General features: G+C 36.8%; 4 protein-coding genes across 4 annotated transcripts; 2 read left to right on the top strand and 2 right to left on the bottom strand.

Annotated features, from left to right (window-relative positions):
* The first annotated feature begins 41,441 nt into the window (after nt 1–41,441).
* LOC149845102 (choline transporter protein 1-like) lies at nt 41,442–88,146 on the top strand. Its single transcript, XM_089995512.1, has 10 exons — nt 41,442–41,780; nt 52,347–52,705; nt 54,599–54,744; nt 60,672–60,855; nt 70,827–70,900; nt 70,986–71,099; nt 84,853–85,209; nt 85,613–85,876; nt 86,142–86,369; nt 86,483–88,146. The coding sequence occupies exons 1-10, from the start codon at nt 41,581–41,583 to the stop codon at nt 86,666–86,668; spliced, it is 2,112 nt and encodes a 703-aa protein (XP_089851638.1). The 5' UTR covers nt 41,442–41,580; the 3' UTR covers nt 86,669–88,146.
* A 10,671-nt stretch (nt 88,147–98,817) lies between these two features.
* On the bottom strand, nt 98,818–104,243 carry LOC149845101 (luminal-binding protein-like). Its single transcript, XM_089995511.1, has 8 exons — nt 104,106–104,243; nt 102,078–102,345; nt 101,646–101,860; nt 101,075–101,317; nt 100,451–100,930; nt 100,196–100,350; nt 99,916–99,998; nt 98,818–99,528 (listed from the first exon to the last, which is right to left on the bottom strand). Exons 1-8 carry the CDS (start codon nt 104,161–104,163, stop codon nt 99,033–99,035), a joined length of 1,998 nt encoding a protein of 665 aa, XP_089851637.1. The 5' UTR covers nt 104,164–104,243; the 3' UTR covers nt 98,818–99,032.
* A 10,235-nt stretch (nt 104,244–114,478) lies between these two features.
* Nucleotides 114,479–115,108, top strand: LOC149845100 (uncharacterized). The gene has a single exon (XM_089986990.1). It carries the CDS (start codon nt 114,479–114,481, stop codon nt 115,106–115,108), a length of 630 nt encoding a protein of 209 aa, XP_089843116.1.
* An 11,850-nt stretch (nt 115,109–126,958) lies between these two features.
* LOC149845099 (uncharacterized) lies at nt 126,959–131,838 on the bottom strand. Its single transcript, XM_089995510.1, has 2 exons — nt 131,493–131,838; nt 126,959–127,408 (listed from the first exon to the last, which is right to left on the bottom strand). The coding sequence occupies exons 1-2, from the start codon at nt 131,722–131,724 to the stop codon at nt 127,089–127,091; spliced, it is 552 nt and encodes a 183-aa protein (XP_089851636.1). The 5' UTR covers nt 131,725–131,838; the 3' UTR covers nt 126,959–127,088.
* Nucleotides 131,839–144,179: the final 12,341 nt, after the last annotated feature.

Raw genomic sequence — 144,179 nt, 5'->3', positions numbered from 1 at the left:
ATAGCAAAAGCACAGTGAGGAGTCCTCATCTCGTTGAGGCACAAGTAGACATAAGACAAGTTTCCAAAAAGGTAAAGCTCTAAGTGTGCTTGTTTTCACGCTTAAGCACATATGCAAAAGGGCTTCCCCAAGAAGCCCTGACTTACTTGATGTACTCTTAATCCTATTTGCTTGTGTGTGCAAGAATGATCAGCAGGTACCCTTCTGCAGCTTCAGTGTTGGAAGCAGTTCCTGATTGCAGCAGCAACAGTGTCCACTGAATTCCCGGATCAGTGACACCTAAAAGCTTTGATACCACTGTTGGGTGCATAGCAGAAAGGGGAGTCTATGAATGGGCTGCTGCTCGGAGTTTCAGAAAAGAAAAGAAGAAGGAGAAAGAAGGAAGATAGTGTTTGAGGTTTGCTTCAATAGAGCTCAGTAAGAGTTGCTTAGAATTTTTTCCTTAACATTTAGTTGAGCATGACTATTTATAATTTCTCTCTCGGTTTTCCTCAGGCTCAGCTATTGCAGATAAGTATAGTGAGAGATATTAGGAACGGGCCAAAACTAAAATCTGTTGAAAATAAATTTTAGTTTAAAAAACAGTTTTGAAAATAGCACATGCATATCCACGAACGGGCCCAGCTTGTGGATATGCCAAAGTGTGCGGATCATGGCCACACACTCCAACAAGGCCTTGATAAGAGTGAAGGGTTGTTGATGGGTCGAGTCAGGTTCGACCCTTGATTTTTTTTCATACAAATAGTAGCTGGGATCAGTTTAAGGTCCAAATATCATAGATCTGAAATCCGACTTGATATCTTTTTCAAATGCCTACAAATGGACCCTAGTTTTAAATCAATTCACTTTTTTATCAGGCCAGAGATCTGTCCCAATGCCTCAATGATCTGCCCATATTTTAACCCGAACTGAATTCAAAATTCTGTTGGCTTGAAAATGGCAAAATGGCTAATCTGTAATGGGGATGTTGCCTAATCCTAACCATGGTCCCGTAAAATGTTTACTGAAGTTGGGTAACAAGCCAACCAAAAGTTCTTTTATGCAACAAAGTTTAAATCAAACATGGGATCTATTATTTCAAGTCAATGGAAAAATAAATCCTAGACAAAGAGACTTGTAATATTTGAAGTCTCACCTGCTAAGTTTTTCTCACCCATAATCTCTCTCTCTTTGTGTGTGAGTTCAGACTAAATCCAACCTAATCAGATTTATATCAAATAGAATCATCATGATTTGCATCTGATATTCATTCAAAAACTTTTAACTTTGCATAGATTTAAGGGTCATTTGTTTTAGCCTCTTTCTGAAAATGCCATGTTTCATAAGAGAACATCTTCTCCAGTGAGGGTGAAACAAACACCCCACTGAGAAAGAGGTGGCGGGGTGCACTCACTAAATGCAAAATCCCTTTGGGGAAGCACTTTTCCTCTTGGGCAAAGGTGCCCTCCCTTGGGTGGGTGCGCAACAAACAACCCCTTAAATTTGGATATTATTTTACACCAACTAAATGAATGATATTGGATACAACCTATTAGTATATGAAATCAAATCCAATTTAAAAAAGGTTTCAATCTTTAACTTATTATAGCATAAAAGAAACATGACAAACTGAATCATTTCTCAACTCACGTAGTTTAAAACAAACATAATAAATCGATACATAGGATAATGATTTCCTTTTTCCAAACGGGCACTTCAAAGACATTCTCTCATAAGTTTTAAAAGTACTAAAACCTTGCTTGCTAGCTTAGATGCCAAACTCTTTATTTGGTCCATAATTCCTTCACGTCAGAATTATGATCAGCTTACCTTTAAAGTATGTGGGAGGATATTTTCCATCTTTCGAGTCTCATGCCCAGGAAAGCTCATCTATTGTATATCATTGTGAGTTGTGACTGGAAATTTCCAATATGAAGCGTATATGTGTGTGCATGGTTCAATTTTAGCTGCTCTTTCAGTAGTGACAACTTATCTAATTACGCCGAGATCAAGTTTAATTTATTTTAACATTTAGAATGCATAAGTTTGTGGTTTTTATTAATTTGGACTTTCATAAAAGGGACGGAATTTGGGATAACCAATATGATCTTATAAAAAATACTTGCATTAGACAGAAGCATGTGAAGGAAAGTTATAATTGTGTTGGTCTTTCAAAATAAAAGCCACATACTATATGAGATTGATTGTTTTCCTTTGATTAGGAGAGTAAGTGCATGAAATTTGTCTTCTCCATTTCTAAATTTTAGCATGAATTTTACTCCCAATAGATGCACTCTTATCATATTTGCATACCCTATCAAGATCCTTATTATCATATTATATAGTCTTTGGTTTTGAGAATGGAGAATCTAGTTTGAAACAATCAACTAAGATTGATTGTGATAAATCTTGATCATATGATATAAGGCTTTGGACCTTTATAGATACTAGCATAAATTTAACGGCCCGCCCATTGGATGGTTAGGTCGCACTGTCATAACCGAGGGGTCTAAGATTCGAATTCCGCAGGGGTTGCCCACAACTTGCCAATAAAAGAAAAAATATGTATCCTATCATTCTGAGGTCTGATAGTCATATTCCTATAAGTTTTGAAAACACAATGTCAAGAATGACTGGGTTGGCCCAATGAGATCTTTCTTCGTTCAGATGAATTGATATCTCACGTGAATCCACTTAGTCATGGATATGGGTTTCAACTTTCAAGAGTTGCTTCGAGGAATCAGCTTGGTTCAACACGATTGAGCCATAGCATAAATACCATCTCAGTTTATCTTGTTTCATCGGATGCAATATTTGATATGGTTCCTTAGGATGAACTGGTTATGGATGTAGGTTTCATTTTTTAATCATTTTATGATTTATTTTAGGTTTTCTTGCAAAATAATAATCTGCCTTATGGGATATAGTATAAAATAGTCTCTGCATAACGAGTTTTTGCAAAACTATCCATGCATTTTTGTTAACCCTTGCAAAAGGGTGATGATGACCACTAAAAGCTGGCAAAATTATGGTTCTACCCTTATGGGAGAACCATTTTCAAAGAATGTATAAGACAAATTATTATGCAAAAACACTTGAAAAATCAGTAAAATTACTAAGGCCATAAATGTTTCAGCCTGTCCAGTGTGGTTTGGTTTAGTCATTGAAAAGATGTCATCCCGTTTGTTTTTAGTACTGCACTGTAGAAAAATGCATGTTCTTGGTCTGCGACCAACCAAAAGGGAAGAGGCTAAGGGGTGATTCAGAAAAAAGGTAAAGCAAACGAAAAGTTAGAAGACTAAAATGATGTGGGCAGTTGGCAAAGCAGAAAACGAAAGACAAGAGAAGGAAGACCAGTATCTTTGACCACCATTGTTGACTAATGGTCGGCATGGTCATAGATAAAATTCTTCACGTTTTTCTTGATTATCAAGTGAGCTTTCTTCCATGTATAAAACTTGTAAACAAAAAAGAAAAAAAGGCCTCTAGAAGGTTCTAGTTCTGCAAGTCTGCCAAGGACGAATTAGGTCATCACCCATTTATTGTCGAAAACAGAAGACTTGAACTCTTTTTGTTAAGCGATCTTTTCACTTCATAGTGCCTATCCACAATATGTATGGCTTTATTTAGCTTAGACCAAGGTCACAGCTGGGACGACCCTGAGCTGGGTTAGTAACTTTATTCAGTGGGCCTGAGGTCAGTTAATGTGTTGGCCATGGGCTTGAGAATGCTACATCAATTTTCTCTGACTTAAATTGTGCCTTGAAATATTGGCGTTACAAACTTGGTTAGTCATGAATACTGATAAACGTTTTGACCAGCAATTTTCATCAATCAGAGAGAGAGAGAGAGAGAGAGAGAGAGAGATTCATTTTTGATGTATATAAGCCTGGACTTGCGTAATAGGTTATGATATGATCATGTAGGATAGAAGAATGAAATAAAATTGTCATAGAAAACGGTTCTGCCCTTTTCTTAAGCATTTCACCCACTCACTGCGGGCCCCACTCTTTCTTCAATGTGGACAAACAACAATTTGGTTCAGGAACCACAAAGTCGCACTTGGTGGTGTCCCAATCGATGAGAAAGTTTTCGCAAATAAAGTGGGGTTCTGCAAACTGCCAAAATTCAGCCTCTCAATGACTTCACCTTTGTGACTAATTATTTCCACACCGTACCAAATTAAGGGGAAATAACCAATGAGGAACAGAGGCGCTTTAGCTGATTCATGCTGCTCATTTCATACTCAAATTTGGTGTGGAATCAAAATCTTGTCCACAAAGAAAAGCAAAAAAACAAAGAAAAAAAGAACTTGGAGAATTGAAGTTTGATTCATCGACCAAATGAAGTTTGGTCTGCTGAACAAACTTGGTATTGGGTCCAGCCCTATCCCTCGTTAATGATATGGGAAATTGGAATAGTCACCCACTGCTTCTCATTAATGCAGGAGAAGTTGAAGGGCCAAAACTCCTTCAATTTCTGGAATGAGTCTAGAAGGCTCACATCTAAAAAGCTCTATGTCATTTATAAGTAGGAGGACAGAGTGTTGTGAGCAGAGTGGCAGTGTGAAGAGAGAAAAGAAGTAAGAGAGAGAGAGTAGAGAGAAGAAGAAGAGGGAAGAAGGTTCGTCATCACGCATTGATCCTCATAAAGAAGTGTTGGTTGTGGTGTGAGTTTTGACTCGGGTTGTGCACCCAGGAGGTAATCTTGTATTCATCTCTTTCTGTGATTCATTTGTTGTTATTCTCTTTAACTTTGGGCAAGCTATTGGATGTTGTACTCTCTACTTTTATTTTAGTGGATTATTCTCTCTGTGCCCCGTGGATGTGGGTCGTGTTGACTGAACCACGTAAACTCTTGTGTTGTGATTTGATTGTGCCTTTATTAGATCTTATATTGCTTCTATGCGAATATTTTTGTTATCTTCATTACTCCACAAGTGGTATCAGAGCTAGTTCGTGGAAAGTCATATCTTTCAAGTTAGTTAACTCGAAGTTTGAGGTGAAGAGGTTTGATGGCAAATGAAACTTCGCCTTATGGCAAAGAAGAGTGAAGACTCTACTTGCACAACAAGAGTTGCACAAGGCCCTTATTGGGAAGGCGAATAAGCTAGAGACCATGACTGATGATGAATGAGATGATCTTGACTTAAGAGCCGCTGGTGTGATTGAGTTGTGTCTATCAAATGAAGTCATGTGTAACGTGATGGAAGAGAGGACAACGGCAAGATTGTGGTTGCGGCTAGTCTTCGTATAAAGGAAGGTACTCCCATTCTTGACCATCTCGGTGTATTTAATAAGATTATTGCTGGTTTGTTTAGTTTGAATATTAAATTTGAAGATGAGGATAAAGCTTTGTTGTTACGAACCTCATTGTCTCCGTCCTATGAGTATCTTGTGACAACCATAACTTATGAAAAAGAAACATTGGATATGAAATATGTCACAGGTACGCTCATTTTAAATGAAATTAGGAGAAGACCATCACCAAATGAGAATTCTGGTGAAGGATTGATGATGAGTTCATCCAAAGGCAGTGGTCGGTCAAAGGACAAGAAAAATGACCGCATATATAGGAGCAAGTCCAGGTCAAGGAAGGATATCACTTGCTACAATTGTGGAAAGAAATGAAACTTCCAAAATCAGTGCAAAGAGCCAAAGAAAAAAAAAAAAAAGAAAATAGACAAAATCATCAGAAACCAAAGAAGATACCACAACCATAGTTGAAGGTGAGCTTGTGATTTTGTCTACTACTAATGATCTATGTATCTGTATGTCTCAGAATACAGATTGGGTCATAGACACAGGAGCCTCGTACCATGCCACACCATAGAGAGAGTATTTCAGTATATACAAGACCGATAATTTTTGTGTTATCCGAATGGAAAATACAAGAACATCAAAAATTATAGGGATTAGAGATATTTATCTCCAGACCAGTCTTGAGTACATGTTGGTGCTCAAGGATGTCAGGCATGTTCAAGACTTGAGGTTAAATTTGCTTTCAGTAGGAAAGCTTGATGAAGAGGGCAGAAGCAGTGTTTTTAGCCAAGGACAGTGGAAACTCAGTAGCAAGTCATTGGTTCAGGCCAAAGGAAAGAGATGTTGTACTCTTTATAAGATGCAAGCTAAGGTATGCAAGGAACAATTGTATACAGCTGAGGACTCTTCTATTGATTTGTGGCACAGTCGATTAGGTCATATGAGTGAGAAGGGCTTGCATATTCTTACTAAGGGAGAGCAACTTCCAGAGTTAAAAGGTACGCATCTAAACCCGTGTGTTCATTACTTAGCTGGTAAGCAACATAGAGTATCTTTTATTAGAAATGTCTTTTATAAAAAATCTCACATTCTGGAGCGAGTTTATACTAATGTTTGTAGTCCTCTGAGAACAAAAATTGTTAATAGTTTTACTGATGTGAAAACCTTCAATAATGCACTTTATTTTGTTACTTTTATAGATGACTTCTCTAAGAAAGTTTGGGTATACCCTCTAAAAACCAAAGATCAGGTTATTGATGTATTCAAGCAATTTCATGCTATGGTTGAGAGGGAAACAAAAAAAATAGATGGAATGCATCAGGTCAGATAATGGTGGCGAGTACACAAGTTCGTTTCATGAATATTATAAAATTCATGAAATTCACCATGAGTTGACAGTTCCAGGTACCCCACAACACAATGCAGTTGCAGAAAGGATGAACTGTACAATTGCAGAGAGAATCAGGTGTATGCTTGCACAGTCCAAACTACCAAAGAAATTTTGGGGCGAGGCTTTAAGGACAACAATTGATGTGATCAACTTGTCTCATGCTCATGCCTTAGCAAATGATATTGCAGATAGGGTGTGGTCAGGAAATGATGTATTATACAAGCACCTGAGGGTATTTGGATGTAGGGCATTTGCACATATCCCCAAGGAAGAAAGGTCCAAGCTTAATGATAAGATGAGGCAATGCATTTTTCTGGGATATGGTGATGCTGAATTCGGCTACAAGCTATGGGATCCAAAGAAGCAGAATGTATTTAGATCCAAAGATGTGGTATTCTTTGAAGACCAGACACTTGAAGATATCAAGAAAGAGGTGTTAATTCATACTTCTGCAAGTGGATCTATCCACTTGGATCCAGTTATTTCTCTAGTGGCACAAGTTGAAGGAAGAGTAGTGCAGGAAGATGATGTAGAGGCTGATGTTGATTTGCCTGCAGGCCATGTTGAGTAGAAAGAAGTTAGAGAACAACCTTCTCCAGAACCCTAGTTGAGAAGATCTTTCAGAGAGTCACAACCTTCCAGAAGGTATTCTCCACATGAGTATGTGATGCTTACTGATGCAGGTGAACAAGAGAGTTACCAGGAAGTACAAGAGCGCGAGCAGAAAGAGCAATGACTAATAGTTATGCATGATGAGATGGATATATTGCAGAAGAACCACACTTATGACTTGGTGAAACTATCAGAAGGCAGAAAGACCTTGAAGAACAAGTGGGTTTTCAAGTTGAAGAGTGAAGAACAATGTTCTCAACCAAAGTACAAAGCTAGATTGGTTGTGAAAGGCTTTGGTCAAAAGCAAGGTATTGACTTTGAAGTGATTTTTTCTTCTGTTGTTAAAATGTCTTCTATTTGTGTTACTCTATGTATTGCTGCTAGCCTGGATTTGAAGATTGAGCAGCTAGATATGAAGACTTCTTTCCTCCATGGTGATTTGGAATAGGAGATATACATGGAGCAATCAAAAGGCTTCAAAGTCAAAGGTAAAGAAAATCTTGTATGCAGGTTGAAAAAAGCTTCTATGGGCTGAAGCAAGCTCCAAGACAGTGGTACAAGAAATTTGATTCATTTATGGCTGAAAATGGATACAAATGATCGGCTTCAGATCATTGTGTTTACATAAAATGGTTCGATGAGAATTTTGTTATTCTTTTGTTATATGTTGATGATATGCTTATCCTTGGAAAAGATATGTCTATAATTGACAGGCTCAAGAAGGAACTGAGTAAGACCTTTGCAATGAAGGACATGGGGCTAGCAAAGAAAATATTGGGCATGCAGATCTCTCGTGATAGAAAAACCAAGAAGATATGGTTATCACAGAAGAAGTATATTGAGAAGGTGTTGGACAGGTTCAGTATGAATAATGCAAAGCCAGTTGGTTCTCTTTTTGCAGGTCACTTTAAGCTGAACTCAGAGCAGAGTCCATCAAGTGATGAAGAGAAGGAGAAAATGAAGAAAGTTCCTTATGCTTCAGTAGTTGGAAGTTTGATATACGCAATGGTATGTACGAGACCAGACATCACATATGCAGTAGGTGTTGCTAGGAGATTTGTTGCAAATCCAGGAAAAGAGCATTTGGCAGAAGTAAAATGGATCTTTAGATATCTCAAAGGGAGCTTCAAAATTTGTTTAAGCTTTGGGGGTGAACCACTTGCATTGACATGTTACACAGATGCAGATATGGCTGGAGATATTGATACGAGGAAGTCTATATCGGGTTTTGTACTCACTTTTGCAGGGGGAGCTATATCATGGCAGTAAAAATTGCAAAGGTGTATTGTTTTGTCTATTACTGAGGCAGAGTACATTGTTCTTACAGAAGCTTGCAGAGAGATGTTATGGATGAAAAGATTTTTGAAAGAGTTGGGTTTAGAACAAGGCAAGTACTTGGTGTACTGCGACAGTCAGAGTGTCATTCATCTCACCAAGAATCCGAGTTTTCACTTAAAGTCAAAGCATATAGATATCGGGTATCATTAGATCCGAGATGTGTTTGAGATAAAATTGCTTCATCTTGCAAAGATCTTCACAAATGATAATGGTGCATATATGCTGACAAAGGCCTTATCGATAGAGAAACAAAATACATGTCAGCAGTTGGTCGGCATAGACTCCAGTTGATTAGATGTATTGGAGTACCCCTTGGGCTGGAGAGGGAGATTATTGGGTTCAGCCTTATCCCTCATTAATGATATGGGGAAGTGGAATAGTCACTCACTGCTTCTCATTAATGCAGGAGAAGTTGAAGGGCCAAAACCCCTTCGGTTTCTGGAATGAGTCTAGAAGGCTCACATCTAGAAGGATCTATGTTATCTATAAGTAGGAGGGCAGAGTGTTGTGAGCAGAGTGGTAGTGTGAAGAGAGAAAAGAAGTAAGAGAGAGAGAGAGAGAGAGTAGAGAGAAGAAGAAGAGGGAAGAAGGTTCGTCATCACACATTGATCCTCACAAAGAGGTGTTAGTTGTGGTATGGGTTTTGACTCGGGTTGTGCACCCAGGAGGTAATCTTGTATTCATCTCTTTCTGTGATTCCTTTGTTGTTATTCTCTTTAGCTTTGGGCAAGCTATTGGACGTTGTACTCTCTATGTTGTACTCTCTACTTTTATTTTAGTGGATTATTCTCTCTGTGCCCCGTGGATGTGGGTTGTGTTGACTGAACCACGTAAACCCTTGTATTGTGATTTGATTGTACCTTTATTAGATCCTATATTGCTTCCGCGCGAATATTTTTGTTATCTTCATTACTCTACACTTGGCTGACAGACGTAATCCATACTGCCAGATCTCAGTATTGTATACCTGAATCCGACAGATTTTAGTCCTTTTCAATTAAATTCAATATTACAATGAGACTTTTAATCAAAATCCAATCACAAACTTTATTGTGAGATTTGTGTCGATTCTTAGATGTAAATTTACTTTCCTTTTCTTTTTTTATGGGAGGGGGGGGGAGGAGTGGAACAATAGAGATCTACTTTTCAAAGGGCAGATCCAAACTAGGGTCAAGAGTGACTTGATCCATATCTGACCATAGCCTCAATTGAGTAATTGGCAATTAAACTCATCCTATAGGGCAGTTTGAAAGCTAGAAGATAATAGGAAAAGTGAAAGTAAGAAAAAAGTATATCTTTTTCAACCATTCCAAACTAGAGAACATTTTTGAAAAAAAAGTTTTTCTAAAAAGTATGACTTGATAGAAAAAAATTCTTCCACCACTAAGAAAAATTCCTCCACCTAAAGGGGTGAAGGAGTTTTTCATATCAAAAATTTTGCTGACATTAGGGCAATCATTCACCCACAACACATCTCATTTCAAGGGCTGTCACAACAAGAGCTTTCTCCATCATCATCTTCCTCCCACCCACCACCATTTTGAGCTCTCTCTCTCTCTCTCTCTCTCTCTCTCTCTCTCTCTCTCTCTCTCTCTCTCGGGTGTGGTCACATACACATGCAAACACACATTTTTCTCACATCTTTTTACTTAGATATTCTCATGCTATACAAACACGGACAAATTTTTCATTTGAAAAAGTTATCATATCAAAACTTCTCATAGGCAAAGTTCCAAACGTGCCCATAAGGCTAGCTGTAACCAGCTTGATTTCAAAGCAGGCGGCAATTGAATAGGTCGGGTCAGACATATGGGGCATTTGGAATTTTGGATTTCAGGGTTCATAGCTATGTGAAGAGATTTTTCAATTTGCCCTCGTGTTGTCTTCCTTTGTAGTATTTTTAATAGAAATTTACACCAAAAAATGAGTGTTGACGATAAAATTGAGATATTTTCAAAATATCGTAGTCATCTGGGCTCATCCCAATCTTAGGGAAGTAGGAGAGGCTTTGTGTGGATATGGTGAGAGGAAGGCCCTTGTCACATAAGAGACACTCACATACAGTTATTTTAATAGTCAAGGTGGGGTTAGGCAGCCCCCTACCAATTCATTAAAAAGAAAAACAAATTAAATCAATCTTCCTAAAAGAAAGCTAATTCATAAAATACAAATAATTATTCTCAAGACATAACCCAAAATTAGGCATAGAACCACATCAAAACTCACATACACTTATTCACGCACTGTTTAACTTGAAAATCATCAATAATTTAACTGTTTATTATTAATAAATAATATATTTTTATGTCTCTCTCTCTATGTATACATATTTTAATTTAATATCCAGGTATCGATAACTTTCTAAACTATGTAACTCTTTTTCATGTATGGGGTTCTCTTATAGGTGGCTTTCCTAATATATATATAACTAGCTTTCTCTCTCTTGCCCTTGTGCATGATGAGGGCATTTTTATAAAAATAAAAGAACTTAAAACTAATTTTGCAAATAACATATATACCATAATACATTCCATGTCATTAAAAGAAAGATATACTTGTGTCAATATTTTGCACAATGATGCCCTCCATCCATTTTTTTTTTATAGTCCCAGAGAAAAAACCCTACCATCCCCGATGGCAAATTGGTCCGTTGGTAAAACCCTTGAAGTCCCCCTGCCCACCAGAAAGTACACCCAGCTTCCACCGCAAGAAATGCTTTCCATGGATTTTGAACTTGTGACATCCTGACGTGTCCCCTTATCAGGTAAGCCCATCTCGGCCCCTCCATCCATCTTTAAGAAGTATTAAAATAAAGATATTAAGATTAAGATATATGGATCCATACGGCAACATGTGAAGAGGAGCCTGAGCTTGAGCGATGTTGGCCATGACTGAACCGTCCAAAATCATCCTTTTTACAAACCCTGCACAGACTTTGTGAACCTGGAGCCTGGCCGGGGATCAAATGTTGGGTCCGTAAGACCATAGCCATAAGTTGCTCATGTAGCTAGACATTTATACATGAAACTTGAAGACCTTTTTCGTAATTTGCCATTGATCAAACTCTATGAAAGGAGGTTGAGAGAGAGAGAGGGTCTGTGCAGGCAGGCAGGCCATGGAGGTGTCGTGGGAGGGAGGTGGAAGGGGGAGGCAAGTACAAGCAAGGTCAAGGAACGGGTGGTGCAGCGGGAGCTCAGTGGGATTGGGAGGATTGAAGCAGCACAAGGGGAGAACTGGCCCTGCCCCCTTCCTCTCCAAGACGTTCGACCTGTTGGGCGACCCCAAGGCCACCCAAATCGTGTCGTGGAATCAAGAGGGCAACGCCTTCGTTGTGTGGCTGCCGGACCAGTTCTCCCAGCTTCTGCTCCCCAAGTATTTCAAACACTCCAACTTCTCTAGCTTCATTCGCCAACTCAATACTTACGTACGCCCTTCCGCCTCTCTCTCTCTCTCTCTCTCTCTCTCTCTCTCTCTCTCTCTCTCTTGCTTCACTATTTACTATTTTTATCTTATCACTCTTAATTATATTGTTAGGAAAATAGCTTAAGGTATGCCCCCGGTTTGGTGCAATGGAAGGGGCATTGGCCCTTGGCCGCTAGACTGGTGGTCAGGGTTCCTTTCCCATGACCATCATCAGCATCTTGCATTAACGAAGGCAAAGGATAAGCCCTTGCTCAGCCTAACCTTGGCGACTCCCTTGGGGTAAAGGATAAGAAATTTAAGAATCTAAAGTTTGTATTAGGTGAGAGTAACTCCGGCAGCACCTTATCATTACCAATATATATATATATATATATATATATATATATAGTATGAAGCATAATTGTGAATCTTGTTCTCGGGGAAACATCAGCTAGGAAAAAACTCGAGATATTTTTGGGAGTCCAGTTCTCTCCAAAAAAAAACAGAGAATTATAAGTATATATAAAAGAATAAAACAGAAAAGAATAAAAAAGTATATAAACTATAAATACTGTAAAAAGTACCTTTGCAAATTGTGTTTTTATGGTGTTAATAACAACATACAAAATGATATTTTTGAAATAATTGCAATAAAATTTGTAATAGTTTCAAAATATAGGTGACATTTGTGACTATGGCTTGAACATTTCCCAGCTACTCCCATCAACTACACACAGTGTATGACTTCCTATAATCAATTTTCGAATCTGGATATGCAAAAAATAACTTGGGTATGAAATACATGAGATTTGTGACTGCTTGCTGGCAAATTAGATTTATCTAGTCTGACCTGCCTATCCACGGTTACTACAGCGACAGCATCAACCAGGTCTGGTTAGCACATTACATCTGACTGCAATAGTAAAGGGAGTCGAGGCTTCCTTGGGATGTTGTTTGATGTCCTCTGTTGATAACTAACTTTATCATGGTCGAAAACTTGCTGTATGATGGTTATTTGCACAAGTGCCTTTAACTCCAATAACGAAGGTGACATTCATTTCAGTTCTTGGCAATGTGTATGTGTGTGATACATGATTACAAGCCAATCATACTATGGTTGCTCCAATCTGATCAGAGGTACTAATACACCATTGTAAATTAAAAATGGTTGTTTTTTTAAATAAGTATATTGTATTAACAGATTAACAAAGCAAAATACAGCAGGACCTGTTGACCACAGTACAGAGAACCCCGCAAAAACAGACAGCAAATAAAAAACAAGAACAAAAAACAGCAAAAACAGAAACAACATATGCAGTGAAACAGAGAGGTGATGAGATATCACGCTTTCTGTGAGTACCAGAAAACCTAAATCTCGAACAGAAGAAACAAGATCAAGAGAAAATCCAGCAGGACGTCCAAGACTTTTACAGTATAGTCCTCTGTTTTCCGATCCATGCCGAGTCCTGACCTTGCCATTTTCGAGATGTTCTGTTCAAGACCTCCCATCTGATTCGCTCCAGCAGGACCCCAGAATCACAGCAGGAGCCTGGCTGGTTCCTTTCCTGCCATGTTAGATACCAGGCTGAGAGTGTCCATACACTCCAAACAAACTTCCAGCGCTTTCCCCTGCTGCCCAATAGCCTTGCAATTAGCAGATTGATTGAGCTGAAATATCATATTTTGGCAACCTTGCTTGGGCCAACCCACCTAACCCCTTTCTAGAGGATTTGATTTCCTTGGAGACTTCGGTGAGATATATAGCTGAGAGTGACAATGACATTCGCGTTGCTTGAGTTTTCCTGGTATGATCCCTTTGAAGTTCACCTACATGTTGTATATAGGACATTCGCAATACGTTTGCTTTGCTGGCCATGTATGACTCCAAATCAAAATGTGAGAATCATTCTCTCATTTGTATGAGAAAATGATTCTCGTGGGGTGTAAATAAACAAGCCCTAGAATTCATACGCTGATAGAAATGGTAGTAGTTGATGAGTACTTGGACAGCTTTTAGGTGGTGCCCTGAGCACACACTCTAATGACTAAACAGAACAAGTGTCTCATGGGGACTAAGATCATGTTGAGAGAGAGGGATTCTCACAGTGTGTTGGCATGCAGGGGTTCAGAAAGGTAGCATCAGATAGATGGGAGTTTGGCCATGAAAAGTTCCTAAGAGGAGGAAGACATCTGTTGGTAGAGATCAACAGGAAGAAATGCTCTCCCAGCATCTTCCCTGCTTTCCTGAAAGCCAGTGAGAGAGCACAAGATTTGGATGAAGACCTCGTAGAGGAAAACATGAACTTGAAGAGAGAGAACTCGGAGTTGCTTTCAGCAATTGCTCATTTCAAAGATCTAGAGAGAGGGCTTCTTGCTTGTCTCTCTGGGTTTGTTAGCTCTGGACCTTCATTACGAGATTGTCAATGATCAAATTGGAAATCACAATCATATCAAATATCCGTAACTTCTTTTTTTTTTTGTGTGTGTGTGTGTGTGAGAGAGAGAGAGAGAGAGAGACTTTCCTGTGCATGTAACTGAGAGCAGATCTAGTAATCGGGCCAAGTACTTAGCAAAGTATTTGGATCACCAAAATGCTATGCATGTCCCTTGTGCTGAGTGACTGAACATACTAGGATTTTCCAAAATCAATGTATGGTTAAAGACTTTCCAGAAAAATGTTATGTTAGTAATACAAGTGATTTTTCCAAAATCATTTTTTTGTTTAGCGATTTTCAAGAGAAAATCGTCACTAAGCTTAGCGGTTTTTAAAATTGTTGGTATGTTCGGTGACTCGTGAAAAATATTGTTAACTGCATCGGCAACATGCAAGCATCATGGGGGACAACACATGCATTTTGGGGGCCTGAGTAAAGGATCAGGTGCAATGTGATTGCACACTTTTACTGTGCTGCTGCACCTGATCACCCACCATCATTGCTTGGGCCTACAACAGACAGACTGTATCTCAAAGATGAAGGGTGATCCGATGCAGCAGCTTACTAAAAGTGTGCAATTTGCACCTGATCTTCCCTACTTGTTGCTAGGTATTTGGCCCAATCACTGGATCATGCCTTTAACTGGGGACGAATGGATAGAGGAAAAGATTTGCATAATGGTTTTTGACATAACGAGGCATCGACAAGCATGGTTGAAACCAGAGCTCCTATCTGTTTTAGTTTTGAAGTTAACAAGAGCAAAAATACCTCAAAACTGCAAAATGGATGCCCAAGGAAGGGTGTGTGTTCCTCCTGAAACACAAGTGTGTTTCTGTGTGTATGGAGGAATATCTTGGGACCCGCAATAATTCATATGCCAATGTTGCCCACGATGACTTTATAATAAAATAACATATAAAAAGGGTAGATATGCTTTTAACAGAAATGTCCTCTGATAAGATAGATATGTGTTGGATGAAAATGTCTTTCCGCTTCCCGTAAATAGATTTGCATGTTTCAACTTTGTTTTTAGCTTGTGTTACAAAACATGGTTGCCTTCTCGTTCCTGCCTGATGAGTTGTGGAGCTTGATTCATAGTTTTTGCCCTTGCAGGAAGGAGGGTCCGGGAGCTCTCCCGGCGGGGGTCATGGGTGGCAGCACCCCAAAAAAAAACTTTTTATGGATCAGATCTAACTTGTTTAGGTTTAGGGTTGTCGCTCTTGCCTCGTATAAATTCTTTCTTTTCTTTCTCTCTTTTAACTGTTGAAAAGAGCAATAAGATTTCTCTTTAAGCGGTCATGATTTTTTTTATTCTCTTTGCTAAAAAAATAATTTACAGTAAAAATCAAATCAGTGAGTAGCAATTTACAGTAGAAATCAAATCAAAAAGTAGCAATTTACAGTAAAAATTCGATATAAGAGTAGTGATTTACAATAAAAATCAGATAAGAGAGTAGCGATTTATAGTAGAAATCAAATCAAAGAGTAGCGATTTACAGTAAAAATCAAATTAAAGAGTAGCGATTTACAGTAGAAATCAGATCGGAGAGTAGCGATTTACAATAGAAATCAAATCAGAGAATAGCGATTTACAGTATAAATCAGATTTTTACTCTAAATCGCTATTCTCTTATTTGATTTTTACTGTAAATTGCTACTCTTTGATCTGATTTCTATTGTAAATCGATACTCTTTGATTTAATTTCTACTGTAAATTGCTACTCTCTTATCTGATTTCTACTGTAAATCGCTACTCTCTTATCTGATTTTTATTGTAAATCGCTACTCTATGATTTGATTTCTACTGTAAATCGCTACTCTCTTATCTGGTTTTTACTGTAAATTGTTACTCTCTGATTTAATTTCTACTGTAAATCACTACTCTCTTATCTGATTTCTACTATAAATCGCTACTGTCTTATTTGATTTTTATTGTAAATCACTACTCTTTAATCTGATTTTTACTGTAAATCGCTACTCTCTTATTTGGTTTATATTATAAATTGCTACTCTCTTATCTGATTTCTACTGTAAATCTCTACTCTTTAATCTGATTTTTACTGCAAATCGCTACTCTCTTATTTGGTTTCTATTATAAATTGCTACTCTCTTATCTGATTTCTACTGTAAATCGCTACTCTATTATCTGATTTTTATTGTAAATCGTTAATCTCTGATTTGATTTCTACTTTAAATCGCTACTCTCTTATCTAATTTCTACTGTAAATCGCTACTCTCTGATTTGATTTCTACTGTAAATCGTTACTCTCTTATCTGATTTCTATTATAAATCGTTACTCTACTCAGTTTGACGTTGTCATTATTATCTCTGTTGTAAATCACTATTCTCTGTATACTCAGTTCGACGTTTTCACCCCTCGTATCATGATGAACAATAGACAGAATGCTGATTTTTTTGGTAGTTCAATTATTTCTTACGAACAGACGATGACAAAGGGCGCTTCGACGATAATAGACGACGGCGACGGCAAAGGGTGCTCTGGCGACAGCAAACGATGACAAAGAGTGCTTCGACGACAGCAGACGACAACAAAGGGTGCTCCGGCAGCAGCAGACGACGGCAAAGGGTGTGTCGTCAATCGGAGTTCCTATTACAGCAGATGGTGCATCGTCAAAGGGTGATCCAAAATATTTAGGGCGACATATTGCGAGGAGCTCCTGTTAAAGCAGAGGAGTTTACTCCTTAAGGCGAAAATGGTGATGATTTTAACCATTTTTGGCAAGAAGATATTTTTGTCCTTTACTCAAAACATCATTTTATGGTGGTAATGGCGGGAAAGGGTACTTAAGTCTTTGCAAACGCACCAGACTCCGATGCTAAGTAATGCTGACACACACGGGGAAATGAGCCCCACGTGCTTACATACATGGCGCTCATTCAGACCCAAGAACACGCACATGCGTGTTCCGGGGGAAACATATAACCTGCTTCAGATGCCGAGGGGTGTAGTCAAATGAGTCCATGGCATATAGAAGCTCGCCACGTGTCCAAGCCTTTGCAGCTGAAAAACGTGGAGGAAAATGGGGCAATGTTTACCCATTTTGCCCTTTGCCCTTCCAAATTGGAAAAAAACCATTCTAAAATCCCTCCATGAATATGCAACAAGGGTACTCGCACCATTAGCACCACCGCCATCTTCATCTTCTATTGTTCTAGACAGCAAGGTGCTCTTTTTTTGCAGAAAATGATCGTAATCCCTGATCGAAGACGTGTTCCAGAAGTTTTCCGATCTCCTCTCACCGAAAATGGTGTCTTGGATCCTCTTCAATCTCGGTAATGTCAAGTGAGAGTTTCGTTTCTTTGCGTGGGTGATGAAGGAGAAGCGTTTGAGGAGGTGATGTTTCTTTGCAACTGGGTGAAGATCAACATTTAAGCCGTCAAAATGTGACTCGTGTGCAGGATTTTTCAGCAATTCAAAAATCAATGGTTGACAAAATACAAAATTTTGTGATTTAAAAAATCATATTTTTTTATTAAAAAATTTATGATCCAAGTGTCAATTCTTATTAAATTATCCATGCTGTTTGATCAAAATTACATGCATCATTAGATTTAAGAGGAGCTATTAAGATGGGAGGTGCGATTTGGATCCAGTTCATTCAGTAAACACAACAAAATCTTGTGAGATAAAAAACAAACAAACGAACAAATTGTGGATGATGACAAACATGTATCCAAAACTGTGGAATTAGTAGATGAGAAACAAAACGCCACTTGTTGGCGTCATTCAGATAGACTCCAACAGCAAGGATGAGAATCACAACAGCAAGGATAAAGATCTTGACAATATAAAAGATCCTCAAGAATGGAAATGTACCCGAAATATAGAAATTTCTCCTAAATCAAGAGGGGGAATGGAAGCCTTATCGTGTGAATGTAACCATCCTCTAATTAAGAGATTACATTGAACCCCTCTTCTCTGGTGAAAAGCATAGAGAATAATATTGTATTCGTGGACGTAGACTCGTACAGAGTCAAACCACGTTATATCGGTTGTGTTCCTCATGTGAGTGCGTGTTCATCTTTCTTCAGTTTTTTGGTGATACATGGTATCAGAGCAGCACCATCTCACGACCAAATCAAACCCTGCAGAATCATAGCTGACAGCTAGGGATAGCAGTGGACCGGGGGACAACGGAGCTCCGCCCCGTCTCGCCCCGTTTGGACCAGGGATGAAGGGCATGAAACAGGGATGGACTTACGCTTTTTCCCGCCCCGTCCCCGCCCCCAATCCTTTTAAGGGATGACTATAGACTAAGGGGAAACGGGGCCCGCCCCACCTCGCCCCCCCCCCCCCCCCGTTTGGACCGGGGATGGAGGACATGAAACGGGGATGGAGGCGGGGGTGGAGTCCTTGTCCCCCACCCCTGCCCCGGTCCACTGCCATCCCTACTGACAGGAACAACACATTTTCATCAACATCACCTTCGCAAATATCATTGTCCACTGGAAATCTCATGGAAGGTTTGAGTTTTTTTTGGATTCTGCCTCCACCCCAAGTTTACAACATTTTCTATCTGTCAAGTTGTGAAGACAACTTTCTTGGATGGGAGTCTCAATTCATCCTATTACTTAAGAGTTACAGTCTGATGGGTTATATTGATGGGACGACACTCTGTGACCGAGTGAGTCTTTCCCACCCGAACCGGAAAAGGAGGCCATGAGCTGATTACCTCACATGGTAGAGGATGGATCAGCCGCTCTTAAGCTAGATCCTATCCTCTCTTTCGGATTCTATACACAGTCTGGTTAGTCTGGTTGTGGGTCTGACCGACACTTAGGAAGATGTATGATGATGATGATGATCTCTTTATGAACATTCTGGCCGGCTGTGGATATAAGAAATTTTCACACAAAAAAAGGTTTAAAAAAATAAACAAGGTTCTGAAATCAAATTTTTAAAAACATGGGTTCTCAGCCTACTAGTAAATCGTCTTTCCTCCCCAAGTGGTGAGGGATTAGCTTCAACAGGATTATAGCTCCTTGAATTGGATCTCTATGTATTTGGGATGTGTACTTCTTGTGATCTTCTGAAAATATAAAACAATCGCTTGATGGTGTAAGACACTACCAAGCCTTTAGGAAAATGGGAAAAGCACACTAAGTAAGAAATACGTTAGACAGCTAATCTAAGATAAATAAAAGAAAAGAAAATATTGCTCACCACGAACTTAGGTACCTCTGCTATGAGGACCTAGCGAGCGTGGTGACTCTGACAAAGCTTCTGCAGGGCTGAGAATCTATGGGTCTGGGTTCAGCAGAGTGAACCCATTAGGCTAAGACTATGAATTTAGAACTAGGTTAAGTGAACTAAGTGGGCTCAAGAAAAGTATAGACACCTTGGCTAAGTCAAACATTAATGCTAGAGGTCTCCTCTACTCCCGTTCTAGATGGTTACAATGAGAAGGGAGTGCCCTATTTATAGAGTTCTAAATGGACTTTGGACCCAGACAAATTGGATTTTAGGTCAAGATATCCAAGTTCAATGCCATACATCATATTGTTTCTTATTGGTTGGATGTTTGAGGTGTTAGACCATGATTGGTTGGGTTAATTCCTTAGGGATTAAGGTTTCATTTTAGGCATGCTTATAGGCTAAGGAATTAAAATTGAAAGGCTTGGGTGGTGAAAACCCAACGTTAAGGCAGGCTTACAGGATTGAATTCTCTTTCTTAGTTGACTTTTAGTCTAAATAAGGCAGATTCTAGACAATTTTAAAATTTTCATCATATCTCTAAAAATGTAATTGATATTAACGTAAAATTTATTTTATTTGACAGATAACACATTTATCTACAACTTTTATTTTAAGCTTAAGGCCTCAAAAATTAATTTTTTGGGTCACAAATGTGTTATAAGTGAGACTCAATTGAAAATCAAGGTTTATCTTGGCTAGACTTTACTTTTTTGGACATAGATCCTTCTCACAACATCCAATTTGACCCAAATTTATTTTGTTTGGAAGGTAATACCCTCTATAATGTTTGATCTTTTTTGGTAGAATTGTCAAAATGTCATCTTATAGGTTAAAAACATATTGCAATGCAAATATTCCTTATTTTGGACATGAAACAACTCGTTTGAAAAATCCAAATTATCCATGATCCAAATGGGTCAAAATTGGGGTGTCTACAAATTCTCCTCTTTATTGTCAAGTGTGCAAAGCTTGGTCAATAACAAAAAGTTGGCACACCAATATCGAAAGGCAAAAGTTGACACTGACACAACTTTTGAAAAACATCTTTAAAAATAGACGTAACATGACAATAAATGTGTGTTCTATAGCTTAAGGCATGTGTGTAGCTATACACGAGGGTCACCCTCCAATGTTCTTTTATATGAACATAGAGGTCTTGACCGGACGACACTAAGTCGAAGACAAAGCTAGTACCTTGGGTCTCCCTATAATGCTCTTTTATATGGGTAGAGAGGTCTTGACCGAACGACACTAAGCCGAAGACAAAGCCGGTACCTTGTTTCACACGAGAGCTTTCCTTGAAATCTTTAGACGAGCAAAAAGTCTTTGTTGAGTGAGGTTAAGCAAAAGACGTAACAAATGCCTTATCATGTAAGATTGCACAAAGAAGACAACTAGAAGGATTTTAAAAGATAAAGACTTCTTTGAAAAAGAAGATGTCAGAGATCAACTTTGAAAAATAACTCAGGACTTTAAACCAAAATGAACTCACCTGGAGAATGAAGATATGGGTGTGCTTATGAAAGATACTAAGCAAAATACTAAGCTAGTAGTACCTTGTTTTACACCAAGGTTTTTCCTAGAACTTAGTCTAGTGGGCAAGGAGTCTTTGTTGAGAGAGGTCACACAAAAGCTGAAACAAGTGCCTTGGCATGTAAGATTATACAGATAGACAATAGACAAGTTTTTTAAAAGACAAAGACTTTTTGGGAAGACATAAACAGAGACAAACTTTTTGACAAAGCTTCAGTATATGATAGTGGCACTTTGGTTTAGACCTGCTTGGAGTTTACAGTGGTTATACACTCATTAGTTAGGTTACAAACTACAGCATCAATCACTTGGACAACTTATGAACCTAATATTGAAACTATCTATAGGATTATCATAAGATGAGATTGGGTAGGCTTTTAATAATGAGACAATTGAGTTCCTAAAAACTATGCAAGCTGCAAGAAGACTGGTTAGTAAAATATAAAAAAATGCGTATGACATGCCATGTTGATGCAAGATGAAATGCTTTGATATGACCATTTCTGATCAAGTTGATCACAAAGCAAATTATTAAGACAAACTTTATGACGCATGAAAGATCTACTTGATTGTAGATTCTTTGAAGTTAATATTGACATCTTTGACAAAAAATAACTATTGACAAAATGCATTGCCAAATGTTCCTGACTTTCCTAACTTAATAATTAGTCATTCAAGGTGAGAAGGCCTTACCGATAAAAAATCATCAGTCTCAAAACAAAACAAGAACCTTATTTCACACGAGAGTTTCCCCAGCTTGATAAATAGTCATTAAAGGCGGGAGGTCTTAACGACAATCAACCATCGACTCTAGATGAAACAAGCAAGACAAAATGCAGTAAGATAATGCAATATTTTAACAAATTTACTCACAATGACACTTCTTGCAAAAGTTATGACAATGATTCATGAATTATGAAAAAATCAAATTGGATAAAATCAATAAAGATTGTAGAAAAAAATTCAAAATAAATATTGTTTTAAGATCAACTTATAAACCTTTATAGGGTTAAATGAGACAATCAAATCACTATGCTAAAAAACTTTATGCTAAGCAAATAATAAGACAAATATGACATACATGACTAACAATGGTATATGATATAGTGACATGGTGGAGCTTATGAAATACAATGTGAATGATGACTCAAGTTTAAAAGAACTACCTATTTTTTTCAAAACCAAAAAAGTTGTTCATTGCTAAAAAAAATTAGAAAAAATTTTAAAAATGATTTTTTTTATCATTTGACTGGATACTTTCCATGGTAAGTGTTGCAAACATGAGAAAACTGAGTGTATAATGATCGTGTGTAACATGTATTATTTAGCAATAATTTGATTCTTCGACGATGTTGGTCCAACTTTACTTTCAAGTTTTTGCCCCTAATTGAAGTCACCATAAAATAGAAAAGCTCACTCTTTCTTACTAGAATAAATCATTTGTTTGACCTTCAGACTTTAAAGCAACTAGTTATCTAAGCTTATGTATTAACTCATACTTCAATAGCTACTAAATTAATCTCACAAAGATTGAGACTCTAGAAACTTTCAAATGAACAAAACTCATTGAATTGGACACATTTTGGACATGATATATCATTAGTTTTTTGTTTCAACTTAAAATGCTTGGTTGGTGTGGATATATTTTTTTATATTCATATTTTGACAATATTTAGAATAGTTATTAAGCTTTTATTATGTTATCACATAGTCTCTTTAATAAAAAATTGATTCTATTAATTTACATATTTTTTTATTAATAGGTAATTAGGTCTAAAATACCATTCATTTCAAGACCCAAGTTGAGACCTGAACCCGTAAACCTATATGGGTCTACTTTATTCAGTTATATACCCAGATCTGAACCAAAATAGGTCTAGTAAGGACATGACCCAATTATACCCTGTCGATGTAAATTTGAACCCGTTAACCCATATGGTCCACATTTTTTAGCTATACCCGGACCCGAATTAGATTGGGTCAAGTTTGGGCCTTACTTTTAGACCTAATTTAGAATCAAGTGGGATAAGACCCAAGCTGAACCTGACCTAACCCCGAATTAGATTGTGTCAGGTTTGGGCCTTACTTTTAGACCTGATTTAGAATCAAGTCGGATAAGATCCAAGTTGAACCTGACCGGAACCCCACCCAGTTACACCCCTGCCAGGGGTTGATTCCTAGCAAATTCACCATACCTAACACATCTCCATAGTGGTCGTTAACTGTTGTAATTTTTAGCTATAGAGGCGTGGGAAGTATATAGGGAACATGCGAAGTAGGTTATATGTCCCCCTCCCACCCCGGAACATGCAGGTGCATTTTCTCGGGTCTAAACGAGTGCCACGTATGTAAGCACATGGGACATGTTTCCCCATGTGTGTCGGCATCACTTAGCATCGGAGTTCAGTTTGTTTGCAAAGACTTAAGTACCCTTTTCCGCCATTAGCGCCATGAAATGATGTTTCGAGTAAAGGATAAAAATATCCTCCCACCAGAAGAGTGAAAGGGTTAAAATCATCATCATTTTCGCCCTTAGGAGTAAAAGATTATGCATTAACAGGAGCTCCTCGCATTATGTCGCCCTAAACGTTCTGGCTCACCCTTTGACGATGCACCATCTACTATAACAGGAGCTCCCTTTGACGATGCAGCCTTTGACGTCGTCTGTTGTTGCGAGATCACCCTTTGTCGTCGTCTGCTGTTGTCGAAGCACCCCTTTTCATCGTCTAATGCCGTCGGAGCGTGGTCGGAGCATCGTTGCCACCATCGCCTGCATCTACCTTCTAGGTGTTTCTCCTCCACTGTCAGATTAGCAAAACTTGTGTCCTTTGGGTGAGTTTTGTGTAAGGTTTTGTTATGTAAACAAATTAATTTTTGTTATGTAAATCTGAATACAAAATCTTACAATTGGTTATGCTATTCATGCTAAATAACACCTATTTTCATACTGAAACAAATCGATTTGTACCTATCCACCTTCTGGGCGTTGAAAAATAGTTAGCATGATTTGTTCTTATGAAGGCCAAACATTACAACGATATGCACTTATTAGGGCTAAATTTTTACAACGATTTGTAAGTTTGAATTTAACAATGATTTATACATTTAATACAGTAATGATTTGTTCGATGCAGTAACGATTTATACGTTTCAAGCAGTAGCAATTTAGCCGATTTATGATTCATGATTTATACATTTAATGCAACCATGATTTATACATTTAATGCAGCCATGATTTATACTTTTAATGCAGTAGCGATTTATTATTTACAATGATATGTACCTATGAAGGGTTCGATTTTTACAATGATTTGCGGTTAAATTTATGTGTTGTGCAGGTTAGCAATGACTACAATTCGTAAGACAAGAAAGCCTTCGCCGTTGGAGGGGATGACTCTTGGAGAAATCATCCGCCAATCTGATATACATGAGGGTTATGTAAAGTACCAAAATATAATGAACATTGAGAATGAAAAAGACAGGAACAAATTGTTGGATATTTATTATGCGGAGCCTGATTCATCAGATATCGAAGATGAAAAGCAAACGAAGAAAGATGAGGAAGAACTAAAGATGTAGAAGAAGAAGGATGACGAAGAGAAGGAAAAGCAAAGGAAGGAGGAGGAGAATGAAAACTATGTGCACTTATGAGGCAAAAGGATTTTTTCCTACCGACCATGCAAAATTAAATCTACATGCACATCATTTTTCATGTTATCTGTCATGATCGTCAGTTGCATCGTACTATACTATGCATGGAGTTGTTATTTACTGTGCCAATTAAAGAAATGACTTATCGTATATGTGTGTTGACGATAACGATTCACGTGATAGCGATTTAATGACAACTACGATGTTGTGAAGCGATTTCAATTTTATTCACTAAATGAATAACGATTTGAATATGCAAATTGCCACCACAATCGCGCAACAATGTAAATGCCACACACACACACATTTCAATGTCATAATAAAAATATCTTACAAATCGAAACTAGCAAACACATAATATGTTACAAATCAATATACATATCGCATAATATATTACCAATCGATACAAAAATTTAGCATAATAGCTTACAAATCGATATTAACAACCGCGATTTTCGTTATACTATTCCAATATTTTCTATACAAAGGCAAATCGTTGTGGCCGACATATACGTCATTGCATAAATCACATAAATCGTCAACCAGAATCCAGCTCTCACAAGGCATATCGATTTTTGACAACGAGCGGGATGTGGAACGATGTTTACTGTTGAAGCCCAAATATTACAACGATATGTACTTATGAAGGGTGTGATTTTTACATCGATTTGTACGTTTGAAGCAGTGATTTGTATGTTTAAAGCAGAAATGATTTATACATTTGATGAAATAGCAATTTATACTTGTTGACGATAGCGATTCACATAATAGCTATTTAATTACAGGTACAAACCTATGAAGTGATTTTCATAGAAATTGCTAAATGAGCAACGATTTGAATACGCAAATGGCCACCTCATGTCGCTACAATGTTAATTCCCCACGCACAGTTTTCAATTACATACTACAATATCTAACAAATCGACACTAGAAAGCACTTAATATTTTACAAATCGGTACATATATCCCCTAATATATTACTATACCTAACCCTATACCATAATCCCTAATCCCTGAACCCTTAATATCTTACTAAACCCATAATATATTACTAAACCCTAAACCCTTAATATATTACTAAACCCTAAACCTTAAACCCTAAATCCTAAACCCTAAACCCTAACGCTAAAACCTAAACCCTAAACCCTAACCCCTAAACCCTAAACCCTAACGCTAAAACCTAAACCCTTTAACCCTAAACCCTTTAACCCAAAACCCTAAACCAATTTCTATGTTAATTTTTAATATCGAATTAAGATATTGTTTTGATTTTTAATATCGATTTAAGATATTATTTTGATTCTAAATATCAATTTTTAAGATATCAATACGAATTTCCAAATCGATTTAAGATATTATTCTGAATCTTAATATCGATTTCTATGATGATTCTTGATATCAATTTAAGATATTATTTTGATTCTTAATATTGATTTCTATCTTGATTCTGTATATCAATTTATAAGCTATCAGCAGGAATTTTCATATCGATTTGTGGCCGACAAAGACGTCATTGCGTAAACCGCCTAAAACGTGAACCTCTTTAAGGTATATGTTATTTTATTATAAAATCTTTGGCGGGTCCCATAAGCATTAAACTCCTCTACTATAAAAGGAGATCCTCGCAATATTACCCCATAAATGTTCCAAAAAAATCTAATGCTTCGTCTTCTTTTGCTGGAGCACCCTTTGTCGTCTCGGTGAGTTTTGTGTTGTGCAGGTTACCAATGGCTTACATTCGTAAGAGAAGAAACACTTCGTCATTAGAAGGGAAATCTCTTAACGAAATCGTCGAACAATATGCTTTGTATGAGCAATTAGAAGTGTACTACAAAATAATGACGATTGAGAATGATAAAGAAAGTGAGCAATTGCTGGTAAAGTATAGAGATGAGCCTAATCCGTCAGATATTGAAGATGATAATCCAACAAAGAATGATGAGGAAGAAGTACAAATAAAAAAGAAGAATAATGATGACGAAGAGAAGCAAAAGGAAAGGAAGAAGGAGGATAATGAAAAAAAGCAAAAGAAATCGAGGCAAAAGAAGGAGGAGGTGGATGATAGGGAAAAGCAAAGGAAGAATAAGGAGAAGGAAGAAGAGAAGCGAAGGCAAAAGGAGGAGGAGGAGGAGAGAGAAAGACAAAGGAAGAATAAAGTGAAAGAGGAAGATAAGCAAAGGCAGAAGAAGGAGGAGGAAGAGAGTGAAAAGCAAAGGAAAAATAAGGAGGAGGAAGAGAAGCGAAGGCAAAAGAAGGAGGAGGAGAAGGAAAAGCAACAGAAGAATAAGAAGAAGGAGGAAGAAAAGTGAAGGCAATTGAAGAAGAAGAAGGAGGGGGAAGAAAAGCAAAGACAGTTGAAAAAGAAGGAGGTGGAGGAAAAGAAGCAAAGACAATTGAAGAAGAAGGAAGAGAAAAGGCAAAGAAAGCAGATTCAGGATGAGGAAAAGAAGGAAAGGCAAAGAAAGGAGAAGAAGGATGAGGAAGAGAAGGAAAGACAAAGGAAGGAGAAGGAGGACGAGGAAGAAAAGGAAAGAGAAAGGAAGAAGAAGGAGGACAAGAAAGAGAAGAAAATACAAAGAAAGGAGAAGGAGGACGAGGAAGAGAAGGAAAGAGAAAGGAAGAAGAAGGAGGACAAGGAAGAGAAGGAAAGACAAAGGAAGGAGGATGAGGAAGAGAAGGAAAGAGAAAGGAAAAAACATGAGGGTGAAGAGAAGGAAAGGGAAAGGAAAAAGCAGAGGATGAACGCAAAAGAGCAAAGGAAGGAAGAAGTATAAAAGCAGAGGAAGGAAGGGGATGAAGAGGAGAGAAGTGTGACCAAGGTACGTTAATCACTACTGGATGTCGTGATGTACTGTTGTAGGTATTATTATGTATAGCGATTATTATGAATAGCGATTACTCTGTATATCGATTACTGTTATAGTGATTACTATGTATAGTGATTAATGTGATAGCGATTACTACGATAGCGATTAATTGTGATTTGATATTTTGTGTTACAGGCAGGTCAGAAGAGAAGCAAAACAGCAGGTGAAAAACTGAAAGGGTGGTGTCAGTGGCCTGTAGTTCTGTCGTGGTACAGAAAGCTGAGTGAATATCAGAAGGACCGATTACAAAAGATGCACTTCGGCGGCCTTCTGGACCAACATTATTTTGAAAATTACTAGAACACCATAACCCACCTGGTCAATAAGTGAAACCATAAGACAAACACGTTCCAGTTTGGGGTTTTTGAGATAACCATGACCCTAGAAGATGTGGCACAGATTACGGGTCTCAAGTGCCATGGAAGTGTTGTCCTAACAAGGGATTCAAACTATAACCCAAGGGACAATTGCACGGCCCTTCTAGGAATATCAATGAAGGAACAACTGACCAAGAGTTGCGCGACTTTCTTCTTTATTTTTTTGGACTTACTTTATTTTTTGATTGTTCTGGTTCGAGAATAAGTTACTTATGGATGCAGTTCCTGGAAGACTTAGATGAAGTCAACAATTGGGCATGGGGTGTTGTTATGCTTGCACACTTATACAGTCAACTTTACCGTGCGAGTAAGGGTACGAAAATCGTTAGAGGGTTTTGGCCATTTATTTAGGTATTTGTTTATTACATATTTAGTACTTGTAGACTAAGCTCGTTGAAGGTTGTAGTCTTACTAATATATTATTTTTATAGGCCTGGACGTGGGAGCATATTGTTGCCTTGTGTCCTCAGTGTGGCTCTGCGGTTTGTGGTTTTCCCAAGATCGACCAGTGGGCTTCAATAAATGTCAAGGAGGAAAATACTCAACTCATTTTAGATGGACTGCAATTAAATGAGGTAAATGGCTTAAAATCGTTGTAATGTTTAGCATTCATAAGTAATCATTGCTTTAGGATTTTGTCTTCCTTAGTACAAATCGTTATCTCCTTAGCATCTAACTTTCACTAGCGTAAATCGTTGTAATATTTAGCATTTTTAAGTAATCATCGCTTTAGGATTTTGTTTTCCTTAGTACAAATTGTTATCTTCTTAACATTTAACTTTCATTAGCGTAAATCATTATAATGTTTAGCATTCTTAAGTAATCATCGCTTTAGGATGTTGTCTTCCTTAATACAAATCATTATCTTCTTAGCATCTAACTTTCATTATCGTAAATCATTATAATGTTTAGCATTCTTAAGTAATCATCACTTTAAGATTTTGTCTTCCTTAATACAAATTGTTATCTCCTTAGCATCTAACTTTCATTAGCGTAAATCATTATAATGTTTAGCATTCTTAAGTAATCATCGCTTTAGGATTTTGTCTTTCTTAGTATAAATCGTTATCTCCTTAGCATCTAACTTTTATTAGCGTAAATCGTTATAATGTTTAGCATTCTTAAGTAATCATCGCTTTAGGATTTTGTCTTACTTAATATAAATCATTATCGTATTCAACATTTTGCATGAATAATTATGTCTATATCTAAACCACAATCTTGATTGTACAAGTTGTTTGGAGACCGTATGGAGATAAAGAGGACAAGGATAAAGAGGTTGTTGTTGTAGCTGTGAGACTGTCTATCTGCGATATTTGGCTCTTTAACAAATATGAAGCCGAGTTGCAGCATGGTAGTCGAGTACTCCTACAAGCTGGCTAGGGACAGTCAGTACCAAAAGTGCATGTGCTATTGAAAAGGAAGATGAATAGTGGTGGGGCCATGAATATGAATTGGCACAAACGCTTCAGAAAACAATTGGATAGCTGAAATAAAGGAGGTGTTCGTGCCATACCATATGATTATAAAGAACGACAATAAGACCCCAACTATTTCAAACAATATTGGCAACCCATGCATCTAAATCGACAGATTGAGGAGAAGCAACCTAAGAGTAAGGACACTCTTGTCTCTGATCATGTCATCTTCCAGCATATAGGTAATGTCCATTGTGTTCCTTTGGCACTTCCTGTGATTCCCTCTGTTGCAATACACGATAAGGAGTAAACACAACTCCTAAAGGTGAATGTATCGTTCAACAAAAGGTTAGCGATGTTGGAGAGGAAGAATAAAGAGTTATGGAAGGACGTGCAGAATTTGGAAAGACAAATTGGGTCACTGGTTTAGATGATTACCAATGGGTTTAATAAGATCAAGAGAACGAAGAAACTACCAAATAAAGAGACTCCACCAAGGCAAATAAAGAGACGATTTGTATGTCCATCTGAGTCATCAAGTGCCAGTGAAAAAACATATGTAATTTGTGTATCCCGATAATTCTATGTTGTAATTCTATCATTCTTTGTTGTAATTATATAATTCTTTCTTTAATAAGTGTAACACAGAAGTGCCACTGAAAAATCGATAAGAATACATAAGCTTATGTTTGTAATTATATAATTCTTTCATGATTTGTACTTACGTTTGCTAAATTGTATAGCAATCACTGGCTTTGGGTTTATTATGTATCGTGATTCCTGTGATAGCGATTACTCTATGTAGCAATTATTATGTATAGCTATTATGAAGTTACCATGATTTGTACTTATGTTTGCTAAATCGTATAGCGATTATTAGTTTTGAGTTTATTATTTATGGCGATTCTTGTAATAGCAATTACTCAGTATAGCGATTATGAAGTTAGCATGATTTGTACTTATGTTTGCTAAATCGTATAGCGATTACTGGTTGAAGGTTTATTATTTATAGCGATTCTTGTAATAGTGATTGTTCAGTATAGCAATTATGAAGTTAACATGATTTGTACTTATGTTTACTAAATCGTATAGCGATTACTGGTTTAGGGTTTATTATTTATAGTATTTTCTATGATAAAGATTACTTAGTATAGCGATTATGCAGTTACCATGATTTGTACTTACGTTTGCTAAATCGTATAACGATTACTGGTTTACAGTTTATTATTTATAGCATTTTCTGTGATAGCCATTACTTAGTATAGTGATTAATAAGTATAGCGATTATGAAGTTACCACAAATTGTACTTACATTTGCTAAATTGTACAACGATTACTAGTTTTGAGTTTATTATGTATAGTGATTCATGTAATAGCAATTACTAGGTATAGCGATTATGAAGTTACCATGATTTGTACGTAGGTTTGCTTAACCGTTAAATGATTTCTGGTTTAGGGTTTATTATTTGTAGTATTTTCTTTAAGTGCAAGGAACGTCACATAAGATTAATTTAGGGTTTAGGGTCTAGAGTTTAGGTAAACATCATCTGACACACTACTGATGTTATACGACATGTTATTCATTTACACGTACTAACATCGTTTCTATAATACTAGCAAATGAAATGACGTCTTTTAATTAATGCGAAATGTAATTTATTTATTTATTATAATCTTTGGGCATAATTTTTTAAAATGGGTGGGATGTGGAACGACGTGAAATGAAACATCGCTTAACTTTGGTAGTGTGTTCCACAAGGAACACAAGACGTTTCCTTTAAGAGCAAGGAACATGCGACGTTTCATTTTCCTGCTTCGTGAGCAACGAACAGAAAAAATGACGTTTCAGTTAATCACCTTCGTCAAAAAAATTATATCGATGTCGAAGAAGGACGCTGTGATTCAGTTGACCATCCACAAAAAAAGGTACTTTCGATTCCTTTAACCTTCTTCATCTTTTTTATGTTGTTTACAGTTCGCTTACTGAATATAATGCAATAGTTTCTTTATTGAATATTAAACTAATTTCAGTGCAACATCCACAAAACAATATGCTAGAAAACTCAACAAAGTGCTCGAAGAGAACATCGATCGGATGCGAGATGAATTTGCAGAAGAACACACTATCAGTAATTTTGTACGTATGAAACCACTATTAGTTATACATTTACTATGTCGTGGTCATGTATATTAACAAGTGCATATTTGTTGTAAACAGACTATACACTATTTCATCATGTATATTCAAAGCAAGGGATTATCCATGTCGGTCTGCATCATCACCCCTTATTTTATGGTATATCGGTTATCTTATATGTTTTTTTTTTATTTACTAATGTACCTGTGTGTTTTAAACTTACTATTATTACTGTTTTGTTCAACAGAGTATCGTTCGCCGAATGCCATACGCGACTGAATTTTTAGATGAACTACAATACTGGGGTGACAATAACCAAATGATAGACTTTTTGTCAAGTGAAAAGGTTTATGACCATACCGATTTGCAAGATATTAAATCGATTTAAGATATTGTTTTGATTCTTAATATTGATTTCTATGTTGATTCTTAATATCTATTTTAAGCTATCAATAGGAATTTACATATCGATTTAAGATAGTATTTTGATTCTTAATATCGATTTCTATGTTGATTCTTAATATCTATTTTAAGCTATCAATAGGAATTTACATATCGATTTAAGATATTATTCTGATTTTTAATATTGATTTATATGTTGATTCCTAATATCAATTTAAGAGATTGTTTTGTTTCTTAATATCAATTTCTATGTTGATTCTTAATATCTATTTTAAGCTATCAATAGGAATTTACATATCGATTTAAGATATTGATCTGATTCTTAATATTCATTTATATGTGATCCCTAATATCGATTTAAGATATTGTTTTGATTCTTAATATCGATTTATATGTTGATTCTTAACATCGATTTTCAGATATTGATTGCTACATTATGGCAATCAGAAAAGCATTGGGTTTTATATGTGTTGGATGTACAAAAACAAAAAATATGGTTATACAACTCCTTTGACTATAACATTGGTGTAGACCGTGACATTGTGCATTTGGTAATTTTCTATCTATAAGATTATTGTATCTTCTACCGTGACCCAAAATTTACTTGCTTTTGCATAAAACACAGGTTGGATTTTTCAGAGACATGTTGGGTGTCAACATTGGCCCATGGAGGCTTTACGTCGCAGATGATGCTACTTTACAAAATAATGGCTTTGATTGTGACGTCTTTGTAATAAAGTATAGTGAAACAATATACTATCGATGAGTACCAGAATTCACCTCTATATGTTGTACACTTAAACATGTTTTATTATCTTATAATATTGCTGACTACATTTCTATATTGGTCTGACTTTCGTTTTTTTTAAAGATGATATTCCTGAATTCCGCACAGAACTGTGCAAAAAAATGATGAATTTTCTAATTGCAAAATATACAAAGCCCCAGACTGCAAGATTACCTAGAAAGCAACGAAGGACGCGAGGCCCCCAGAAGTAAGAGAAAGTCATTTTAAACATCTACCTGTTCTCAAGGATAACGTGAAGAGGGTTATGTTCTACTGCTGAGAGAGAGAGATAACAATTTTTGGTTCAACATTCAATTTCCCAAACATGATAAATTTTTTGTGTACAGACATTTGTAACACATTTTGTAGGCTGTGTATACAAATTTTGTAAGACTGTGTACAAAATTCACATTGATCCATAAACCAAAATTATGCACCTAGCACATGTGTGTTGAATACACAAATCGCCACCTCAAGCACGCAAATCACAATAATGTCAATTCTGCAGGCATATGTTTGAAAATCATAATACAAATATCTTACAAGTTTCACTCAAACAGGTCAGAGGGATTGCAAGTTTTAACGTTGCAATACACGTCTGTAGGGTATTGCTGCATGTTGAAAATTACACAAGTTAGATATTGATAAGTTGCACGTAATACAATTTATATGAGAAGCAATATACTGTATTACATACTTGTTCATGTGAAGGGATTGGTTTCTTAGGGGTTGTTATTTCTTACACATTTTCTTGCAAACCAATTCCAGTGTACCCTTTATCTTTTGACGACTGCGATTAGAGACATGTTTCCTTTTGATACATTTCGCTAGGTGAATATTTTCATCATAATCTACAAGGTTTACTCCTAACTTGTCAAAGATGATGTTGACGCTTCAGCGCAACTTATCATAAGGGTCAGGGAAAACGTAAATTTCACCTACGTTGTTCGATCCTGTTTTCTTAGATTGGTCTTCATGAGCTGTAACAAACTCATGGTGAATTAACTGCACTTTTTTAAGTAATTTTCTTGACACTTTTCTCATACATACATAGGCTTCTTCACTTTTTGATGTCAAATCTGCAACATATATAAGTGACCTATATAGTTGTTGGTAACGGGAGGTTATGTCACATTTCTCATCAACACCAAATGGACTAACATTATTTGTATCTAGCAGTTTACTCTTTGCTTGTCTCGTCCATCTTCGTATTATATTTGACTCATGTATTTCTTGTATCTTCTCTTGATTAAGTGTATTTAATGCATGATGACATAAAATACCTTTAAATTCAAATATTTTGCACGTACATTCAACTGTTTTGTTGTCAATATTATACGTAACATGTGCTTTTTTTTGTTGCTCTTCGCCCTCCCGTACAACATGGTATTTGTGCATATTCTCATATTGCATACGACCTTCTATGTTGCAATTCATGACCTATATAACCTTCTTCTTAATCCATTCAAATACAGTTAGTGTATAAAGATCTATAGGTTGCGTCAATATTTTTATGCCCAAAGTTACTGGGCAGGTGTTGAAGCATTTTACATCTTGTTCAAGCTCATTCTGTCTAAGGCCGTCTACAACTAATTCATACTGTTCCATGAAGTGAAACATTGTTAAACATGAATACAAGGTTTTTTTCAGTGTGACATGCATAGATTCAACTCTTTGTGTGCTTATCATACCTGCACAAAAGTATTGTCTTTCATATGTCGATGCTCACTTCTCTTTGTCCACATGTAAATTTTGTAACCACGCACAATCTTCAAGGTCGTACATCTAAATCATTTGCTCCCAATCAGACATAAAAATGACCTCGTACATGCTCTCAAGTACACACTTTCTAAACTTTTTATTAAACCCTGTCTTCTGATTAAAAATGTGTCCTATGTTCTTTGCTGCATTTTGAAAGATATGCCACAAACATAGGCGATGATGTGCATATGGTCATACATGAGACACTGCAGCGACAATTGCATGATCACCATCTCTAAGTACAACTCCAGGGTGTTTTCCATTCATTGCCTGTGTAAATACTCTGAACAACCACTCAAAGGTTTTCTTAGTCAGGTCATACAAAAAAAGCATCGCCTAATATGCAACTCCGTGAGTGATGATTCACTTTGACAAACTGCACAAATAGCCACTGTTTCGTATTAATCTTCACTATCGTATAAAAAATAAGCACATCATTGAAGCATTCATAATCTACTCTTGACTTTGAATTTGCCCAAACATATTCACAGCATACCCATCTTCATCCAGTTGCATTGCACTAAAGAAACCAGGGTCATTGCTTGAATTCTTCTGTAGGTAATCAACCAAAGAACATATTCCTTCATTCTTCATATTATCTGACATCTTCCTTCTCAAATGGTTTCTTAGGTTCATAGGTGTGAATGATATATTCTTGCAACCACTATCTATGTGCGCGCAAAAATTGTATGTCTTCCTTGGTGCAATGTTGACGCTATTAGCTATTTCAGCAATCGCAGCATGCACTTAAGTTACTTTACAATGTGACCTTAACATAAGAGTCATAAATGAAGAGGCTAATTTATGGTTATGATTATTGATTAAAGTATGAACTACATATTTTCTATTCGGAAGTCTTCTTAACACCATTCTCGTTGGACAATCACATCTTGAATTCGGCTTACTCTTTGTTGGATTTCAACTTGACTTCTTCCAACCTTGTTTAGAACAAACATATGCCTTTCTCACCACGACACCCTGTGCATTTTTTGCCCAAGAATACCTTCTAACACTGAATCCAAGTTTTAAGGCATAATCATTGTAAAATTTATATGCAACTTTCTCATTCTTAAATTGCATTCCCTCTATGGGAACAAAGTCAAGTGTACTATCATGTAGACTTGAGGTGTCTGCACCTTTGTCAAGTGCACTGTCATGATTGTCTACCTCATTATTGAATTGCATTTCGTCTGCTGGAATATCATTATCGAATTGCATTTCGTCTGCTGGAATATTCAAGTTTAAAGTGAATCTAATGCATGCACCCTTCTTATCATGTGTATCATTAGTGCACATGTTCACTTATTTAGGTGCGTCAATAGTACAGATGTTCGTTGCTCCATGACTTTCCAGTGATTGAGACACATCATCTTCACTGCAACTAGTTGATATGCTCAACACTGTCATGAGCAAAATATCAATTTACGTTAGTCAACGCATACGTTTACTACAATTTATATAAGATGCATATAACAACGGCTACCGATTAGTTAAGCAAGTCAAAGAAACGATTGAATAAATCACAGTATCAAAGCAACAACATAATAGCTTACAATTAGATAATGACAAACAAAACCATATCTCACAAATTGACACTAGAAAACACATAATATCTTACAAATCGATATACGAGAATTCAACATAATATATTATAAATCATATACAACAATTTAACATAATATTCTATAAATCGATATACAACAATTCAACATAATATATTACAAATCGATATTAACAACTGTTTACCATATCTCACAAATCAACACTAGAAAACACATAACATCTTACAAATTAATATACAGTAATTCAATATAATATATTACAAATCGATATTAACAAACAAAACAATATCTCATAAATCGACACTGAAAAACACATAACATCATATAAATCAATATACAAAAATTAAACATAATATAATACAAATCGAGATTAACAACCAAAACAATATCTCATAAATCGACACTAGAAAATACATAATATCTTAAAAATTGATATACAAAGATTCAACATAATATATTACAAATCGATATTAACAAACAAAACAATATCTCATAAATCGACACTAGAAAACACATAATATCTTACAAATCGATATATGACAATTCAGCATAATATATTACAAATCGATATTAACAACCGTTTACCATATCTCACAAATCGACACTAGAAAGCACATAATATCTTACAAATCAATATACAACAATTCAACATAATATATTACAAATCGATATTAACAAACAAAACAATATCTCACAAATCGACACTAGAAAATACATAATATCTTACAGATCAATATACGACAATTCAACATAATATATTACAAATCGATATTAACAAACAAAACAATATCTCAAAAATCGATATAACCGCGATTTGCGTTACATTGCATATACTGAGTGAATGGACGATGCCGGATGGGGTAGAGGCTCTTGCTCGCATTTGTAACCAAGCATTCTAATCAACAGGTCCCAGCATCTTACAAATATCTTCAAGTTTCCAACCATCGAAACGATAAAATCTACCTGCAATAACAAAACAATGCCTTAATGACACTCACGATGACATACGTTCTTCAACAATAGCATGATGACACGGAAAGGTAATCACCACACTTTAATGGCACTTGTTGGAATGTTTGTGCGACATTGCTTTTTTCCATACTGCCTAACGAAAATAAAGAAGAAGAGATGACCGTAAAAAGAGATGGCCAACAAATCCCTCTATGACGCCCACTAATGATCGAACCCATCGTTCGATTTATAGTTATCTCGATGAGGTAGGAACGAACCCGAGAATGTTTTATAACACAAGGCAGGAATGAGAAGGCAGCTATGTGTTGTAATACAAGCTAAAAACACAGGTGGAACGTGCAAATCTATATATGGGGAGCAGGAGGACATTTTTGTCCAATACATCTATCTTACGGGAGGACATTTCTGTCAAAAGCATATCTACCTTTTTCATATGTTATTTTATTATAAAGTCATCATGAACAACATTGACATATGAATTATCACGGGTCCCAAGATATTCCTCCGTGCACGCTACAACACGCGAATTTGTGTTCTTTGGGGAACACACAACACCCACTCCATTTTAACAGTTTCCTTTGTTTCTAGCAGAGTACGAATCAGCTCAAAGGTCTCCATGATGTTGAACGTCATCCAAAACACCATGGTTGGTTGGACTCAGCATATGGATGGACTGTCTTCTAAACAGGCCCAACTTTTTTTTAGGGCTGTCGATGCCTTACATGAACGGCATCTAAGGTTTGCAAAATGAACGGCTGAAAAAATATTTCAAGACATGGTATTTAGGATGCCCTTCATCGCATGGATGAATGACATCAGAGCAAGCTCTAACGGGTAATCTGTCAAAGCTCACTCTGGCCTGATACACACTTTTTTTGTTTCCTATTATTGAAAATTTGGATACAGTTTTCACAGAACTTAGCAAGGCCGAAGTGTAGTTGTAACCAACAACCACTCAACGCAAGTGATAAAAAAAAGTTCCAACGGGGGTTTGAGAAGGTGTTGAGTTGAAGATCTCAGATCGAACCCCGCTAGCGGACAAGTGTGTTCTTAGTTTTTAGGGGTGGGGCCATGTAAGGCAAAGTGGACGTGGGGCCCAACTTGGGGTTTTCCCTTGCACGAGGGTTTCTAGTCATAAAAGAAAAGAGTGAAAAATACACAGCATTTAAATTATAGCACAATAATAACAATAATTTCATGAGACAAAAGATGATACTTTATAAAGTTATTTTTTATTTTATTTGTTTTCTACAACCATTCTAAGAATATGGGTCATTTAATGGACCCATCCCCTACTAAGTAGGGTCTGAGTACTCTACTGACCCCTGTCCTATGAGCAAAGGCAGACCTCAGGGATTTTAAATAGGGTGGGGGACAAATGCACAGTAAAAAAATAATTACTATGTCAATATACATATATTGAATACTAAAACAAAAAAGAAAAAAACACAAAAAAACAGCAATTTATAAAAGAGATCAAAGATGAAATAATGATTATTGCTATTTAAAAATAAATACATGCTAATTAAAAAAAACTCTAAAATTCAAAGTTCTAATAAAGTCAAGTATTCATTCTTCATGTTTAATGCTAATTAAAAAAAATACATAACACCCTAAAAGCATAATCCAAAATTGAAACCCTAATTCTTATATCATCATTTGTGCATTTATGCTAATCAAGCATGTATAATCATTTTTAATGTTAATTAATATATATATATATATAAATACATAAATTAAATATTCATGTTATTTAAATACAAAAAAAAATCTAAATATTACTAAAATATTAAAAACTCTAAAACCTCATTTAAAATTCATATTATTTAAAAATAACTGAATAAAAAACTCAATCCTAGCAAACATCATTCGTCGTTTACATACACAAGCTAATTGAAACAAAAAAATAACAAAACCATCAAATTTTTATCTAAAATCAAGCATGTGGATCATGTCTAATATTGATTTAAAAAAAGTAACTAATTAATATCCATCTTATTAAAAACCTAAATGCTAATTTAAAAAAAATACAAAAAGTCATAAATCCTATTTATTAAAATGCAGCTATTTAAGAAAAAGCAAATAAAAACCTAAATTATAATCCTAACAAACAACATTTTTAATTTCATATGCTAATTGAAAAAACCATAATATAAAAATCATTAAAAAACATCAAAAACCCTAATAATAAAAAAGGACATGCAAAAAAGAAGAAATCAAATGACTGATGGTTGAATGTAGACACTGGTTTCAGAGAGAGAGGAATTGATTTTGTGTGCATTATGGCAGCGGTGTGCCGAAGGTTGCCTTTGAACCAAGGGCAATGGTCAAAGCTCTTCGAAACTTTAAGTAAGGTGGGTCATGACCAATGAGCCTATCACATGTTTCTTGTGGTTGTGGGGTCAAGGGAGTCAAAAGAATATATATATATATATATACACACACTCGGCTTGAGGTCACACTGATGAGTGGTGACCACCTTGACTTAGGGCACTTCCTTCAGTAGAGGTCATGGTGGGCACCGCCCGCCCAGGTAGGTTTCGGGACCCATTACCCCCTTGAGGATTTTTTTGTGTCAAGGTAGTAACGTGACCACCCTACCCACAGCGTTGATCCGCCCCTGCATGTGAGAATCAACAAGGACATTCTGAAAGTAATGGGATTTGATCCAACATTCTTTATCTGGACCATCTTTAATACACCACTTGCTAGCTGGATGTGCTCAACCCGTAGGGTCTATAGTGTTATTCTATTTTTAAGAGAGCAGTTGTGGTCATACTATCGATTGTTGGTTATATACAGGCCCTACTAATGTTGTCAGTTATCAGCATTGTATCATTTCGCCAACTATTCAGGTGAATCGACCGTTACCTATACTCAAGTGAATCATTCTTAATCAGATTAAAAACAATTAAAAATGATTACTTGTTAGAACGTGACACATGTTAAAGCCATTAAAATAATTTTAAAAAGTAAATTTAAGTATTTTTGTTATATTTATTTAAAAAGTAGCCAATTCAAGCGTGAATCCTATCAATTTTATAATGATATGATAATTATAGATAGATACGCACCCACCGATAGTGATAACATTTGGGTTCTATCGCACATCTCACTTGAAAATCATGCATCTCACCTAAGATGTGTGAGTGAAGCCCACATATACATAGAGATGCAGTGGACCGATGTGAGTGCGGGGGACAAGGTCACCCCTCCTGCTCCGTCTTAAAATTTTGCCCTTCCTTCTTGCATTCATTTTAGCATGAATTTTGATTTTAACCTCCATTCTCTGTCCATTCCTCATTTCATGTCTTCCATCCCCCGTCCAAACAGTGTGAGGCAGAGTGGGCCTCTATTTTCTCGATTTTTTCGCCATTACTAACTTCGGTCGTTAGAGAAAAAAAAAAAGAGAAAAATGAGAGTTCGCGCAGCTCAAGGAGAAGAAGGTTAGAGGAGAGATTCGATAAAGAGATGAGACGGGACAGGGGCAAGAGTAAGTTCATCCCGGCCTCCATTTTCGCATGGGTTTTAATTTTAACCTCCATCCTTCATCCATTCTTCTCTTCATGTCATCCATCCTCAGTCCAAACAGGACGAGCATGGCTGGCCCCGTTTCCCGTCCACTGCCATCCTTGCACATACAACCATCAATCAAGTGAGATTTACGCCTAAGAAGAAATGTAATCACTAATTTGGTTATTATACAATATGACCGTCGCTGGCCTTGTGCTGTCGGTTTGTTGTGTGGTTATGACAAAGAAAACTTGGGTCGGTGGGTGCTGGAGATCTTGCATTCATTGGGAGTGGAACGGACACACCCACAAATCTCGTTGCCCGAACTGACCAAGGAGAAATCCTTGCAACAAATTGTTTTTTTTTATATTAAAAAAAACTAGGCAAGTTAGTAATTAAAATTATAAAAATATAGCAAAAACATGTAAACCTTAAGACTAAATATAAAAAAATCACAACAGCATTGCGATAACATTGTTTTTTTTTTTCTGACGGAAATCACGATAACATTGTCTTTATTTTCCAATTTATTGGAATGCTGAAGATTTTGAAAATCTTGAGTTTTTTGTGGCTTGTAAAATTTCATATGTTGCAAAATTCTTTCACTAAACACTTGGTTAACTTTCTTCCAGTAATGGTAATTCCCAGACATACTGGTAAAAAGCTTTTGTTTTTTGAACACTTTAGTCACTTTAAAAAAGTGCATGCTGTTGTTCACTTGTTCCCGACGGAGCTATTTTTGTCCAAAAGACATTAAATAAAGAATGCAGGAATTGCCCGTCAAAAGATAATCTCCCCTGCACAGTCACTCCCCACTCCCTCTCTCTCTCTCTTCACACTTGCTCAGCCTTTTCCCTCTTTCTCTTCACACTTGCTCAGCCTTTTCCCTCTCTCTCTCTCTCTCATCAATTGTGGAGGGAACCCTAACTTGCCTAGCTTTCTGGCTGGTAGAGGGGAGGGAGGAATGGGGGGTCCTCTTGGGGCAATCATAGGGAGGTACCCTACATCTGGAGGGCACCCCAATGGTGATCCTCAGCAGCACAATGGTATCATCAGTCACAACAGGAAATGCAGGGACTTGGTGTTCCTGTTCATCTTCATCGCTTTCTGGGTTGCCATGATTGTCAATTCTAGCTTTGGTTTTAATCAAGGCAACCCTTTGAGGTATAATCTTCTTTGCTTTTGGTTTTGATTTTGAGCCATGATGAAAAGTTTTTGGCGGCGCCGACGGTAGTGAATTGATTGTTTCTTGCTTGCATTCCAATGGGTTTCTGTTGATTTTTAGTTTCCTTTGGCGTGAGAGACATGCATCGTGATGAACCATGTGAAGTTTTGCTCTGCAATTGTTGTTCGTCTTCCTTTGCTTTTAGCCGTTGTTTCTGAAGTTTGCATTATGAAGGAGAGAGAGTGGGAAATAGCTGTTGTTTGTTTGGAGTTTGGACTAAGAAAACTGTATAGATGGTTTTTACTCAGGAAATGTTGATGCCTATTTTATAAAAGGAGAAACTCAAAGATTTTTTTTTTTTGCATATATATTTTATAGAAGGAGAAACTCAAAGATTTGTTTTTTTTTGCATATATATTTGTCTTCCTACATAGGGTAATAGAGGGCCATTGCTTTGTGCAATGGTAAAATGCTTGGCTTTTAGTGTGGAAACATGGGTTTGGGTCTTAAGAGCAGCCACTTCAGGCGAAAGGCAGAAGCTTAGGACCATCTCCAGTCTTCCCTTTACCAACACCCTGAAACATGGGCGCACTGGCTGCTTTTTTTAAGATGTTAGCGTACAATATGTTTCAACATAAACATTACAATATTTAATAACTAATGCACTCATCTAGGACGAATTGGAAGAAACTATACAGAAGGCTAATGAAAACCATAACGGGTTTAATCCTTACATTTGAGCAATAGGTACAAATTTTTCCAAGAAGCATTTTTTCTTGGAACAACCTCTTCAATGTATGTCATTGAGGACCTGTGTCACAAAGATATGGGTATGACCCCACCCATTACGGGAGTTCGTGATTTTTTTTTAAAAAGAGGACACAAGGGCGTGTTTTTTTTAAACATATAAAAATACATTTCTGCTGAAATATAATATAGAAATTGTTAACAAATATTAAACTAATGTTCCCATGTGTCTGAGTCATATCATTATGTCTGAATGTGTTCAATTCATGTCCCATATAGGCATAGACCCTGAGTAGCATGTCACTCTGGCATAGTTGAGGACACCTGCTAATCCGTTCATCTAAAGTTATAACTAAATATTTCTGGTGAACATATCCTGATTCCTTGTTTAACTCAATACCTTCTTGGATGCATAGTTATAGGGATTGCTGGTTACGGGTCATTTCAACTTAATTTCTAACTTTCTATTGTTTGTTGTTTTTAATTATAGTGATTTAGAATTACTGTTCAAGAGTTTGAACTTAAACTAGCACAATATGACACGAATCACATGAAACACAGCCACACGACAACACAAGAGTTTACGTGGTTCGATCTAGATGATCCTACATCCACGGTAAGCCTCACCAAACACTCACACGGTGAGGACGTCCTCCATTGAAGTATTTATAATGATTTACAATGGTTGCCTCAATACATGACTGAATGGAAACCAAAAGAGGTAACATATCACGTTGGGTAAGAGTCCTTAAATGACTCTCCTTGTATGGCAAGAGTCCCAATGTGACTTTCCTTGTGAGAGGCCAAAATGTGAGTCCCAATGAAACTTTCCTTGTGAGAGGCCAAATCGTCATCTCCTCCTTGGCGTTGAAGACTTTCTTTTTTTGATCGGCCTTCTGGATGGACCTTGATAATTGATCTGGATCTGCTATGTCGATCGTGTACTCTAACATCCCCTCGCAAATACAACGGTCCGGGACAGACGTTGAGTTTGGAGAGCAAGAATCGGAACTGCGGGGCAGGTAGAGGTTTGGTGATTGATTTGAATCTGATATGTATGGATATACTTTCTTAATTTCAAATTCGATGTCTTCTCATTCTTTAAAAAATTTCATATGATTATCAAAAATCAATTTTTAAGCAACATCTCTATCCTTATATCCGATTCGGGTGGTGAATATTTGTCAAATGAATTTCAAAATTATTTAGAAATGTTAAGATTAATTGTCCTATTGAGGTTTAAGCGTAAGTTTTCTCAAAGGTAGGTTATTTGATATTTCATAAATAAAGAGGGACTTGTAAGTAATTTTTTATAGTGGCGTCTCTCTATTTAATGAGGAGATTAGCCCTAATAGAATTTAACGAGTTTTCTCCTCTCTCAACCGACTTCTCTCTTCTCTCTCTCTCTGCCTCGGTTTTGGCACACCTCAGATAAGTTTCCACATGGTATCAGAGCGGTGGATCTCGGGAGCGTGAGCACGTGATCGACCTACACCAAAAAGGCTAAAAAAAAAATTATATACAGTAAACAGGTGTGCATATTTCTTGTTCTTCTTCTAATTGCATAGATCTGATTACAGATCTGTGTCATGACACAGATCTGTAACCAGATCTAAAGGTCACGGTGATGGTGGTGTCAACCGAATCTGGTTGCGGCAGAGTTGGGTCACGGTGACAGCGCGTCAACTGAATCTGGTTGCGGCAGAGTTGGGTGTTTCTATCATACCATGGATCTGGATGTCGGAAAAATTATTTTTTTTCTTTTGTTGACTTGCCGTAAATCATGTTTCGTGGGAGCAGGTGTTAAATTTTTTTTTGGAGGCTGGTGTGATTTCTGTGTCGTGTGCAGTTGCTCATATCAGATTGTGAAAGTTTTTTTTATGAAGCAGTCGTGGGATGTCTGTGTCGTATGCAGTTGAACAAAGTAATCTTGTCCTTGGAGGTCGTGTTCAATGTTCTGGTTTTCTCAGAACTACATTTCTGATCTAATTTTTAATTGCTTCTGATGTGGGATGAATAACCTAATGAAGCCGTGAATTAGGTTGTCGTATGATCGTGAAACACACTGTTTTTCTTGCTCTGGTGGCGTGAACTGGTTTTTGATATGGTGAAACAATATTATGTGGTCGTGGAATTGGCTGACACGTGATCATCAAACACGCTGTTCCTGTGTCAACTGCCGTGTGCTTGATGAACATCCCAGATTCAAAATCTGAGTGATTAAGAAAGTGAACCTTTTTTTTTTGCAGCTGTATTAGCATCAAATATATCTCTTATCTTGTTAATACTACTCAGTATGGGTGAAGCTTCGAAACTTAATTCAAAAAATGATGCTATTGGGGAGTACAAGGCATTTGCAAATCCCTTCTCGTATGGTTCTTCTGTGCGATTGAATGAAACTAACTATGCCAGGTGGTCCAGAACTTTTATGATGTCGGTATCTGGACATCGTAGAAAACATATTCTGTTGGAAACTGAACCAAATGAAAAGGTGGGAAAATATATTACTTGGGACGAAGATAATGACATCGTTATGTCATGGATCATGAATAGTGTCGAACCTCATATTGCAGATGGTCTAATTTATTATAATACAACCAAACAGATGTGGGACAACCTTCGAGATACGTACTCTCAAGAGACTAATGTGAGTCGTATCCTGCAAGTCGAACAAGAGATATATAATTTGCAGCAAGGAGATCAGACCTTGGCTCAGTATTATACCTTCGTCAAAGCAGCATTTGAAAGACTCAATGCCCACAGGCCTTTTTGTTGTTCGCAGCACAAAGATCATCAAGAACAGATTATGGTTGCTCGGTTTCTCATAGGTTTATCTTCAGAATTCTCTGTTGCAAAAGTCCAAATGTTGACTGGATCCGATGTACCTACTCTTGCTGATGCATACAATCGTCTGAGTAGACTTGTGATTTCTCTTCCACAATCTCAACCTATGTCCCAGTCATCTGCTCTAGTTGTCCCATCCGGTTATGGACGTGGAAATTTTCAGACTATTAGAGGACGAGGTCGTGGAAGAGGTATGGGAGGAAGAGGCAAACTTCAATGTACTTTCTGTGAAAAATATGGACATTTAGAAGATCGTTGCTGGGATAAGCATGAACGACCAACCTCTTCTGCATCAAAGCCTAATGTTCCAAAAGCAAATGATAACACTTCTGCAAGTGACAATATCACCCTTAGTCGAGCAGAATATGATGAGTTGATAGCTCGTTGTCCTTCAAGTTCCTCTTCTCCTGTAGCTGGTGTGGCCTACTCAACAGGGGATCATCTTCATCTGAATGATAGTAAGTGGATTATTGACTCTGGTGCATCCAGACATTTGTGTGGGAATTTGCTTTTCTTTTCAGATCTAAAGAATATTACTGTTCATCGAGGAGTCTCATTAGCAGATGGGAGTTCCTCACCAGTTGTTGGTCAGTGAAATATTTCTATATCCTCTTCCTTGCAGTTGAAAAATGTTCTTCATGCTCCCTCATTCCCTCAAAGTTTACTCTCTGTTAGTTGTCTTACCAAAGAACTAAACTGTAGAGTGATATTTGACCCGATGGGTTGTCATTTTCAAGATTTGCTGATGGGGAAGAAGATTGGTGGAGGCTATGAAGAAAATGGAATCTACTACCTAAACCATCCAGTGTGCAATGTTTATGCTGCAGTAGAACACTCATCTAGTCCTGTTCAGTGACATCGTCGTCTTGGTCATCCTTCATTGTCAAAGCTTCGTTGCATGTCAGTTGGGCAAGCATCATCGGAGTTCATTTCCTTCTAGTCAGAGTCAGTCCAGTCATAAAGTTTTTGAACTTCTTCATGCAGATGTATGGGGTCCTAGTAAGATTCCTACCAGGACTCAGTGCCGATATTATCTTGTTATTGTTGATGATTTTTCTAAGTTGTTGTGGGTGTTTTTAATAAAAGAAAGATTTAAAGTTTCAAGTATTATCAAATCCTTAATTTTTGAAATAAAAACTCAGTTTGAATCTGTTGTCAAGATTGTTCGCACTGATAATGCTCTTGAGTTCAAAACAAAAGCCTTGTTGCAATTTTATCAAGACCATGGTATTCAACCCCAAACTATTTGTGCCTATTCCTCTCAACAAAATGATGTGGTTGAGCGAAAACACAGGCACCTCCTTGATGTCGCACGTATCCTTATGATTCAATCAAATGTTCTTGCGGTATATTGGGGTGATGCGATTATCACTGCTTGTTATCTGATCAACCACATGCCTTCATCTTCCGTGGGAAATCAAATTCCGCTACATATCCTAAATCCTAATGCCCCACTATTCTCATTCTCACCTAAAATATTTGGGTGTGTTTGTTTTGTGCACAAACTTGGACCTGATCGTGATAAATTAGTTGCGCAAGCTACAAAATGCATGTTTATAGGTTATCCAAAAAATCAAAAGGGGTATCGATGTTATGATCCAATTTCTCGGCGAGAGTATGTCAGTGCGAATGTATCTTTCTTGGAATCCATTCCATATTACTCTAGTACCGGTACTCAGATGCAAGTTGATCCAGCTGATTCTTTTCCACTTCCTGTACCTCCTTTTCCTTTGGAGTCTGTGCCCTCATTACCTAACCAAACTTTATCTTCCTCACGGTTTCATAATCCTCCATTGGTATATGTGCGTAGAGCTCCACCTCCTCCAGGGCTTTCATCTTCTTCTTCTCCTGAGGTAAGTACTACTGACAACAGTGACCTTCATGATGATGATAACAGGCCAATCGCTCTACGGAAGGGGACACGACAATGTACCTTATATCATATCTCATTTTGTGTCCGATGGCCGAATTGGAAATCAGATGAAAGCATTTATTTCAGCCTTATCTGCTGAAACTATTTCTCTGAACTATCAACAGGTAGAGCTCGATAACAGGTGGAAGCAGGCTATTCAAGAAGAAATGGATGCCTTATTGTGTCAACATACATGAGATCTAGTTGATTCCCCAGTGGATGCTGACATTGTTGGATGCAAATGGGTATATACAATAAAGTACAAATCAAATGGTTCTATTGAAAGGTACAAGGCCAGATTAGTAGCAAAAGGGTATACGCAGACTTATGGTATTGATTTATTTGAAACTTTTTCTCCTGTTGCACGGATGGGTACCATTTGTCTTGTTCTCTCCGTAATTGTTCACCATGGATGAAGTTTATGTCAATTAGATGTGAAAAATGCATTTCTATATGGGGATCTGTCTGAGACAGTATACATGCAACAACCTCCTGGTTTCGAGGTTGAGGGGGAGTGTCAGAAGGTGTGTAGATTAAGAAAGGCGATATATGGTTTGAAACAAAGTCTACGTGCATGGTTTCAAAAGTTGTTTGAAGTGATGTCAAGGTTTGGCTTTAATAGGTCGGCGAGAGACCATACATTATTTATTAAGAAAACTAACTCAGGTATAATTGTTATGGTGGTATATGTGGATGACATCATTCTTACAAGAGATGATATGAGAGATATTGAAGCTATAAAGGCTCATCTTCAAAAGCATTTTGTTACAAAAGACCTTGGTTCACTTAGATATTTTCTGGGTATAGAAGTTGCCTGGAGCCGTGAATGAATGGTTTTGTCTGAACGAAAGTATGTTCTTGACTTATTAAAAGAGACTGGAATGTTGGGAGCTAAACCAACAAATATTCTTATGGACCATAAAGTCCAGTTGTTTCAAAAATGGTCGAAACCTGTTGATAGCAAAAGCTATCGCTCACTGGTAGGGAAGCTACTATATGTAACTGTAACCAGACCTGATATTGCTTTAGCAGTAAGCAAGGTTAGCCAATTTATGGACAAACCAATTGAGGTACACTGGAATGCAACAATAATGATTCTCAGGTACTTAAAATCTTCTCCTGGAAAAGAGTTATTATTCAAGAAAGGTGGAACCTTAGAAATAATGGCTTACTTTGACGCTGACTATGCAGAATTTGTAGTTGATAGAAAATCTACCACATGATTCTGTATGTTTATGGGAGATAACCTAATTTCATGGAGAAGTAAGAAGCAAAATGTGGTTGCTAGGTCAAGTGCAGAATCAGAATATAGGGCTATGGCCCAAATAGCTGCTGAATCAATGTGGGTTCGAATTGTACAAAATGATCTTCAGGTGAAGGTTTCATCTCCTATGACAATGATGTATGATAACAAGGCAGCCACATATATAGCGAACAATCTAGTCTTTCATGAGAGGACAAAACATATTGAGGTTGATTGCCACTACGTAAGAGATATGGTTCAAGCTGGTCATATCGCTACCAAATATCTAAAGTTGGAGGACCAAGTTGCAGATATGTTTACAAAGCCTCTTGCTTGACCAAATTTCTCAAAATGTTGTGACAAGCTGAGCATGATTGATATCTATGCTCTAGCTTGAGGGGGAGTGTTAAGATTAATTGTCCTATTAAGGTTTTAAGCGTAAGTTTTCTCACAGGTAGGTTATTTGATATTTCATAAATAAAGAGGGACTTGTAAGTAATTTTTTATAGTGGCGTCTCTCTATTTAATGAGGAGATTAACCCTAATAGAATTTAATGAGTTTTCTCCTCTCTCAGTCGACTTCTCTCTCTCTCTCTCTGCCTCGGTTCTGACGCACCTCAGATAAGTTTCCACAAGAAACAAATGGAATTTGTCATAAAAAATCATGTCCTAGAACTCTCCAACAAAATGGATTAGCGAAAGGAAACATAGACACATCTTGGAAACTACTAAGGCACTACTTATTTCTAAGGAAATTTCAAAAAGTTTTTGGCTCGAAGCCACTCTAACATCAACTTATTTAATAAATAGAATGATCTCATCGTCTTTACAAAACATATCCCCCTATGAAAAATTATTTGAAAGAACACCCAACTTCAATAGATTAAGGATTTTTGGTTGTAAGTGCTTTGTGCTTTCTCATAAAAGAGATAAATTGTCACCATAAGCTATTGAATGTGTATTCTTAGGTTACGGAGAAAACAAAAAATGATATAAATGTTTTGATCCCCAAAACAACAAACTATATGTTTCTAAAGATGTAACCTTTTTAGAAAATGAAAATGGTTTTGAGAAGATCAAAGACAACAATGAAGTTGAATATACTTTTTTATTTGATCTTTTATCGTAAGAAGAGTTGAACTCTTGTGACGAAGGGGATAACCCCTTAAATGTCAATGAAGATGGTAATGAAAATATGGAAGAAGAAATACATATAAATGATGATATTGTTGATAGACCTATGAAAACTTATACCCGGCGTGATCAAAGCAATCCTCTAAATATTTTAGAAAAATATTCCCAAAATTCAAACTTAAAGGAAACCTCTCTTAGGAGATCCAATCGTATTTCCAATCCACCAAATAGATTTGTATCCTATGACACATTAACACCAAAGTATAGGTCATGTTTAATTGCATTACAATCATTTCAAGAACCATCTTATTATAACGAAGAAAAAAATCTTCTGCATTGGGTTGAAACTATGAATTTAGAATTCAGTGCTTTTGAAAAAGCTAAAACTGAGGAGATAATTTCATTGCCCATAGAAAAGAAATCTATAGGATGCCGATGGGTTTTCAAAGTTAAGACCAAGAGTGATATGTCTTTAGAACGTTACAAAGCTAGACTAGTGGCTAAGGGATACTCTCAAGAGTATGGTATTGACTACGAAGAAACATTTGCCCCCATTGCCAGGATGACTAGTGTTAGGACCATCATAGCCGTGACATCTATTAAACATTGGCCCATTTATCAATTAGATATGAAAAATGACTTTTTAAATGGTGAATTAAGTGAAGAAGTTTACATGGATCTTCCGCTGGGGGTTCGCATTGGTAAAGGAAAAATTCTTAAACTTAAAAAAGCCTTATATGGTTTAAAACAAGCTCGAAAAGCTTGACATGTTAAATTTAATAATGTGATGACTCATCTGAGTTTTCATTTGTATTATACTGACATTGTTCTTTTTGTGAAAAGTACAGGTTCTATGATGGTTATTCTTTTACTTTATGTAGATGATATGATTATCACTGAAAGTGATAAGAAAAGAATCAATGACATCAAAAATATTTTAATTTTTTTTGACATGTCTGATTTAGGATTCTTAAGATACTTCTTAGGTATTGAAGTTGCGTACTCTCCCAGAGGGTACATTCTTTCTCAAATGAAACTTGTTGCTGACATTTGTATTAAGTCTAGCATTTCAGATGATAAGAAGATTGAAACCCCTGAAGTCATTAATGCAAAATTGAGGCTAGAAGATGAGACTTTACTCGAAGATCCTACCCCTTATCGCCAACTTGTTGGATCACTCACATACTTGTCCATCACTCGGCCAGACATAGCTCACGCAGTTCATTCAGTCAGTAAGTTTCAACATGCTCCTACCACCGTGCACATGAGTGTTATATTAAGAATTATCAGGTATATCAAGAATACTATAACCAAAGGGGGTTTTCTTTCTTCATCCTCTTTATTTGATTTATATGCTTATACTAACGCTGATTGGGGTGAAAATCCTAATAATAGAGTCTCAACTAAAGGTTTCTGTGTGTTTTTAGGTGACTATGATCTCATGAAGATGCAAGAAGCAGCACAAAGTATCACTATCCTCAACTGAAGCCGAATATCGTGCAATGATCACTACGACTATGGAGCTTGTGTGGCATAGAAGTCTTCTCAGTGATATGGACATAGTCATCTTCACACCTTCGAAGATGTGCTGCGACAATAAAAATGCAATTTACATCTCAAGCAACTTTACCTTTCATGAGTGGACTAAGTATATTGAGATGAATTGTCACTATGTACGTGATGAATATCTGAAGGGAACTATTACTTTGCCATATGTCACATCAGAGTATCAGTTGGTGGATTTCTTCATCAAAGCTCTTCCTGCTTCTCGTTTTATTTTTTTCCTTAACAAACTTTTGGTTATCTCCCTGTAAAGTTTGAGGGGGGTGTTTATATATATATATATCTTGTCTAGAATACCCGATAGGCGTATTTTAGTTTTTTCACATAGTTGTTTTTAGAAACAACTATTTTATTAGGTAAGATTTTTCTTAAATGTATTTTTTATTTTGTTATTTCTTTTTCTTTTTTTTAAAACACATTGGGGGTCCCATCATAGAGTCATTGGGACCCCCAACGGTCATAAATATGACCGTTGGGGTCTCCCAACAACTCTATGTGGGAGTCCCCAATGGTCTCTCACTCTCTCCTTTTTGTGTATAAATAGGGGACCTCTTTTCTTGTATTTCTCATATGTTCTCAAGCTCTCTTCAATAAAGATTTTATTTTTTACTTGCTTATGTTGTCTTTTTAAGGCTTTTGTATTGTCCCATTGTGGACTTCTTACTTATATTTCTCTTGTGCTATCGTGCTTGTCCATTATTGGACTTTGTTAGTGCTTTTGCATTCTTGGGTTATATTTCCTCATACTTCATTACAAATACATACACATGCATGCATGTGTAGGCAAGACTCTCATTTGGTTCTTGTTTATTGTGACTGTAATATGTGGTCTGTTGATTGATTAATTCTTGATTAGTCACTATCTGATGCCATTGGTTTGTGCTTGTGGAGTTCTATGTGAAGTGCTCATTAAAAGCTTTCCTGAGTTACATTTCAAATGCAAAACAATAAGTGGTCTAGCTTGGCAAATTAAGGATTCATGTGGATTTTCCAATCGTTTCCCATTTGTGATTTGCAAAAACCTACTTCTGAACATTTTCTACTTTTCTTTTTTTATGCATGAAGTGTAGAATCTGGTTTGTGTATGTGTGTGTTAACTCCAATAATGTATGTCCAACCCAGGCTTCTATATGGACTTGATTACAAGGGCAATGTCTGTGGTGACAAGCATGCAGACCCAAATCTCCGAGAGTTGGAAGTTAGGTACTGGGTAAATTCAAACCAAGTTTATGAGAGTGGTCTGCGGGAGACACAATTCAAGCTGTCAAATGCACGAAGCATCTGCTTAATGGAGTGCCCCACTCCATCAGAGGACACACTCAATTGGATATGTGACTACCCAGAGGGGGATATTCACCTCACTGTAGATGATTGGATAGATAAGAATTATGATTACTTTGAATTTCTCACACCGCCTATGAGGAATAGTTCTCTTCAGCTTCAGGGTCCATGTTACCCGGTCATATTCCCTAGTATTAATGGTGAGTAGCAATACTTTTTTTTGTATAAGGTATATGCTCAGTGTTCATGTTTAAATTGTAAATGATTACTAAGCTATGTGAAGGCTTGAACATTGAACTATGTTTCTTGTGTTCTTGTTAGTTTTATATGCTTCACCTTTTAACGTTTTCTAATGAACATTGATATTTCTCAAGGCATTACAATGGTATGTGCTGACAAGGATGGTTGGTCTATACACCACAACTACATTGTCGAACTTGGCATCATCTTCTTTTTTTGTTCCAGTTTTTATGTGAAGTTTATTGATATTAATGTCTGTTCTTCGATGCTATGTCACCTAGGTGGAGATGTAGGTGTGCAGTACAACATTTCTGTTTAGAGATAAGCTGCCTGTTGAGGTTGGGAAATAATCATCTGATTCTCATCTTTATTGGTAATCTACATATAGGCACCTAATGTATGGTGAATTTATATTTAGCCTCATATCACCTCACTTTTTCAGAAATTTCTCAGTTGCCCTTAAATGTAGCTACAAAAACGGGGAGCTACAAAAGTGACATTAAGTAATTTAAATAAAGGGAAAGGTAGAGCTGTCATTTTTAAGAGTTAACTAGCATTAGGCAAATAAAAAGTAACTCAGGCAGTCATCTGGTAATTTCTTCAAAAGTTCGGTGTTTATTCTTAGATATTTGAAACCTGAGGTGGCTAAATGTAAATTTGTCATATATTAGACACCTATAGGTAAATTACCCTTCGGTTTTTCTCAAGGATCTCCTTTTTCTAGTTGAACTTTAATCATATGGAACTTCTTGCTGAGTTGTTCTAAGCACTTTGATTTTTGGGTACTGTTTTATTCACAATTTCCTTTTTCATTTCTCAAGATCTTTCTTGTTTGACTATTCCTTTTTATCATACAATTACACTTTTTTTAATGGTTTTATCATTTTTTCCTCAAATACTTCATATTTATTGCTATTTGTTAGAGATTTGTTACCAACTCACTTTATATTTAGACAATTGGCTCATATTATCTCATTCATTTTATTACTTCTGTTGATATTTGAAAAGAAATGTGCAAATTTTACTAAGTCTGAATGGAAGTTCCCATTAAAACATGTTAGTTTCTCATATAACTACGTCCTTGGTTTGTCTGAGATTTGTTTTCTCACTTCTGTTTAGCAATATGATTTGGCCACATGTTAATAGATCTCCTAAAGTTAGTGGCATGGATGATAGTGGTGCTATTTGAGGAACATGCTTAAAAGACATTAACTTTGTAATAATATAAAAAAAATGGTGAAAAGGAATTCATGCTTTATAGAAATCCTAGTGCTGATGTATTGTTGAAAGAATTTAAATTGATATAGATTTAATCAAAAGTGGTGTGTATCTGCATGAGAGAGAGAGGTACACAAAAATTAATTGTGCTCATTCATAAAATAAGTTTATAGGATACTAATGAAAATAAATCAGAAAACTAGGCTGACTGTTATCAAACAATGACAACCAAAAGTTAAATTAAATGCTTGTTAATTGCGTGTCATCTAGACAACAAAACTGAGATTTAAGGTTTTCAAATCAAGTTTTTCCTTCGGGTTGCTACTCAAAAGAAAAAAGTTCTTTAATAACCAGGTCGTTCTGCATATCATCCAAATGCCTCTTAGTAGTTTTATCAAGAAAACCTGATCTGCTTTGGCATTTGGATTAAATGATTGAGAGTATAGGCCAATGAATGAATATTGGTTGTTCATCATGAACAACTTTAGCATTGCATTTTCCACAGAAATAAAAAAGAGAATCTTTGAGATTACTGGAGTTGGCATGAAGAAAAGTTTAAGTTTCTTTACAGTTTGTTTCATTTTGAAAATTGCACTCATTAAACAGGAGTAACGACTTCTTTTGGCTGTATTTAGTTTTCTGGAGCTGCCAGTTCATAGCACATGCTTCAAATGAGTCTTTGAGGCAGTGGAAGCAGATGGGTGGAGTAAATGTCAATGAGAACATAATAATGGAGCAATCTGTTCATAGTGTCATCAATTCTCCATCAGCTGTCTTGAAGGTTCACTAGCTAATCATAACTTTCAAGTTGGGGGTTGTTGTTGTTGTTATTGTTGTTATCCTGCATTTTATGTTCTTGCCACTTGACTTCCATCAAGAATCAGTTGGTACACTGGCTTTTAGTTTTCCCTTTTGGCATACTGTGAAAAATCCACGTTTAAAAACAAACAGGAAGACACTTAAGCACAAAATATCTTGCTTTATCAGACAAAATACTTGCTACATTGAAGCTGCTAATGATCAGTGATTTTGCTTTGCCAATTGTGCCATATACGTTTGTTGATTGGTAAAGAAAGTCCACTTCCATTTCAGGGCATTGGCTTTTGATCTAGTGGACGGTTTAAAATGTTATCTGCTACTTTCTCTTGTATTGAAATTGCATGGGAAGTTTATGCCTTCTCCTGTGTCAAGGGTTTGATATCATACCTATCATTGTTAATATATATATATATATATATATATATATATATATATATATATATATATATATATATATATATATATATATATATATATATATAAACCAAAATACTCATTAGGGGTATTTTGGTCTTTTCACTATAATAGGTGTATAGTTGTTGGAGCTGCCCCAACAGCCACATGGAGCTGCACCCTTTAATCTCCATTTGTATTATAAATAGGCCCTTTGTGGCCTTGTATTTCTAACTCATTCAAGAGTGCCTCTATGCAATAACAAAGTTTATTTGACCCTTGTGTGGGTGGTTTGATTATTCAATCAAGTATTCTATTTGATTGAAGTGTGTTCTTGCATGTTTATTGGGTTGAGTCTATTTCATTACATGGTATCAAAGCTTTGGTGCTCTAAAAGTAATTTTTTAAGAGGAAGATCGTGCTAGCATCAAGAGGAGGATCGTGAGCTTGACGAATATAACGAATCGTGGATTGTTGCATCGGGAAGCGCACCATCTCTCAAGCAAATCTTGTATTTCATTTCCTCCTCTGCCTCTTCTTCTCTCTCTCTCTATATATATCTCTTCTTCTCATTGTAAAGAAATTGAGAATGAAAGGGAAGCAATAGTCTCCGTTACAAACTATGTGATGTGGACATCCATAGTAAAACACAAAATATGGGAAAATGGACTATGGGGTTTGGTGGACGGTACCGAAAAACAGCCTAAACTCATTCTCACTAAAATTGAGAATGGGAAGGAAGTTGCTCTTCAAGGAGAGGAAATATCTAAAGTCGTTTCTGATTATGAAAAAATATGGAAAGAATGGAAGATGGGTCATTCCAAGATAATTGGATGACTCATCAATAGTGTTGACATCCACAAGTGTTCTAATTTGGCGAAATTTGATTTCGCTAGTGATGCGTGAAAATATCTTAAAGACATGTATAGTCTTAAAGATATTGCTCACACATGTAATGTTCAAACAAGGTAAGAACAATGACTCAAGGAGAGATGGACATTAGGGAATACTACAATGCACTCTCTCTTCTTTGGGATGAATTGACTCTTCTTGAGCCAAAATGGCATTGCCCACAAGATGTAGAACTCCGTGAAAATCAAATTAAAATGAAGCACTTCTACCAATTTATTAATGGACTTAGGCTCAAATTTGAAGGAACCAAGTCGGCTCTCCTTTACAGAGGAGATGTACCATCCATAGTAGAAACTCTTAAGGAATTGACTACGGAAGAAAATAGATTGAAGAAGCTTTCCACTTTAAAAGATGAAGAATCCGTGCTTTCTATGTCAAAGCCATGTAATCATAGTAGAAGCTATAAACCTCTTCATTTTGTAAAAAATGAGAATGGAAGAAACCCCAACAACTATGAAAGAAACGAAAAGAGGAGTGACATTGAATACAAAAAGAGTGAAAAAATCATATGCTATCATTGTTATGAATCGGGACACATCAAGTCATTTTGTCCCAAAAGAAAGAAGGGTGATCATAGAGAAGACAAAAGAGTTGCTTCGGTTGAAAGGAGTGATGTAGATGACTCCAAATGTATTGACTCACTATTTTTGGCTTAACTAATAGAGGCACTACAACCAATGCTTAAAACTCAAGCTTCTTCTTTCTCGAGAGCAGCCATATCCACAAGTGGTGACCCTGGTAAGACTTCTTGGATCCTAGATTGTGGTGATTCTTTTCATATGACTCCAAATGAGTCCATATTGTCCAAATGTAATTTTAACCCAAATGACTCTTATGTTTCAATCGTTGATGGAACGTCCTTAAAAATCAAAAGTTTTGGGATTTTTCAAAAGCCATCAATCTTTCACATACCAAATATTAGAGTAGTACTAAAATTAAATTTAAATATTTTATCTGTTTCTTAAATTACAGACCATGGTTGCAAAGTACTATTTTCATCTAATGATTGTTTAATACAGGATCTCCAGTTCGATAAGCCGATTGGGCGAGGGCATAGAAGATGAGATCTTTATGTAATGGACAATCTTGAGTTATCAAAACAAACTTTTTGTAATTTTGTAGAAAAGAAAAATATAAAAAATTGGCACAAAAGACTAGGACATCCTAGCATGACCAAATTACACTTGTTTTCATTTCTTTCAAGTTATAAAGAAAGAAATTTTGTGTGTGAAGATTGCATTCATGGTAAAATGAAGTCTCTACCCTTTGGACCAAGACATTTTATAACTAAAAATCCATTTGAGTTAGTACATTCGGATGTATGGGGACCAACTTCAGTTGTATCCAAAGGAGGTGTATCCTATTATGTTGTGTTTGTAGATTACTACAGTAAACATTCTTGGGTAATTTTTCTAAAACAAAAATCAGAAGTATTTGATTGTTTTAAAAAATGTCATTGTTATATAAAAAATCAATTTAAAACTAATATTCAAATCTTTAGAACCGATTCCGGGGGAGAATTTGTGTCAAAAGAATTAAAAAATTATCTTGGCCTATATGAGATTGTTCATAAAAAATCTTGTCCATACACTCCTCAACAAAATGGACTAGCCGAGAGGAAGCATAAAACATTATTGAGACCACTAGAACACTTGTGTTTAGAAATGTTCTAAAAGTTTTTTTGGGCGGAAGCTGCCCTTACGGTAGTCTATTTGGTAAATAAAATGCCTTAAAAAAACATTGAAAATATCTCTTCTATTGAAAAACTATTTAAAACATCTCCCGATTATAAAAGGTTAAGGGTCTTTGGATGCAAATGTTTTGTCCTTGTCAATAAGAATGACAAACTTTCTCTAAAAGCAATCCATTGTGTTTTTTTAGGCTATACTGAAAACCAAAAGGGATATAGATGTTATGACATTAAAAGAAACAAATTGTATGTTTCTCGAAATGTCACTTTTCTTGAAAATGAAATTGGTTTTAGCAAGAAAAAAATCCAAGAAAATTGTGACTATTCATTTTTTTTTGACCTTGTCAATGAACATGAAAGGTGTGAAAACATTCATTACATGCATGAGCGTGAAAATGAACACTCATGATGCGAATGAAAATGAGAATCTTAATAATATAGATCTATCTCATAATAACATACAAACCTATACTCGACGTACCGAAAGTCATCCACCATGTGCTTTATAAAAGTATTCCCAAAATCAAGATGTAGATTCTTCTAGTCTTAGAAAATTCTTAAGAATTTCTAAGAGCTCCTAGTAGATTTGTATCCTATGATTACTTTGAACCAAGGTATAGATCATGCTTAATGGCCATACACTCATACTCCGAACCAATATCTTACCATGAGGTTAAAAATCATCAAGAATGGATTAAGGCAATGAATAATGAATTAGAAGCTTTGAAAAAGGCAAAAACTTAGGAAATTCAAGCATTGCCCAAAGGAAGGAAGACCATAGGATGTAGATGGGTCTACAAGATAAAAACTAAATGAGATGGAACATTAGAAAGATACAAAGCTAGGTTAGTAGTCAAGGGATACAGTCAAGAATATGGAGTAGACTACGACGAGACCTTTGCTTCAGTTACTCGAATGACCACTGTAAGAACTCTCATTTCTATAATTTCAATTAAAAAATGACCTATCTTTCAAATAGACGTAAAAAATGTCTTTTTGAATGGTAATCTGAATGAGGAGGTCTACATGGATCCTCTACCAGGTTTGAATTTAGCACATGGGAAATACCTTCGGTTACAAAAGGCCTTGTATGGCTTAAAACAAGCTCCCAAAGCTTAGTATGATAGGTTCAGTAGTATAATGACACAACTTCATTTTAAATTTAAGTCTTCCAATGCAGGAATGATGATATTACTACTCTACGTAGATGATATGATAATCACAGTAGGTGACAAGCAAGGAGTTAACCATATCAAAGATGTGCTTAAAGACAACTTTGATATGACAAATCTTGGTTTTTTACAATATTTTCTTGGAATAGAAGTGACTTACTCACTTCGTAGTTATTTTTTGTCACATACTAAGTATGCAACAAAGATCATTGAACGATCAGGACTCTCGGATGAAAAACGGGTTGATACTCCAGAGGTCATAAATGCCAAAATGAAGAAAGATAATGGAGAACCTCTGCAAGATCCAACTCCATACAAACAAATGATTGGAGCTTTGTCTTATCTCTCTATTACTCATCCTGATATATCTCATGCTATTCATTCTGTTAGTCAATTTCAGCATCCTTCCACTAGAGTGCATATGAGTACTGTAATGAGAATTGTTAGATATATTAAGAATTCCATTAATCATGGATTGTTTTTAGCATCCTCTTTCTCATTAGAAGTCATTGCATATTTTGATTCTTACTGGGGAGGGGATGTAAATGATAAACGCTCAACCACTGGTTTATGTGTGTTTATAGGTGATTCCTTAATTTCATGGCGATGAAAGAAGCAACAAAATGTATCGCTTTCCTCCAATGAAGCTGAGTATTGTGCCATGACAACGACCATATCTGAGTTAGTATGATTACGGCAACTACTAGAGGACCTGTGAATTCACATCGATGAACCCTCGAGACTATGTTGTGACAACAAGAACGCGGTCTACATTGCAAGCAATCATACATTTCATGAGAGGACAAAACATATTGAAATGGATTGCCATTATGTTCGTGAAGAATTTCTGAAGAAGACCATTATATTGCCTTATGTTCCCTCGGAGTATCAACTAGCGGACTTCTTCACTAAAGCGCTTCCGTCACCTCGATTTCATTTTCTACTTGGCAAACTCTCGGTTGTTCCACCATGAGTTTGAGGGGGGGGGTGTTAATATATATATATATATATATATATATATATATATATATATATATATATATATATATATATATATATATATAAAAACCAAAATACCTAACAGGAGTATTTTGGTTTTTTCACTATAATGGGCTGATATTTTAATTTTCTTTTTATATTTTATTTTTCTTTTTATCTTTTTTGTTTTTATCCTTTTTCAAGATATGATGGGACAACTCCATATAGCTGTTAGAGCTGCTCCAACTGTCACAAATGTGACCGTTGCGTGCAGCCCCAACAGCCATATGAAGCTGCACCCTTTAGTATCCATTTGTATTATAAATAGGCCCTTTGTGGCCTTGTATTTCTAACTCATTCAAGAGTGCCTCTTTGCAATAACAAAGTTTATTTGACCCTTGTGTGGGTGGTTTGATTATTCAATCAAGTATTCTACTTGATTGAAGTGTGTTCTTGCATGTTTATTGGGTTGAATCCATTCCATTACAGTCATTACATCTTTACATTGCACAATTGGAAAGTTCATGCAGAATTTATGCTTGAACATTCATACAACTTATGTTTGAGTTTTATTGACCTGGATATCCTACCTACTCACATCTTATCTTTCCTCAGGTCAGCTTATACGATTATTAAGCATGAATTGTCTCTTTCTCCTGCCTCATTATCTGCTTGCATCTCTAGAATTCTTGAATTTTTATGTTCTGTATTTCACTTCTTAAACTCCACTTGTTTGGTTTGCAGAGATATGTGGCTGATATTGGTAAGACGTGGCCTGTGCTGATTGTTTGTGGAGGGATCCTGCCTCTCTTTTTGTCAATTATTTGGCTTCTGATGGCTCGTCATTTTGTTGCTGCAATGACATGGGTAACCGTGATTCTGTTTAACATTCTCATAATATCTGTCACAATGTTCTTCTACATAAAAGGTCAGCAATCTTCTTTTCTTTATTTCTCAGTTATATTATTACGTAGGTCTGGTTTTGTTCAGTTGCAAATGCATATTTACTAATTCTTCAGTTTGTCTTCGTTCATAATTCTTTCGTTTAAAGATAAAATGAGGTAGGTAAAGGCTGGTTTTCTGGAGAAAATTAGTAAAATTGTCATTTGGCCAATGGATTGATGTTTTGATGCTCTCTCTCTCTCTCTCTCCAAAAGCCTGCTTGGTTTGTGGTGTTGGTTCAACAAAATGTTCTAACTTGGTAAAGTTAAGGAGAAAGAGGAAGATGAACCCAGTAGGACACTGATTTCTGTTGATTGTTTGGTGTATTGTGTATATTAAGGGTGCTCATAGACATCTTTGCCCTTTAGACCAAGGTTGTGAAATGCCCATGGTCACTCACGTAGGAAATGTTAAAAATAATTTATGTATTGTAAAATATTGCAATGGTTTTCTTGAAAATACAAAAATTAAAAAAATACAAATTTTTTTTTTTAAATGTCAGAATGCAAAAAACTATGCTACTAACTACAAATCCGAGCTAAATTATTATGCAACTAAAAACAGTCAACCACATAAAGCATCGAATACGTAAGAACCAAGATAATAAGCAACCAATGTCCTTAAGAATAATGTAAATTATCTAATACTAGAGTATCAAACAAGGAAAACATTCTAATCAGTCAACTTATAATACTTGCAAAACCGCATAAGTTATATAAACATGTAGAATAACCAAAGTTTTCAGAATTAATGTTTTACAACCAAGTCTTTTAAAATTCAGAAAAAAAAACAAAAAAAAAAGATGATATCAATCAGCTTCATCATGATCATCTTCTGTATCATCATCTCCTTCCTAATTGATATCATTTCTCACATCAGAAGTAGTAAGACCCTCATGCTCACCCAAATCATCATCACCACCACCATACCAAGGCTGTAAGCACCAAATCTTGGCATCCTTTCATTTATTTGTTTTTTTTTCCTTTCTCAAAGCTTTGACAATTTGCTGGTATTGTCACTTCATAGTCTTTGGTAGGTCCATTGCTGTGCAAGGGGCATTATGGTGTGTCCCAGCTAAATGATGCTTTAGCTAAGATATATTCGCAATAATGTTCTTGCAACATTGGATCTTTAGATGATTTCCACACTTGATTTGAGTTCGTCATTGCTATGCTGTCATTGGAAGTCATCCTCACCCCCTAATCTCAAAATAATTAAGAAAAGGGTGATTTCTACTTCAAATGCTCAAACAAAGGGAGGAAGCTTTTATTACCTCCTTCCTTTGCTTCAATCTCTAGAAGCAAACTCCCTTCCTGCACAAATTGGGCATCTTGCATGCACAAATCCAAAAATCCTTAAAACATTCTTAAAACCATCAAAACCCTCACCCTATGTATTTCACATGCACAACAATGTATGCAGGGGTTAAAAATGACTCATAAGCATTTATAGGGCACATCCAAAAAGTGCCGGAACCCTTTAAATTTTAAAAAAGATTAAATTGTAGTTGAGAAGGGTGTGAGTTACATACAATGCACCCCATATCGAGGTGTATCATATGATACATAAAATACATGACCAATGCGTCCTTCAAACTAATTTTAGGGTGTATCATATCAAACCTGGGCTGGTAAATTCCCATAACATAACATCTCGTACAATGTGTTATGTTATTTGTAACCATGCTCTAGACATAAAAGTATCTTCAACAACCTTATTACACTTTGATTTGGCTGGAAAACTTAGTCTTGTCAAAGGGAAAGTAATGAATAATTGTTTCCTAAGGGTAGCCAGTCTAAAAGGTTGCTCATGAACATTCAATTTATGTTGATATTTTGGTTTTCAGCAAACCATCTAGTTGGAGGATGTGGTTTACTTGACAGCTTTTGGAGGCTCTTGAACAGATGACAGCAAATGCAACCTTCTGATATTATTATATTAAGTGTGGAATATAGCACTCATGAGAGCAGGAAACATGCATTTAACTATGAAGGTATACAATCAACATGTCCTATGTATGGAAATGTCTTTGCAGTTTGGATGAAGGTTGTTCTAAGAAGCTTCATTCTGGAGGAATAAAACACCTATAGTAAAAACATGCAACAACTCCTTGGCCATATTCACACTGATTTGTCTGTCTGACCAAGATATGCTCTTACCTTATTTTCATGTTCGGTCTTTTGAAAAAAGTAAAAAAAGAATGGGGCATTAGTTCTTTAATTTAATATAAAAAGGGATACTGCAAGAGGATGCATCTTAGAAACCCGGTCCTATAGAGGTATAGTTTCTACAAATCTGCCCTAGGGAAGGTCTGGCACAGGGAAAACTAGGAAAGAGAGAAATTCGTTCTTGATCTGACCAGGCTCTGTGTCAGATAGGGCCAACAGCAGATCTGAGAGAATATTCTATCCTTTGGATGGAATGTTGCTGAGGAAGACATGAAAGAGGAGTGTAATGCCCCAAAATTTCCACTTGTAACTTTGAAAACATTTAGAGAAAACCTTTCAAAGTTCAGGATTTCGATCTTTCAAATCGTAAGCGGAAGCAATTTTCTTTTAGAGAGAAAAACAAGTTGACAATTATGGGCACGTTAGCTTACAAACCAATCTTACTTGCAGAGAATAGCCAGGATGCCAGCAGAAAGAGGGTAAAATCTCGAGTCATGTTGCATCGTGTCATCGGCCGCCTGTAAAAGTTCTACTTGTCACATGCCCATGAAATGGGTCAGTTTCATAACAAACTGGTAGGTGCATAAATAGACAATGTAGAATAAATAAAGTAAGACATCACAAGATAAGCATTTTATTTCATTGAAAGCAGTAATAACATTTGTAATTACGAGAAATTAAATTTGAGCAACATATGCAAAGAACATCTAAACTGAAGGAAAGAGACAACACAAGATGTAAATAACATTGTGTGTAGTTAACTAGCATAGTTAGCTAATTAATACAAGTAAAGGACATGCCATCATCAGTCATATTCATCTATATGTACGGATGCATAAAAATATCAGTTGTTCTTATCTCAAGATTCAACTACTTTATTTAATTCATTCAGAGTCCTCGTGCGACTTTTCTCTACCTCGGGAGGTTGCGTTGCTGCTTGCGCCTACAAGTGTTGGTGATGCGAAGCTCGGGCCATGGAGCACGAGCGGGACTTGTCGTGCAGTCTGCGTAACGAGGAACACTTAGTAGGCCATCAAACGAAAAAGAAAAGGCAGGGCACCGCCCTTGCCCACCAATCCACAAGGAGAGAAGGAACAGGGTTACACCCCTGCCTGTCGTAAACAGGCGCAAGAAGGGCCTACCTCCTGCCTGATGGTAGGTCACAGCGGTAGAGAAGACAGATGGCTGCGGGGGCTAAGTCTCCTGCCAACCTTCTGATATCACAAATAGGGGCAGGGGCTTGGCCCCTGTCGACCTGCCAGAAAGGCAGAAAAACGGCAGGGCTCGACCCCTGCCGTCTCGCTGACGTACACAGGAGGCTGCAGGGGCTCAACCCCTATCGATCCACCCAGAAACGCAGAGTGGCAGGGGCTCGGCCCCTGTCGACCTACCGCATGAAAGAAGGTGGCAGCGGTGTTGCCTGCCGACCAGTCAAGGGGAAACAGGGGGGTGTCGACCTCACGCAGTGGAAGTAGGGGGGCGACATGTGTGGGCTCGACAACCAGGCGAGCCCAGACCTGCTCGACTAACCTGAAGACTGGGGTTAAGCAAACCCTGACCAGCTATACAACCATAACATTTGGGATTCGAACTTGCAGCGTCCCAACACAAGGTGACAATGCACTAACTGCATCTGCTAGACAAGCGCTGCCCCCAATGGTCTTACCAAAAAGGGGGATCAATCGCCCCTGTCTGTCGACCGAAACAGAGAGGCGGCAGAGAGGGGGAGGGCACAGTAGGCGGCAGATGGTCGCCTGCCAGCCTTCCGGCAACAAAAGAGAGAGGGAAGGCACGACAGGGGCCGACGGCCTCCTGTCGGCCTTCCAACATGCTCACGGGGGGAGGGGGGGGAGAGGAAGAGTTGCAGCATGGGTCGTCAGTCCCCTGTCGACCTAATAGACACCCACAGAGAGAGTTGGGGGGCACGACAGAGATTGCCACCCTCCTGCTGGCCACCCGACAGCAGAGGGAAACAAAGGAGAGAAAGAAGATGGAGGAAGAAGAAAACAGAGAGCGAGATAGAGATGGAGGCGTACCTATGAGGTTGCTGGCGACGGCGGCGCTAAGTGCAATGAGAGGGAGGCGGCAGCGCTGGGGTTGCGGTCACACGTAGGGAGCTGGTGCCTCCGGGGCTTGTCGAAAATACAGCAGAGAGGGGGACGTGAGAGGAGAGGAGGAGCGCAGGGGTGAGGGTTTCCCCTCACCCTTGCGTTCTTTTAAAGGCATGGGAGGGGAGGTGCATAATTCGTGAAACCCCAAAGGGGTTTCCTTTTCCTCGCAGATGGGGGAAAGGGAGAACGACACAGGGGAGAAGGTTTTTAAAATAAAACCCTTCCCTGCGTCAGGTGTTATAACCCTAATGGGTTATCGTATCCGGGTCGGGTTCGAATCCAACCAGGGTCCTAAAAGAGTTTTTTTTATGAGTTTTTACATCCTACCCCTCTTAAAAGAATTTCGTCCACGAAATTTCATTGAATGACTCTCCGTAGAGATCGTAGTTTGAGTTAATCCGTATTGGCGAAGATGCATAACATGTGCGTGTGATCTCAAACACGTATGCTTTTAGAGTGATCAAGACAACTCATAATGAGTTCCTGAGAAAGGTTTCAGTTGAACAAAATATATGTGTGATAAACTTTTGTTTCTTGAATGTGGTATCTGTATTTTATCATAATCAGGTTATCGTTTGTTGTCCTTGCTATTTCTAACACACTCTTTGTCCGAAATAACCTTAACTTATTCTCATATCTCAAGGTCTTGTGCGGCCAGCTGTCATGACTTTGCTTAAGGTGTCATTCTCAGAATAGCCCATCTTTCCTCAAATGACCCAAGCATAACCTTATATCAAGATTTAAGATCAATGAAGATATGATTCTTTAATCGTGCTACAATAAAAAGCCAAATCTAAAAATTCACAAATGGCTGTCTTCATTAACCTTAGAAGATCATCACAACTCACCATAACTTTTTACGTAATCAAAATTCACAAGATCCACGCCAGATCACCTGGTTTGGGAAATGTATGACCTCACAAGGAATTTCCGCCCTAGATGGATTACCTGGTCTAGGACAATACACTTCCTCACAGGAATTTATTGTCTTTGCGGCTACCCGCTCTTGGACAATGTATTTCCTCACAGAGATCTACCGCTTTAGCCGGATTACCTGATCTTGATCATACATGCTCTCACAGAGAATCCTTTGCGGACAAGGTCCTCAACAGAAAACCAAAACTATATATTCATAATCGGCTCTATCAATCAATATCAGAAGATCATCATAGCTCATCATAACACTTTATTTAATCAAAATTCACAAGTCCCCTGTCGGATCACCTGGTCTGGGAAATGTATGACCTCACAAGGAATTACCGCCCTAGATGATATACCTGGTTTTGGACAATACACTTCCTCACAGAAGTTCACCATCTTTGCGGCTACCCACTCTTGGACAATATATTTTCTCAGAGAGATCTATCGCTCTAGTCGGATTACCTGATCTTGATCATACACACCCTCACAAAGAATCCTTTGGGAACAGGTCCTCAACAAAGTACCATATTTAGTGATGCATGCATCAAAACAAAGCACCGCTCTCAGGGTCGGTAGCCACTAATATGGGCACAAGCATACATATCATCAATACGCATCATATCGCTTCATATGGTACTTAAATCACAAGATCACACATTTAACCAACAAAGTTCTATGAATCATGGTTCACTATTGAACTTAAACATTTATCACATGCTTTCATAATTTCAGATCACGTGGCATCTTAATCATACAGAAGCATATTATCCAAGGCATCATATCATTGCCACCATTGCCCTATGAACATTGCATTTCGAAAATAGAACCTCGAAGCATGCGTAAACAAAGCATGAGTTCTCTTCACACGTGAACATGCCAATATCATAACGAAGCAACTAAACCTCAACATACGTAACTCTTACGTAGTTCGAGTTATGCACGTAGGATTCAAGTTTATATATCTCTAAGACATTCAGATCATTGCATCATTTTCATAAGCATTCACAATTCTTACATCAAATCACATTCGATTATATTCAACGTGAAACACACGCACATACCTCCTAAGTAATTTAGTTAGACATTCATGATACTCTTCAATCATGTTGTACAGGCATGATATACTTACTCAGACAATCATAATATGATCATTCACAACGAAACTATATAGGCGTGATATATCATTCACCTAATAAGAAAAATCTAATCATTTGTAGGCGCGATATGTCATTCACCTAATAAGTCAAAACTAATCATTTGTAGGCGTGAGGTGTCATTCACCTAAATGCTAATGTAAGCGTCACAATCATAAGAATTTCGGGGGCTCAAAATTTATACGTGATTTCATTGATAAACTTTTGCTTGACAAAATCTGTACTGAAAAACAACAAGTCTTAACCCAAGACTATCAGAGTGTCTATTTGCTAAATTTCTACCTAATCTGTCATGGTGAAATAAACACGGTTTGCCACTTCTCGTTGTGACTACCATTTGGTCAAGCAAATATTACTTTTAGTTTAAGCATGCAAATTAAACACAAAAGACTTATAGCGCGATGGGATGCTCGACGGTTAAGATTCACCTCTTTCTTAACTGCTCTTATACCAAGTTGTAACGCTCCAAAATTTCAACTTGTAACTTTGAAAACATTTAGTGAAAACCTTTCAAAGTTTAGGATTTTGATCTTTTAAATTGTAAGCGGAAGCAATTTTCTTTTAGAGAGAAAAACAAGTTGACAATTATGGGCACGTTAGCTTACAAACCAGTCTTACTTACAGAGAATAGCCAAGATGCCAGCAGAAAGAGGAAAAAATCTTGTGCCATGTTGCACCGTGTCATCGGCTGCCTGTAAAGTTCTACTTGGACTGCTCATGAAATGGGTCAGTTTCATAACAAACTGGTAGGTACACAAATAGACAATGTAGAATAAATAAAGTAAGACATCACAAGATAATCAGTTTATTTTATTGAAAGTAGTAATATCATTTGTAATTGCGAGAAATTAAATTTGAGCAACATATGCAAATAACATCTAAACTGAAGGAAAAAGACAACACAAGATGTAAATAACATTGTGTGTAGTTAACTAGCATTGTTAGCTAATTAATACAAGTAAAGGATAGGCCATCATCAGTCATATTCATCTATATGTACGCATGCATGAAAATATCAGTTGTTCTTATCTCAAGATTCAACTACTTTATTTAATTCATTTAGAGTCCTCGTGCGACTTTTCCCTACCTCGGGAGGTTGCGTTGCTGCTTGCGCCTACGAGTGTCGGTGATGCGAAGCTCGGGCCATGGAGCACGAGCAGGACCTTTCGTGCGGTCTGCGTAACGAGAAATACTTAGTAGGCCATCAAACGAAAAAGAAAAGGCAGGGCACCACCCTTGCCCGCCAATCCACAAGGAGAGAAGGAACAGGGTCACACCCCTGCCTGCCGTAAACAGGCGCAAGAAGGGCTTGCCTCCGACCTGACGGTAGGTCACAGCGGCAGAAAAGACAGATGGCTGCAGGGGCTAAGTCTCCTGCCAACCTTCTGATATCGCAAACAGGGGTAGGGGCAGGGGCTTGGCCCTTGCCGACCTGCCAAAAAGGCGAAAAAACGACAGGGGCTCAGTCCCCTGCCGTCCTAATAGACACCCACAGAGAGAGTGGGAGGGCACGATAGGGATTGCCAGCCTCCTGCTGGCCCCCGACAACAGAGGGAAACAAAGAAGGAGAGAAAGAAGATGGAGGAAAAAGAAAACAGAGAGTGAGAGAGAGATGGAGGCGTACCTATGAGGTTGCCGACGGCGGTGGTGCTGAGCGCAACGAGAGGGAGGAGGCGGCGCTGGGGTTGCGTCGCACGCAGGGAGCTGGTGCCTCTGGGGCTCGTCGAAAATGCAGCAGAGAGGGGGACGTGAGAGGAGAGGAGGCGAGAGAGGAGCGCTGGGGTGAGGGTTTCCCCTCACCCTTGCGTTCTTTTAAAGGCACGAGAGGGGAGGTGCGTGATTTGGGAAACCCCAAAGGGGTTTCCTTTTCCTCGCAGAGGAGGAAAGGGAGAGCGGCACGGGGGAGAAGGTTTTTAAAATAAAACCTAACCCTAATGGGTTATCGGATCTGGTTCGGGTCCGAATCCGACCCAGGTTCAAATCCGACCTGGGTCTGAAAAGAGTTTTTTTGTGTGGGTTTTTACAAGGAGAGGGAGAAAAGGCGTTCCCTCTAGGACTAGGGTTCCAAGAGCATGGTGAACAAAAAAAGAATAAATTCACTAATTTTATTCATAATTAATCATGAATAATAATACTTATTTATAAAGTCTATAAAAGAGTCGTAAAAGAAATATAAGACCAAGAAAACAAGAATTCAAATAGGAAAGGACGACCTCCGGTCCTCGTCAGACTGAGTTTCTTGGGCGGATCTGGGACAGTCTGTAACAATCCACCCCTCTCAAACTCGCCTTGTCCTCAAGGCGAGAGCTCTCTGGAAACTGCTGCAGCACCTGATCCTTGTCACCTTTGAGGTCAAACACTAGGCACATAATTTTTCCATGTACCCTGATGGTATTGACTCTTGGGACCTGGAAAGTCTGGGTCTGATCTTGGTTTGGATATGGATTGGGTGGGGTTAAGGTTTGGGTTAATTTTGGATCATGGATTGAGTTGGAGCTTGGATAGGTAGGGAAATGGTTTTGGATAGGATCCGATTGAATTAGGTAAGTAGATGGATGGGTATCAATACAGTCCATTTGATTTAAATAGAGTTGTGGGTTATTTGGGTCATTGTGGGTCGGATTTGATGGGTTTGGGGCAGAAAATGGGTCAGTCTGACTGGGAAAACGCTTCTCAGAAACTCGCTTCGGAAGCACGATACTCCTTGCTTTCGAAACTTGATGGGAACCTCGATTCCCCCATGCTTCTCCTATGGTTTTCACAGGCTTCATCTATTCTTCTTATATGTTCTCTTACTCAACTTTCATGTTTTTTCTCTCACTCCTCACTAAATTCCATGTGCTTTCTCTAGATGGGTAGTCATCATTTTTAGATTTTGTCAAAAAATTAATTCTTACACTAAAAAATCATGAAATTTAATATTAGTCACTTTTATTTTAGTTTTTATTTGTGTTTCATTTTGATTCTCATTCAATTCTTATATTTATTTATTTTTTATTCCTCGCTTCCCGCTTCCTATACATTTTAAAATGCATTGCTTCTCGCTTCCGCTTCTTGTATCATTTTCCGCTTCTGCTTCCTAGTCTGGCAACCTTGGTTTCAGGTCATTCCATTGTTACTGCAGATTGCAAGTCATTTCTTTGTAGAAATTTCGTCAAATTTTAAATTCTAGATTGAGCTTAGTATGAAACATGCAATACTTTGTTTTGATTTACAATTTCAGTAATGTCTTTTGCTATGATCTGTAAAATATCTTCCTACTTCTATTGCATGTCATGTTATATTGCTAAATCTGTCATTCTTATTTTGATTTATAGTTGCTGGAAAACTCCATGTTGGTCATCATCTAAAGTCATAGATTATTTGTTTTCAAACAATGAAGTAAATATAAATGCAATTTAGTGTTGTATGTTCAGTTTCTCTCACGAAGAAAAAGAAAGAAAAGGGAAAATAAAGGTTGTATCTTTAGTTCTTGGAATCATTGGCATTTGTAGTCATCTAATCCTAATTTAAAATTTTCAGTTACCAATCTCGTCCATGCTATTTTAATAGCTTGAATATGTGCTGCAAAATATTATTGTTAACCATAATTTTCACCTGTAGCTGGATGGATTGGAAAAGATTCCGTCTCGTCTGTCGTTGGTGAACCTGATCCATATGTCAGTATTAGTGGAAGAGTAAGTTGATACTGAAATCATCCGTTGGATTTGATAATTACTTCTTCATTTCAGTAAAAGTTTTCAACTTGATGTTATCATTCAGGAGGTAAATCATCTTCGAGCCCTTGCTATTCTTATGACGGCAGTTATGGTCATTGCAATTCTTTCCACAATAGCTATTGTTCGTCGCATCCTCATTGCAACATCTGTTTTAAAGGCAAGTATGGTCTGATTGTGTCTATTCTTTTGTTTGGCCAGATAAGTACTTCATACATTTCATTCATATAGTTGTGTATTTCAATATAGCTGATCAAATAAAAGAGCGGATCTATTGTGTTAAAATATATGCATTGTATTATATACTCTAGTATACTAAGGTATACTTGTAGGTATTTTTCTTTGTATTTTCTTTCTCATTGTAATTTCAAGTATACTAAAATAAACTTATTGTGATTTAAATTTTGGTAAAAGGATAGTTTAGGATAAGTATTACATATTGTATACTTTTAGGGTAGAATAGGGATTTTATTTGTATTATTTTTAGTCATTATTTAAGATGACTGAATTTTGTAATTTTATTTATTTATTTACTTTTTTTTGGTCAAATGAAATCGACCAACTTGCCGTTGGGGTTCAAACTAGCTATTAGGATTTGCTTTAATGGCTAGTTTGACTAGTCAAACTAGCTGTTGGAATTTGCTCTAACTAGTCAAACTAGCCATTATGTCTTCCTCTATATATTGCTCATCCTTTTATTGTATAGGTGAGAGAGGATGGATGTACACATGGGGTGTGTTTTTGTAGTGAGGTTCATTTGTAATTTTTTGTTTATTTGTAATTAATAAAAATATTTATTTTATTTGTTGGTGTTCTTGTGTGTATAGTTAAAAAGTGTATATACATATAAATATAATTATATATAATATATTTATATTTTTCTTTTTCTTTATTTATTTTTTGTCTTTTTAGGCTATCTAGTTCATATTAAACTAGACTCAAACTAGTCAAACTTTTTGACTAGTTTGAATAGCTGCTGGAGCTAGTCCAACGGCTACAAATAGAGCCGTTGGACTAGCTCCAACGGCTCTTTTAGAGCCTTCTAAAGTCTCCTCTCTCCCTCTCTCTCTCATGTATATAAATAGGTATTACTCCCCTCTCATTGTATCAATACTTCTTAAGCATTTTATGTGAATGAAATAAAGTTTATTATTTTTCTTTTGAGTTTTCTCATTTGTGCCCTTTTGTGGGTTATGATTAAGGTGTCTTTGATAGACACTTGTTGCAAGCATTTGTGCTTTCGTGGAAGATGCTCATTTTCTTACATGGTATCAGAGCTTGGAAGCTTCTAGATTTTGGAAAGTTACTGCCTCGTTTTCCATGCTATTTTTTAGCAAGAAGTTGATTTGTCTCCTTGTTTGTGATTCAAGTGTTCTCGTGACTACATAGTTGAAGAAAGAAGTAGTTCGAAGGATCGTTGACTACTCAAAGATTGTGATTGTGTTCTTGCTCCACCTTCTTTCTCTCATATTTTCCTCTGTTTTCTTTTTCTTCTAATCATTCTCTCTTCTTCACCCTTGTAAGAATGGATGACTGATAAAGTCACCATCATGCCCCGTAAAACTAAATGATACCAATTATGTGATGTGGGCTTCAATTATGAAGCACCACATTTGGGGGAAGGGGTTATAGGGGTTAGTAGATGGTTCCGATTCAGAACCAATACTAATTCTCATAAAAATTGAAAATGAGAAAGCGATACCTCTCACGGAAGGCAAAAAAACTAAGACATTAGCTACATACGAGAAAAAGTGAAAAGAATAGAGGATGAGACCGGCTAAGATTATGATAGCATAGATATAAAGAAATGCTCTAGTCTTGTAAAATTTGAGCATGCCAATAAGCCTTGAAAATATCTTAGAAATATGTATTCCCTTAAAAGACATTGCACATGTGTGCAATTTACAAGACAATGTGCAAACTATGACCCAAAGGAACAAAAGTATTAAAGAATGCTATAATGAGTTGTCCGAACCTTAGGAAAAGTTGACTCTTCTTGAGCCAAAGTGGCATTGTCCCGAAGATATCGAGCTTCGCAAAAAACAACTCGATATGAAACATTTTTACCAATTTGTAAATGGTTTGAGGTTGGAATTTGAAACAACCAAATCGGCCTTTCTACATAAAAGAAAAGTTCTCTCTATCGTTGATACTAATGAAAATTAACTATGGAGAAAAATAGGCTAAAAAACAATACTCTAAAGAATAAAGATGATTATGTTCTAGCCATATCTAGACCGAGGAACTATATGCGCACTTATAAGCCGCCTCATTTCGGTAGACAAGACAATGATTATGACAAAAAGAAGTGATTTATCACCATTGTCGTGAACCGGGACATTGTAGGCCTCAATGTCCTAAATTAAAGAGAAGCGATGAAAAGAAAGTTGCATCAGTCGCTTCATCACAAAAATCAAAAGACCAAGTCAATAAAGATGCACCTGTATCTATGGCACAACCAATGAAAATTCTTCAACCTCTTCTCAAAGGAGCATCTTCCTCAACTGAAGCCTCAATCGGAGCAACTGTTTCATCCTTTTTCGATCCTGGTAACTTTTTTTAGATTCCTGACTCTGGTGCTTCCTTTCATATGACCCCAAATAATAATAGTTTGTTCGATGTCATAATAATAACTTAAGTGTGTCAATTGTTTTCAGAGTTGATGGTACATTTCTTGAAATAAAAAGAATGGGAAGTTTTGAAATTTTTCAAAACTCTAAAAAATTCTTTATCTCAAGAGTTAAATATATTTTCATATTAAATATAAATATTTTATCTCTCGAATATCTGATTATGGGTGTAACATCTTCTCATGGTTGTTGAGTATATGATCGCCAGTCAGGGAAGCTAATTGAGGAAGGCCATGGAGAAGGATTCTATTATATGGATTTTTTGGAATTACCCAAAAATGCTTTTTGTTATAATGTTCAAAAATTGGATTTGGATCTATGGCACAAAAGACTTTGTCATCCTCATATATCCAAAATTCAACACTTTCCAAGTTTAGGAAAATTTTGTAATTTTGAAAATTTTGCTTGTAAAAGTTGCATTCTTGGTAAAATGAAGAGATTACCATTTTATGATAGAACCTTTGTTTCATCTAGACCACTGGGGTCCCGCACCAGTCACAGGGAGTTGAAAACATTAAAAAGCTTCTTAAAAATTATTTTGAAATGACTGATTTAAGTTTATTGAGATATTTTTTAGGAATTGAATTTGCTTATTTCCCTCGAGGTTATTTATTATCTTAATATAAGTTTGCTTTTGATATTGTTTCTAGGTTTGAAATCACAGATGATAAGTAGATACTGCAGAAGTTATTAGCACCAAAATGAGAATTGATGATAGAGAACCTCTTGAAGATCCCACTCCTTACAGACAACTTATTGGAGCACTTTTCTATCTCTCCATTATTAGACCTGATATAACACATTGTACACATAGCTAGCCATTTTCAGCACGCTTCTACTTCTGTGCATATGAGAGTAGTTTTGCGTATTATTAGATATATTAAGTCTTTATTTTCACGAGGCTTTTTCTTGTTTGCTTCATCTTAATTAGATTTAATTACTTATACCGATGCTGACTGGGGAGGTGATCCCAATAACAGACACTCAACCACTGGTTTTTGTGTTTTTTTAGGTGAATCCTTGATTTCTTGGCAGTGCAAGAAGTAACAAGTCTTTCTTTTGTCAACCAAAACTGAATACTGAGCCATGACCACCACAACGATGGAGGTAGTCTGGCTTAAAAGACTGCTAACTGACATGAGAGTTGAAGTGACAAAAGCCTCACGCATGTGTTGTGACAATAAGAGTACGATCTGCATTGCCAATAATCGAACATATCGAAATGGATTGTCATTGTGTTAGAAAGGAGTACCTACATGGAACCATTGATCTGTCTTATGTTACATTAGAATATCAATTACCAGATTTCTTCACCAAATCTTTCGCTGCTTCTAGATTTCATTTCCTCTTAAACAAACTTTTGCTCATATTACCGTAAGTTTGAGGGAGAGTGTTAAAAAATATATATACATATAAATATAATTATATATAATATATTTATATTTTTCTTTTACTTTATTTATTTTTTTGTCTTTTTTAGGCTGTCTAGTTCATATTGAACTAGACTCAAACTAGTCAAACTTTTTGACTAGTTTGAATAGCCGTTGGAGCTTGTCCAACGGCTACAAATAGAGTCGTTGGACTAGCTCCAACGACTCTTTTGGAGCCTTATAAAGGCTCCTCTCTCCCTCTCTCTCTCATGTATATAAATAAGGGTAACTCCCATATCATTGTATCAATGCTTTTTAAGCATTTTATGTGAATGAATTATTTTTTTTCTTTTGAGTTCTCTCATTTGTGCCCTTTTGTGGGTTATGATTAAGGTGTCTTTCATAGACACTTGTTGCAAGCATTTGTGCTTTCATGGAAGATCTTCATTTCCTTACATATATAAATCTATGTCACACAGACTCGGCTAGGGGGTCGACGCACCCGCGTCGACACGCCCTGACACGGGTGCGGCTTCGGACATGGGGCAGACACGGTCAACAAAGAGTCAGACTCGGTCAACAAAGACACGTTTTGGACTTGGTCAACGTTGACCGAGTCTATATTCGTCCATTTTAGGGTAAAAAACTAAAAAAGAAGATTTTATATATAACCAGACTATGCTGTGTGCACAGTCACAATGACAGTTCTGTGTGCACAGTAACAGTGCTGTGTGCACAGTCACAATGACAGTTCTGTGTGCACAGTGACAGTGCTGTGTGCACAGTCACAGACTGTGCACTTTTTAAATATATATATATAGATAGATATATAGATAGATAGATAGATAGATAGCCGAGTCCCCGTGTCCAAATTTTTTTAAATTGTGCTGCACCCGTGTCTCACCCGCATCCATGTGACATAGATATAAATATATCGCTTCTTATCTTTGGTTAAATGAATTATGTTTATGTTTTAGATCCTTTTTTTTTTGTCTTTTGGTTGTGTCTCGGGATCTATACCACTTTGTGAGATGGATCAGAGCGAGAGTAGATCACCATGATGTTTGTGGTGATGGATTTGGGACCTCGTTTAGGTACATACTGTTAAAATGTAAACTGCAATATATATATATATATATTATTTAATATTATTATATTTTCTTTTATTATTTTCTTTTTCTATTTTTTTGTTTTCTTTTTTTAGCATCTAGTTCAATAGAAACTAGATATTTTGATCCAGTCAAATTCCTGTTGGAACTTGACTGTGCAAGTAGCTGTTGGACTGTAGTCCAACAGCTATAATAATAAATGCTGTTGGACTGTAGTCCAACAACTATATTAAGAGACGTTGGAATCCAACGTCTCTTTTTGGAGAGCTCAAAATGAGCTCTCCTCTCTCCCATTTTTTTGTATATATAGGGGTGAACCCCTTCAATGTAGATAACCATGCTTCTTAAGCATTTTGTTCATGAATAAAGTATTATTTATTTTTCAAGTGTTCTTCCCTTTATACCCTTTCAAGGGTCATGCTTGTAGTGTCTCCAATAGACACTTGTTTGTGAGTTATTTGTGCATTTGTTGAAGACCACCATTTTATTACACATACTTTGTGAGGTGTCATTCATCGAGGTATGTATCTCATAATTATTTTTAGGTTGTTTTTCATTTTTTTTTCAGTTTTTTTATTCTCATACATTGTATGTGTGTGTTCTTTTGTTTAAATTTTTTTATAAAATCTCTTATGTTATTTTGTTTTAATTTTTGCGTATGAGCTCATTGCTATTGATTTTTCATGAATGTCTATTTGGTGACTATTGTTATTTCATAAATTAAAGTTTGTTCTTTTTTATGGGTTTCAAAATTGTTTTTTTTTTTGGCCAATTTTAGGTGCATATGTGCTTTTGTGTGATTATTATCTTAGATCTTTAAGTCATTTATTTTCTTCAAGTGCTTATATATATATTTGTGTCTTCTTGATAAGGATCTTATTTATGGTTTAATTTAGATGTGTTGTCTCTTTTCTTGATTGCTTCATGAATGTTTATGAAGAAAATCATGTGTCTTAGTATGAATGCATGGTTTATGTTATTATGGTTCTACAAATAGTTATGTATCTCCTATATGATAAGCTTTACATGGTTAATCTCTGGAGAAGTTTTACCAGGGTTACCGAAAGCGCCAGTAGGCATGGGGAAGCGTAATTCCCCAAAACGTGTTTCGGAAGTGCAAAATGTAGCACTTTCGAAACGTTGGGGAAAATGCACTTTTTAAATGGGAAGCGAGCTTTCCATTAATGAGAACCACACTTCCCCAATAATCCCCAATAATGGGAAGCATGATTCTCAGGCGTTTCCTTACATCCGTTTAGTATTTTGGGTCTCGAACATTTTTTTCCCTTAATTGTTTTTTATAAAAAAAAAACTTTATATTTTTGAAAGGGTAAATTTGTCCTTCATGAAAATAATGTTAAAAGGCAAGGGGAGGGACATGGGGAGGTTTTTCGAGTGTCTAGGCCTTAGGGTTTGTTGCAGTGGCAGTCCATCTTTTTCGTTTTCTGACAACTTCGACGATCTTCAACATCTTCAACCATGGGCATCCTTAACTTAAGTACCTTCTCTATCTTTCAAGTTAGATTTTAGATTTAATTTTAGACAGGACTAAATATTGTTGTTTTTTATTTAATTTTAGATTTAAATAAAAAAACTAGAAATTTTATATTGAATTGGGACTGAATATTGTCTTTAGATTTTAGGTTTAATTGATCTTGTTTTTTTTTTGTGTTGTTTTGGTTGAATTGAGATTGACTATTGTTTTTTTATTTAACTTTAGATTTAAATAAAAAACTAGAAATTTTAGATTGAATTGGGACTGAATATTGTCTTTAAATTTTAGATTTTAAGTTTAATTTTAGGTTTTTTGAATTTTCGCTTGTTTGATTCCTATTCGCTTCTCACTAAAATCCTAGGTTGCTTTCCTCTTCGTTTTCCTTTCGAATCTTGGTTCGCTTTCAATTCGATTCCTAGGTTGCTTCCGGTTCACTTCTCTTCTCGATTCCGAGAAGATTCTCGGTTTGCTTCTAAGTCGTTTCACGCTTTCCGCTTCCTAAAATTTTAGAAGTGCCTTGCTTCCTGCTTCCCGAATCGTTTCCTGCCCCCGCTTCCTTGACTGACAACTTTGAGTTTTATCCATACTTTGAAAATTTTATAATATATTTCTTGTGATTTTGAAATATAAGAAGCATGCATCCTCCTTAGTGTATTTACCTTGCTGGCCTTATACTATTGCTCCCTAAGGCTATTTCATTACATGTTCAAAATTTTCTTATAAGGTTTGATTATGATCTTTCTTTGTGAGCATTCTTGAATAGTAAAATAGTTATTTTTGCTTTGAGGGTTGTGTTTGTGTATGTTCTTGAGCTATTTACCTCTAGTGGCTTATTTGTATTGCCTGTGCATGTTCTTCCTTGTCCTTTTTGTGTTTTTGGCCTTGTAGGATTGTAATTATTTCACCCTTGTCTATGCCCCTTTTGAATTGCCTTTGATTGCATAAGGTTTGTGAGACTTATGAATGTCTTGTTTATAGCCTCCCACGAGGATTTAAGTGATATGCTTCTATCTATGTCACATGGGTGCGGGTGCGGGGATTCGGCACTTCCAAAAAACCTGGGTGCGGGGGTGCGGCAAGGACAAAAATGTAATATATATATATATATATATATATATATATATATATATATATATATATATATATAAGGGGGTCCGGGGTTCCCCCGATGCGGGTTTTTTCAAATTTCATTTTATATACAGCTGCATAGCGCACCCATCTCGTCAGGAGAACAGTGAATACTAATAGCCAGCAAGGCTACCACCATCATTATCATTTATTATGGAGAGAGAAAATCCTTTACGAAAAAGAATGATCAGCAAGGCTACCACCATCATTATCATTTATTATGGAGAGAGAAAATCCTTTACAAAAAAGAAGGATCAGGATTGAAAAGGCAGGAGCAGTTGTCAGCAGAATTTTTTTTTAAAAAAATTCCTCAGCCCATTTCATAGGGCAATTTTTTTTTTTAAAAAATCCAAAAAAAATGGACCTAAATGATCCTGGGTGCGGTCAACACACCCAGGATCGGGTTGACCACACCCGGTGCCGCACCCGCACCCGCGTCGAGTCGCGTCGACGCGGGTGCGACACCCTGCTAGCCGAATCCCTGTGACATAGGCTTCTATCTGTCTTCTTGTTGAGCATATGATTGCAACTTAATCCATTAGAGGTTTCAAACTCCCATTGTTAAATTTGATTTGAAAATTTTTGTTTTTCAAATCAGCTCTTATTTACAATCTCTTTTTAGAAAGTGTTTTCTGAGGTTTCCTTGTGGCCTTTTGGCTTTTGGTTAAGCTCATGACAATATCTTTTTTGAGGCTCTGGTACATCTTTTGGCTTGATTAAGGTGAGTTGTGTGCACCTTTTATTGTGGGGTTAGAGATGTTTGTTAAGGTGATTTGTGTATACCTTGTTGTCGTATAAGTTTAGATTGTTGGTTTATGAGTGTGGTGTTAACATTCTATTTGGCTCTAATTGACGTTAATTTGATCTCTAGCTCTGTGAGTTTTATTTGGTCTATGTAATTTGTTGTGATTGAATGCTTGTATCAATCTTTGTCTGTGATGGCTATACTATTTTTGTTGTGACTATGGTGGTTCATGTGAATATGCCTTGATTTGAATATTATTTTCCAAATCTTATTTTTTATCTTTTTGTTGACATTAGTTTATTTTCATTACAAGATTTGTACCTCTTGTTTTTCTCTCCTCTTATTTGAGTGACATTTTTTGTGGCCAAGGGATCTTGCTTTATTAGTTTTACAACCATTTGTGTGGTGAATTGTGCGCACCTGTTTGTAGCTTATGGTGTTGTTTCCAGTTTTACAATCATGTGTGGTGAATTGTGTGCACCCGTTGTAGCTAATGGTGTTTACAATTTTACAACCATGTGTGAGGTGAGGTGTGTACACCTCTTGTGGTTGCTAGTTTTTACTGCTGGTATTGTTGGTGCATGGTCACTGGTATGGTTATTGCTGGCATTGTTTTTTGATCTCTTGTCCTATGTGATACATTTAGATTTTGAAGATGTTGAGTTGGAGGCTAGTGAGGTGATGGCTTATGGTGACCAAACTATTGTTTTTATAAAACCTTGTTGGGATTTGTGAAAAATCTTGTTTCTTATGATAAAATTTTGTGTATGCCTGATTTCTACAATCTCTTCATGTATTTTCTAATTTTTTTGTTGCCCTTTTGCCCTTTTATGGGAAATGATTATTTTTGTCTGACATTATCTATTATAATGTCTTGTTTGCATAGATTGATATATATTGAATATATTTATTTTATATTGATATTGTTATGATCCTTTGAGCTATTGCATTTCTTTGAGACATTAAAGTCTTGATCTTATATGATTCTTATTGGCAATTTGATTTGTTTAGAATTGTTGATGATTTAAATTTTTGTATGAAATGTCTATCTAAGCTATTGAAGTATTGGCTCCAAAGGGGTTTGGCATAGTGGGATGGGACCTAGACTGCTATGCTGGTGGTTTAGGTTTAAATCCCATGGGCGCCCCTTGTTCAAGCCTAAGAGTGGTGGCTCCCTGGGGGCAAGGGATAAGCCTACGGAGCTTTACGCTGCCAGGGCAACGACAATAAGTATGACAGACAAAGCCAACACGGCTAGGTCTCTGATCTTGGGAGTGGTTTTGTAATGCCCCAAGATTTAAAAATCCCCAAAATGCGAAAAATTTAAAACTTTTTTTTTCGAAGTATCAACAGAAACTTTACAAAATGATCAATCACAATAATACTGAATTAGATAGTTAACATTTACCAAAATGATTCCATTCCATAGACAGAGTAATTTACAAAATCTGGATGACAGTAATGTTTTCCAAAATAACTAGTAAAGTTTGTCCAAAAACTCGGTTCTCGAGAAAAAAAATGACTGGCTCTAGGATGCCACCTCAACTTCTAGCAACCTCTCCGTCTCAGCTAATCAGTACCTAAAATGGTTTTAGTAGGGGTCAAAACAACCCTCAACAAGAATACAATAACAAAACATACAGTCTTTTCATGTAAATAAGCAATTATCAGTGCACATAAATAACAGTTCAATATCATATCTAGTAGTCTTACCATGCATGATTATTTAATTTATGCATGACTTAGCAGTGCAAGCGAAACAATCATCGTAGGCATGAATAACTTATAATTCTTTTCATTTATATTTTCTTTTTTAAATGGTGCATGGCATGCTTCACTATATGCACGATACAATTTTGTTTTTCTTTCATAACTCTCTGTGGGTATGACACAAATATACAGATTAGAGGCTTAGCCCAGGGGTATATTCAATCAACTTGTATTTTATTACCCTGACCTTACACATCCTCTCCGGTCTTAGGGTGAGGGACGATACGGTCGAGAGAGAAACCCCGACACCCGTAACATGATATATCATAATTTACTTTCAGCTGAAGCCTTATTCACTACCACCCTGCGGTCTCGGTGGTAGTTATCCCCTATCTCCGTGGTTGAGGAAGCAACCTTTCGTGCTTAACAATATCTCATGAAACCTTATGTACCGCTTACTCTCTTATTGTAAGATACAAGAGAATTATTATATACATTCTTTATCATTTGATTAACTATCTTGACATGCATGCTTTAAACAATAATTAATCTTTAAAAGCTTCAATAGCCTCTACCGACATAAGTACATATGCTTTCAATTAACCTTATCATAAGGTTCTCGGCCACCCATTTGGATCACTATTATATATCGGTCCAGCTGACCGTGCATAACGTCGGGAGCCACTCATCTGGGCTCGAGCCATAATAATTTCATAACATGCTTTTCATAATAGATATTATGCAATACATACATAGATCATTCAATATGCATTTCATCATTCATAAGCATAAACATCATGCTAACATGTATCGTAAATTCTGAAATACACTCGTAGGTGCATATTTGTAAAAATTCAAAATGTGCGAATATGCTCGTAAAGCTTGAACATATATGTGTCTTTATTGAAAACATATTTGAAATATTCACATATGGATAATTTCGAAACTTTTTCCACACGTATTTTTTGCTTGAAAAATCCAATGGTTTTGTAAATATACATTTTCTCAAAAAACGTGCAACACGAACAATTTTTGAAACTCTCTCTCTCTCTCTCTCTCTATATATATATATATATATACACACACACAAAAATTCACATATTTTAAGAAACCTAAAACTATGCATATATGTTAAGTTATCATAAACCTACCTCATAGTGCATGAAGATAGAGTAAAAAAAAAAAGAGAGGTGGAGTGGGTGTCGGCTGGGCACTCTAGTGGTGGTGCCAGTGACTTCTGCTCACCTGAAGGGAGGGTGGCCACTGTGAACCACCATATGAGAGAGAGAGAGAGAGAGAGAGAGCATGAGTGAGAGTGAAGGGGGATATTTATAGGGAAGAGAGGGAGTAGGTAGGTGAGGAAAAAGGAGAGTAGGTAGGAGGCTATAGGTAGTAGGTAGGGGGCTTGATGGGAGGGTTTTAATGGGGATGTGAGGGGTAGGAGTTTGGATTTGGTGAGACCCACTTGGGTCTCATTAAATCCAAATCCAATCTCTAATATTATATATATTTATATATGATTAAATTCATTTGAGTCTTATGTGGATCCAAAATCTTAATTTATACATTTATTTTTATAGGATCCATTTGGGTCTTCCAAATGGATTCAAATTCTTATTTTTTTTAATGAGATCCAATTGGGTATCCAAGTGGATCCATTATCTTATTTTTTTAGTGGGATCCATTTGGGTCTCTAAATGGATCAAAAACTCTCTTTTTACTTAGTGGAATCCATTTGGATCTCTAAATAGATCCAAAACACTTTCTACATTAGAGGGGATCCATTTGGGTCTCAAATGGATCCAAATCCCCTCTATGCCTAGTTTAAACTCCAATATGGGTCTAAACCTTATCCAAACCCATTTGGGTTGATATGAAACATACGGAGATCCAAATACCTTGTAAAAACCTCGTAAATTCTCTGATTAAACATCTAATAACTTGAATAAATGTCAAACTATTACCGATAATGAATTTGCTAATTAATCAATCGATAATTTGTCAAAAAAAGCAATATTTAACTAAATAACTTACAAAAATTTCTCTTTTATTTATGTTAAAAATTCTGAGAAATTTGTGGATTTTATAGGTTTCTCCATGTAAATATAAAAAAAAAGCTATTGAAGTATTGTTTGAGCATGCTTCCCTCTTGATAGTCTATATTAATATGTGATTATTTTTTGTCTCTAGTGTTTAGTATTTTGTATCTATCTTTGGACTGGATATTTTAGAATTACTGGAGATATGAAATTATGATTAGTAACTCATGTTTGAATGGTCTATTGTATCTCTTACATGTATTTAGCTATTGGTTCTTGTACTTGTTTTTGATTTTTTTTCTCCTGATTGTTTAAATGATTGTAATTTATATTGTATTTTCTCATGTCTTTTATGTGTTTGGCCATCCTCTCTCTCTCTATATATTTAGCTAATATTATATATATATATTTCTTGTATTTTTTTATTATATTTTGTGTTGTAATCCTTTTTGTTGTAGTTGTTGTCTTATGTCGTTAATGGATTGGGATAAAGTTCCTTGGACATTTGAAAGATTGGATTTCTAATATGATCATGGCATTTCCTTTGGAAAATTTATTGTTGTTGAAGGACTCACTATAAAGATTATTGTTTGAAGCCATTGAAGATCTATTATTGTCCCTTGTATTTTGTTTACAAACTTTCGGTTGTCCACTGTAAGTTTTAGGGGGGGGGGGTGTTAAGATATATGCATTGTATTATATACTTAAGTATATTAAGTTATACTTATAGGTATTTTTCTTTGTCTTTCTTTTATATTTTCTTTTTCATTTTAATTTCAAGTATACTAAAGTATACTTATTGTGATTTAGATTTTAGTAAAAAAATAATTTAGGATAAGTATACATATTGTATACTTTTAGGGTAGAATAGGGATTTTATTTTTATTATTATTAGTCATTATTTAAGATGATAAATTTTGTAATTTTATTTATTTATTTACTTTTGATCAAATGAGATTGACCAACTAGCCGTTGGGGTTTGTAAGCTGTTAGGATTTGCTTTAATGGCTAGTTTCAATAGACAAACTAGTTGGGATTTGCTCTAACAGCTATTTTGACTAGTCAAACTATCTGTTATGTCTTCCTCTATATATTGCTCATCCTTTTGTTGTATAGGTGAGAGAGGATGGATGTACATATGGGGTGTGTTTGAATGTTTTTGTAGTGAGGTTCATTTGTAATTTTTTGTTTATTTATTATTAATAAAATTTATTTATTTTATTTCTTGGTGTTCTTGTAGGTGTATAAATATGTTGCTTCTTATCTTTGGTTAAATGAATTATGTTTATGCTTTAGAACCTTCTTTTGTCTTTTGGTTGTGTCTTGGGATCCGTGACACTTCGTGATACTTGTTCACCTAGTAAAATGATTTGCATGTTTTTTTCAGTTTTGTGTGCTTTGACATTTTGGCATTTACAAAAGTTATTAGGTTCTCTCAAAGGAAAAAAAGAGGTCATTAGGTTCAGTGCTGAAAGTATTTGAAGTGAATTTATGTTTCATCAGATGAATATTCTTGTCCTCTTGTATGAATAACTGGAGAAACTCTTGAACTTCCTTGGAAAGGAGCTTTATAAGTGAAAGTTTTTCTTGTGAGTGCAATAACTTTACAAAATAACATTATTATTTTGATGCTACATATGCCCTTAGGGATTGCCTGCTGCTTGTAGTCACTGTGAGCTTTGTGCAGGTTGCTGCCAAGGTTATTGGAGAAGTTCAAGCTCTGATTATCTTCCCAATTCTATCATACACTATCCTGGTCATCTTTTTCATGTTCTGGTTCTCTGCTGCCCTTCATCTGTTCAGCTCAGGGCAAATCCTGCAAAATGATTGCAATAACAATTGCTGTGCCTATGACCTGAAATCAAACAGGGTGAAATGTGATGGTTGCTGTGGCTACAGTGTTCATTATACTCCACATATTGCAGCAGCTATCCTTTTTCACCTCTTTGGATGCTACTGGGCCACCCGGTTCTTCTTAGCTTGTTCATCAACAATAATTGCAGGGTCTGTTGCTTCATACTATTGGGCATGTGGTGAAACATTGGTAAGCAACTTGCCAGTTTTACGCTTCAACAGATGAGCTAATTTGTCAAGATGCTAGAGCCCTAGAGATCCCTTTGACACAATTGTTAAAGGAAACTGACCATTAACTTGTGAAAGAATGCTGAGATGCTTCATTAACCTTGTATGTTTTCATGTATGGTTCTAAATGTTCTTTTGAGGTGAAACTTTTTAGAAAAGACACACACACACACATACAATCTCAACTGAGGTTTTCCAGGCTCAAATCCACTGGGGGCAACCCGCAACCCATTATTTTAACTATCAAAAAGGAAAAAAGGAAAATGAGTTTGACTAATGAAGGTATGGTGTTGCTCATTAAATATTTCATGACATCTATATTTTTCACATCTTCATTGACAGTGCAACTTGAAATATTTTTGTAGGAACAGCCGATTCCGTTTCTTCCAGTAATTTCTTCAGTGAAGCGCCTTGTACGATACAACCTTGGTTCTGTTGCTCTTGGTTCACTTATAGTATCCATTGTTGAATCTATCCGCTGCATCTTGGAATCAATACGTCGAAGGTTGAAACTAGCTGACGTTGTAGCAGTGAGCTGGATTGGTAAAATGATGTCATATTCTTCTCAGTGCTGTCTTGGTTGCATCGAGTGGACCATAAAATCATTTAATCGCAATGCTTACATAATGGTATGTCTAATATAACCTCGTTTAGGTTCACTGTCTGTGCCTCTTTCATGACAACTAGGACACACTGCATGGAGTTTAATTTTCCTTGTTTATTACACTTGAAAATACCTACATTGGTCACTGATCATCAATAATTGTGCTCTTTGTAGAACACAAGAAAATGTTATGGTATCATAACATAACCTGTAATGACTCTTCTGCTGCACGTGAAGTATTATCTTTTGACATTTGTCTAATGCCTGTTTCTCTTTTGTACATTCTATAGATTGCCATAACTGGTAAAAGTTTCTGCAAAGCCTCTGCGATTGCGATGGGACTGATCAGGAACAACATACTTCGTATAGGGAAAGTTAACGTCACAGGAGATATTATTCTCTTTCTTGGGAAGCTATGTGTCAGCCTCAGTTCTGTAGTTTTTGCTTTTCTCATGTTGGACACCCACAAATACAGATCTGCGCACAATAAGATCTCCTCACCTCTCTTTCCTGTACTTGTAAGTCATCATTTCTATTTGTTTCAAGGTCTAGAGAAATTTGACTTGAACAGTTCCATGGCATAAATGATACGCTGCTCCATAAGGTCTAACAAGCTCTATTATTTGTACAGATCTGTTGGGGGCTTGGTTATGTTGTAGCTACACTTTTCTTTGGGGTCGTAGAGATGGCCATTGACACCATCATTCTCTCCTTCTGCCAGGATGCTGAAGAGCATCAAGGAACAGCCCAGTATGCTCCCCCACTTCTCATTGAGACCCTCAACAACCAAGAGGAAATGCAGAGACTCACTCAATGAATGGCTGACGTGGGAGACCTGCAGCCATCATTGGAGCATGGTTTTGAAGATGAATACTTTTTAAATTTAAGCAGATTATCCTCAAGAAAGTTAAATATCATTTTTTTTCTTTTTGTTTTCCTTTCCCTCCATCTGTTTGTACAGTTTGATGATTTTGGCATTGCAGACACAGGGCGACCCTGTCATGAAAGTATGTTAGTTTTGGTTAATTCAGGTGTATAAATTTTATTCTCTTTTTCAATATTGGCCCAGCTCAAGAAAACTGGGGCTTCAAACTCTTCGTATTTTGCTTAGAGGGGGAAGGAAGAAGATGCAGCATGATCAGGAGGTTGTTGCTTACAAAAGGAAGAAGATGTGCATGGGCCCAAGATTTGCCTTTTCTTTTTCTTTCTGCCTTTTTTTCTGGCTGTCTTTTTCTTCAGGGTATCTCGTATGTTTTATTTGAGTACTTAAGATCAGATCACGTCATTATTTTCTAGTGGTGGTTTTACATTACTCTGCATTTGAGAACTCAACAATCATTCAATTCTATTAACGTTATATTCTATTTATGGTTGAAATGAGTGTTGTTTAATCAAATTTAGCACTTGTTTAAGTTGAAGGTAGCTTGATCAGTTTGATTTGCTTTATAAAAATTCTCAAAGCGTCACTAGATCAGATCCTCCTGAAAGGAGTAAATCGACTCAATCCCCACATGGTTTATATATTTCTATTGTTAGATAACGTAGAGAGATGCATATCAGGAGGGGGAAAAACTTTTTCGTATAAAAAAACAACTTAATAAATCAAAAGTTTGATTTGATTGAGACACGACAAGCTAAATCGGTAAATTTTTTATCTTATCTAAATTTCAAGAATCCATAATCGCATTTCTCCTTTCATTTAGACCCTGATTTGGGGAGTGCGCTTGGCTAGTCAACATGTTACAAATGTGTTACTCTTTAGAACAATACTCTTGTATCTATATAAATTTAGTGGAAGGATATGATTTTTATAGCTTTATTTAAAAATTTACATGTTGCCAGCATTTTAACAATGGGGATATTTAAATCGTGTCAAGTTTTCAAAATTTTGCTCTATTATTTGCATATGACTTTGGCACTCATTGACAATGCCACTCCTGTGTTCATTATCTGCAAAATTCAATTTGCCGCTTGACATCTGGCAGTGGTCATAGCTATTGTTCGTGATTTCCCTCTTCATGCCAGTTTATATGTTCTTTCTTCAAAAACTTAGTAATCTGCCAGCAAATTAGGGACATAAACTAACGTATTGAAATATTTGAAATAGCTTCACAACAATAAAAAGAAAGATAGCTACCAAAGAAGATGAACATAAAATATACTTGGTTTGGTGTATGACCTACTTTCACGAGCAAAAGGAAGCAAAGTTTCATCATGATGAACAAAAGAAGAGATACACTAAGGTTGTCCTACTTTAATTATTATGACTCTCTCGCCCCTTATGTATTACACCCCCACATAAGAAAGGACTCTAAAAAAGATAAAAAAAGATGACTTTTAGGACATAATTTTGATAGTTTGAAAAGTTAAAAGTAGTTTCCTTGCTAGATTAGGTTTTCACTTATCTCAATATTCTTTCAAATAAAAATGGGTCACGGAGTGAAGTGGGTTTAGAATTCAAGGTACACCTAACAAATCTCTACACTAGCTTGAATTCACTCAAGGCCTCACAAATAATGAATTTTCTCCACCTTCTCCACAAATGCCCTACAGGGCTCAACATAAAATAATCAATTGGTACCAATCAAGTTCAAGGAATGCTTGAACTTAGCAACTGAAATTGGCTTTGGTTAATACATCAGCTGGATTATCTGTAATATCAATCTTCTTTACAAGAATGTCTCCTTGAACAATAATATCACAAATAAAGTGACATTCTTCTATTCTATTAAGACCAGCTGCATAATCTAAATCAACATATCCAACCAAATTGTCACTGCTCCTCCCAAACTCCAAACAAGCATCAAAAGTACCCTTAAAAATACTTGAGAATTCACTTTACTGCCTGCCAATGAATTTTGCCAGGACATATGCATCTACTCACAACACTAACAACATGTGAAATGTCAAGACGAGTGAATACCATTACATACATAATGCTGCTCACAACACTAGAGTTGGGTACATGTAACATATATTAGGATCCGACAAAAGAGTAGAGAGTTTAAAATGTGCAGCAATAAGGGCACTTACAGATTTGGGATCTGCCATGCCACATGCTCAAGAACCTTCTCAACATATTTTTTTGGCTCAAATATAATTTGTGAGCCTTTCGGTCTCTCTAAATCTCTTTGCCAAGAATCTTCTTAGCTGGACCCAAATCTTTCATTTCAAACTCGTTAGCCAACTATGTCTTCAACTTTTTGATTTCAAATATATTTTTTGCTACAATTAAAACAATAAATGAACCATCATGAAGCTTTCTATAATAGACACACCTATCATACATACTTTTGCAGTAGTCAAACCTTAACATAGAATAATCAAACTTTCTATACCTGTTTGGGAGACTGTTTTAAGTCTTACAAAGATTTCTTCAATAGGCAAACATGGTCTTCTTTACCTTTAATCACAAAACTTTTAGGCTAATGAATATAAACTTATTCTTTCAATTCACCATGCAAGAAAGCAGTCTTAACATTAAGCTGCTCTAATTCCAAATCATAAATGGCAAGGAAGACAAGTAAAATATGAACATAGCTATGTTTAGCAACTGTAAAACAATATCATTAAAATCAACTCCTACTTAACTATAGCCCTTTGCAACCAACTGTGTTTTATATCTGTCATCTTCAAAACTTGAGCCACCTTCCTTTTTCTTAAAGACTCATTTGCAACCAGCAATCTTCTTACCGATAGGTGGTTTCACAAAAACCTAGTTTGACTTTATAAAGGGATTCAACTTCTTCACATATAGCTACAAACCACTTAGCATGATTAATTGATGTAATAGCTTGAGAATACAATAAGGGTTCACCACAATCAATTGACACTGCAACTGATATTGTAATGCCCCACCTTTTGAATCTAAGGTTTTTTTTTAACATAGCAGAAGACTTTTTAAAACTATCCTCAAAACTCAGGTGCGTCACACTTTAGAATCAAATCATTCAAACTATTGCAATTCAATTAAAAGCAAAATAATTTCATAAATAAAATTCAACTTTTACAATTTAAAAAGGCAAAAAAAAATATAAAAATCCAGTCCAATCCATCCCATAAACTCGAATTCTTTGTGTAATTCAATATCTATTTGTCTACATGCGTGGATCTAAAAAACATAAAGTACGATGTGTGAGACACATTATGTCTCAACACGATACCTCAAACCCTTACTAAGTGTCTCAAACAGTTACAACACAATGGTTATGATTAATTGTGTAACATTTATATCATTTTTAACTTATGTAAAAAAATACCAATCATGCATACTCATATGCATGGATAATTGCGCAATATACACATATCCTTTATGAGTACAAAAACAAACAACTTACGCATACCTCTATTTGTAATTAAACATACAAATCGCATATAATTTTATGCACAGGAAATTCAAACATATAATCATAAATACATGTACCAATGCATTCACTTATGTGTATAAGTCATTCGAGCATACACTTACACTCTCATGTGATTTATGCATATAGTTATACAATCATTCTACTTGAGTCTCTCATTGGATTCACATGCAACTCACACATATAATTATACATATAAGTCATGCCGGTAAACAATTCTTCTCACTTAGAAACCCATGCATACTATTATACACATTTATTCCATCCTGTTACTTTGAGGCACCGCTCTTGGCAGATCTATGTGAATTCATGTAACACTCCCAAAGTTTTAGCCCAAAAATACAGGATTTTTTTTATAATATATAATAATGCAACGAATTTACCAGTAGATACATTTTAACTGTACCAAGCATTAGCCAACCTACATAACCGCAAACACGAGCGTGTTTTAGCCTCCCAGTACAAAATCTAATACAAAACCACCATTACCAAATTGACTGAATACAACAACAACAACTACACCTTCATCCCAAAACAATTGGGGTCAGTGATATGAACCAAAAAAGAAAATCATTCTGGGTCTTCCACATGAATCCTTCTCCTCCAATCATTTCTATCCAATGTCATGTCCTCGGTGAGGTTCAAAGCATTCATATCCTTTTCTATCATCGCCATCCAAGTCTTCTTAGGCCTACCCCGACCTCTTTTAACTAATATATTTTCACATTTCTCCATCCTTCTAACTGGAGCATCATTAGGCCTTCGCCGAATATGTCCAAACCACCGTAAACGATTCTCTCTCATCTTATTTTCAATGGATGCAATGCCTACCTTCTTATGTTTCTCCTTGTTTCGAATCTTATCTTTTATTGTATTTCCACACATCCATCTAAGCATATGCATCTCAGCTACACTCATTTTTTGAATATAATGTCTCTTGGCAGCCCAACATTCCGTACCATATAGTAAAGTGGGCCTAATTGTCATCTTATAAAACTTTCCCTTCAACCGCAATGGCATTCTACGATCGCACAACACTCCAGTTGCACTTTTCTATTTCATCCACCCAACCTTTATCCTATGATTTACATCTCCATCAATTTCTCCATACTTTTGAATGATAGATCCCAAATATTTGAAACAGTCATCTACTGGTATTTCTTGCTCACCAAGCTTCACTACACTCCCATCACTACTTCGTTGCTTACTAAACCAACATTTCATATATTCTGTCTTACTCTTACTCAACTTAAAACCTCTTGCTTCCAATGTTTGTCTCCATAATTCCAACTTAACATTAACCCCAACTCTAGACTCATCAATCAAAACAATATCATCAGCAAACAACATACACCATGGCACATTTTCTTGAATTGCTCTTGTAAGCTCATCCATAACTATAGCGAATAGGAAAGGGCTAGATCCTTGATATAACCCAACTGTTATAGGAAAATTGGTTGTCACCCCTCCACAAGTGTGGACATTGGTTACTACTCCTTCGTACATATCTTTAATTATACTAATGTACTTGAGAGAAACACCTTTCTTCATCATTGTCCACCAGAGAACATCCCTAGGTACTCTATCGTATGCCTTCTCCAAATCAATAAAAACCATATGCATATATTTGTTCATCTCTCTATATCTCTCAATAAGTTGTTTAAGAAGATATATAGCTTCCATAGTTGATCTTCCAGGCACAAAACCAAATTGATTCTCCGATATCATGACAACCTTCCTCAACCTATACACAATCACCCTCTCCCAAAGTTTCATAGTATGACTCATGAGTTTTATACCACGGTAGTTTGTGCAATCTTGTATATCACCCTTATTCTTATATAGAGGCACCAAAGTACTCTTCCTCCACTCATTAGGCATCTTATTTGTTTGCCAAATTTTGTTAAAAAGATTTGTCAACCATTCTAAACCTTTCTCACACAAGCATTTCCAAGCTTCGATAGGTATATCATCTAGGCCAACTGCCCTTCTTGATTTCATTTTCTTCAAAGCCTCTGCAATTTCGTTCTTTTGAATCTTGCGCATGAAGTCACGATTTATCTCATGAAAAGGAATGAAGAAGTCTCCAAAATCCTGAGCATGACTTCCATTAAATAGCTTATCAAAATAATTTTTTCATCTCTCCTTAATATCCTCATCTTTGACTAAAACCCTTTACATTTCATCTTTGATACATCTAACCATACCCAGATACCTCAATTTTCTATCTCTCATCTTTGCAAGCCTATAAATATCTTTCTCACCTTTTTTGGTATCCAACTTGTCATAAACCTCCTTATATACCTTATCCCTCGCGTTTCAGACTACTTTTTTAGCTTCCTTCTTTGCTATCATATACTTCTTCAAATTATCATTATTACGACTCTTACTTAGATTTCTATAACACTCTCTTTTAACCTTAATAGCTAATTTGACATCCTTGTTCCACCATGATGTATCCTTACCTAACGGTGCACCGCCTTTAGACTCACCCAATACCTCCTTAACCACCTTTCTCATGCCACACGCTATCTTATTCCACATTGATTCTGAATCCTCTTCGAGACACCAATCAACTTTCTTAACTACCTGCTTTACAAACATTTCTTGTTTAGCTCCTTTCAGTGCCCACCACTTAATTCTAGGATCTATCCTATGTCTATCTCTTTTGCGGCATTTTCTAATTCTAAGATTTAAAATTAAGACTCTATGTTGTGTAGCTACACTTTCTCTCGGTATAACCTTACAATCGATGCAACAACCCTTATCTCTCTTTCTAAGTAGAAAAAAATCTATCTGACTTGTATTAACCCCACTTTTAAATGTTACTAGGTGAGACTCCCTCTGCCTAAACCAAGTGTTTGCTAAGATAATATCATAGGACAAACCAAAATCTAAAATCCTTTCTCTACTTTTGTTTCTTTCTCCTATACCATAGCCTCCATGGATACTCTCAAATACATCCCTACTAATGCCTACATGTCCATTAAGGTCACCGCCGATGAAAAGTTTTTCTCCATAAGATATCCCTTGTACTACTCCATCTAAATCTTCTCAAAATTGACGTTTAATGGAATCATCTAAACCTACTTGAGGTGCATAAACACTAATAATATATGTACCTAATACTAATTTAATAAGTAAAATCCTATCACTCTTCCTACAGACCTCAACTACATTATCTATAAACTCACGACTAATAACAATCCCTACTCCATTCCTATTCCTATTTATTCCTACATACCAAATCTTATATCCCCAAGGTTCTATCACTTTTGCTTTCTGACATACCCATTTGGTCTCTTGTAGACATAAAATATCCATCTTTCTCCTACACATAATATCTACTATCTCTACCAACTTACCAGTTAAAGACCTTATGTTCTAAGTGGCTAACCTAATTTTGTGGTCTTGAACTATCTTCTTTACTCCCACCCATCCAACAAATTGAGGGAACCCTTGCCTATTTGACACCACACCCGGGCACCGGTGTGACGCGTCGCTTCTGGGCGATGACCTAGCAACCCTTGCTCATTTATCACTGCCTCCGGGCCTATAGAGTACAGCGCGTCACTCAGTAGGGAACGCCCCAACGAAATTCTCATATTGGTTCATATTCATAGGGTGTGACTAAGTTTTTATGCTGGCTGTAACTGGCCTACCACAACCCTCCTCCTTTATCCGGGCTTGGGACCGGTAGTTTATAACTAAACAGTTATATATAGGCAGAGTTCAAATTGACTGAATACATTACATAAAAAAAACATTAACTTAAATTACTCATAAATGGCATTGCCTTAATCGAATTAAGCTCTAAAGAGTCAATTTGTGCATGCACCGACGTTTAGCAACTCTTTAGAACAAAGTTCAAGAAAAAGACATCTAATTAACAAAAACTCATTTTTAATATGTTAAAAAATACAACAAAAAATACTAATTTAAAATCAATTAAACATTCTGGACTTTTCGTTAAACATCTCGAGCAAGTTATAATTACAAAAACATCACATTCAACCATCAATATAAAATTAATTTAAATGTTAAATGGTTCCACATAAAATATAAACCATTCACATATTTTGTTTTAAACTTAAGAATTTAAATAATTAATTAAAATGTTTAAACAAAAGTCTAAACAGATGTCCCTGGGACCCAAACGATTGGTTTCACACAACACCCTCGTAGCATCTGGCATCCACTCTAACTTGATCATTAATTACTTGATTTTTTTATTTATTTTGAAAACAAGTGTGAGACTTTAAAGATCCTCAATAAAATTCACACAAGCATTGTATTTATACAAAACACTAAGCCTACATAATCATGCTTCAATCACATTACACAAGTTATATTACCAAACATTCAACTAAATAATTACACAATTAAATTAAAAAATACATAGTTTCAGAATATTTCACAACTGGCCATATATCAACTCAGGCATGCATCAAATACAATTATGAACAGATAAATGAATGCAGAAAAGAAAAGTGAACATTTATTTTATTGTTTCTCTTTTTACCAAACCCTATCAAGTATACATAGGATATCACAAAATATACTAGATCACTCAAGTATTTATTATGCTATGTGATTTGATTTCTCAAGAGACTGACTGAGTCACACCCACCAGAAGCGGTCTAGGACTGAGAGAAAGCTCTCCTGGTGGCTTGGGTACATGCCCAACATGATCGATCCTAATCTATAAAGAATATATGAACATACCACCTAGGATTAAAATTTGTAGTCTAGCCCCCCTAACTCCTCTAGACCTGGGGTCAATTGAGCCATTACTACTCGAAACATTTTTATAGTTTGAGGGTCGAGAGAGTTTATACCGCCTAACCTGACATGGGCCATTCCAGTTTAGCACACCTTGATAAGGCATATCCGGAATCCCGCAATAGGCTTATCTTTATTAGGTCATAGGTTAATGCAACTATCACATGGCAATAAACCATTATAATAATTCGATCATTACCCTCTTTTTGAACCCTAGATCAACATGTAAATTTTTTTGAACACCTATATGCACCAAAACTCTACGAGTATCTATTACCCTGCATTTATTTCATACTCACATACTGCATAACATAGTACTACATGCATTCATCATAACACATGCATATCATTAACATTCTACTTATCAATTGAACATGTAATATACATAAAAACATGCTGAACATAATACATCTAAGCATGCATAATTATAAGTGCATATTATAGATAACCATTCATACTTTTATTTGGTTCAGTTCTGAAACTAAACCATGTCCTAACTAGTCCACTTTTGAAACTTGAACAACATGAGCACAAGAGTTTCAACTTAGAACTATAGAGATTGCATTTTATCAATCGGTGTAAATTTTGTCTCGATCAAGTTACAGTGGAAAAAATATAAAAATTTAACAGTAAATGCATGACTGTGTTAGCTAAATATATTGACAAACCTTGTCTCTGAGTTTATAGCAAATAAAAATAATTATTTTACTGAAATTGATTTTTCTGCTCCTTGGTTGACCTATTTGGCTCAACTCCTTCGAAAAAACATTAATTCAATATCTTTATAGAGCCAGAATTTTTTTATAAAAATTATTGTAAATAGATAGACATGTTTGAAACAATTTTCTATATAGATCATGTCCAAAATTCATTAAAGTTGTGAATTAAAATTCATGGACTGTAGCTCGTTCAAGTTCTTAGACATACAGAGTTCCAAAAAATTCAGGTTTCTAGGCCAACTTCTGTGATTTTTAACTTGTAGGCTGTAATGAATTCGTGCACTAAATTTTTATTGGAACATAATTCTTCCAGCCATAACTATGATACAAATTAGGAGAAATAAAATCGATAATATAATATAGTTGAAATACAAGACAGTGTGCAGAGATCGTAACTTCTCATTTGGAACTCCAACGAAGCCAAAATTTCTTTTGGGACTCCCTTAATGAGTATAAAACATCGCTCTAAAATTTAAATTTTTTTGGCCAAGTCGTTTTAATGTACGATAAAGTTCTTGAAAAATGTATGAGATCATGAAAATCAAGACAATGTGCCTTTTTATGGAAAATCATGCATATTTTATATTTTTTACAAAATAAATTATATAAATATTATTTTTATAATTCGATTCATCACGATACATTAAATCTCAAACTTAGCTTAGTCTGGGACTCAGATTCACTATCTCACACACCTTTTGAGTTTTAGTGTGCTCGTCACATCGTAAGAAAGGGCTATTTAAGCTCGGGGTGAAATTTGCTTTTCCTTTTATGTTTATTTTATTTGTTTTATATATATATTTGAGCCTTGGTGGTGACTCAGACTATCAATTAGCTGGCCTTTTTTTTTTAAGACCTGTATATGAGGTACATGAACTAGCAAGCTGAAACCCATGTTGAAGATTTCGAGCTTCTTGTACTTTTTGAGTAAGATTGATGCTTCTTAACATTTAAAATATGTAAAAAGGTAATTCATATAACAAGTAATTGAAAGGTTTGAATCATGAGTATATATTCGTGTGAACTTTTCTCATGGAGAAAGTATTTTATATCTGTGAGAAGCACGTGAAACACGGTTGAAATGCGTTTCTCAAATAAATAAAAACGTGTTTCTCATGTAGAGTAAATAGGTTTTCCATGTGATAAAAAAAAAGGTTTTCCACACACTGTGGATGAGGGCGCTCTTTGGGAGGTGGGAAACGGCAAGAAAGTGGAATTTTGGTATATCCCTGGGTGGAATCTAGTCCGCAGTTTAATGACTGTAATGTAGCGAAATATCTGCCCAGCCATAATCACAAATTAATGTCTTTGAGTTGCTTTAGGTTTCTTTTTGGCACAAAGGGTTAAGTTAAGGTTCCTAAAACACAATCTCTCTCAGAAAAAAAAAAAAAAAGGATCGTTTGTTTGTCCAGGACCATGCCTCGCCAAACCTGCTTTCACGTTATCACGGTGAAAAATGCTTGGCCAAGATGATCTCTAGCTTGAAAATACCCGTTCTCAGTTTCACTTTACTACATGATAGAAGCCCCATTTCCTCAACCAGAAACAGTCACAAATCTTGGTTATGGGATTTTCTTGGCATGGAAAAATGTTGTGATTAATTAAAACAACTTTTCTGGTTGAAAAAGTAGAGATTTGGACTGGATCGTTAAGATCTCAAAGTGAGGCCCAATGCGGAAATCCATCTTTAGAAAATCAAAGAGTTCCACATTCAAGTGTATCCTAAGGGCGTGTTTGAATCACAGGACGCACCCGAGCTGCATGGGTGTTTTCCCACGTTTGGTACGGAGTGCGGGGGCACATCTCAGATCTGACAAACAGACGCCTGCCAATTTGTTTTCAACAGGGAATGGTGGAACCCCACTAGGGGTGCGACTCACTAGTACTGGACAAATGCTGCTTGGCATGACCAGGCCGCGTTTGTCTAGTGAACCAAACATGCCAAAAATGATGGCACGAGCTCAGGAAAACCATCTCAAGTTATGATATGTTGGTGAAATTCGAATCCCTGTTCAATCAGAGTGTTGGCTTGGTAAGTCTCAGCTATTTAGCAGTATTGTGGTTTTCTGATTGGCTTAGCCCATCTCCATTTTAAACGAGCCCAGTGATTAGGGATGCAAACGGGTCGGGTTTCAGATCCCAAAATACATTGGAAAGTCGGATCAGTTCGGATCTCAAACAGCCAAATTTTGCAAATTTCTCTTCCTGGAACTGACCCATTTGCAACCCTACCAAAGATTATAGCATCCTAATTTTATTACATACAAGCTTCAGCCTAAGGTTAAGCTTGTTTTAAAAAATAAATCAGCCACCGTAAGACCAGGCTTTAGCTTGGTTCATTGAGTTAAATGAGCGACCTCCGGTAGAGCCCGAGCTTCTTGTGTGGACACCTCTGCTTGTGCATCTACACCCATACCTGGTTACGGCTGCAAATGGATTGGCGTCGGCACAGATAATGCCAGATCCAAATCCAACATGTAAACCGTAGATCAAAATCTGAATCTATATTAGAATTGTAGATCCGATAAGGTGAATTTGGATACCAAACATGTCGTAATACATGATTCATTAAAAAAAAAAGAATAAAAAACAAGCTACTAACAAGTAATAAAATACAATTACATTGGATTTTGATCCAGTACTTAATTAGACCAACATTAAATACTGATCTGAATGCGATTGGAATCTAAAAATAATTTGATTTAACAGATTCGAATGTACTCTAGTCTTTCTTTAACGATTCAATAAAAAAAAAATTAGACTCATGGTGGATATCCGACATACCAATCCAATTGGCTGGTAGAGCGAAATGAGTCTATAATACGTATTTGATTAGAAGATGTTGGCACAGAAGGGGGATCCATTTTGCGTTTCTTTTCCATATTCAAGCAGACCGGCAAAATGAGAGAATATGATATTGATAAGATAAAAGTCAGCTAGGTTTTGAATGAAAATAACAATGTTGATAACATTTACCTGGAAAAAAAATTTAGATCAAGCAATTGGGTAACCTCCGAGTGTCTCTTGGACCCAGCTGCATATATAGTGTAAGGTCTGAGAGAGAGAGAGAGAGAGAGAGAGAGAGAGAGAGAGAGAGAGGCTACAAAAACATAGATGAAATTTAACAACAGTAATCTAGCTACACTCTCAGATGTAATAGTCAATGTCACAGAAAAGAACGAGAGAAAAATGAGTAACTTCCTCACAAAAATCATCACAAAGGGAATCACCATTTTCACCTCCCTTCATGCCTTGCTCTAGAATTTCTCCATGTCATGAAAAGCAAAATCGCAGAGAAATAAAAAAATGTAAGAATCTAAAGCTCATCGTGTGACTCATCGTCATCATCTTCACTAGAAGCACTGGGCCCGCCAGATCTCTGGTAGACCTTTGAGATGATCGGGTTGCACACAGCCTCAACCTCCTTGAGCTTCTCCTCGTAGTCCTCTTTCTCGGAGCTCTGGTTGTCATCGAGCCACTCGAGTGCTTCCTTCACCGCTGCCTCGATCTTCTCCTTCTCCTCGGCCTCAATCTTGTCAGCCAGCTTGTCCTTGTCATTGATGGTGTTCTTCATGTTGTACACATATGTTTCCAAGCTGTTGCGGGCATCGATCCTCTCCTTCACCTTCTTGTCTTCCTCTGCAAACTCCTCAGCTTCCTTGACCATCTTCTCAATCTCTTCCTGGCTCAGTCGCCCCTTGTCATTTGTAATGGTGATCTTTTGTGACTTTCCGGTGCCTTTGTCCTCTGCCTTCACGTTTAGGATACCATTGGCATCGATTTCAAATGTGACCTCAATCTGAGGGACACCCCTGGATAGCACAGAATAATTAACAAAAATTCAGGTAATTGGAATGACATGAAGCAAAAAAGGATATGAGCTAGAGCCAGTTCGATCATAGGAAAGAGAAAAAATAGGAAAAGACGCATCAAAAGACTTTTGATGCAAACATTTAGTTTTTCATGTAAAACTAGTAGTTTAAAGACCAAAAACCAGGAAAATGACAGACTCCAGCAACACAAAAAAATAAATATGCAAAAAGCTTTTAATTATCCATGAGCAATGGGGAAAACCGTCAAAAGGAAAAGGAAGGAACTAAGTGAAGCACATTTATCCATTTATTTTTAACAAGATCGTAACCAACGCCATAAACATGAGAATTATGATAGTCAGGGAAACAGATGTCAAACAGTATTACCTTGGGGCAGGTGGGATTCCAGAAAGATCAAATTTTCCAAGCTCCCTGCAGTCCTTCGTAAGACTCCTTTCACCCTCAAATACCTGCAGAACAAATGAAAGAACAAATCAATAAACCGAGGAAGAATCACTAGCTGATTAGTTTTCAAGAGCAGTGAGTTATGAAATAGTGCAACAAGTATCTAGCCAACTATCTCTTTACATAACTTTCACGCAACGATCATATTGCATAACATTTAAAAACATGTTAAGAAGCTCTTCGCTGGAACTTCATACAGTACCTGAATGGAGACGGTGGTTTGTTGGTCCTGGTATGTAGTGAAGACTTGAGATTTCTTAGTTGGGATGACCGTGTTTCTCGGAATCAACTTGGTCATTACCCCACCAACGGTCTCAATACCAAGAGTGAGTGGGGTCACATCCAAAAGAAGAATATCTGCACCCCAACAACTGCTGTTAGATTTGTCTTTTCATAGCCTCTGATAGATGTGTTCGAGAGAGAGAGAGAGAGAGAGAGAGAGAGAGAGAGAGAGCACCTTTGGTCTCTTCACCTCCTTCCCCGCTGAGAATGCTTCCTTGAACAGCTGCTCCATAGGCGACAGCTTCATCCGGGTTGACACCCTTGTTGGGCTCTTTTCCATCGAAGAAGTCCTTGAGAAGCTGCTGAACCTTTGGAATCCTAGTGCTTCCACCAACGAGAACAATCTCATCAATCTGGTGCTTCTCCAACCCAGCATCCTCCATTGCCTTCTTGACAGGACCCATGGTCTTCCTGAAGAGGTCATTGTTCAACTCCTCGAAACGAGCACGTGTCAATGGCTCAGAGAAGTCCAGGCCATCGTGCAGAGACTCAATCTCAACCCTGACCTGGTGCTGATTGCTCAATGCCCTCTTGGCACGCTCACATTCTCTCCTCAGTTTCCCAAGAGCCCTGTTGTCCTTGCTGATGTCCTTTCCGTGTTTCTTCTTGATTAACTTAATGAAGTACTCCATGATTCTTTGGTCGAAATCCTCACCTGTATATCATGCAGATTTAGCACTTACGTGTCAATGACCATAAAACAGGAAACATATGAACAACACATCAAAGTTTTAAATTTTGTATTTGAATCAATATTAGTGATACATTGAGAAGAAAAAGGACGCAAGGCCATCCATACCTCCAAGATGTGTGTCGCCGTTCGTGGCCAGAACCTCAAACACACCGTTATCAATGGTCAAGACACTAACATCGAAAGTACCACCACCAAGGTCAAACACAAGGATGTTTTTCTCTCCACCCTTCTTGTCCAGGCCATAGGCAATTGCAGCTGCAGTAGGCTCGTTAATGATACGAGCCACATTAAGTCCAGCAATCACACCAGCATCCTTGGTCGCCTGTCTCTGTGCATCATTGAAGTATGCTGAAAGAAAGTGTAAGAAAGAAGTCAGAAACCTAAACAGATGATTCTACTAAAAGAAACAGAAAAAGGAAATATGAGAGGAAAGCGCGAGAATTAAGCCAGAAACCTAAACAGTTGTATTTTATAAAAGCAGGAGGAAGAGAGAGGGAGAACAGAGACTCAATTCTGGTGGATGTCATCAATCCAAACCTTGATGGTTGGATACCAACAGAGGAATCAAGTCATATTGGTCTGAGTAAGCGAGTTTCAAATGCAACTCAACTCTGGAATCCGATTCAAAAGAAACAGGAAATATTAAAAGCCCAACCAAGGAGTTTCTTTTTTTTACCAGGAACTGTCACAACAGCATCCTTAATCTTTTTCCCCAAGAATGCTTCAGCTGTCTCCTTCATCTTAATTAGAATCATGGCACTGATTTCCTCAGGGCTAAATACCCTTGTCTCTCCATCCTTAGTTTTTACTTGTATATATGGCTTCCCATCTTTATTCACAATTTTGTAGGGAAAAAGTTTCATGTCCTTCTGGACCTCCTTGTCCTCAAACCTGCCACACAAACACAGGAACAAGTTCTCATAAACTGTTCACAGGCAGGACAAGAGAAAAGCAAAAACTTGATCACTGCTGCAATGTGCGCAAACCCACGCTACCAGAAATTTTGGGAGTTGTAGGTAGTCGTCCAAGCATTTCTGAACACTGGCTTTGGTTGAAATTAACACTATGACCTAATTTAGCATATATTATATGAAAAATAATAGCTTACTTTCTACCAATCAGTCTCTTGACATCAAAAATGGTCCTTTCGGCATTTACAGCGGCTTGATTCTTAGCAGCCTCACCGATCAGTCTTTCAGTGTCAGTGAAAGCAACCCAGGATGGAGTAATCCTGTTTCCTTGGTCATTGGCTATGATTTCCACATGGCCGTTCTTATAAACACCAACACAAGAGTATGTTGTTCCAAGGTCGATACCAATGACTGTTCCCAACTTAGTGGCTTCTTCTTTTGCGAAAGCAAATGCAAAAAGACATCCTGATGAAAAAAAATCGTAACAAATTAAATACAGTTCAGTAATCCTCATGGAACTTGAAATTAAAGATAAAAAAATGTATCACGGACAAAATCCTTGATCTGAAAAAGCAAAATCTATTAAAAACCAGTCCAATAACCATAGAACTACCCTAGAAAAAACGAACGAAAGAAAAGGAGAATAACAGAATCCTATCGATTTGAACTAGTCTAATGACCTATAACAAAAACTACCATGAAATGATAAGAATAGCTATGCCAATACCATTTCTAGCTATATGCAAATGACCAACATCATTTCAAAGAAGAAAACAATTTCGTTTTTTTTTTCACCAAAACAACCTGCTTGGCCCTCCAATTTCCATCTTAAAGATGGAAGGCTGTCAATCACATGGTTACTCCTACACATGAACCTGGCTCTTAGACTACTATTGTATATGGAATATCTCACACGGACACTCCATTTTGCCCTCCGTACAAGTGTAGACAAGCCCTCATGTCCTGGATAGGGATGGCAGTGGACCGGGGGATGACGGCCCCCGCCCCGCCTCGCCCCGTTTGGACCGGGGATGATTGCATGAAACAGGGATGAAGGCGGGGATGAAGGTTAAAATCTATCCCCGTGCAGGGATGGAGGCAGGGATGGACTTATGCTTTCCCCCGTCCCCAATCTTTTAAGGAATGACTATAGACCGAGGGAAAACGGGCCCCTGCCCCGCCTCACCCTGGGGATGGAGGACATGAAACGGGGATGGAGGCGGGATGGAGGTTAAAATCCATCCCTGCGGGGATGGAGGCGGGGATGAAGGTTCAAATTTTAAAACGGGGCGGGGGTGGAGACCGTGTCCCCTGCCCCGGTCCACCGCCATCCCCATTTTACCTTTCATACATACAAATTGTATTCTATTTATAATTTATAATTATATTTTCAGTTAATAACTTTTTATTTTTAGTATATATATATATATATTGTCGTATCCCCGTACGCACATTTTTTGGAATTGCCGTGCTTATCCTCTCTACCCGTACCCGTACCGGTACCCTGGTGACATTCTTAATTATACTGACTCACGTCAAACATCAAAATCCATGCAGGTGAACCTCACCAAGGAAGAAGGAAACTCGAGAGTGAAAATTTTTAGTTCATGATTTGTAGATTACTAAGGGCAAAACTCAACTATTTCTGTCGATAATTGTAGCGTTAACCTAGATTTCCAAGCAAATTGCCAATAAGGAAATAAGAAAAACCAGGAACTGGATCGATCTTCATATTATTCCAGGAAAAAAAAAACAATCAACGAAACATAGAACATAGAACATAGAATCTGAAAAAAAAAAAAAACCAATGATGCCGACAAGGAAAATAAATCGAAAGCCTGAAAAAGCCCCAAAAACTCGCACTATATAGAAAAGAGAAAACCAAAACATAAAGCTGAACTCAATCCAACTCTCGCTACCAATGAATACATGGAAAATCCCTCACTAAAACAGAAGTTATGATCAAAACTCGGATCAAACTAATTATATAAAAAAAAACAATAAAATCTAAACAAGCACCTCACCGAGCACTCGAATCTCACATTTTCTAAACAAAAATAAAAGCGCTCATGCATCAAATAACTCGTCAAATCATGAAACCATAACTCGATCTACGATTTCTCATTAAACAAGGGAAAACTTCCACACTTGTACGCTAAAAGAAGAAAAAAAAACTATGGATCAAGACAATCACAAACTATCAAAAGAGAAAAATGGCCCGATACCTAGTGATAAAACGGCCACGAAACAAAGAGAATGCAAGTTACTGCGAGAGGGATCCATGGCGCCTCAACTCCCAGAGCGTGAACAAAACGAGATCTGAACGTTCTCTTTCTTTCTCTCTCTCTTTTTTTTAAGGACGAAAAGGAGGGAGGCCGTGGCGTTCATTTATACGCGCGATTGAAGAGACCATTTCGAATCCGGGCGATGACGCGAAATTCGGCCTCATTTTGCTGACGTGGACCAATAGAAAGCCATAGGGTTGTTTTCCGACCAATCGCGTTCGAGCCTGTGTTGGGACGTCGACCACCGTCCGATAGAGGGACCTCGGCACAATCAGAAGTCTCCAGATCTTGCCAACGATGTGCGGGGGCTTGACCTGTGCCACTAATGACGGGAATTAGCCCTCTACTTTTCTCAAATACCGGAAGTGTTGGACAATTTGTCCGAGTCCAGGTCCGAATCCGATTCGGATTTTGGATCTTTAGCAAGTAATGCCGAATCCGATTCGGGTAAAGAGCTGATTGGAAAGTAGCTTTTCATTTGGGGAAATGAAAACGGGTCGGATCTTCGCTGGCCCAGCATGACCGTGGGGACATAGATCCAAGTAGACGGACAGACGTGGAAATTAGTTTGGTTGATTGGTCCATACCCAAAGAATGTAGACAGGATTTGGTTTGGACCCTAATATTTACTCTTATCCGTATTGGTAAATGAATTCAGATTGGATCTAATTCCCAATTTGCAACACCAGATCCAACTAAGAAGTTACTGGAATTCAGAGGCTTACTCAGGGATTGGCATCTGATCGGTCATTCACAACTTGTGCCTGACAAGTTTATGATGCAAATGGATCGGATCTAATATTCAAGACTAAAGACTCGTTATGATCTGAGTCCTATGGTACTGGATCCACCTAAAATGGGTAAAGATGGACTGATTTCCATGTGGAAAAAGTAAAACGGTTCAGGTTATACTTGATTCCAACATGTCCTGACTATGTTTATTTACTCGTTTTCTTTTCCGACCCGGATCCAACTGGATTCAACCACATTTGTTCCCATCAATGTTGTCAATATCGGATTGGGCCTTGAATTGTTTTCAAACTGATTTAGGTGAATCGGATCGGCCAACTTTCAACCAGAAAATGGTGTATCATAAAAATATAAAAAAACTTAAAAACATTTTTAACAATTTTTGGAAAATTTTAAAAAATAACCCAAATCATCCTTGTGCCCTTTGTGATTTCTGGTCAATACAATACGAATCAGCTGATTCACACTAGGGGTGGCAATCCGGTGGGGTTGGTGGGCCAGCATACCTCAACCCGAACCCGACCCGTTTATTAAACGGGTCGGCTGTGGCAAACACGAACCCAACCCATTTATTAAACGGGTAACCCGACACGACCCGCCAATCCGCTTAATAAACTGGTTGGATCGGGTAAACGGGTTGGCAGGTTGGCGGGTTGACCCGCCCACCTAACCCGATTATTAAACGGGTTGGCAGGTTGGCATACCCCTAACATGAACCCGACCCGTTTAATAAACGGGTTAGGCGGGTCGACCCGTTTATTAAACATGTTCATTTTTGCCCAACCCGAACCTGCCTAAGAGGCGGGTTGGCGGGTCGTGTCAGGTTTTGCCACCCCTAATTCACACAGGTACTAACAACACTGGTTCCTAATGCAACACATTTGAATCCATACTGCATTTGTTTTGATTGATAAACGAACTTCTACAAGCTCCAGACCGAGTTTTAGGTCCAGCTAGCTAACTTCAGTGTGCAGTTGAAGGGTTCGTCTTGGATACCATCGACAGTACCATAATATTTAGTATCTTCTTGAATTTTTAATCTTGGGGATCTATAACTATGTTCATGTATATATATGAGTTAATGTTTGGTGCTATCAAGACAAAATTATATGAAACTGTTGAGCTGGAAGTCATACAGTCAAGTTTTATGACAAACTGACCACATAGATGTATCCAGGATGGTTTGTTTGCTAAGGCCCAAACCATGGATCGTGTTATTTCAATCTAAAATTATAATTTTTTGAGCCATACAATTTTAATACATTGTGAACTGTTGATTTTTGAAACCCTTAAAAAACCTGAAAGAATATGTGTAACAAGCATATGATTCAAATCTCATTTTTCACAGAACAAAACATGGCGTTCACATCCATAGGATTTAATCTACAAAAGAAATTTAAAACCCGTGACTTATAGGACGATAGTTTCATATAATTCTGTGTATTCAACAGCACCAAATATTAACCATATATAACTTTCTCTTTCTCTCTCTCTCTCTCTATATATATATATAGAGAGAGAAATGAGTATGTGCTAAATGAAACATGCTAAATGGGTTTTTCTGTTTTTCTTGTTTTTTTTTTAGCATTTTCGACCCCATAAATGTGTTTGGCGTGGTTGATTTAAGAAATCCACACCTGAATCATGTGTTTTTTATGAAAAAATGATATTTGGAACCTTGAAAATTTATAAAGAGTTTAAACCGTTAATTTTTTTTTGAACTTTATAAAAACCCACCTATATATATATATATATATATATATATACACACATAAAGAGATTTTGATATTTGTAGAGGACCAGAGGTATCTAAAAGATAATAAAATTCAACTTCCATGCACCAAAGTCTCGTAACAAAAGAAAATGCTTACTGCACCAAAATCTCATGCACCCGGGGTTTACCTAGGGGTTGCAAAATCTGACCCGACCCGCTTCTTAGCCGGGTTAAGGTTTGGCTTAAACAGGTTCGTGTTGTAAACGGGTCGACCCACCTAACCCGTTTATTAAACGGGTCATGTTCGTGTTAGGGGCATGCCAACCCGTTTGCCCCGTTTAATAAATGGGTTGCTGTGTCGTGTAATCATGTCGTGTCGACCCGACCCATTTATTAAACGGGTTAATTGTGTCGTGTCGGGTTACCCGTTTAATAAACGAGTCGTGTTGGGGTATTCTGAGGAGCGGGCCCATTAAGTGGCGAGGGTTTCTAATCATAAAAAAAACAAAAACAAAAAGAAATGTTTACTGCATACTTATCATGGCTGTCAAGCCTAAATTTTTTAATGCTCTTTTCGTTTTACAATCATTTGCATGTACGATGCAGTTGGATCCTGATGTAAGTTATGCTGGCTTCATCTGATGCCGTAGATGTGTTCAACATTCTCCATTTAGTAAAAATAAACCCTTGATCATATTTTTTAATGAAAAAACATGTTCTTTAGAGTTTAAGAATTTTGATACATATATGGCTGCTGAATTTGCAAATATGCTCAAGTTTTAGAATCCAATTATCCAAATGCTAATCTCCACTAGATGGAGCATGTAGATCACATGCATGGGGTCGGATCTACTGACAACAGAAAAGGATTTGCACAGTCGTCCATTACTTTAAAAATGAAAATTAGCTCACCAAATTTGTAGAATATAAAATTTTATAAGATAGTTTAATCATAATCAAGCTGATCATCATTATCATGAATGAGTGTCACTTAAGTTCCAACAAGTTGCCCTGTTTGGGTGCTAAGGACTAAAACTTAGTTTTTGACAAACATGGTTTGTCAAAATCCAAAAAATTAGGGCTGTTTGAGTGACCAAACATCAAAAAAAAAAAAAAAGAGAAAAAAATAATATGGCTGGTAGACAAGCCACCAACCAGGAAACTTGGCGAAAAAATGACTAGCCATGAATAAAAACTAAAAAAAACATGATCAGTCAGCCCCTGCCACCCGACAAGGGCGACACCGACCCAGCCATCTCCCAGCCGGTGGCTGGCCAGAAAATGGCTGACCATACCTAAACATTAAAAAAGCATGAAAAAAAACATGGCCAGCCATTTTTCAGCCAACCAACCATGAAAACCGAAAAAAAAAATCAGACTTCCAACCATTTTTTGACCGATCACTAGCCAGAAAATGGTTAGACACAATGAGGGTAGGGAGATAGGTTAAGAGAAAAAAAAGGAGAAAAGGGGTAGAAAACAGTCCCACTCCCATAAACCAAGTTGGAAAACCCGCGTTTAGTGGCACCCAAACAGCTACCAAACCATGTTTTGGGTACAAAACCTTATTCGACTGGTTTTTAACCTGGTTTTGGGTGTCATCCAAACAGTGCTTTTTCAGTAAAACATTGGTTGCCAACTATAACAAAATTGATTTTCCCTTATTTATTTAGGTTTAGAACTACTCACTAATTACTTACATCTTCGCAGGCTTAGGACCAACCTGACCCATGCATTGGATTAGCATACAAGGTTGTTAAATGCGATGAGGCGAAGCGAGGCGTTGAGCCTGTTATGAAGCGAGGCGTAAGCCTCGAGGCATTGAAGCGTAAGCTTCATGATCAAAATAATAAAATATATAATATTAATAAATTAATGAAAATTTTATATGGGTAGCTACCATTTCATGTGTACCCATATCTCTCAAGTCATTAGATGGATTTGGTTTCCTCTATGTTCATAAGAGACAGGCTTATCTTGATCAATGCTAGAAAAAGGTAAAGGAAAAAAAATTCAAAAGCTTCTCTTCTCATGTTTTTTTATTTTTTATTTTATTTAATATGTTTATTTATCAATACATATTTTAAACAAAGTATGTCATCTAAGATAATAGGAATTGAAATCGTAAGAAAGTTTTGTAAAAAAAAAGAGAGATAAGTAGTTGCATTAATGCTAGTACATCGGTAATTATATCATTTCTTGCCAAGCCAGCAAGGAAGAAAATACGGACGGGACAGTCTACATCACAATAAAAATCTCCCTCTCTCTCTCTACTGATTTACACTTATCTTCCTCTCTTTTAAAAAAATTAACGAAAAGAAAAAACTAGAAAACAAAAACTATAGAAAAGAAAAAAGAGGTACGACATCACTGCTAATAAATATCGAAAATGAATAAGAAATCTCAAATCAACTCAGAAAAGAGGTACAGTTTATTATTCTCTAGAGTGGTTGTTTGCTTTCTCTATTTCCAGGGTTTGTGTGGTTCCTGAAATGGCGCGGGAGAAGATCCAGATAAAGAAGATCGACAACATCACAACGAGGCAAGTGACCTTCTCAACGAAGAGGAGAGGGTTGTTTAAGAAAGCCCAAGAACTCTCCATTCTTTGCGATGCTGAAGTTGGTGTCATCATCTTTTCTGCTATCGACAAACTCTTCTCTAGGTACCTTCCCCTCCCCTGCCAAGATTCCAAAAGTTGCAGGGGGCAAGCCCATGCCTGCCAAAAACAGAAAGGGAGAGAGAGGTGGAAGGTGCGGCAGGGGGGCGCTGACCTCCTGCCGCTCCCCCGACGTATGCAGAGAGAGGAGAGGCGCATCAGGGGGCCGCCACCCCCCTGTCGGCCTCCCGACGAACATAAAAGAAAGGGGGGAGAAGGAGAAGAAAAGGACAGAGGTAGAGAGGGTGCGTACCTTCGAGGTCATCGACGGTGTTGATCGGAACACGTGGAAGGAGGCGACATCGGCTCCCCTGAGAGGCGTCAAACGCAAGGTCATCGGTGCTGGGAGCGAGAGACGAGGAGGAGGGAGGTGCAGGCTAAGATTTTGAGAAAGCTATCCCTCCCCTCTACGATTTTTAAAGAGGTTTGGGGGAGGCACGAAAAGGGAAAGGGGGGGGAGAATGAAGGTTTAAAAGAAACCCTCCCCCCCTGTGTTTTTCATTTTCGTGGGTTGTACATGAAGTGCACGCCTTAGAAGCGAAGCGCGCCTCGATGTGAGGCATGCACTTCACCCATGTGAAGTGTGTGCTTCAAGCCTGCAAAGGCCTCATACAGCGCCTCAGTACCTTGAGCTTGCGCTTCGCCTCTGAGGCGTACGCTTCAGGTACTGAGGCGTAAGCCTCTCACAACATTGTTAGCATATATAAAGTACCAAATCTAGCACTATTGAAGTCCTTTTTATGAATTTTTCATGGTTAATTTTCCAAGGAGCGCCAAACCTATTCCTAATAAATATACGGCCTTCCCAAATTTTGAGTTGGTCAAGAAAATAAACCAAACCATACGTCAAAATAACTAATGGACCCTTACAAAAAATTATAACCATATCCATACTTTAGTTGCAACCTTTTGACCATTCTTGTCCTAGGTTTTTCTTTTCAAACAACAAAACCAATACCAAGATTTTGATGCCCACTCCTAAAAATTGAGCTAATTTTATTTTTGAATATAGCACACAACAGGAAATCAAATATTTATTTATTTTTAAATATTATTTTAGAATCTTTTGCAAATATTTTCTAGCAATATATAAGGAAAAACTTTTTTAACAAAATATTCATTTCATTGATGCATACAATGATTGATTACAATATTTTGGGGTGAACTATCAATAATTCCTTACATCATTACATTCAATTGCAATTTTGATGAAAACCCAAAACATAGAGCACTCCCAGAAAAAGAAGGGTTCATGATCCAGCTCCAAAAACACTCTAGTTATATGTATATATCGCTAAGCCAGTCTACTCCTGAAAAAAGAAAAATAAGTAGGGGTGAGACAAACCACAAGTCTCGGTAGGTAATACGATCACCCACTATGCAATAGCGAACAATGGCGGGTCACCAAGTCAAACTAGACTCCAACTAAGTCTATGGCTAACAATGAGTCTCAAACCCTGACTCTCTATGAGATTTGACTTGAGAAGACCTCTAACTTGAGAACCTAAATGCATGCATATATATATATATATATATATATATATATATATATATATATATATATATTCATTTAGGTTCATCTTTTGCTCTCTATCAATACACACCTAAATTTACTTAAGTTTTCACTTTCATTATTATCTCTACGAGAACATTACTGCCACGAGTCGCTATAGGCTTGCCAATCTACATGGGGGTATATATCCATCCTATATGCTTGCCAATCTACATGGGGGTATATATCCATCCATGAGTGATTTAAATATTTTTATTTTTAAACCTCATAAGAACTCGATTCGTTAGTACCAAGGTACAAAATCCTTCATGAAGGAATTCTTTTTCTTGAAAAAGTCATAGTACACTATCGTTAGGGTACGTAGCTGAACCTCCAACAACATAAAAAAGTTTGTGTCCTCTGCGCCACCGTGGTTGAGGACTGGTCCACCCTAGGGACCAAAGCGAAACCCATAATAGTAACACGCCACCTCCAACTGAGAAGAAGTCTATCAACAACTCAACACAAGCTCACAAGGTTGGTGCAAGCTCGCTCTCAAGGCGAGTAAATAGTCACTCAAGGTGACAAGTTACTCTATCCTTTAGGGCTTAACCAAAAAAGTGTCTTCTTCTCGTCTGGTACGATAAGGATTTCGAAGATTCCTTCAATCTCTTAAAGCCAAAACTCTGCATGCTCTAGGTCTGATTTTCCTATAAAGAAAAGGGGATTGAGGTCCATAAATTTCTTATGTGACACTCCCTGTGCTATCTGTAGCTTTGCTTGGGTTTGTATCTGAGTTTGATTATGCATTGTCTCTGTGAGCGTAGTGAGGGTTTCTAAGACGAAGTCTCTCTAGCTCATCCAGTCTCCTGGATATCGCGACATCTTATTTCGCAAAAATCTAACAAGTATAATCCCTAGGTGCTTCTAGACACACCTTATAATGTGACTCCTTGACGGTTCTCCTCCCGAGGTTAACTTGGCCTTCTCCTCTAGGCTAGGTGCTTCAAAATCTTCTTCCACTCAAACTCTCTAGTTGGTTGGTCTCCTCAGCTCCACCAACAAATTCGATTACTTGAAAAGTGATACCATCCCAATCTAAATGCTTTAAATGCCCAAAACTGTGAGAGTGTATGAAAGAGAGAGAGATGTGATAGGGAAGAGAATGAGAAGAAAGTGAGAGGGAGCTGGATGACCCCCCTCATTTTTTCTTCTCTCTATGCCAAACACGCATCCACTCTCATCATTTTCTCTTTGACTAACCCTTTTTTTTCTTCTTTATGTATTTTTTTTAATACTCTAAATGAATTGGTTAGTTGGGTGGCACAACCTCTACTCCCAAATGGGAGTAGCAACCTCTTGCTGCCAATGCATGTAGACCATGTTATGCATGCATTGTCCCCAAAAAATGTGGTATTAACTATTTTTTTCTTGTTTCTTTTTTTAATTTTTTGAATGAGCTATAAGGGGCAGCAAAAGGGGTTCACAACCTTTAAGTGGGCTCATTATGAGCCCACTGCAAGAGTTAGGGGCTGTGAGGTGGCTTTGAAAAAATACTTTTTCTTTAAAACCTTATTTTTTACTTTTCAAATCACCTCACTCTACAAAATTATTTTAAAACCTTACCTTGGACAAAACCTAGTCAAAGTGCAAGAGATTAATATGAGTCTCACATAGGTCAACTTAGGTTGAAATGACTAGGTCTCTCAGAGTAAAAAATACCCCTACAAGGCTCTAATTTTATATGAATTGCCTTTGAAACTTGTCAAGGGTGTTTCAAATTCAATTCAAAATTGAGTCCATTGCTTAATGCAAATTGAGAGTAATTCCTTGATCATTCCATTCTTGAGGGTTTACTTTATCTAAATGGGATAAGCTCTAGTTAGTTAAGGCTTAAACCCCTTAACTTCTAGAGATTATCTTTTCTAACAACCACAATCACAACCAAAGGGGTCTCAGCATGGTTGGTAGGATCTATAAGTGCATGTCTCCCTATGGTGGTACGTTGAATAATAACTGATGGGGTATGCCTAACTCCAGCTTGCCTTTCAAAACAAAACAAAAAAAAAAACAACCACAACCTAACATCTTAAAAAACATCCATAGTTACCTTTCAAACCAACCCCACTCCCTCCTAACTAATTCCAATTCTCCCTCGCCAATCCATCTTTCTCACTAGTTTCCCTTACCATCTTCCCTCCAATTCCCCGTTCAAACCTCCATTACCCCAATCACTAAAGTGAACGTAATACAAACAGAGCCTGAGTGATGTATTTTCATTGTCAATGGTAAGGATAGGGTATGAATCAATCCTAACAAATAGAGATCCAATAGGATTTGCATTTTCTAACAAGGAGGTTTGTAAGAAATATGGATTTTGTTGGCACCCTTGCGGTAGCGCCACGATAAAAGAGTTTTTTTTGGCGCTTATATGGCCATGGTAAAAGAGACTTTGTTGGCTTAGGAACTGTGGACTAGACAAAAATAAGGTTTTGTTGGCTCAGCCGCAATTTGCGCCACCAAAACAATACCACACCCATCTCTCTCCTATGTCACAGTTGCAGTCTCTCTCTCTCTCTCTCTCTCTCTCTCTCTCTCTCTCTCTCTCTCTCTCTCTGAGCATCGACCATGTCGAGAACCTCTCCATTGCTTTCTTCTCACCAGCAACAGTAGCTCTATGACGACCCACACGACCAACGCCACCACCAAGAGAGAGACCCCTATTGAGCCATGGATGAGCACGCCAATGTGAGGTGATGGGACCCTCTCTGTTGAATTTGCGGGAAGACAACTCTCTCTCTTTCACCCTCTGTTGAACCCTCTCTTTTGAATTTGGGAGAACACGGCTCTCGCTTTTGAATTTGGGGAACTTTTTTGTGCTCTCTCTCTCTCTCATTTGGAGCAAGACATGGGTATCTTTTTTTGTGTGTTCAATGTTCATGACAAGTGTAAAATTGAATTGGATTCAGATTTTCTAAATCATTTGATCAGATTTCGATCACTATTTTAGTTTGCAATTTCTTGTTTATTGATTTGCAGTAGAAGCAATTGTGATCTACTTATTTTGTTACTTCTCTATAATAAATAACCTCTATCATATTTGTATGGGTTTCGCCATACTCTAGGACAACGTTCTTTCATTTCCTGCACTTGAGGGGACGATTCTCCCTGCACTCACGAGTATCTTTGTTGTTTCAAGATATCATGGTTATCAGGTACCCATCAGTCTGTGTTGAGGATAAGCATCGTTAGTCCTGACGGATCCCACCAGAATGGTAACCTTCCATATTGTTGGAGATCCCCTAACGTCTCATTGTTGGATAATGGTAACCTCCTATACATCCGCATGGATGACCAACATCTACCAGAATGGCCACAACGACTCCCTTCTGTTTCGGTGCTTTCCTGTAGCTGATATAGTTTTCCTATTTTGGAGTTATGGCTGCTGTGTATATAAACCCATCAAGAGCGTGTACCATTTTATGAAAGCTTATAATGAGATTTGGTAGGAGTTCCTGTGGATGTAGGCTGATATCAGTCGAACCACGTACATGATCCAGTCCTCATAAGTTACTCTTTGCGCTCTCTCTTACGCTTTTATGGTATCAGAGCATGATCCTTTCGACCAGACCCAACGCTGCTACAGCTAACCCCGCTCCCTATCAATGGCGAACCAAAACCGCGAAGGCTCATCAACGAATATGGAGGCTCTTGCTCAAAGAATCGTCATCCATAAACAGGTAACTCCTAATCTCAGAATCACCACCAGCTTGTTGAATGGCTTCAACTACTTGCCATGGTCCAAAGCCGCAACATTATACTTGAGCAGCAGATCGAAACTTGGCTTCATAAACGGCAAAAAGATCAAACCAGAAATTACCGATCCCAAGTATGAGGAATGGGAATTTGGTAATCATCTGGTCATGTCCTGGCTCTTAAGCTCCATGGAACCCAAAATCGCAGATGGTTTTTTATTCCTTGAATCAGCCGAAGACATTTGGAGAGCCGCCAAGGAGCTCTACGGGGAACAATACAACATAGCTCGGATGTACCAGTTCACCAAAGAAATCTGTGACGCAAAAAAACCAGACAACACCTCCTTCAGCGAGTTCTTGGGTCACATCCGGAGTCTTTGGGATGAGCTCGACTCATACCAGGTCACCACCAACGACCCCAGAGACGTGGCCAAACTGAAAGAGCAAGAGCGCGTCTTTCATATCCTCATCGTGCTTGGACCCGAATACGAAGGTCTGAGGAGTCAGATCCTTATGACTCGCAACCTCCCATCCTTGAATTTTGTCTGTGCCACCATAATGCGAGAGGAGGCCTGACGCAAAGTCATGAATCCGATAGGCGATACAAGAGAAGCCAAAGACGACCCAGAAAAATTTGCCTTCTACTCCGATCATAGGGGCTCCAAGCCTCGCTCCAAATATGGGGAGCCGAATGCCAACAACAGCGGCACCAACTGGGACAAGGGAAAAAGGCTCAAATGCTCTCACTGCAAAAAATCAGGCCATTCGCATGAGACCTGTCGGTTTATTCATGGCAGACCGGATCGTATGCGAGAAAAGGCCGAGCCTGACCCAAGCGGACCTCGCACGGCTCAGACCCACACTGCTGGAACCCCACTCACTGTCGAAATTATGGCTGAACTTCTCAAAGGGCTCGGACTTCACAAGCCGGGCACGCAGGAGAAGGAGAAGACCGCCGGAATGACTATCGTCTCTTCCGATCCCAACGCCTCCAGCGAGACAGGTACACACTCTCTACTTACCTCCCTAAACAACCAACCATGGATTGTTGACTCCGGGGCCACTCACCATATGACCAAGGACTTAAGAAACGTGCAATTGAGGCACCAAGGGGATAAATAATCTATCACCACCGACAGTGGGTCACTCATGACCCTCAAGGGAATCGGTGACACCAAATTCTTTGGCTCCGAAACTGCCAGCCAGATCCTATACGTCCCATCAATCTCCGATCTGTGTCCACCATCACAGAAGAACTTAACTGCAGGGTCATATTTTTCAAAACTAACATTGAGTTTCAGGATCTGACTACGGGGAAGACGATTGGTAAAGGACGACAGGTCAACGGGCTCTATCAGATCCACCAAGGGCTAAGGGCAATGATGAGTAGAGTCGATAAAGGGAGACACTGGCATCATAGACTTGGACACCCTTCAAATAGGGTGTTTAGAGCCCTATTCCCCAAACTTTCATTTGATGCTAATACTTGTGAAGTGTGTCGATACGCAAAACTTACATGCACACACTACCCTATTTCTATAAGCACTTCCACAAATGCTTTTGATTTAGTTCATTCTGATGTATGGGGCCCAACGCTGGAAAATTCTATTTGGGACTATAAATACTATGTCTCGCTCATAGACGATTTCTCAAAAGCCACTTGGATATACTTCTTGAAATCTAAAGACGAAGTCTACCAGAATTTTAAAATCTTTTCTCAAATGGTGGAGACTCAATTCGGCCAGAAACTTAAAACTCTTCAGACAGACAACGGGGAATACAAAAACCGAGCCTTTGATGAATTTTGCAAACAGCAAGGCAGAGATCACCAGACCACCTGTGCGGATACTCCGCAACAGAACGAGGTAGCTGAAAGGAAAAACCGTCATCTCCTCGAAGTAACAAGGGCAATTATGTTCCAAACTAACATGCCAAAAAGATTCTGGAGCGATGTTATAGCCACCGCCTACTACCTAATCAACAGGACTCCCAGCAAAAGACTCCAGGGTGACTCTCCCTGGGAAAGGCTGAAAGGGAAGAAGACACAGCTAAAGCATCTTCAAACATTCAGGTGCATGACATACGTCTGGATATCCCCTCACAACCGAGATAAACTCAACAGAAGAGCGACCAAATGTTTATTCCTGGGCTACTCCTCCTCTAAGAAGGGGTACAAGTGTTATGACTGCAACACACAAAAACTCTATATATCCCAAGACGTCAGTTTCGATGAAGAACAACCCTACTTCCTTTCCAAAGAGCCTGATGCCAGCAATCAGGGTGAGTCAATCACTCCAGCGCCAAGTGACTATGATGACCTCATTCAGTGCACTGTAATACAAGAGAATAAACAACTTGATCCCACTGCCAGTCAACAAATCAATGACGAGAACAAATCCCCATCCGATCCTCCGTCTCAGGTCGTCGAACCTCTCCGAAGGTCAGAAAGAGTCACTCGACCCTCCACACGGCTCAAGGACTACGTGTCTCATATCACTTATCCCATCAACAAACAAATCTGCTATAAAGGCCTCACACCTCGATATGTATCATACCTATGCAAGATCAGTCAAAATCGTGAGCCTGAGTCATACGAAGAAGCAATGAAAGATGATCTTTGGGTAAACGCCAAGGAGGAAGAACTGACCGCTCTCAAGAAAAAGCATACCTGGGAAATCTCTCAACTCCCCAAAGGGCACAAGGCAGTCGGATGCCGATGGACATACAAAATCAAATATAGAAGTGACAGGACAATAGAGAGATATAAAGCTCGGTTGGTGGCTAAAGGGTACACTCAAACCTATGACATAGATTACAACGAAACATTTGCCCCAATAGCCAAAATGAACACAGTTCATATCCTACTATCTGTCGCATGCAACCAAGGATGAGACCTATATCAGCTAGATGCCAAAAATGCATTCTGGCAAGGAGAACTAAAGGAGGAAGTATATATGAAATTACCCCCCGGGCACCCTAAGGCAAACAATGACCTCATCTGCAAATTAAAAGGGCTATATACGGCCTAAAGCAATCCCCAAGAGCATGGTATGCCAAGCTCAACTCTTCTTTAGAAAGCAAAAAATTCCAACGAAGTCAGGCAGACAACTCAGTATTCGTCAGAAAAGAAGGCGCAGATACCACTATCCTTCTAGTCTATGTTGACGACATCATAAAAACAGGAAGCAACAGACTCCTCATCGAAGACTTGAAAACATACCTCCATAAGGTATTTGATATCAAGGACCTCGGAAGACTAAGGTTCTTTTTAGGAATCGAGGTCGCATACTCAAAAAAGGGATTTTTCCTATCTCGGAGAAAATATGCTTTGGAGATTCTAAAAGAGACCGGAAAAATGGGGTGCAAGCCAGCCAAAACTCCCATGGATCTCAATGTCAAAGTCACAGGTCACGAAGGCGAGTTTCCCATAGATAAAGAAAGGTATCAACGAATTGTCGAAAAACTCATCTACCTTACAGTTACCCGCCCCGACCTGGCCTACGCAGTCAATACCATGAGCAAGTACATGCACGACCCTAGAGCCCCTCACATGCAAGCTGTCGATAGAATTCTAAGATACATAAGCAAGGCATCCTATTCAAAAGAAACAATCATGTCAAGATTGAGGGATACGCGGACACCGACTGGGCTGGAGACCTCGATGACCGAAAATCGACCAAAGGATACTGCATCTTTGTCGGGTGTAACATAGTCACTTGAAAGAGTAAAAAACAAAATGTCATAGCCAGGTCAAGCATCAAAGCAGAGTACAGGTCCATGGCATCAACTGTAGGGGAGCTCGCATGGACTAAATCCCTTCTGGAGGAACTGAACTTCAAAACTGAAGCCCCTATGAACTTGCATTGCGACAACAAGGCAGCCATACACATAGCCACGAACCTAGTCTACCATGAAAGGACCAAGCACATCGAGATCGATTGTCATTTCATCCGAGAAAAAGTTACCAGAGGTGAGATTCAAACCCCCTTCACCAAAAGCTCAGAACAACTAGCAGATGCACTTTCCTCGTTCTTCCAATCCTCAAGTCTTTTTGCAAGAAAGTCAAGTTTTGCTTTAGCCAATTACTGACGAAGAAGTCTGCCATGTTATTTTCACATTAATTCCGATAGTGCACCAGAGCCTGATGGCTTTAATGTGGCATTTTATCAACACTATTGGGATGTCATTGGGCCAAAGATGAGTAAGGCAATTATTAATTTCTTCTAGGATGTTGAAGCATATTAACACTTCATTTATAGTGTTAATTCCAAAAAACAGGGTGCCAACTAGATTGGTTGATTTCCTGCCTATAAGTCTTTGCAATGTTATTTATAAAATTATCTCTAAAATCATATGCAAGCCATTCTCCAAAATATGATTTTGTAGAACCAGCGCACAATTTTGAAATGCCGTACTATTTAACAAAGTATTCTATTAGCACATGAAATGGTAGATTCCATGACATTTACCTCTTCACCATACCTTTTTAAGACTGATTTGGTAAAGGCCTATGATCGTGTTGATTGGAGATTTCTTCTAAACTCCATGAGCTTCTTTGGGTTTCATGAAGATTGGATCCAGAAAGTAATGATGTGTGCCCACTGCTAGTTTTTATGTTATTATCAATGGTCAACCAGGATACATCTTTTTTAGCACCAGAGGCATTTGACAAGGTGATCCCTTATCTCCTTAATCTTGATTGTCATGGAGCAGCCTTTTTGAAGACTTCATCTTGCAGAATCGCACAAGTTTGTTATCCCTGCTTCTACACGTATATTCTCTTGGAGCTGTAATCTTTTTATTGATGATGCTTTATTTTTCATTAAGGATAAAGGCCCTTTTGTGAATAATTTTCTTTTAATCATGCATGAGTTCGAGACTAAGTCGGGTCTCAAAGTTGGTGTGGAGAATTCTTTGATAATTCCTTTCTATATAGCTCATCCTTGATGCAGTCAGCTACAACCGTGCTACTGGATAGAAAATTCATTCTCTGCTTAAGGTTGCCTTTATTTCAAGGAAGATTTCTTCATTATGCTCCCCACTTATTGATAGCTTTCAACAAAGTTTGGAATCTTGGACTGGACAATTATTGTCGTTTGCTGCTAGAGTCCAATATTAACATTGTATTAGCAGCCTTCCCCATCTATTGGATGCCATGTTTTTTATTGCCTGGTAAGGTTATTAATTCCATGAAAAACATCATGAATTATTTTTTATGGGGGAATATGTATCTGCTTGAGTTCCACCATCTAAATTGGAACAAATTTTGTTTATCAAGATTAGAAGGTGGTTTTGGTATTCTACATTTTTTTCAGGTTAACTCCACCTTAGCCAAAGTAGCCTGGAACATTGTGGTCAGGTGTTGCGGCAGCTACCCGCAACCTCAAGATCTATGTCGCGGTACATTTTAGCGATTTGAGAGGTACAAGAAAAATAGGGTCAAAAGGCTAAATAAGGTAATTTCGATCCAAAACTGAAGGCTCTAGTCTGAGGGTTTTAGGGACACTTAAGAATGTGTGTAAAGGTATGAGATATGATCTTAGGTTCTAGGAATACAACAAAAGCTAATCTAAATCTAAAGAGGGATCTAATTCACATTCATTATGAATCAAACTTTGTTTCTTTTCAGTGTTTTAAAAAAATCCCTATATTTTTATCAACAACATTCTCATTTACTGAAGCATTTGATTTATCAAATATAACACGTATAGATTCTTCAACAACAAGAGTTCTTTTATTAAAGACTCTATAAGCTTTTGAGGTTAAAGAATATCCAAGAAATAGTCCATCACTTTTTGCATCAAATTTATCCAAAATTTCTTTGTCGTTATTCAATACAAAACATACATTCAAATGGCTTATAATAAACAATATTTGGTTTTCTACCCTTGTAAAGCTCATATAGAGTTTTCTTGAGGATAGGTCTAATCATAGCCCTATTCAAGATGTAACAAGCTATGTTTACGGCTTCTCTTCAAAAATATTGTGAAAGATTGTTCTCACAAAGCATTGTTTTTGTCATTTCTTTCAATGTTCTATTTTTCCTCTCAACTCCACTTTGTTGAGGGGTTCTAGGAGCCAAAAAGTTATGTGAGAATTCATTTTCATCATAAAATTTATCAAACTCTAAGTTTTTGAATTCTCTACCATGATCACTTCTCAAATTTACAATTGAGTATTCTTTTTACAATTGCACACGTTTGCAAAATTTGATAAATTCATTTAAAGTATCACTTTTGCATGCAAGAAAGATAACCCCATGTAAATCTAGAGAAATCATCCACAATTACAAATCCAATTTTTTTTCTACAAGATTACTAGTTTGAGTAGGTCCAAAGAGATCTATATGAATAAGTTCTAGTAGTCTAGAGGTGGAGAGAATGATTGTAGATTTGAAAGATGATTTCACATGTTTGCCTTTAGCATAAGCATCACATACTTTATCTAGTTTAACTTTTAGCATAGGCAAACCATTTACAAGATCATGCTTAATTAATTTAAAAATTATACTAGAGCTAGCATAACCTAATCTTCTATGCCATAGCCAACATTCATCATTGTCATTAGATATAAAATATACATTTTTATCATACAATTTATCTAGTTTAAGCATATATATATTTTCTATATGTTCTCCATGAAATTTTACAATATTAGAATATTTGTCAATTACTGTTCATTGTGAATCATTAAAATGTACTTCATGTCCTTTATTACATAATTGGCTAATGCTAAAAAGATTATGTTTTACCCCTTCTACAAAGAACACATTTTCTGTAAGTATAGAGTTTTAATTACTAATGGTTCCTACTCCATTGATCTTTCATCTTCCATTGTCTCCATAGATGATGCCTCCACCATATTGCATTATGAAGGAGTTGAAGTAGGATTTGTCTTTGATCATATGCTTTGAACACCCACTATCCAATATCTAAGAATCTTCATCATTCTTGGCTCTATAGCATACCTACAAGAAAGACAAGTTCATGTAGATTTTGGAACTCAAATTTTCTTGTGTCCATAAGTGTTAGTCCGAAACATGATTTGGTCCTTAGGGATCCATATAAGCTTCATTTTGTTCTCATTATTTCTAAACCGACATGCTTTAAATACATGACTTCTTTTGCCACAAAAATTGCATGTAATAGATTAAAAACTAGTTGGTTTGGACTTTATAAGAAAGGTTTTTAAAAAGTTAATTTTACAACCATATCCCAAACCTTCTCTTTTAAATGCTCCTACTTAGGAGCCAAGTATAGCATTCAAAATTTTATGTCTATCAACAAAATTTGCAAGAGATTCATTTAAATCAATATTTTTTTTTCAAGTATCTATCTTTCAATGCAAAATTTGTCGTTTTCTTTTGACAAATCTTTTATTTCTTTTTGTAATTTTATTTGTCAAATACTCAATTTCCTCCTTAAGACTTTTATTTTGTTTTTGACACAAAACAAAATCTTTTAACAATTCATTGAAGGCCTCATTGAGTTCATCAAAAGCAAATGAATCATAATCAAGATTATTTACCTCCCCATGGTCATCTTCATTGGTCATGAGATACAAGTTTACATTCTCTTGATCACTTTCTTCGGATGAAGACTCATCTTCATCACTCTATGTTGCCATCATCACTTTCTTACCTTTCTTCTTTTCTTTGAATTTCTCATTCTTTTTCAATAAGGGACATTCCATCCTTATGTGTCTCAATTTCTTGTATTCGAAGCAAATTACTTCTTATTTGGGTACACTTTTGTTGGTGAAGACTTTTTATGAATCTTCCATTTGTTTTTCTCTATTTTAATGTCTAAGAAATTTCTTGAACTTCCTTGACATCATTGCAAGCTCTTCATCTTTGCTTTGATCTTCTTCGCTACTTGAATCATTTTGGGTTGAGGACTTTGCCTTTAAGGTAAAAGTCTTTTTCTCCTTTGCTTGGACTTCTTTATATTCTTTCTTTAAAAAAATTTATGGGTCATTAGAGAACCCATGAGTTCATCAATACAAATTTTGTTGAGGTCCTTTGCTTTCTCAATTGCAGTTACTTTTGGACTCCAAGCTTTGGGAGGTGATCAGAGTATTTAATTTTCTCACAATTTTCGGTGTTGAATACTTCTTTTCAAGTGCCTTGAGTTCATTGATGATGTTGGTGAATCTCATGAACATCTTTATGAATGACTCTTCAGTCTTCATCGTAAAGAGCTCATAATCGTGCACCAACATATTTATCTTCGATTACTTCACTTAAGTAGTGCCCTCGTGGGTGATTTCGAGCTTGTTCTAAATTTTCTTGGCATTCCTACAAATAGAGACATGGTTAAATGCATTAGCATATAATGTACAAAACAAAAAATTCATGGCTTTGGCATTGAGGGTGAGTTTCTTGAAATCAGATTCGGCCTATTTTGATTCATCCTTTTCACTAGGTGTGAATGGATCATCTTTCATGATTTTCCACACCTCGCTGTCAATGAATTGAATAAAAATACTCATTTGAACTTTTCAATAATTGTGATTCAATCAATTGAATAATGGAGGTCGGATAGAGAAAGTTTCTTCTCTTAGAAGAGTTCTTATAATGTTTTTCATTTGGATCTTAAACTATTAGTTCTTAACAAAGAAGCCTTGCTCTAATACCAGTTGTTGAGTCCCTAAATAACAAAACACCTAAGAAGGGGGTGAATTTGTTGTTTAAATTTTTTTGTAATGCACAACAATAATGCTAGAGGAGGGAGAAGCAATGAATAATACACAAGAATTTATAGAAGTTTGGCCCAACCCAACCTACATCCTCTTGGCTTCCCATCGAATCCACTAGATTCACTAGTTTAATGGTGCTAATAATCAACCACTAGCTTCACGATATTAGCAACCAATGCAACTAGCTTCATGGTGCTAGCAACCATTTGTACCCCTTGTGAAACTCACAACATAAACCTCCTCAGTTCACTCAAGCTCAACCTTAGAGCTTTGACAAAAAGTTTACAATAAAAAGATTCACTCTTTTCTATACAAGTTTTGCTCAAAGAAATTCCTACAAGTGAAATCCAATGGCCCAAAGCAAGAATAATATAAATAATCCAACAAAAATGAGTAAAACAAATGAAGTTGCTTGTTGAAGATCATTAAAACTCTTGGACGTTTGAATGCTTTTCTTGGTAGATCTTTTGTATGCTCTTATTCATCAATCCTCTAAGTTGCTCTTCACCTTCTTCTTATAGTTCTTCTTTGAAAATAAACATTGGAGAGCCGTTAGATTTAAAAATATGACTGTTAGCAACAGTTAGAAGTCTGTTGAAAACTTTCGGCTATCGTAGAAGTTAACTCCTGAATATCAAGTGTCAACACCTATGTGTCTTGGTGAGAACTTGCTTCAAGACTTTTACATTCAAGAGTCGACACTTGTTTTCCAGGAGTTGATACTTTGTGTCTAAGAGATTTAAGCTGCATTCAGTTTGTGTAGGAGTCAACACTGCCTTTTTAGGAGTCGACTCTTTTGTACTTCATTCTTGCTTTGCATTCAGTTTTGAGGGGTCGACATCTTGTCTAAGGGATCACCATTTTTCTTTAATATACAATTGAATTTTTGTTATCCTCTAGAGTCGACACTTTGTCAGAGGAGTCGGCTTGCTTTTCTTCTTTACTTGAACTTGAAGTGCAGTTTGAAATTCTTCAGGAGTTGACACTAGCTTATCAAGAGTCTACTCTTTTTCATTTTAATTCTTGAATTTCTATGAAATTCCCTCACTTATTTTGACAATCTTTTTTGCACTTCTTGGAAGAAATTTCTTCACTTAATTCAGTCTCTCAAGGTATAAACATGAATGCATGCACACTTGAGATTTAAACATTACTCTTTGGATAATTTTGTGTTTATCAAAATCATACTTAAGAGCTCAACAATAGAGAGAGAAATGAGAAAGAAAGAAGAAAGAGAATGAGACATAAAGAAAGATGGATAGCTAGAGAGAAAGAAAGATGTGAAAACTTAATAATCTTATTCCATAATGAAAATAGCTGCCCAAATCTCTTTATATAGAGAGAGCTGGGGTTGAGTCCTAATCATCTAAACTTCATCTAATTAGAAAAAATAATAACTAATCTAAGCTAAGACTCCTACCTAATTAGGAACTATAACTATACACTAATTAAGGAATCTTAATTAAAAGCAATTAAATAAACTTTTAGAAGGGGAGACATCCCCTAGGACTATTCTGAATTCAAGCCACCCTCATGTGGGACCTTTATACTGATTGACTTATCTTTTGGTGATGTCATATGTTTGGCTTCTCATTTTTTTGACTGACACTCTAAATAATTAGCATTTTCTTAATTAAAGAAATCAAGTCAGCTACAACGTCATCACCCTGGGACTCATGGTCGACCCTCTTAGGGTTCCAGAGGTGATGTATGGATCTTAGGCACCGTATCTAGATCATCTTCTAAATTTTGGACCATAACACCATGATCTCTCCACCAGTCCTTTCAAGACAAACACATCTCTCGAGCCTCGATTTGGCACCTTCCAAAAATCTTCATGGTTCGCAGGCTTGAGGAATATTAGCTATAGTATTGGCCCTTTGATGAATCATGCTGGCAAAAAGGAAATGGCAGAATGATAAAATTCTGGTTTGATCCTTAGAGCGGCCCTTTCTCTATTGTGGCAAGATTTATGCACGCATTGATCGCCAATCTTATATGCATCTTTGCTTTCAATCGGTATATGAAGTTTGTAGCAATTTGCCGCATAGCATTTATAGGTGCACTGATCTTTCTCCTCAGTTTCTTTTTGAGAGAAAAATATCAAATCTTTCTCAGTTTCGATGGCATATTCTCAACCTTATTCTGCATTGTATCAGTTTTTCAAGTGCACCTGATATTTTAACATGGCAGGGAAATTAAAAAAAATTCTTCCAAGAATGTGTAGAATGAGATGAGGTTAGTTGCTCCACCCTTTTCTTTTGCACCTTTTATTTGGGTTCCTGGTCACCGTCCTCGTGCGGCTCCCACCCTTAGACTGGCCCTGGATGCCAAGCTGTTAACTCAAGACAGACTTCAATATTATGGTCACAACATGGCGAATCGTTGTTCTTGAATAGTCTGAGAATCACGATCGTGTATTCATCTCTTGCAAAGTGGTCAGTCCACTTTGGAAAAATACTTCGACAAGAAGCTGATCAACTATTCGGACCTCCAATCTCATTCTCGAACTTGGTCCAAGCAGAAATTTCACTGGAAGTAATTGTTTCGATCTTGGCTGCTAGCATACCAAGTGACCTTGCGCTATGTTTGGGAGACTCGTAACAAGGTGCTTTTCAACAATCCCACTTTTCTGAAGCTAATTTAGTAAGAGAGCACATTCTTCCTCTTCTTCGGCTTGCACCTGGGCCAACCTTTCTTCATTGGTTGTATGCTAATCAGTGGTCGCCTCCTCCTCAAGGTCGCTTTTCAGTTTCCATTTCTGCAGATTATCAGGTTCAACTATGCATAGGCTTTGCTGTTCGTGATCATCGTGGCTTTTACCTTGCTCTGGATTGGTTGATGGGAAATGGGAACTCTTTTAAACAGGAACTTGAATGTTGGAATCATATTTTGCAGTAGATTCATCCCATCATTCACTGATTCTTGAGTTTTCAAGTAAACATGGAGTTCATCTAATCAAACAGGCTCTTGAAGGCCGAGGAAGATTAACCTCGATCTTTCCCGCACTGAGGGATCCCATCTTCTCATTCCAACCAGTTAGCTAAAAGCTCATTCCCAGATCCTGCAATTATATTAGTTTAAAGCTGTCTATCATGGGTTTTTCAGGTATTAGCAGGATTTGGAAGGACAAGCCACTACTTTCTATTTCCTTGTAGCTTGTTTTTTCTCGTTATCTACCGTGTATCTGGTAGAGGTCTGCCTAACCCCAGCTTGCCCATCCAAAAAAAAAAATCTACACTTAAATTTTCCTTCCTAAACGTCATTGTTATATTCCATTTCAATTTTCAACTTGATTTCTTTTAATTAAAACTTATAAATATAATGCTATAGAATTGTCGTTCAAGAATTTGCACTTCAGAAGTATTCATGTTTTATATTAAGATTTATGAATGCAGTCATATACACGTGTATGTGTGTGTGTTTTATATATACACACAACAGAGAGAGAGAGAGAGAGAGAGAGAGAGTCCCGTGTCCTACTACAAAATTTTAGTGCCATACCAAGCGTGTCCATGTGTCTGTAACCCCGGTGGAGCCAGCTCAAGTCAGCAGTTCCCATCATAATCCCCGACAGTGACGCACTATGTTGCATGACCGCTGTGACACTGTTGAACCAAAGGCTCCGGTTCAAGGAAACCGAAGCAGTAAACGGATCGACCAAAAATCCTTTAAGAAATGCACCAATGATCACAGGAGTCGGGAACCAATGATGAGTTGAGAAGAAAATGCAGAGAACTACAACCTCTTCTTAGTATTTACAGTACAAGTACAGAGCGCCACACGAGAAAATGACCTAAAATCAACATATTAGAACATAGAAACAGCATCTAACTAAAGTTCTTACAGGAAAGGTGAATCAAGAAGGCAAAATTTTATCAATGCTTGCAGTAAGTGTAGTTTTGGGAACAGCGCCAATAATTGTTTCTTTCTTCTCCCCATCCCTGAAAATCATCACAGTTGGGATGCTGCGGATCCCATACTGGGTTGCTATTTTGGGGCTATCATCAGTGTTCAGCTTATAGAATTTTACTTTGCCAGCGTACTGTACTGCCAATTCACTTATCACGGGGTCAATCATTCGGCAGGGTCCACACCAAGGTGCCCAGAAGTCCACAAGCACAGGACTTTCCTCCTCAATGACAAGTGATCGCCATGTTGCCTCATTGACAAGTGGAACTGGGATTGCAAGCAAGTTATGCAGGTAAGTTGTTAAATCTTTTATACTTAATATACTGCCGAAGCATTTTAATACAAAGACAAGCTCAAAACTTCTAAAGTTGGATCATGAAAGGAAAGTAGTAGTAAAACGGTAAAAGAGCAGAAAACTGCACTAGAAAAAGCAAATTAAAACAAGCGTCAGTGGGGTGCACTAAAATATCAACCATCATTGTCAAAAAGTATCAGGAAACTTAAGTATCAAGCATATTGGCTCCAAGATTTATGTTAACAGTTGTCGCTCAACTTCATTTCTATATAAACAAATTAAGGGCAAGGTGCAGGATCATAGTCTAATCAAATGGTTCCTTATCAAGGCTTTCTTTCTTTCCTTCTTTTTTCTGCTGTCTAGGCCAAGGGAAAGTCCCCAATCAATGACCGCACATTGGCAGGTCTTCGGTTGATAAAACTCTTTTAAGGTCACTCCTGCCCACCAGGGATTACACCCAGCATCAAACTTGCGGCAAGGAACACCCTCCATTGGTTTTTCAAATTGTGGTCATCTCATACCAGGTGACAAACCACGGTCATCCCTTACTAGGAAGACAGAGCCCTTTTCCAGGGCTTTAAATGCATAGAAACATCAATACCAATTTCATTAACACAAGCTGATCTCTCCTGTTGTACCATAAGCAAGATGGACACAGACTTTTATCTACTCTCTCTCTTTATTGATTTTATTTATTCACTTGTTTTTCTTTTGTTTTTGAGAAGTAATAGAATAAATTTTCATTTTTATGCAGCAGCACTGCATGCTTAACATGCAGCTCCGCTGCTGATGACCATCCATCTCAACATTTCTCGAGATGGACACCACACCCATCTTGAGAAATGCCAAGATGGGTGGTGGTCAAGTAGGCCACTGCATGCCCAACATGCAGCGACGCTGCATATAATATGAAGCATAAATTTATTCAGTAAAGAAAGAAAAGCAACGAGCAGTGACCAAGATATAAAACAGAATCAAAGTAAAGGAAAAGAAGAAAAGGATACAAACAAATTTGATGGATCATATTATTGGTATTCTAGATATTCCTATCCAAGATAAGTCCTTTCCCAAATAGACAGCAAAAAATAGAATGTCCTCAACACGCTTATGAAGTGCTGATAAGCTAGAATAGTCAATCTTGAAGGTCCTGATATTTTTTGATAATCAGATTACCACACAAACCACCCACACTGCATGCAATCACCACTTCCAAACTTTTGTCCATTTGTGGGATCTTCTTAAAGTACGCCTATAAGCAGGTCTCTAAAACATGATTGAGGCCTTATGTCTATATTCAGTTCTGCCAGGCAAGACTAAAGAGCTTATGGAAGAATGGACATAACCAGATTAGATGGGCTGATTCCTCTTTAGAGCAACACATTGCATATTTATTCGAGAGATGCACTCCAAACTTTTTAGATTATTTAATGTGTGTTCCTTATCCAACAATAACAGCCACGCAAATATTCTGGCACACAGTGATGACCCCCAGCCCTATATTGCATGTTTTGGTACATCTCCATACCTGCCATATAGAAAGACAACCTAGTCCATCCTCAGATAACTTCCATATTAGATGGTTTTGTAGGTTTGTTAGGTTCCAATCCGAAAGAGTTTTTGTAAGCCATGACCAATCTTCATATTCAACATCTCTCAGTCCCGTGTGAACAGCAAATGTTAAATTGATTAAATCAATTCTCTCTTAACTTCCACAAGAATCAACTTAAAGCATTGGTAAATCAAAATATCATGATTATGTGAATAGTTCTTTCCAGGGTTACCAAAAATGTTATAGGACTCGGGGAAGCGTGCTTCTCCAAAACGCATTTCGGAAGCGGAAAACACATCGTTTGTGGGGAAGCAACCTTTTTAAATGGGAAGCATGCTTCCCATTTATGGGGAAGCTCACTTCCCAATATCAAGAAGTGAGTTTTCTTTTTTTGGGGGCTTGGAGCCTTTAAGAATTTTTTTTTTGCCCAATATTAGGAAAACTCGATTCCTATTCGCTTCCCACTCAAATCCTACGTCGCTTCCCTCTTTGTTTATGGTTCGCTTCTTATGTTGCTTCCGGTTTGCTTCCCTTCTCACTTCTGAAACGATTTCCGGTTCACTTTTAAGTCGTCTCGCGTTTCCCACTTTCAAAAATTTTAGAAATGCCTTGCTTCCTGCTCCCGCTTCCTGAATCACTTTCCGCTCCCCTTTTCTCGGCTGGCATTGCTTCTAAGTCGTCTCGCGTTTCCCACTTCTAAAAATTTTAGAAATGCCTCGCTTACTGCTCCCGCTTCCTGAATCACTTTCCGCTCCCCTTTTCTCGACTGGCAACTCTGGTTCTTTCCATATGCTTGCAGTAGTTATTACCAAACCCCATGGATATGTGACTGCTTTTAATTAGCACCAACATGAATAGGCCCCTAGGAAGATTTGAACACAAGATGCTAGGTAAAAGGCGGTATAACTCCAATAGCCCATCCATCACATCTGACACGTGATCTAGGAATTTAATAATAATTAATTATATGCAAACTTTTTGGCAAGCAGGTCAGGATTAGGCCCACATGAAATTTGAACACAAGAATGGTTGACTAACAAACTCCAACTTTTATGAATGCACATATCGCTTTCACACCTAATAAATATGCATAAATTTAAACATGAACATCACACAAATATTACTTATTCATTTTGTCAACAGCTGGACTGGCACAATCCGTTTCCCAAAGAAATTCACTAAAAATAGAGAGTAATAGTCATTAACTTCAACAAAATATCCAAATGGGCAAAATCTTGGATATGTAACATTACATGCAGTACAAAAATCCATTTTTTTAATATAGCTTCTTATGGCAAGCTAGGTTTATGCTCAAAGCATGTACATTTATTGATTCCTTTAAGAAGAGATGTGCAAGAATACCTAATAGAGAACATGCTACTAAAATACAACCATTCTAATGGATGACATCAAAGCTTTTAAGAACAAGCAAACAACTACCCAAATGAAAATATAAACATTAAAAAAAAACACTCCTTTGATAAAAAAAACAAGATGCTTAGATCCTCCCTGTATGTCTTCCATCATAGTTGTCATATAAAATGGGACCTTACACATATGGCTCTAGTCGAAGTTGTTTTGCTTTTTTCTAAAGACGATTTCATAAAATAAGAGACAGTTTCACCTACTAATCCACTACCAGCATCATGTTTCAAGATAACATGTGCTAACTTAATTTTGCAGTAGGATACCATAAGACCACCTTCAACAAAGAGTCATTTCAACTCAATAAAATAAATGCTACCATGATATCTATCTCATATCATAAATTTACTCATAGATTTGTCCACACACTCAGCAAGTCATGATAGACACCCATAAAAGTATGATCATACATTTGAAACAATTATTCCATCATACACTTCTAGCATACATAAGTGGGCCAACAGCCCCTGAAGGGGTTCAAATTGAAGGCCATTCAACTAAGGTAGCACCACTTTACCAATCCATCTACCACATTCAACATTCACAAATGAACATAATTTAGACAACAAGAACCAAGCAAACAACCAAGCAGACTATAATTGTCAACTTAAGAAAAAAAGATCTATTAAGGGAATGAAGCCGATTTGCTGAACTAATAATAGCACGAAATGCAAGAAAAGAAAAGTGAATTCCTATAATGAACAAGAAACCAAAACATAAAACAGAAACACTATTGCTAATATCATTGAGCAAGAAAATCTCCAAAGGAATAAAAATGAAACTAAACTACTGAATTCAACATTGCTTCAAATGGAAAAACTCAAGTATGATGTCTAGAAAATGCATTTTCATAAACTAAGAGAAAACCCAAAAAAGAAAGCCAGACATGCTTAAGGAATATTTCTCAACTACGAAAGGCTAAGTGATAAATAAAAACTAACCACCAAGCACCTAACCTAACCAAAATTTGTGCAATTGAGACATCTCTCATCCGAAATCCATCAAGAAAATCACTAAATTACAAACTAATAGAGAGAGAGAATAACTCTAACCATACGTTCCCTAAAGCTACAGGCCCTAACCTTGGGTCGTTGTGTTCTGCAACTCGCAAACCACCGCTCCTCTTCTCCTGCTACAATCGAACCCAACCACTGAGCAAACCCTAGCTGAGCGAACCACGACTCGCAGCCCTCGCGCCGCCGGTAGGGGAATCGCTTTCCGGCAGACCCTTCCGGAAACCGGCGGCCGCTCGGCTGTGTCCCGCAGGCCCGCCAAGGAGCGAGGAATCGTAAACACCTCGAGTACGGCAGCCATTTTCAGAGAAAGAGAGAGAGGGAATCGGGAATTCCTAGTCTTTGTATCTTCTTGTGGGTGTGGACGACGGCGACACTGAAGAAGGAAGAGGGTGAGATGAGACAGTCACAACACCACCACACGCTCGTCATCAGCCACCCCAACTTATCCATCCCTCGTAGGCTGCGTCCTTGCATGCGTGATAAGTCTGTGTGGGACCTCGGGTTGGACCTAAGAACAATTTACAAAAAACTCCCATATTTTACATTATTTACAAATAAGACCTAACGTATTTGATTTCAAATCACATCTTACGATCGGTTGACATGTAAAATTGCTCTTTCACCCTTTGACAGCATTATGTGGATTGTTGTGGGAGGTCTAAACACTTCTACAAATAAATCCCGATACAATATTTTAGATATGATTACTCTATGATATCAACTAACTATTTATGCCTATTTTATTTATTTTTTACTTTAAATATGATGAAGTTGGTAAAATAGCCAAAATGAAACAGATTCCTAAAAAGTCTAAAATAAAATTAATTAATAAAAAATGATCATATTGATATTGATATTGTAAGACATGTGTTTCTTGAAGGCGTAGTTGTTGTTGTGTATCTTGAAATGCTTTAGAATTTCTGCTTATTCTCTCCATATGCAAAAATAGTAAATACCCAATTTTGTTATGACTTTTTTAACCTTTGCTTGTGTGAAACTGGCAAAGTTCACGTGATACATTGTTTTGCTCATCGAGTAACGTAAACTCCTACTTAAAAAGAGTTTCACATTTTTTTTTTACGTATATCACGAAGGTTGCATAAAACACATTCATCTAAACACCTCCTCCGTTAGATCCCCTACTCATAGAAATTTTTTGAACCCTAAATTTGAGGGTTTAACAAAGTTTTTTCCTATCCCATTGAATTTGACAAACTTTTTGGGAGAGAAGACTCAAAGGTTCACTATTTTAACTCAGGACAAAATCCTGGGTCTCACATGGTATTTTGGACCCAATACCTGCAATTTATAAGTATAATTAGAACTTGCAGTTCAAACATAATGTCAAAATGATTTAAAAGCCATATGCCATCCATAAATTTGTCTTTGCAATAGTCATTGGATCCAATAAACCCTTAACTGTGTTTCAAAGCAGCTTGAAACCAGGTCCTACGTTACAAAAGGGACTCTTGTTATTGTATTAAGGATATAAAAAAATAGAATCATGTTTGACTCATTCTCTCTCAAAAAATCGTCCCTTGGTGGATTTTTTTTTCTCTCTCTACCCCTTCCCTAAGCTCTCTTCCTTTCTTCTCTCTACCCCTTGTGAATCCCTACCCCATCGATTAGTTCACCCTATCTTAGGGCTCCTCTATCGGTTACTAAGGTGGTCCCAACCATCTAAAGGTTTGGAGCATATATACTCAAGTTGTAACGCCCAAAAATTTAAACTGAAAAATAGTGATTTTTTTAAAAAAAGAATGGTGCAAGGCTTTATCGTGACCTTACAATTATTTTGTACCAAACAACAAAAACTTTAATAAAGTGGTTTCAATAAATTTTTTGGATGAGTTACAATTATTTAAACCAACTATTCCATTCCATAAAATCATTCAATCTTTAAATGAATCGCCAATCAGTCTAGTTGTCTTAAACAATCCATAATTTAAAATTAAACAATGTTATTCAGAGCAAACATCCCCGAATCCAAAAATTGTAGTTCATAACTCCCTTATAGCAAGCTTGCAATCGCTCTATAATCATCATTACCTATATGCAAAATAATAGATTACAGGGGTCAAATTACAACCAGTCTGTGCAAGAAACACAATAGCAGTATGAGTGTCCATAGTGTGAAATGTATATAGCACACATGCAAAATGTCAAAACACAAAGGTATAACATTCAAGAACACTTTCATGCCATATCCAATTCACACAGTACAACATCTAGTTATCTGGCAATGAAAGAAAAATTGAAAACTATATACCATAGAAAATAACATCATATTATAACATTCGCAATATCAAGGCATTCATTTCAATACATAAAAAGAAAGTTGTCCAATTGTATCTTTAGGTTTCTCCATTTAACTTTTTCTATGGGTGCACACAGGCTAAGACATCGTAGCAAACCAAGACCACCCGGGGTTCATTATACAATTTTTTTTCTTTTATAACTTAAGTAACTGGTTGCACAGATATCCAGGGGGGACAGTTTGTGATCGAGAGAGTACTTCTTAAAGGCAAAAACTAGAATATGATGCATCGCGAGACTTCTGTAGAAGACATGGATATACCACCTATGACATATTGGTAGTCCTAGTCCTCTAACTTCGAGGATTGAGAACCAAGTTTCCTAATTCGAGGACTGGAGACCAAGTGACATGCCTAGCTTTCACAAAACCACGCCACACTTTAATGGCACTTGGTGGAATATTTGTGCGCCATTGCTTTTTTCCATACTGCCTAACAAAAACGAAGAAGAAGTGAAGACTGTAAAAAGTGATGGCCGACAAATTTTCCTTTGACGCCCACCAATGATCGAACCAGTCGTTCGATTTATAGTTGTCTCCACGAGGTAGGAACGAACCCGAAAAAGTTTTCTATCTAACACAAGGCATGAACGAGAAGGCGGTCATGTGTTGTAGCACAAGCTAAAAACTAAGGCGGAACGTGCAAATCTAGATATGGGGAGCGGGAGGACATTTTTGTCTAACGCATATCTATCTTAGAGGAGGATATTTTCATCAAAAGCATATTTACCTTTTTTATATGTTATTTTATTATAAAGTCATCGTGGGCAACAATGGCATATGAATTATCACGGGTCCCAAGATATTCCTCCGTACACACTGGAACACGCAAATTTGTGTTCTGGGAAGAACACACAACACCCTCTCCTATTATGGTTTATCCTTTATGCTATTGCTATGCATGAAAATGTGTGTTTATGAAGTCATGCTTATGTTGAAGAAATCTGATCTCAATGTGCGAGTATGACATGTTTATATACAAATGAATTAATTATGCATGTAGTGTTATGTGTTTAATGCTATGGTTATGGACACCATGTTGGAGACGAGAGCAATAAGCTATGAACACTTGTAACATGTGAATGACACATAGTGAATGTGTGTCATGGGGTTTGTATACTATTTTATAATGTTTATGCTTGCATCGGTGTTGGCTCCAGTGTGAGCCTATGGTTAAGAGAAACCATTGTGGTGTCGTGTGTATTACTTGTGGATTATACAAAGGCATGATAGTATGCGTGCACATGGTACACCCATGATTGGGGCTTGTAGTTATGTTAAATCCTTAGGGTGTTGCACTTTACATCAAGTAAAAAATACATTAATGCATGCAAACGTAACCTTAAATTTGGGATTTTTGGGTATACCTAAAAAACGTTATATGTTATCGGGTTTCCTAAGTTGTGGGTATACCTTAAAGACGGTATATGTTTCTAGACTTGTGGTCTACCTTGGAGAGGGTAAATAGTATAAGCTCCATCATGCTATTGTTGAAAAATGTATGTCATCGTGAGTGTCATTAAGGCGTTGTTTTGTTATTGCGGGTAGATTTTATCGTTTCAACGGTTGGAAACTTGAAGATATTTGTAAGACAGTGGGATCTCCTGACAAGAATGCTTGGTTACAGATGCGAGCAAGGGCCTCTACCCCATCCGGTATCGTCTATTCACTCAGTATATGCAATGTAACCAAATCGCGGTTATAGTAACATATATATATCGATTTGTGAGATATTGTTTTGTTTGTTAAAATCGATTTGTAATATATTATGTTGAATTGTCGTATATCGATTTGTAAGATATTATGTGTTTTCTAGTATCAATTTGTGAGATATTGTTTTATTTGTTGATATCGATTTGTAATATAATATGCTGAATTGCCGTATAACGATTTGTAAGATATTATGTGTTTTCTAGTGTCGATTTGTGAGATATTGTTTTGTTTGTTAATATCGATTTATAATATATTATGTTGATTTGTCGTATAACGATTTGTAAGATATTATGTATTTCCTAGTGTCGATTTGTGAGATATTATTTTGTTTGTTAATATCGATTTGTAATATATTATGCTGAATTGTCATATATCGATTTGTAATATATTATGTATTTTCTATTGTCGATTTGTGAGATATTATGTGTTTTCTATTATCGATTTGTGAGATATTATTTTTTTTGTTAATATCGATTTGGAATATATTATACTGAATTGTCGTATATCGATTTGTAAGATATTATGTGTTTTCTAGTGTCAATTTATAAGATATTATTTTGTTTATTGATATTGATTTATAATATATTATACTGAATTGTCGTATATCGATTTGTAAGATATTATGTGTTTTCTAATGTCGATTTATGAGATATTATTTTGTTTGTTAATATCGATTTATAATATAATATGTTGAATTGTCGTATATCGATTTGTAAGATATTATATGTTTTCTAGTGTCAATTTGTGAGATATTTTTTTGTCTGATAATATCGATTTGTAATATATTATGTTGAATTGTCGTATATCGATTTGTAGGATATTATGTGTTTTTTATTGTTGAATTATGAGATATTGTTTTGTTTGTTAATATTGATTTGTAATATATTATACTGAATTGATGTATATCAATTTGTAAGATATTATGTGTTTTCTAGTGTCGATTTGTGAGATATTGTTTTGTTTGTTTTTATCGATTTGTAATATATTATGCTAAATTATCGTATATCGATTTGTAAGATATTATGTGTTTTCTATTATCGATTTGTGAGATATTGTTTTGTTTGTTAATATCAATTTGTAATATATTATGCTGAATTATCGTATATCGATTTGTAAGATATGTGTTTTCTAGTGTCGATTTGTGAGATATTGTTTTGTTTGTTAATATCGATTTGTAATATATTATGTTGAATTGCCATATATCGATTTATAAGATATTATGTTGAATTGCCGTATATCGATTTATAATATATTTTGTTGAATTATCATATATTGATTTGTAAGATATTATGTGTTTTCTATTATTGATTTGTGAGATATTGTTTTCGTTGTTATTATCGATTTGTAATATATTATGCTGAATTGTCGTATATCGATTTGTAAGATATTATGTGTTTTCTCGTGTCGATTTGTGAGATATTGTTTTGTTTGTTACTATCAATTTATAATATATTATTTTGAATTACCATATATCGATTTATAAGATATTATGTGTTTTCTATTGTCGATTTATGAGATATTGTTTTGTTTGTTAATATCAATTTATAATATATTATGATGAATTATCGTATATCGATTTGTAAGATATTATGTGTTTTCTAGTGTCAATTTGTGAGATATTGTTTTGTTTGTTACTATCAAATTGTAATATATTTTGCTGAATTGCCGTATATCGATTTGTAAGATATTATGTTGAATTGTCGTATACCGATTTGTAATATATTATGTCGAATTGTCGTATATCGATTTATAAGATATTATGTGTATTCTAGTGTCGAATTGTGAGATATAGTTTTTTTTGTTAATATCGATTTGTAAGCTATTATGTTGAATCTTTGATACTATGATTTATTCAATCGTTTCTTTGACTTGCTTAACTAATCGGTAGTCGTTGTTATATGCATCTTGAATAAATCGTAGTAAACGTATGCGTTGGCTAACGCAAATTGATATTTTGCTCATGACAGTGTTGAATATATTAACTAGTTGCAGTGAAGATGATGTATCTCAATCATTGGGAAGTCATGGAGCAACGGACATCCATACTATCTACGCACCTCAAGAATTGAATATGTGCACTAATGATGCACATGATAAGAAGGGTGCATGCATTGGATTCACTCTTGACTTGAATATTCCAGCAGACGAAATGCAATTCGATAATGAGGTAGATGATCATGACAGTGTACTTGACAAAGGTGCAGGCATCTCAAGTCTACATGATAGTACACTTGACTTTTTTCTTGTAGAGGGAATGCAACTTAATAATGAGGAAAATGCATACAAATTTTACAATGATTATTCCTTAAAACTTGGCTTCAGTGTTAGAAGGTATTCTTGGGCAAAAAATGCACAGGGCGTCATGGTGAGAAATGCATATGTTTGTTCTAAGCAAGGTTGGATGAAGTCAAGTGAAAATCCAACAAGGAGCAAGCCAGATTCAAGATACGGTTGTCCAACGAGAATTGTGTTAAGAAGACTTTTGAATGAGAAATATATAGTTTGTACTTTAATCAATGATCATAACCATGAATTAGCCGCTTCATTTATGACTCCTATGTTAAGGTCGCATCGTAAAGTAATTGAAGTGCATGCTGTAATTGTTGAAATAGCTGATAGCGTCAGTATTGCACCAAAAAAGATATATAATTTATGTGTGCACGTAGATGGTAGTTGCAAGAATGTATCATTCACACCTATGGATCTAAGAAACAACTTGAGAAGGAAAAGGTCAGAAAACATGAAGAATAGAGGAATATGTTCTTTGATTGATTACCTATAGAAAAAATCAAACATTGACCCTGGTTTTTTTAGTGCAATGCAATTGGATGAAGATGGGTATGTTGTGAATATGTTTTGGGCAGATTCAAAGTCAAGAGTGGATTATGAATGCTTCAATGATGTGCTTATTTTTTATATGATAGTGAAGATTAATACCGAACAATGACCATTTGCGTAGTTTGTCGAAGTGAACCATCACTCATGGAGTTGCATATTAGGCGACACTTTTTTGTATGACCAGACCAAGGAAACCTTTGAGTGGTTGTTTAGAGTATTTACACAGGCAATGATTGACAAGCACCCTAGAGTTGTACTTACAGATGGTGATCATGCAATTGTGGTTGCAGTGTCTCATGTATGGCCATATGCATATCATCACCTATGTTTGTGGCATATCTTTCAAAATGCAGCAAAGAACATAGGACACATTTTTAATCAAAAGACAGGGTTTGATAAAAAGTTTAGACATTGTGTACTTGAGAGCATAGACGCGGTCACCTTTATGTTTGATTGGAAGCAAATGATTCAGATGTACAACTTTGAAGATTGTGTGTGGTTACAACATTTATATGCAGACAAAGAGAAGTGGGCATTGACATATGGAAGACAATACTTTTGTGCATGTATGATAAGCATACAAAGAGCTGAATCTATGCATGTCACACTAAAAAAAACCTTGTATTCATGTTTAACAGTGTTTTGCTTCATGATACAGCATGAATTATTTGTAGATGGTATTAGACAAAATGAGTTTGAATAAGATGTGAAATGCTTCAACACATGCCCTGTAACTTTGGGCATAAAAATATTGACGCGACTTGCAGATCTGTATACAATAACTGTATTTGAATAGACTAAAAAAGATGTTATATTGGTCATGAATTGCAACATAAAAGGACATATGCAATATACGAATATGCACAAATGCCATGTTGTATAGGAGGGCAAAAAGCATCCAAAAAGGTAAGAAGCACATGTTACGTACAATATTGACAACAAAATAGTTGAATGTACATGCAAAATGTTTGAATTCAAAGGTATTTTATGTCATCATGCATTAAAGGCACTTAATCAAGAGAAGATATAAGAAATACCTGAGTCATATATAATGCAAAGATGGATGAAATAAGCAAAGATTAAACTGCTGGATACAAATAATGTCAGTTCATCTAGTGTTGATGAGATGTGCCACATAGCCTCCCATTACCAACAACTATATAGGTCACTTATGCATGTTGCAGATTTGGCATCGATAAGCGAAGAAGCCTATGTATGTATGAGAAAAGTGTCAAGAGAATTACTTGAAAAAGTGTAGTTAATTCACCATGAGTCTGTTGGAGTTCGTGAAAACCAATCTAAGAAAACGAGATCAAACAACGTAGGTGAAAATCACGCTTTCTCTGACCCTTGTGAGAAGTTGCGTTGAAGCATAAACATCATCTTCGATAAGTCAGGAGTAAACATTGTAGATTATGATAAAAAATATTCACATAGCAAAGGGTATCAAAAGGAAACCTGCCTCTGATCGCAGTCGTCGGAGGACAATGGATGCACTAAAATTGGTTGGCAAGAAAATAGATAAGAAACAACCAACCCCTAAGCAACCAAGCCCTTCGCATGAACATATATGTAATACGATATATTGCTTCTCATGTAAATTGTATTACGTGCAACCTATCAATATCTAACTTGTGTAATTTCCAACATGCAACAATACCATACAGACGTGCACTGTAATGTTGGAACCTGCAATCCACCCGACCTATTTGAGTGAAACGATGGCATGAGTCTGACAAGTCTTTTAGTATGTAACAATTTTGGGAGGATGTTTGCATTTCTTGTTGAACTTAATATAGTGTCTGATATTGTTTTGTTTCATGACAGGCTCAGTTCAATTCAAAAGTATGCAACGCCACATAGGAATCACGTGTGGATTCTTCGACTACAAAATAGTTGTAGCATTTAACTTTCATATCTTACAAATCGTTATAATGTTTAGCATTCTATAATTCTTTGTTGTAATTCTATAATTCTTTGTTGTAAATTGATAATTCTTTGTTGTAATGTTATAATTCTTTGTTGCAATTCTACAATAGAAATCATACTACAAATATCATAAAAATTGATACTAAAAAATACATAATATCTTACAAATCGATATACAACAATTGAGCATAATATACTACAAATCGATACAGAAATTCAATATAATAGCTTACAAATCGATATTAACAAATGAAATCATATCTCACAAATTGATACTAAAAAACATATAATATCTTACAAATCAATATATGATAATTCAATAAAATATATTACAAATTGGTATACGGCAATTTAGCATAATATCCTACAAATCAATATACGGGTGCACTGGAATTGGTTTGAAAGAAAATGTCTAACAAACAACCAACCCCTAAGCAACCAAGCCCTTCGCATAAACAGGTATGTAATACAGTATATTGCTTCCCATGTAAATTGTATTACGTGCAACTTATCAATAACTAACTTGTAAGGTAAAAGGGAGGACGACAATGACAATGCATGTGAGGTATAGTGAATTAGAACATGGTCTGCTCAATGCATTTGTTCATCTGTGTGGTTTTTAGTTTGTAGTGTATCGTCAACCTTTTCTATCTTTTGCTTTAGCTAATGTTCAGTTTGAGACAGAGGGAAGATGATGATTTTGAATACGAAGTGCCATTGACGCGATCGCGGATAAGAATCGAGGAACCTCCATCTTCTCCACCCTCTGTTTCGTTGTTGTCTTATCGCGACACACCAATATCATCGAAGAAACCCATGCTGGAGGAGCCAACCCCACCAAGAAGGCGGTTGCAGTTGAAATTGGAGCCACTATCTTCCCCACTTCAATCTTCTCCTCCAAGATTGTCGTACCATGAAGCCTCGTTGTCGAGGAGACCCGTGTTGGAGAAGCCTTTAAGAAGGCGATCTGTGAGATTGCAGGAGCCCCCACGTTCACCATCAACATCTCTTCTGTGCTTGCCATATCGATAATTCTTTATTATAAATCGATAATTATTTGTTGTAATTCAATAATTCTTTGTTGTAAATCGATAATTCTTTTTTGTAATGTTATAATTCTTTGTTGTAATTCTATAATAGAAAACACATAATATCTTACAAATCGATATACAACAATTGAGCATAATATATTACAAATCGATACGAAAATTCAACATAATAGCTTACAAACCAATATTAACAAATAAAACCATATCTCACAATTTGATACTAGAAAACACATATTATCTTATAAATCGATATACGACAATTCAGTATAATATATTAAAAATTGATATTAAGCAATTTAGCATAATATCTTATAAATTGATATACGATAATTCAGCATAATATATTACAAATCGATATTAACAACCAAAACAATATCTCACAAATCGATACTAGAAAAAATATATTATCTTACAAATTGATATATGGAAATTTAGTATAATATTATAAATTGGTATACGCCGATTCAATATAATATCCTATAAATCGATATATGGGAATTCAGCAAAATATATTATAAATCGATATTAACAAACAAAACAATATCTCACAAAATGACACTAGAAAACACATAATATCTTACAAATCGATATACGACAATTTAGCATAATATATTACAAATCGATATTAAGCAATTCAACATAATATCTTACAAATCGATATACGGCAATTCAGCATAATATATTACAAATCGATATTAACAACCAAAACAATATCTCACAAATCGATACTGGAAAACACATATTATCTTACAAATTGATATACGGCAATTCAGCATAATATATTATAAATCGGTATATGTCAATTCAACATAATATCCTACAAACCGATATACGATAATTCAACATAATATATTACAAATCGATATTAACAAACAAAACAATATCTCACAAAATGATACTAGAAAACACATAATATCTTACAAATCGATATACATAAATTCAACATAATATATTACAAATCGATTTTAACAACCAAAATAGTATCTCACAAATTGACACTAGAAAATACATAATATCTTACAAATTGATATACGATAATTCAACATAATATGTTACAAATCGATAATAACAAACAAAAAAATATCTCACAAATTGACACAAGCAATTCAGCATAATATCTTACAAATTGATATACGCCAATTCAGCATAATATATTACAAATTGATATTAAGAAACAAAACAATATCTCACAAAAATTGATATAATATCCTATAAATTATAAGATGTGTCGATTTGTAAGATATTTGTATTATGATTTTGAAATATGTGCCTACGAAACTTGTGCATATTGTGATTTGGGTGCTTGAGGTGGCAATTTGCGTATTCAACACACGTGTGCCAGGTTCATAATTTTGGTTTATAGATCAATATGAATTTTGAGATAAATCGTGACTTCATGCGCAATCGTGACTTCTCCATTCCTTTTCATGAGATAAATCGTGACTTCATGCGCAAGATTCAAAAGAAAGAAATTGCAGAGGCTTTGAAGAAAATGAAATCAAGAAGGGCAGTTGGCCCAGATGGTATACCTATCGAGGCTTGGAAATGCTTGGGAGAGAAAGGTTTAGAATGGTTGACAAATCTTTTTAACTTGATTTGGCGAACAAATAAGATGCCTAATGAGTGGAGGAAGAGTACTTTGGTGCCTTTATATAAGAATAAGGGTGATATACAAGATTGCACAAACTATCGTGGTATAAAACTCATGAGTCATACTATGAAACTTTGGGAGAGGGTGATTGAGTCTAGGTTGAGGAAGGTTGTCATGATATCGGAGAATCAATTTGGTTTTATGCCTGGAAGATCAACTATGGAAGGTATACATCTTCTTAGACAACTTATTGAAAGATATAGAAAGAGGAACAAAGATTTGCATATGGTTTTTATTGATTTAGAGAAGGCATACGATAGAGTACCTAGGGACGTTCTCTGGTGGACAATGATGAAGAAAGGTGTTTCTCTAAAGTACATTAGTATAATTAAAGATATGTATGAAGGAGTAGTAACCAATGTCCGCACTTGTGGAGGGGTGACAACCAATTTTCCGATAACGGTTGGGTTACATCAAGGATCTGCTTTAAGCCCTTTCCTATTTGCGATAGTGATGGATGAGCTTACGAGATCAATTCAAGAAAATGTACCGTGGTGTATGTTGTTTGCTGATGATATTGTTTTGATTGATGAGTCTAGAGCTGGGGTTAATGCTAAGTTAGAATTATGGAGACAGACATTGGAAGCTAGAGGTTTTAAGTTGAGTAAGAGTAAGACTGAATATATGGAATGTCGGTTTAGTAAGCAACGAAGTAGGGATGGGAGTGTAGTGAAGCTTGGTGAGCAAGATATACCGGTGAATGATTATTTCAAATATTTGGGATCCATCATTCAAAAGTATGGAGAAATTGATGGAGATGTAAATCATAGGATAAAGGTTGGGTGGATGAAATGGAAAAGTGCTACTGGAGTGCTGTGCGATCGTAGAATGCCATTGCGGTTGAAGGGAAAGTTTTATAGGACGACTATTAGACCCGCTTTACTATATGGTACGGAATGTTGGGCTGCCAAGAGACATCATATTCAAAAAATGAGTGTAGCTGAGATGCGGATGCTTAGATGGATGTGTGGAAATACAATAAAAGATAAGATTCGGAACGAAGAGATACGTAAGAAGGTAGGTGTTGCACCCATTGAAAATAAGATGCGAGAGAATCGTTTACGGTGGTTTGGACATATTCGGCGAAGGCCTAATGATGCTCCAGTTAGAAGGTTGGAGAAATGGGAAAATATATTAGTTAAAAGAGGTCAGGGTAGGCCTAGGAAGACTTGGATGGAGATGATAGGAAAGGATATGAATGCTTTGAACCTCACCGAGGACATGGCGTTGGATAGAAATGATTGGAGGAAAAGGATTCA

The sequence above is a fragment of the Nuphar pumila genome, chromosome 2 (assembly GCF_984573655.1).
Source record: "Nuphar pumila chromosome 2, dmNupPumi1.hap1.1, whole genome shotgun sequence".
In the NCBI taxonomy this organism is placed as follows: Eukaryota; Viridiplantae; Streptophyta; class Magnoliopsida; order Nymphaeales; family Nymphaeaceae; genus Nuphar; species Nuphar pumila.
The sequence above is the reverse complement of the archived record's forward strand: the minus strand, read 5'-3'. Positions and strand labels throughout refer to the sequence as shown.

What these genes read in the sequence shown, in the direction of transcription:
- LOC149845102 (XM_089995512.1), top strand. Translation starts at nt 41,581, where the DNA reads ATGGGGGGTCCTCTTGGGGCAATCATAGGGAGGTACCCTACATCTGGA. An exon ending in CTCCATCAGCTGTCTTGAAG is followed by an intron (nt 54,745 to 60,671) that starts GTTCACTAGCTA and finishes TTTGGTTTGCAG; the next exon opens with AGATATGTGGCTGATATTGG. An exon ending in AATGTTCTTCTACATAAAAG is followed by an intron (nt 60,856 to 70,826) that starts GTCAGCAATCTT and finishes TTTCACCTGTAG; the next exon opens with CTGGATGGATTGGAAAAGAT.
- LOC149845101 (XM_089995511.1), bottom strand. Translation starts at nt 104,163, where the DNA reads ATGGATCCCTCTCGCAGTAACTTGCATTCTCTTTGTTTCGTGGCCGTT. An exon ending in AAACCACCGTCTCCATTCAG is followed by an intron (nt 99,999 to 100,195) that starts GTACTGTATGAA and finishes TTTGTTCTGCAG; the next exon opens with GTATTTGAGGGTGAAAGGAG. An exon ending in GGAATCCCACCTGCCCCAAG is followed by an intron (nt 99,529 to 99,915) that starts GTAATACTGTTT and finishes TGTGCTATCCAG; the next exon opens with GGGTGTCCCTCAGATTGAGG.
- LOC149845100 (XM_089986990.1), top strand. Translation starts at nt 114,479, where the DNA reads ATGGAGGCTCTTGCTCAAAGAATCGTCATCCATAAACAGGTAACTCCT.
- LOC149845099 (XM_089995510.1), bottom strand. Translation starts at nt 131,724, where the DNA reads ATGGCTGCCGTACTCGAGGTGTTTACGATTCCTCGCTCCTTGGCGGGC. An exon ending in GCAGAACACAACGACCCAAG is followed by an intron (nt 127,409 to 131,492) that starts GTTAGGGCCTGT and finishes TTGCAATCCCAG; the next exon opens with TTCCACTTGTCAATGAGGCA.